The 115917-nt window shown below is 34.9% G+C and overlaps 5 protein-coding genes across 12 annotated transcripts; 3 read left to right on the plus strand and 2 right to left on the minus strand.

The window, feature by feature from the left end:
* The first annotated feature begins 6750 nt into the window (after positions 1-6750).
* LOC147409739 (Splicing factor, CC1-like protein) lies at positions 6751-35001 on the plus strand. Of its 2 annotated transcripts, none has more exons than XM_086431780.1 (13): positions 6751-7612; positions 15655-15733; positions 15894-15950; positions 16478-16533; positions 20258-20489; positions 26597-26683; positions 26804-26878; positions 27061-27144; positions 31162-31226; positions 31304-31505; positions 31576-31664; positions 32935-33049; positions 34783-35001. In XM_086431780.1, the coding sequence occupies exons 1-13, from the start codon at positions 6999-7001 to the stop codon at positions 34822-34824; spliced, it is 1797 nt and encodes a 598-aa protein (XP_086287906.1). In that variant the 5' UTR covers positions 6751-6998; the 3' UTR covers positions 34825-35001. The 2 variants fall into 2 exon arrangements, with proteins under 2 accessions (XP_086287906.1, XP_086287907.1); XM_086431781.1 differs by lacking the exon at positions 34783-35001 and adding an exon at positions 34472-34492.
* LOC147409740 (Ribosomal protein S12/S23 family protein) lies at positions 24682-25825 on the plus strand. Its single transcript, XM_086459869.1, is given in 4 exon segments — positions 24682-24688; positions 24778-24797; positions 25336-25575; positions 25577-25825. Coding segments are annotated over 4 exon segments (348 nt in total). The 3' UTR covers positions 25658-25825.
* Positions 35002-46567: 11566 nt separating the features above from the next.
* LOC147409741 (uncharacterized) lies at positions 46568-72835 on the minus strand. Of its 3 annotated transcripts, none has more exons than XM_086431784.1 (9): positions 72700-72835; positions 72289-72411; positions 60348-60428; positions 60122-60210; positions 59941-60015; positions 55166-55224; positions 55019-55078; positions 47198-47398; positions 46568-46901 (listed from the first exon to the last, which is right to left on the minus strand). In XM_086431784.1, the coding sequence occupies exons 2-9, from the start codon at positions 72409-72411 to the stop codon at positions 46822-46824; spliced, it is 768 nt and encodes a 255-aa protein (XP_086287910.1). In that variant the 5' UTR covers positions 72700-72835; the 3' UTR covers positions 46568-46821. The 3 variants fall into 3 exon arrangements, with proteins under 3 accessions (XP_086287910.1, XP_086287908.1, XP_086287909.1); XM_086431782.1 differs by having other exon boundaries at positions 55163-55224; XM_086431783.1 differs by having other exon boundaries at positions 55163-55224; positions 72642-72762.
* A 4646-nt stretch (positions 72836-77481) lies between these two features.
* Positions 77482-86798, minus strand: LOC147409742 (cellulose synthase A catalytic subunit 5 [UDP-forming]-like). The gene is made up of 14 exons (XM_086431785.1): positions 86502-86798; positions 85676-85871; positions 85406-85584; positions 85218-85320; positions 84632-84818; positions 83064-83330; positions 82433-82778; positions 81708-81845; positions 81287-81412; positions 80963-81175; positions 80583-80859; positions 80304-80494; positions 79346-79696; positions 77482-78319 (listed from the first exon to the last, which is right to left on the minus strand). The coding sequence occupies exons 1-14, from the start codon at positions 86580-86582 to the stop codon at positions 77738-77740; spliced, it is 3237 nt and encodes a 1078-aa protein (XP_086287911.1). The 5' UTR covers positions 86583-86798; the 3' UTR covers positions 77482-77737.
* A 16969-nt stretch (positions 86799-103767) lies between these two features.
* On the plus strand, positions 103768-112568 carry LOC147409743 (UDP-glucose 4-epimerase GEPI48-like). 5 transcript variants are annotated; one of them, XM_086431786.1, is made up of 8 exons: positions 103768-104339; positions 106407-106532; positions 106616-106717; positions 107078-107237; positions 109525-109565; positions 109841-109972; positions 110340-110471; positions 111351-112564. In XM_086431786.1, the coding sequence occupies exons 2-5, from the start codon at positions 106519-106521 to the stop codon at positions 109543-109545; spliced, it is 297 nt and encodes a 98-aa protein (XP_086287912.1). In that variant the 5' UTR covers positions 103768-104339; positions 106407-106518; the 3' UTR covers positions 109546-109565; positions 109841-109972; positions 110340-110471; positions 111351-112564. The 5 variants fall into 5 exon arrangements, with proteins under 5 accessions (XP_086287912.1, XP_086287916.1, XP_086287915.1 ...); XM_086431790.1 differs by having other exon boundaries at positions 103769-104339; positions 106628-106717; positions 111351-112563; XM_086431789.1 differs by having other exon boundaries at positions 103771-104339; positions 106628-106810; positions 107010-107237; positions 111351-112562.
* The last annotated feature ends 3349 nt before the right edge of the window (positions 112569-115917 follow it).

Genomic DNA, 115917 nt, shown 5'->3' on the forward strand with positions numbered 1-115917 from the left:
CCTTCCAACCCCGTATCCTTAGATTCAGTATTTTTTATAGTAGATTAGTTGTTTCTTTTTATCCGTTTCGAGTTGATATTCAATTCTTAGACTGCAATAACTAGGTGGCGACTCCCAAACCTCAAAGGTCAAAAGCGGATTCGCGCACCCCGCGGATTGAGGACACTTTCAAATGTTCAAATTACTCAAATACCCCAAACACTAGAACACCCCTAGAGACTATGTTATGCTTAGGAAAATTCTTTTGAACACATAAAATAATTAATTAAAATCAAATAAATTATTTTATCAATTTTTACAAAATTACAAAAATACCCCTTAGAAGATCTATGATCATTTCACACAAAAAACTCATAAGGGACCAAAACCAATACTCTAATTGAATTCATTACGAAAAATTGATTTCAAAACGTCAAAAAATAACATCCTAATGCAAAAGTCTTCTCTGAGGGTAAAACGGCCATTTTCAATTCTAAGATTCGAAAATCTGAAATTAATAATTAAAATATTAATTAACATAAAATGAAATCTTAATAAATCAAATTAAAATTTTTGAACAAATAAATTCAATTAATTAACCTACGGGCCAAATTTTAAGTGGTGACCTATTTATTCAAGTGGGACCCACCTGATATTTAATAAAGAACCCTCCACTAGGGATCTCAAAGAATTCAAAATAATTTTATAAAGAACCTTCCATTGGAGGGTTCTCCAAATTTTTTTTAAAAAAAACTCATTTTACATAAGTCAAAAAAATTTATAATTTAAAATTCAAATAAAATCTAATTGAAAACTAATATAAATCACTTAATAGATTAGTTATAAATAAACCTTATTTCTAAGAGACATAATCAAATCCTAATCTTATCACAAAGCTATTTTAAAATGGGTCTCCACCACCTAATTTCGTAAGTCTTGAGAAATCCTACAAAACAAAAGTCAAAAACTCCCTAAAACCTTTTCAAAATCCTATATTTAGCTTCCCAAGTCAATACCTAACTCCTAAGCCTTAATTTTTAATTTAAAAACACTACAAAAAGTCATAAAAAACATCCAGATCTAGAAGAAGAAAGTTTCATCTTAAATATCGAGAATAGATATAGAAATAAAAACAAATCGAGAAGATTCATATGAGGAACGCTCATCGCCACTTTTTAAATGAATATATCATCGCAATCACTTAGGTAAAAACAAAGGCATGTTCACAAACGTGTAATTGCAAAAGAACAAAAGATAAATAATATTTATTATTCATTCACGTGACTGTTACTATTCATTAATAATAACTTATTGTCAATAATTGTACAAAACATCAAAATTCTCTTGAATCATTCAGATTTCAAAATTTATCCAATTTTTCAAATTTTCAAGAGCTTTTCGACTCCAACTTAAGTTCAATTCCCTTCATTGAACCATTTATAAAGAGACTAACCCTTTTCAAAAGAAACATAGAGAAAAATAATATATTACCCTCTTCTTCTCTTGAGACCTCTTCATTCTTTCACCTTCTTCCACCTCTGCCTCCTTTGAACATTACAAACGGAATGTAATGCCTTTTAGACTAAAAAATACTCAAAGTGAATTCTAGAATATGATGAAAGATATTTTCTTAAAATATTCAAAATTCATTATAGTCTATATAGACAACATTCTTATCTTTTCTCAAAACATAGATGCTCATTAGAAGCATCTTTACATATTCAGAAAAATAATCTTGAAAAATGGACTTATTCTTTCTCAAACAAAAATCATATTATTTCAAATAAAAGTCTAATTTCTAAGATTTTCCTTAGAAAACAAAACCTATACACTAGTAAATCATGTTATACAATTTGCTGATAAATTTCATTATGAAATAACTGACAAAAAATAATTCCAAAGGTTTTTATGATGCCTCAATTATGTTATCAATTTTATAAAAAAACTTAAAAGAAGAATGCAAATTTCTCATTAATTTTCTAAAAAATTCAAAGAAAAATTAAATAAAGAAGATATGGACACAAAATTACAGTCTAGCAGTACAAAAAATTAAATAAGCTCTTAAAGTATTACCATGTTTAAATATTCAAAATCCAGAGTTATAAAAAATAATTCAAACAAATACCTCCAAAATAGGTTATAGAGGAATTTTGATCCAAAAAACTCCAATAAATGAAGAAAAAATTGTTAGATATACCACAAGAATCTGGAATCCTTGTCAATAAAATTATTCAACAATAAAAAAAGAGATATTAGCAATTGTTCTAACAATTTTAAAATTTTCAAAGCGATGTTTTAAATAAAATTTTTTACTAAAAATTGATTGTAAATCTGCAACAAAAATATTTTAGAATAAGATGTGAAAAACCTTACATCAAAACAAATTTTTGCTAAATGGCAACCATTAATTTTAATTTTTGAAATTGATATAAAATTTATTCATAGTTCTCAAAATTGTCTTTGTGATTTTTTTAATCAAAGAATTTCTTCAAAAGTCCCAATGAGTGCTTCCAAAAACCAACATAAATCACAAGATAAGGAGAAAATTTCAATTGAAATTCAAATTTCTCATTCTCAATTTTATCTAATTGCACCAACATCTGGGTATCTTTACAAAATCATTCAAGCCATATTTGTTCTATCTCAAAAACTATTTGAATCAATGACCATACCTCAAATTCAAAGTCAATTATTTTTTGACAAAAATATTTTTAATCATAAATAAGCAAATCTTTTTTCAAAATTCTATGAATCAGTTTTAACCCAATCCCAAAGTGCAATCATATTTCATAACCTAGATCAAGATGGTGAGATTACTTACTCCAAATTAAAAATCCAAAAAATCATCTCTTCTCAATAATGGGGAACTTCTTTTTGGGCCTCCATATAGGTTAATGTTGTAACTGATCCTTGAGTAGACATGAAATCTTTGAGATTTTGGAGTTTTTTTTTTTTAAATCTTTTGCATTTACTTATATGGCTAGTGAAAAGTCTTGAGGAGAAACTATTATAGGTGATGATGTTGGGGTTGCTGCAGATGAAGCTGTAGCTTGAGCGTATGATTTTGTTGATGCCTTGGGCAATTTTAGAAACTTTTGTGGAGATAACTTCTTTTGGGGAAATTTAGTAATCATTTTGCTTTAATCATATTTGTCCCACGATTTCATATAAGCATTACAAAATAGAATGGGAAAGCAATCCAATAATTCTTTTAAATAATGTCATTTAAGAATCCATTGACGACTTGTATAAACAAAATAAAACATATTTTGATAGTTAATGTCTTTAATTTTAAACTTATTATTGTTAAAAAATTCTTCAAATTGTGAGATTTGATCATTTGAGATAATATTAAGAATGACGCCAAAATTTTACCACCATTGAGAATAAAACTAATATGGAACCCGATTAGTGAATTTTTGATAGTATTGTAAATATCAGGAATGAGATCCCTTAGGATTTTGTATAAGGAGTACAAACTCCTAAGTATTTTGATAATCCCAATAAGTGTAGGGGATCTATTGATTATTTGAAGTTTTGACATATCTGGAGGCCCTATTTGGGAGAATATTAGGAATGACGCCAAAATTTTGCCACCATTGAGAATAAAACCAGTATAGAACCTGGTTGGTTAATTTTTGACAAAATTGCAATTTATAGGATCAAGGTTATTTTTGAAATATTTGATGAGATCAGAGAATATTTTAAAGTATTTTAAAAAAGAGTTTTGATAGTAAAGAATGATAGATGGAGGCAAGAAGGAAAGAAGGTGTGAAGGGTGAAGTATAAAATATAAAAGAAAGGCAAAAGTGAAAAAATGAAGAGGTCTCGAGAAAATAAGAAGGTAGGAGAAGATATCACACGTTCTTGTCACCAATAATTTTATTAACTCTTAAATAAACATCTTTTATAGAATATAATGGAGTTGAAGTAAAAGGAATAAGAACTCGTTCTGATGTAAGGTTTGGATGGAGATACTTCGTGGGCTTTCATTTGAAATAACTCCGTAATTCATGTTTCTTTTATACTAAAGTAATGTTCATTTGATGTAAAAGGAAAGGTCAAGTTATGATTTTCAATTTTTTTTTTTTTTTTTTGTAGTCATTCACTCGAGAAATTTATTTGTCTATTTCATAAGGAAGGGAAAGATGAATTTGTAACGGTTGGAGGTGTCTCACTCACTGAGGTTTTCACTACTCCCACCATTCCATCTCTCTTTCACTTTTTTATTTCTCTTTTACTTTATCTTACATTTTGTGAAGATCTTGTTGAACACCAAGGAAAGCACGATACAACCAAGATTATTCTTTGTTGTAGAGGTAGTATTTTCCTTATTATACATTGTTTTAAGATGTTTGTTTTGCTCTACCAATGAAGGCCCATAGACTACTCAAAAACTGAAACTCTTTTTAGGTATTGAACATTGATGGTGTAATTGGTGATTTAAACTTTCAAGTAAGAGTTGAGAGTAACTACTCTATTGGTATTTAGAGTATTACCAGATATTGGTATTTCTAAATTTAATAAATAAAATAGAAACCTCTCTCTCCAAATTCTGGCCCCATACATAACCTTAATATTTTGTTGGATTAATGTTTGGTGGCTTTTCATGCAGAATCTCATGTTATTTGGGTTTGGAAGATGAGTGAGTCCTGAGGAGATGTAAGGAAATGTAAATTCCAATTCTATTGGAGGTAAATTTTATTCTTTATGAGTTTTATTATTCAGACATCCTACAATTTTGATATCCCATTTATGATTATTTCCCTTCCAAATTATGTAATAGATATTTTTTCCTCTAAAAAATATTGACATTCAAGACATCTCTCTGTCTTTAATCTAAATTTTTTTTTTTATTATTATCAAACTTGCTTCTTTCTAAAAGTTTATTTTTGGCTTGTATTTCTCAAAAAACTGGCTTCCCTCTATTTTAAAAACGAAAAAACCCCGTATCATGTAATTAAGCTAACACTAGATCACATTCTATCAAACAAGACGTTTGTTTCTTTAGTTCATATCCTTTTTTATCTCAGTTTCTCATTTATTTCTCAATTAAACCAAACCAAGCCTTATTCACAAGGTGAGAGCATACTAAAGGTTCCCTTAAGGTCTAGAGGTTGTTTTGGGATCTTATTTGATTCAAGCTTTACTATTACTAGAAAAATTTGTGTTTCCTGCAATTAAGCTAATTACTGTATCCAAATTTCAAAAATATGACATTGTTACATAAATTTTTGTTGTCATCCTCTGCACAAATTTCTCATTTCTCAACCTAACAAGTATCATTTTCTATGAAACTAGAATTTCATGAGATGTAATAAATTGAATTGACATACAAATAGTTATAACTTTTTTCATTATTTTCTTTTTTATTTGTGATACTTAATCAACTTTTACACAACTCAAAAAACAATCTGATCTAGCAATCCTGCAAGTTGAAACCCTATTTGCTTATCAAAAAACTTCATTTTCAGATTTATTTTTGTTCATAAGAATTGCTTTTGATATAGGTAGTTGGGTACTAACATTAGACAACGTAAAGACCCTTTAATAAGTAGGCTTTTGTCAAAAAATACATTTTCTTATTGCATGAATTCAATCCCTATGTTTTAAACCTCTATATTTTCATTGTTGGATTTGAAATATGAAATAATACTTTTCTCCATCTATTTGGTTCTGTTCGTGTTGGACTGGTGATGCTTTACTTTCCAAGGTGGTATAACAATTACACGTCTTAAATACAATGTAATTCAAGTCCCTTTTTCATTTCTCTATCTCTTTAATGAATTGGTATTTAAAATGAGATCAGTATACCCTTGAATGTGAAAGCCCATAAGTCTTAGTAAAGTAAAATTTAACATAATTTTCTAACATTATATAATAGTTCACGTGCATTTTTAGTAGTTTTTTTAAGAGTGATTTAGACATAACTCCTTATATTTTGTTGAATATTAGAGATACCCCCTATGTTTTGAAATAATAACATGCTTCCCTTGACCTCAGTCTTCTAAATAGACTAAGGGGAAAGACTCAAATACCCTCAACTTTAATTTATAGTCAAAAACCCATATTTTTCTTCTGCAAGACCAATCATCTTCAAGCACTTCAATCTCCAAGATATAATTTTAATCTATTTAACCTTATTTTCATACGTCATTTTCTATCTCACCTCTTTTTGTAAAACAACTTAAAATTTTCTATCCATAATTTTATCATTTTATACTTCCTTAAAAATTGTATCTTACTTTGAGATTTGAATGTTGAGCACTTAAAATAGATACGATCTTAAGATAGATGATGAGGGTTAAAGTTTTTATCCAAAGAGTTAGATGACTGATTTTTGGAGAAAGAAAAATATGGGTTTTTGGCTAGAGATTAAAGATAAGGGCATTTGAGTCTTTTTCTCTTAGTCTAATTAAAAGATTGAGGTCAAAGAGTGCATGTCATAATTTGGTTAAAGTTTTTATCCAAAGTGTTAGATGACTGATTTTTGGAGAAAGAAAAATCTGGGTTTTTGGTTAGAGAATAAAGATAAGAGCATTTGAGTCTTTTCCTCTTAGTCTAATTAAAAGACTGAGGTCAAGGAGTGTATGTCATAATTTTCAAAATACAGGGGTATCTCTAATATTCAGCAAAACATAGGGGGTAAATCTAAATCACCCTTTTTTTAAAGGTAAAATCCTAAGTCTCGTTCTCTACCGAGATGATCCGGACGAGTCACGAACGAGACCAGACGACCAATCGAGATTTAAAACCATGCCTCGCGGACCTCAAATGGTTTACACACAGTTCGTCGTGGAAGTGTGAGGTGAGTTTTGAGAATTAGGAGTGAATCTTCGTTCTCTTTGAGAAAATAAAGAAGAAAAAACTAGGGTTTCATTCACTGCGTTTCTTCGTACATCACCGCAAACTCTCAACTGTTCTTCTCTTTTCTGCAACTCTAGGGTTTGATAAATTTTACCAAATTTCAGCGTATCTTCAAGGTTTTAATTCAACCTTGAAGAGAGCTGAGTCGAGATATGGATTTCGACGAGTACGATTATCTGGAGAAATCTGTGGAAGATCCCAAAAGTCGAAATGCTTCATCTGGAAAGAGAGATGGAGGTGATAAGACTCATAGAAGTTCTAAGAGGAAGGAAGAAGACGACGATGAGGATCGAATTATAGAGAGTAAGAGTAAGAGGTCGAGAGCTGAGGGGCGTAATGGCGATGGAAGGGAACATGGAGATAGGGAGAGAGAGAGGTCGTCTCGTTCGGAAAGGCGAGAGAAGGATCGGCATAGAATTGGTAGAGGAGGAGACGTGGAGGATAGAGGCAGAGAGAGAGACCGAGACCGAGAGCGAGGTGATAGAGAGAGGGAGAGAGAGAAAGAGAAAGAGAAAGAGAAAGAGAGGGAGAGAGAGAAGGAGAGACTGAAAGAGAGGGACAGAGAGAAAGAGAGGGAGAGAGAGAAGGAGAGAGAGAAAGAGAAGGAGAGGGAGATAGAGAGGTCGAGAAGGAGTCGTAGCCGCTCGATAAGGGCTCAGAGTGATCATGAGAGGGATGTTGATAGAGATTTGGTTAGAGGAAGGAGTAGGGATAGACAAGCAAGGGAAAGAGATTACGGAATTGATTTAAGGGATAGAGAGAGCAGGTAATATTTTAATTTTCAGTTCTGTTTGTATTATTTTTGTCTTGATTAATCATTAATGTACTTTAGGTGCATGATAGGTTTTGTGATTCCCTTTCATCCTTTCATGAAAGAATTATGGGTTACATAAGTGGTTCATGTAAATTCATAAGTAAAGCCATGGTTTAGCTGGTATCTTTTGATGAAAAGAAAACTGAAGTGTCAATTTGAACCTCGTTCACCTAACTGTATCAATGCTTCTCTTTGTTTGAATCTTGATGAAGCCTGTTAAAATTATATTTTAGACTGTCTTGGCATTTAGTCTAAAAATCTTGCGAAGGTTTATTTCATTATGTAGCCATTGCCAAATGAATCAAACTTTGTAATGGTACTAATTAGTGAAGTATGAAGTTGTCTTTTGGCATTTTTGTAAATGAGAGCTTTATTAGCGAGTAGACCAAGTGAAACGATAGTTCATTACAACTGTATGAATCCTCAAGTACAAATTCTTGACCATCATGTTGGCTTATTGGAAAGGTCCATTATTATAATTCACCATGTACTAGTTGATATGTAGGGTCTTATGATGCCCACAGGGTATCTCGTTGCATGATATTGAGGGAGTCAAGGATCAAATGGCAGCCCGAGGTACGAGTTTGTCATAGACCATGTGTGGTTCATTTTCCTCGACAATATTGGAGTTTGGTAACCGACTCCGATCAATAGGCTAACTTTAGCAAACTTGGAAAATTGATGGAGGGAAATATCTCTGAAGTTCATGCAAAACAACGTAGGGATAAATGCCAGGTAGTAGTCAGATAATATGGCCTTACTAGTATGAAAGATCACATTTTTGGGGTGGATGATGTGGTGGGTTACTATGATGACCCTTGGTGCATGGGGGGAGATTTTAATGTCATTAGATTCTCATTGAAAGAGAAGGGCATTTCTAGATTTTTTTTGGGGTGTAATTGTTAAATTCACCTTAGTGACGTGGTAAAGTTTTATGTGGTAATACCACATATATGGGATCATAACCGATAAAAAAAAATCATATATGGGATCATACTCTCTTTTTCAACTTATTGTACACCTAAAAAAAGAAAGAGGTGGGCTTTTGATACTAGGTTTGCTCATTCCTTAAACGGTGGAGATCCTGTCTAACTGGATTCTTGACCATATGGTTGAGATGGGCCTCACAGCTGGTCTAGATGTGGAGGGACAAGTTGGGGAAACAGGTTTCTTGCTCGAAATGGCCTTGAAAAAGCAGGAAGGAATAACGGCTTGCTACGATAAGGTTGTTGATAATGGGAATCCAGTAGGAGAGGTACAAATTTACATTAGGAAGGAGGTGGAAGCAACTGTTGTAAAGGAGGTACCTTCAATTGGCGAACACCAGGGTTGTTTGTCTCCTATCAAAGGTACTAATGTAGTAGTCAAGGTGAAGAAACTGAATATTCGATTGTCAAAAGAAGTTCAGGAGTTGCAAAAATTTACTCCAAAGATGACGTTGAGCCCCCTCCCTAGTGTTGAGGAATGGGAAAATGTTACAGGTGATTGATAAAGATTAGGATCCTCTCTTGGAATGTCTGAGGGTTGAACAAGGTAGACCTTGAGAAGGTATATGATCACATTAATTGAGATTTTCTGATTTTCCTCTTGCGGAAGATGGGGTTTGGTGACAAATGGATTGGTGGGATCTATAAATGTATTTCATCGGCCCCCCTTCTCAATCCTTGTAAAGGGGAGCCCAGAGGGGTTCTTTAGGAGTTTGAGAGGCTTGAGGCAAGGAGACCTTCTTTCGCCGTTCCTTTTCATTATTGTGGCAGAAACTTTAGGGAAGGTGTTGGAGCCAGGGCTTAAAACGGGTCGGGTTCAGGCATAATATGTGTATACTCATGTCCATATCCAGATTTTTATCCGGGTCCAAATCCGGATCCTGCTAGCTCAAACCATATCCGATTTTTTTGTTTTCTTTCATTAAACCCATATCCGGATCCGATCCAATTGAATTAATTGATTCGAGTCGGGTAATTTCAAACCATTTCAAAGAAATTTATAAAAAATGTGGCTTAAATGTGACTTGAACGCAAGACTTCTCCCTTTATGAAGAGTGGCTTTGACCACTACACCCAACACTTATTTGTTGATGAAAGATAGCCTAAAAAATATACATGCAACATACAAAATAATAAATCATTCAGATATAGGGATGGATCCGTGTCCGACTTGCGTCAAGGGACATCAACCCATAGTCGACCCAAATTTTAATTTGGATATACTTGAAGGAGCCAAACCCGCTAAAATTGGATTTGGATCACTTAGATTTCACATAAAATCCGACCCATTTAAAACCCTAGTTGGAGCAGGGGTGGCGTGTGGAGATATCAATGGGTAGTAATGGGCTGGTTGTGTTGCATCTTGAATTTGCGGACGATACTCTAGAGTTTTTGGATGCGGAGCTAGAACAAACTAAAAGATTTAGTGGTTTGGTTTGTTGTTTTGAAGCCACCTTGGGTATCTCGGTGAACATGAAGAAAAGTAAGGATTTGCGGTTGGAAAGATTTTAAATATAGACCTTCTAGTGGCTTCTTTGGGATGGAAGGTGGAAAGCTTCCCCACAACGTACTTGGGCCTTCCATTGGGCTTTCCTTATAGACCTTCGGCAATGTGGGATCCGATTTTGGAAAGAATGAGTAGAAAATTAGCTTTTTGGTAAGCTAAGTATCTCTCAAAGGGTGGCAAGGTGATCCTTATTAAGAGTGTTCTCTCAAGCATTTCCGTCTACTAACTTTCTTTTCTATAGTTGCCTAAAAAAATGAAGTTGAAACTAGATAAGTTGATTAGGGATTTTCTTTGCATAATAGAGAAGGGAATTGCAAGCATCACTTGGTACGGTGGAAGGTTGTGACTAAGGCAAAAAATAAGGGGAAGTTTGGAATTAAGAGGCTTGGGGTGATAAATTTAGCACTTTTGGGCAAATGGATTTGGAGGTTTGGTGTGAAGAGCAATAGTTTTTTGTAGGAAGATCGTTGTTCCAAAATTTGGAGAGAACAGACAACAGCACTGTACAATTGTGGGGTTTAAAAGGATATTCTTAAAGTGTTACCAAAGTTTAGAGTGAGGACAAGCTTCAAAATAGGTAAAGGTGACAGAGTAAGATTCTAGGAAGATAGATGGTGTGGCCTTGGACCTCTTAAGATTGAATTCTCGCTGCTTTATTCCATTTCCTCGAAGAAAGGTCAAGCTTCGAGCATTGCGTGAATGGATCTTGGTCTTGGGACCTTGGTTGTCGAAGGGACTTCCATGATTGGGAAGTCCAAGAGGTTGGAAGATTATTAAATCGCATATGCTCGGCTTGCATTGACGTAGAATAAGAGGACGATCGAAGGTGGCAAGAAACTAAAGAAGGCGTATTTTCAGTAAGGTCATTGTATTGATCGTTGGTTGAGATTGATCCATCCTCATTTCAAGAGGTAGCAGTGTGGGGACCTAAAGTGCTCTCTAAGATGGGCTTTTTTATCTGGACAACTATCTTGAACAGGATCCAAACAATAGCACAAGAGGTTTGGTCACATTTTTTGGGTTTATTCAGAGTTTCATTCTGCTCACCGACTACTATGTGTGATATATTTGCTTCTTGGCTGCATGTTAGACGCTCGTTCGAGGGTATGAAGAAGAGGGTGCTTTGGAGCATTACCCACTTTGCTATTTGTTGGTGCGTGCATGTGGAAGGAACATGATAGTAGGATATTTGAGGAGGACACGAGTACCCCAGACCTTATTCTCGATGTATTAGGTGTCATTTTCGTGTGGTCAAGAGTATATGATGAGTTTTGAGGGGTGTTTTTTGCTGATTTTGTAGGGAGGTGGGACTGGGTTTGTAGCATTATTAGAGAGTAGTGTATGTAAAGTTCTTGCTTGGTTGGCCATCTTGGCTGGTCTTGCTTTTCTCTTATTAATGAAATTGTTTATTTATTAAAAAAACAAGAAGTGGGGTTTTGATCCCATGTTTGTGGTATTACATAACACACATACTTTAGCGCCCCCACCAAGGTGCCACCTCCAAGGACTGTTCTTGAATCATCAAGATTATGAAGTTTAGGGAATTTATTAACACATGTCGCCTCTGGAGGCATGTTAGTTCACTTGGTGTCCAATAATATGAGAATCCTTCTCTTTGTAAATTGGATAGATTCTTGATCAACGGGGAGTGGGAAGGCTTAAGGCTTTTAAAGAGAAAATCAAAATTTGGAACTTGGAGGTGTTTGGAGAAATGGATAAAAAAAGAAGTTAAAACTGGCTTTGAGAATATTGCTCAAATTGATGGAAATGGACGAAGAGGAGGGCACCACTTTAGAAGATAAATACAAAAGAAACGACCTTCTAGCAGAATATCATATGCTAGTAAAGTTGGCAGAAATTTGTTGAAGAAAAAAGTCGAGCATGAAATGGCTCAAGGGGATAGCAACACAAGATTCTTTCTTATGATGACAAATGCTTGTTGAAGAGGTTGTAAGATCTCTCGCTCGAACGTTGGATAATCAATCGTGAAATATGCCAGGGAGATTAGAACAAGAGTGACAAGATTTTGTACATATCAATTTAAAGAATCGAACTCCTACAAATCCTCTTTGGATGGTTTACATATCAAGGCCTTAGTGAATCTAAATATAGGTTTTTGACCACCCATTTGATGAGACATAAATCATTTTCTCAATCAAAAAGCTTGATGAAGGTAAACCCCCAAGATTGAATGATTTCTATTTAACCCCTCACCCCCCAACCCCTCTCCCCCCACCCATACAAAATGAGTTGGAAGATATAATTGGGAGCAACTTCAAGAAAATGGGTGTAAACTTTCTTGATAATGTGATTCTTATATTATGGCCCCAATCTCACTTTCATCACTTTGGTGCTAAAGAAAGTAGAGGTTGAGAATATCTTGGACTTAAGACCTATCATCCTAGTAGGGAGAGTTTATAAGATCACTGTGAATCTTGTGGTTATTTGAATGCAGGTCCTTACCTTTATCATATCTTCAGAACATGGGCTTTTGTGTCGAAACTTGCACATTGTGGCTGGTGTCCTAGTGGCTAATGAATGATAGGTCCCAGAAGAATCTTGACGATTGTCTGTAAAATTGACGAGGAACAAGTGCATGTAAATTGGGGACTTTTGGATTATGTTTTTGGTTGAAGGGTTTTAGATCAAAATGTCAATATTGGGATTAATAAATGTGTTTCCACAGTTACATACTCAATGATGTAAATGGATCTTGATTCTTTTTTTTTTTTCAAAGGTTTAAAGGGGTTTAAGACAATTGGGGTCTTTTTCTCCCTTTCCATTCATTGTTGTGGTCGAGACACTCAACAGATTAATCTCAAGAGCAGCGAACATTGGTTCCTTAGAAGGATTTGAGGCAAGTCAAGGTGACATTTTATTTCCCTTTTTCAGTTTGAAGATGATACTATCACTTCCATTGGTGCAAATATCAATCTAGTAGGCTTCTTAAATGATCTTTGTTGCTTCAAAGCTATCTCGAGGCTGAGCATAAATTTTTAGAAAAGTAAGGTGTTCGTTTTGGGGGATTGTCTTTCCAATCTAGTATAATCTATGGGTTTTGTTTTCAAGTTCCATCCTTTGATGAAGGTGCTGGCTTCCTAATTGGTTGAAGTCTGTGAGTGTTGATACCTGACTTGGGTTCAAAACCCGTCTTCACCTACTAATTATCGACCACTAACCTGTTTTCTTTTCAAAACATAAATTAAATGTCCCTTCCTTTGACATTCCTAGGTCTACCCGGGGGGGGGGGGGGGGGCAAACATCTCTTTATTATCATCATCTAAGCCTTATCCTTAACTTTTTTTATTCCTTTGGGTGGGTGCAGGCGGGGTGGGGGGGACTCAAAGGCTATTTGGAATGTGTCCTTTGAATGATTGGATGAAGTTGTAAAATATTCTTGTCAATCTCATCATTCATTCCCTGAAACAGAATCTTCAGTTAAATCCAAAGTGGCATTCTTTTCGTAGTCAATCTCTCAAAAAATTGTCACTATTAACCATCTTATTACTTGTAAAAAAATCATTGTTGATTTTTTTTTGGGTGTGGGTTTATGGGGAATTTATCAATCATCTCTATATCCACTGGACTCTAGCAAAGGACATGTGTGTTCTACTATTTTTCTGCATTTGGTGTGTTTTGGGTACTACTTTATTCAGTCTTGGATCTCTTTGGTTGCTGGTCCATTTCTGCCTTCTCATCCAGGGGTCTGGTTCTTTAGAGGTTGTTACCTTTCGCAGTGTGTTGTGGTCCTTGGAAGGAAAGGAGGACACTCAAGCTTGCAATGAGTGTCAAAATCTCCATGTGTTTTTGGCCAAGATTTAAGGATTGTAGTAGGGGCTAACTTTTTGTAGACCTTGCATTTATATGGGATTCTATTATTAGTGAGCACGAGCAGTTATTACTATTTTTTGTTTTCTTCTTTATATTTGCTTGTCGAGGGTAGGTCTTATAGACCTGCAATCTTTTTAATCTCTCATTTTCTTTCTGTAAACTATTCTTTATCTTTTACCTATAAAAATATTCACGACATAGTTGATGGAGGAACGTGATCGTTAAGTTGATGCCAATTTTTTGGACAGGCCTTCGATGATCATGATCGTGATGATTTTACCTATAAAAAATTATTTGTGGTGAATGGGAGAGTGCCTAGGAGGCTTATTTGTGCCATTGATTTATTAGAGGATGAAATTGGTGTTATCTCATACTATTAGGAGCACGAATAATGTTGTGGACTCTCCAGCTAAACCTATGTAAATAGAGAGATTTTGTGTATAGGGAGCTCTCTTTTCGAAGGTTGTATCTCTTTGTATTGAGGGAGATTTTACTCTTGAACTTATCAACAAAAGAGAACCTATGTTTGTCTTGAAAGGGAGTGCTTGAAGGGCATGACGTGGTTTCTTGGTCTAATCTTGGTGGGGGATAGGAGAGGAAGAGAAGGGGGTGGGGGGTGCATTAAAAGGCTGCATGCACTAATAGGCCATTAGGTAACCCGTCCGTGCTTTGGCAATCAATGTCATGTCCTCTTAATATGGGTGAACTAGAGCACATGTATGCCTAAGGATTTCCAAAATGACTGCTTTTGGTGTTCTATAATAAAGATGATTCTTGAGATGGTGCTTGAATTTGCTCATATTTAGAAGGCTGCATGCACCCATAGGCCATTAGGTAACCTGTCCATGCTGTGGTCAATCAATGTCATGCCCTCTTATTATGGGCAAATTAGAGCATTTGTATGCCTGAGAAATTCCAAAATGATTGCTCATGGTGTTTTCTATAACAAAGATGATTCTTGAGATGGTGGTTGAAGTCGGCTCTCTCTTAGTAGTCCTTTTCATTTTGTTTGTTATACTGTAAGGGCGTAGGTCCTTCAAGTGTCGGAAAGTTCTATTTAGGTTCTTATTCCCAATTTATAATCTTGTGTGGGTGTAAACATCATCTCTCTCTCAGTACTACTGGTGAGCACTATTGTGTCTCAAATTCAAAACTCACCACCTGTGACATACTTCAGAGGTGTTGTCTTTGAAGAATTTGTGTTAGGTGGGAGTCTGTATGTTTGAGCTAGTTCTTGCTCTTTTAGGTTGGTCATCTCGACTGCCTTTGTACATACTTCCCTTCTTTTGGAAATAAATTTGACTTAACCCAAAAAAAAAAAACTCACTACTGGTGACACGACCAATTTTGTATGTTCAAAGTTATTGTTTCTTTTAATCCATATCTACTAAAATCCAAGCGTGTAATGGAATATATGTAAATGTTTTGAATGAGATCGTGGATTCAAGTCCAGCTAACCCATAAAAAAATGTAAATGTTTCAAATTTATGCATATCTCCACGCATCAGTATCTGGTACGCGAATGGTTGCTGATAACTTTACAACTAGAATTTTTTTCCCATTTTAGGATATCCTTTGCACCTCTTTCTATTTTTTTCCCTCGTCTTTTGTTGAGAGAATCAATACACCCGTTTTTTGGGATTTTTTTACTTTGTAAAATGTGGCTGCAGGAGATTTAAAGATAAGAAAGATGCGGTGGAGCCTGAAGCTGATCCAGAAAGGGATCAGAGGACTGTTTTTGCTTATCAGGTATTATGACATGTATATTTTTCTTTGTTTCTTATGTGAGTTCTTATTCTTATTCTTCCGTCTTTTTTTGTCTGATCAGTTCTTATGTGATTCTTCTTCTTTCCATTTTTGCATTTTCTTTAACGAAATGTCATTTTTTTGATGAATGGGATGATGACAGATGCCTTTGAAGGCGACTGAGCGAGATGTTTATGAGTTCTTTTCAAAAGCGGGCAAGGTTAGCAGGATAATGTTTCTGTTCATCCTATCTGTTATATCATCAAAATACTTGAATTTTTATTCCACTGTAAGGTTTTTTACTGCATTATTGATATTCATGATTCTTATAATCACAGGTAAGGTAATTCTCACATTGTAATCATGCAGCATATCTAATTGTGCATTGTGTCCTTTTAAAGTTGTTTACTGCTTCCTTAATGTTCAGACTATTGACGCTCTTGATGCATGAGACACCGTTCCAAACAATATGAATGCATGTCATGGAGGTACATTTGCTTCTTATTGCAATAAAGTTCCCCTGCCCCAAACAAGGCATATCATAAAAACTTATTTGTGGCTCAACATACTCTATTCTTTGATGAGTTTGAAATTTACACGAGTTGACTGGTGATCAAGTAGATTGTGTCACATAGATGGTATCATTTTATAGTTGCATGCCAGGTATCACATTTTTTGTTGTAACATATACATGTTGCATTTTTTTTGCACTAGACTGTGTTTGAACAGATATTTTTTATTTTTCAGGTGAGGGATGTTCGACTGATAATGGACCGGAATTCAAGGCGGTCAAAGGGAGTTGGGTATGTGTAGTTCCTTGTTCTGTAATTACATATTCACAAACATATTCTGGGAAATTATGTTTTAGTATATCTTTTTGTTAGATTATACTAGTATAACTTGTTTGTTGAGTACCTTTAACAGTATTAGCATGTGATATTGATTCCATGAAGAGCTGATGGAAGTATTCTGTTCATTTGTTTATTTAATTTGTGCCGCATGCTCAAGGTTGACGGCATGAATCTTGTTCTCTGCGACTTGGCTTACACGAGTACTCTAATTTTCTCCATAATATGTTCCAACGACCACCCCCACCCCCAAAAAAACAAAAATCTCCGCGATCAATTTTTGCATGTCTGTGTTCGGTGTCGTCATTATGCTGTGCTCTCGGTTTCTATTCATGGGAGCACCTCAAATCCAGACAACTACAAGAATAGTTTCTTTTAATGGATGCTTAGGCTTGTGTAATCCTCAGACATAGTTGTCTTCATTCTGCTTTCTTATAGTGCAGAAGGTTTCATAAAAATACCCGATATGTGTTAAGTACTTCGAGGCATATTCACAAATGCTCCTGATGTTAACGGGTTAATGACATGAGGCTAGCTTTTAAACCTTCTCATGGCTTGATGCCTTCCATGGACATAGGTAGGCTTGGGAACTAGAAGTTTTGGGGGCACTCACAAATGTTCTCGACATCCTTAGGTAACACCAAGATGTCATCTCTACTTTGGACCTTATCATGGGTTGGTGATTTCCATGGTCTTTTCTTCTTTTAAGATTTTGTAGGTATAGAATCTTCACTAAAGAAAATTCAAACTACTAGGGTTTGGGAGTTGCCACTAAAGAAAATTGTTTTCAAACTACTAGGGTTTGGGGTGTGAATGGCCCACCCAAAACAGACTTTTTATTTGAAAACAATTTTTTAAAGGAAAGTGACTCCAAAAGGTCAAGCCAAAGAGATTTGGGTAAGGAGATTTGGTTGAGGAGTAAGGAAGGTGTTAGGCATCCTACTCTACCTATCAAAATGATGGTTACCTAGGGACTTGGCCATTTTAAACGATTTTGAAAACTTGAGATTATATTTGGAGTAGAGTTTGGACAAAATGTAGGTTCCATGTGAGAATCGCGTTGATTTTCAAAACAGGTCTTAGGTTGATCACATTGGTGCGGGGAACCCTTGAACAAGTTTATTTTAACCTAAATAAGCAAGGAACATGCATGACAAAGTGTTTTGAATGCAAATGCAAAATATGACATGCTTGAACCTAAATGCATGCAGATTTTACCAATTTGTATTTTCGACACATAGGTAGAAATCGTTGTCAAAACCCAAACAAATCAATTCCTACTCCAATTGGAGAGATTTTTTGTTGGGATGAACTAGACTTCAAGATGGTTCTATTAAAAAAAGAACCAACCCATTTCCAACCCATTTGGAGTCCTGATTTGGAAGTTTTATAGCCTTGAGAAGCTGTTGTCCCCAACTTTCTGTCGGCACAAACACATGCCTCTTCTTCGGGTTATAAGTCCTAAACTACTACTCCATATATTGTTATGCTCTTTGGTGAGCAGAAAGTTAACTTCAAGATGGTTCATCTCCAATTGGAATCAACTCGGAAGTTTTTCTCAATAGGGAGAACTATCTGTCCTAAGTTAGCCCACTATTTCCGAATTATCCATTGTTTTTAGCAACATAATCTCATTATGTGAGAAATGTATTATGTGGTGGAAATCCAAGCAAATGAAGTATTAATGATGTTATTTGCGAGAGAAAAGATCTGGCAAAGGTGAATAGGTAGTCTCATAGAAAAGCATCCTCTTAGCTTCTTGCCTTATAAATGCAACATGGATGCAAAATTTTCACATTATGGATTTTTTTTATTATCTTGGCAAGGGAAAATGTGCCTATCTCTAGAGAGAGATCCCTGGTTTGCTGCTCATATTGCCTTTAATGCATGAATTTTATGAAAAACTTAGGTTTTAGATCTGGGGTATCCCTCCTCCATCCTCTCTAGGTTCCATTGCTCAAGGGACATCCCCAAGTAAGGCTTGACTGGTTTATTTGGATGAAGTTGGGGGTGGGGGTGGGGGTGGGGGTGGTGGTTTGCACACAAGGCTTCGAAGTTAACAAAGGAAACAAAATATAAGAGGATTAAACTGATAAATCCCTAGAAAATAATGCCTAGATTGCACTACACATTACCTTAGTTGTCTTGAGCTTCTTCTTCTTCAAAGAATTGAGAGAGGTACAGAGTTTAAGAGGATGAGGGAAAAGAGTTGAGATTTTTGCAGAGTTTCCTTGGTTATGGAATTGCTAGATGGAAAGCCTTGAGAGCCCCCTTTATTTATAGGTTCTCAAGAAAGCCTTGGGGATATAATGGTCCACACACCACAAGTTGAAATTAATTTCAATCAAACTAAGAGTGTGGACTTAAAATACCCCCAAACAAAAGGGGTCTTGATGGTAATTTACTACACTCTATCTCTTACCAATCAAGATCATCAAGGGGTAGAATGATAAATACCCATCAAGATCTTCCTAGAGCTTCTCTGAGGGCTTATAAGTCCAATTTACTAGTCTAGGATCTCTTTTTATTTTAATTGGAAAACAAGTCTTTATTTAAGAATTTTTATTAAATGTGGAGGCAAAAAAGGAAAGTCATAGACTATGTGCATGGATGGATTTGAGATTAAACTAAGCAAAGTGGTTAGGGTGGTAAAAACACCTCTATCATATTTTATTTTGTGGCTAAAAAAAAATTAGAGAATGCCACATGTTTTAATTATAACAAACTCAAGCTTTAAAGGCCAATTTGCTGGTGGGGACCAAAATTTTAACAGAAATATATTGGGTCCGACTTAGTGATTCAGACTTTTGGTCCGATACAAAGTGTAGGACTTTGGTTCGATCCCCCCAGATTTTTTAAATATTTGAAAAAACAAAAACAAAACTCCCCCTAGTGGCCTACAAGCTTTTTGATTTGATCTTACATTGAGTTTGGACAATTTAGGGTGTCTACAAAGATCATATGATGTCTTTGGCAAAGTTTTGCCAGTCTATTGGGCAGATATGATGGATTCATCATTGATTTGAAGCAGTTTAGCGATGTTAAGCTAGAAGATTATGCACTCAATTGGAAGGATTTCTTGCTTTGAGTCTTAATTACCAATTGCATCCCTTGTGGCTACTGTTTTTCTCTTCTCTAGTATGGGAATAATGTTCCCATATCTTCTTTAATCTAACTTGTAAAAATATCTTTTGTAATTCTCCTTTATTTGTTAATATACATGTTAAGATGAAAAACTATACTACAAAATAGTGTTTCCTTGATCCAATTGCCTGTCTTTGTAGACTCTTGGATAATGGCTTTCAATTCGATTCTTAAAAAATCTTCTCTCACTTCATATTCAATGCTTGGCTATGGAATGACAACTATAGTTCTATATTTAATGATCAGTTACCACTTTCTTTTGTGTAAGATATAACTTATATTTTGCACCATATGAAAGCATGGAAAGTTTTTCCTTAAAGTATCTTCTTAAGAATAAAATTTATACTATTTTAGAATTTTCATAACAGAAGAAATTCTTTTTTATGAAAAACATTTCCAAGGAAAAAATTTCTAAGCCTCCATAGAGGGCTTTGGTGAAACTCAAAATTCAACTTCCGATGTTCTTTAAATTTTTGTTTCCCAGAATTTCATTGCTTTCCACTAGTTCAAAATTCAACTTCTGAGCTTCTTGCAGGTATGTTGAATTTTATGATGCAATGTCGGTGCCAATGGCAATAGCACTTTCTGGTCACCAGTTTCTTGGTCAGCCTGTGATGGTTAAACCTTCTGAAGCTGAAAAGAACCTTGTTCAGTCAACTGCTTCTGGTGGGGGATCAGCTGCTCTTGCAGGACCATATGGTGCAGTTGCTAGAAAGCTCTATGTTGGGAACCTTCATTTCAACATGACAGAAGATCAGCTAAGACAGGTAAGCCTAACTGGATATTTAGAATTTGCCTCACTAGTGATTTCTAAAGAAGTATAAATGCATTACCACTCTTTTTTGAGAAGTTTGTTGTTTGTTGGGATTTTATCTGTAACTTGGAGGCAAACTAAGAGCTTCCTTTTCCCCTTCTTTTGATACGTTTTTGTAATTTAGGGGTCATCTTGACCCCGTTTTCCTTTTCAATAAAATTTTTACTTATAAAAAAAAAACACTACAATTGCATGTGATGATGCTAGAAATATGTGCATAGATCAAGTTTAGCCGAGATGAGGATGATAGATGAATGGAAACACTAGGAAATAAAGTTAGAAATGTACACATTCGAAAAAATTGTAGGAGTAGCCCCAATAGGTGATAAACTAAGGGTAAACCAGTTGAGATGGTTTGCTATCTTGCAACGAAGGCTGATTACAGCTCCAGTTAGAAGGAATTTGCAAATTGATGATTCTCAAAGAAAGTGGTATACTTCCCCCCCCCCCCCCCCCCCCCCCCCCCCCCCCACACACACACACACACACACACACAAAAGGAGATCGTGACGTAAAAATTCAAAATTATTACCTTGTTGATATTTATGTTGATAAGCCTAAAAAAATATTCTATGTTGGTCAGTTTAACATTGAGATATAAATAGCCTTAGTTGAAAGATGAAGCACTACCTTTTGGAAGGCAAGAAGCTCTGAAGGCAGCGGAAAGGTGTGGTGACAACTTTAACCTCTAAAAAGGAAAAGGGCCATACAACCACTTGCACCATAATGGAAGGGAGGGTGTTTGTTTATTTGTGTGGGTGTGCACAGTGTGGCGAAATTGATCTCAATTAGAAGGCAACTAATTACTCATGTTTTTCCATTTGTTTGACTGAAATTGCTTTCTTTATGGTCAGCCTCCCTCAAGGAGTTCAAGGGAGTCATATTTGTGTATTTTGCCAACAATGAGAAGCTTTTATAAATGACCTATTCTTTTATATTGCACAAATAGTTTCCTTTTTAGGTTAATGTGGCTACCCAAATTAGCAATCTTTGTACGTGGGTCTTTTTTGCGCAATAGGAATTTTCCCTCCTTTTCTTATTATGTTTGTGTATTTTGCCAACAATGAGAAGCTTTTATAAATGAACTATTCTTTTATATTGCACAAATAGTTTCCTTTTTTAGGTTAATGTGGCTACCCAAATTAGCAATCTTTGTACGCGGGTCTTTTTTGCGCAATAGGAATTTTCCCTCCTTTTCTTATTATATTTGCTTTGTTACATCTCTAAAAAAAACTCTATTTGTATGAAACACAACAAAATAATTGGTAAAGGTAAATACATTTCCTGGAGTAAGAAAGCAATCTCTGTGGCATACCATATCTAGTTTGGGGTAAGGGATGACATCCCTCGTGTCAATAGTGTAGAGCGGCTTACCTCATGAAAAACGATTCCACTATGTTTAATGGTTTCTGCTCCAATTCTTCGGGGGAGCACATGAGATTATATCCTTAAAATAAGGAAAAATTGGAGATATTTGGAATATTTCCTTAGTTTTAGAGTTAATAGAATTAACTCAACCTGCCTAAAAAAAAAAACTCATTTCTGTTCCCTTGAAGAACTGGCATTGTGCTTCTGCCATGCACACCAGAGGATGGATGGTAACAAACTTTTCTCGTGCATTTTTTTGTCCAGGGTTACAAGTGAATTGATATATCTTGCATTACAAATTATTTAAGGAGGGGATGTAAGTAAAAATACAAGGAGACATATTTTACAAAGAAATACTTAACTATTCCAGTCCTAGTGTAATTCACAAGCAAGTTATTCATAATGTTTGCGACCTTCCTAATAAATGGACAAACTGTTAAGTCACCTAGTTTTACATTTGGATTTCCTAGTAAGGTTTGACAAGCATTCTTTCAACGTTTTGGCATTCAATTGGATTCCGAATGTATTCAAGGCTTGTCAACCAGCGCTTTGAAGGTCTAGGCCGCATCTTTTTGAGAATAGTGTGTTATGCTTTGTGTTGAGGTGCATGGAATGGAAATAATTATCAGATCTTTGAAGAGAAGGTTGGTTTGATAGTAGTGTTGATTAAGAGAGTCATTAGTACTTTTATGGGTGGGACGGAAATGACGATAGTGGAGAAGGGTTCATGTAGCCAACCCCAATGTTTGGGATATGATGTAGATGAGAATGACAACGGTGTCATTTTCTTCATTGATCTTATATCCTTGTAGGGTTTAAAGGAATTAAATATTATTTTTCTGTTATTATTTGGAATACTTTGATCAACGATTCCAATATTTTAGGCTGAATTATGCAGCTTTGCTCCTTTTATTGGATGTTGAGAAAGTTGTAGCTAGCTCTATAACCTTGCTCTAGGTTTTAGCTTTTGGGCCTTTATATATATGAATATGAATATACTCTTTACTTATATCCCTAAAGTAGAAAAAGATGATTGAATAACCATAAAATAAACTAGGTATTATGGTGGCTGTTCTCATTTTCTTGTAATGATTTCCTATAAGAATTTGCCTTATATACCATGTTGCAAGAAGATGTAGGTACGTGAAATGCCTCAAGGTGTCAATGAAGAGGAAGCAGATATGGATTGCCCCAAGATGTGTGACTTTCTAAATTTTGAAAAATCTTATGATCGTTCCAGTTTAATTTCTTGGAGTATATGTTTTCTATGATGGGTTTTGGATATTTGTGGATAAGATGGATACTGAAGTATGGGTTTTAACTATCTCCTAATTCATTGTCCTTTTGCATTGTCTTTTCGCAAAGGAGGTATGACCATTTTTATCATTATTCAAGACCCTTTGGTGTTTTCCGTTGTCTCAACTCTTTTTCAAAGTTGGGTACTTAAAGACATTCTCCTTAAGAAAAAAATCCCTTGATTTTAACCCTGTATGTTGTGTGTTGGGGCATATGGTTATAGCAGAAGAAAAGAATCTTTGAAGGGAGAGACTACACTGTTCCTGAGGTGTTTTTGTTCATCATTGGTTTATTATTTTCTTGGAGAAGAGTTTGTTTAAGGACTTTAAAGGAGTCTTGGGTGTGTAACCGTATGGGTAGTTCGTAACTTTGCGGAGTTGCTTGTTTTGTTTCCTTTTTTGTTGCTATCACTTTGTTTCTGATTGAGTTTTTAGGTCACCTCGACTGCCCCCGTTAATAAAGATACTTTTCTGCATAAAAAAAAAGTTTTAAGGGAGTCTTCTTTAAAGAATTCATATTTAAGTGGGATCTTGTTTGTGATGTATGAGGGGATTGTAATATTTTCCTTTTGCTTTGTTTTATTGTGAGTTCTGTGCAGTGTCCACCATTTCCTTTCTTCTTTTTTTCCAATTCAACTTTTATACCTATAAAAAATAGTATGGGTATCTTTCCCAGTCTTGGTCAAATTGAAAGTTTGGTAGAGCTCTCGAGGACTAATAGTTAGGAGATCTACTATTCCCTTTCTTATTCTTGCTTGTGGTGGAAGTGTTTGGAAAAATGTTGTATAGGACTGTGGAGTAAGGTCATCTTGTTCAATTCTCATCTATAGTTCAGAGACGACACCATTATCTTTGTGGATGCCACCATAGAACAATTAAGGTTATTGGGAGGGTTGTTATGATGCTTTGCGGGCTAGGAATATTGGTGTGGCATCCCTCCTCTGAAATCACAATTTTCAGACTTCTATTCCATTTCTTCAAAGAAATTGCACCCATTTCAACGATATATGATTTGGGATGGATCAAATTTATCTTGGGACTTAGGGTTTAGGAGGAACGCTAATGACTAGGTGCTTGAGTCTACCACTAATCTCATTAGTCGATTATCTTGCATGCACCTCGAAACATTGGATGAAGACCATAGGGCGTGGGATAAGTTTCTAGATGGTATATTCTCTGTTAATTTTTTTTACAAATCAATTTTTCCCTACTTACCTTGGATCATATCATTTCCTGTGGCATTGTGGTTGTGAATTACTGCTATATTTGTAAAGCTAGCAGGGAAAGTGTTTCTCTTTTCCTTATCTAATGTACTTTTGTATTGTTTATTTGGTCTAATTTCTTATCTTTATTCAAAATTAATTGGTGCTTCTTGCCATCCATTTCATTTATGTTCCTTTCATGGCAATCCTTGGCGTTACTATTGAGGGAAAGGGTCCTTTAGGGCTAACTCCTTAGTCCTTCCATGGTTTGTTGGGCAACATGGAAGGTAAGAAACTCCTGTATGGTTGAAGAGAAAGAGAGCTTGGTGCAGAAAGTAATTGTTTCGGCAATGGGATTTTTTTTCTTTTGGTGCAGAGTTTTTGAGGAATTTAAAGGTCTATCTTTAAGGATCTAGTGTTTAGATGGGACCTGGTCTGCTTTGCTACAAATGCACAATAGAATGATGCTGGTGGCTTTTGTAGGGCTTTTATTTGTTTGTTTGCTTTTGCTTTTTGTACTTGATTTCATTTTTTGTTGCCTTTGCATGTAGGTCAACTGACCTCCTTTCTTCGTTTAATAAAATCTCTACTAATAAAATACACTTAGCATATTGATTTTAAAGTACCTTTTCCCTTAAAAAGGTAAAGATGGAATGTTGTTGAGCAATGCCTTGAAGTCGTTGAACAAGTTCAGCCTCCCTAAAATCCGAAAAATTAATATTTTAATTCAGTAACTATTTCAAAAAGTACACCTCAAATCAAATATAGTTAGTCTTTTATGGGTTGAATTTATTCAACTTTTTGAAGGTGTTGCTTGCTAGCATTTCACCACATAAACCCCTCTGAGCTAAAAGAAAGAATGATGAAACCTGTAGCCAGGCCTAAGCTCGAGTCATTCCTCTTCTAGCTAGGTATCTATGTCTCCCGATATCAGCCACAGAAAAATGACACGGACCATATTCAAGCTTCGGATCAATGTCCCCAGAAGCTAGGAGTACGCCCGCGTGTTCCAACGAGAACACCGAAAAAACCTAATTCAGCTCCACGTAAGATAGCCAAAGTACGGTTGAGCAATCGACATGATATATTTGCTCACATTCCGGGCGAAGGTCATAATTCGCAGGAACATCCTATGGTGTTAATAAGAGGAGGTAGAGTGAAAGATTCGCCAGGTTGGGATCCCCCTCTCTCACCGTATGAGGGGAGCCCGAGCGTCGTTAAGAATGGCTTCTAAAAGTAGAACTGTTCCTTACTAGCTGAGGGTGGTCGTAGATCAGTTAGTGAGGCGACTGAACGAACAGAAAGCGGGGAGGCGGCTACAGTACTAAAGACCCTAAAACACGTATACCGACTGAACGAAGGGTGAGCTCTCCGTTATTCTTTTTTTATCCGCGGAAAAGGCCACCACAGTAGCCGGCTAGTCTACCGTGGAATGTCTAGAAAGTCTTTCTAGCTAAAGCGTTACGTATGTCTGGGGGAGATCATATTCACGCTGGTACCGTAGTAGGTAAACTGGAAGGGGAAAGAGAAATCACCTTGGGCTTTGTTGATTTACTACGTGATGATTTTATTGAAAAAGACCGAAGTCGCGGTATTTATTTCCTGCAAGATTGGGTCTCTCTACCAGGTGTTTTGCCCGTGGCTTCAGGGGGTATTCACGTTTGGCATATGCCTGCTCTGACCGAGATCTTTGGGGATGACTCCGTACTGTTAAACTTATAAGAAATCCAAATTAAAAACATACAGCCATCAACCAACTATTATTGTAGTTAGAGTACTATAAGTTCAGCTGGTCAACAAAAGTCCTACCTATGAGCTCATGTATAGCTCTTGTAGTCTTCTAATGTGAACTTGACATTTTTTTCTTGCAACCAACTCACCACTAGGCGAAACCCAAATCAGATCTAACATGAGAGGCTTTTGTCATAGAGAGAAAGAGTACTTCATCTTGTGGAATTACTTTTTTACTTTGAGCTCGGATTCTTATCATTCCTCTTGGATATCCAGAAAATAGACACTAGGTATTATTTCCCTTCTGAAGCAGGAATCGTCAAGTGAAATTAACTGTACAGTGTCATTTTTGTTGAGGAGTCTTCTTGCCCCTATCCTTTAAAATATGTTGCCACTTGTGGTTTTACTATCACGAGGTATTGATCTTCTAAACATGTTTAAAACTGAATGACGTCCATTTTTAGGTTTTTGAACCATTTGGTCCCGTGGAGCTTGTACAGCTACCCCTTGATCTTGAGACAGGACAGTGCAAAGGTTTTGGGTTTGTTCAAGTAAGTGTAAACTAAACTCCAATTGATAAGTTGGTTGTTAACTCATTTTCAGTTTTGGTGGTTATATTTATTTGTTTGTATCTTTCTTTCTCTCTCTCTTTTTTTTTTTTTTCTTTTCAGTTCTCTCAGCTTGAACATGCAAAGGCAGCTCAAAGTTTAAACGGGAAATTAGAGATTGCTGGACGGATTATCAAGGTACATGAGTATTTGTTTGGAATTTTATTATCATACCTTTGAGTATTTTTGGTTCTCTGATATTTTAGTAATCTAAGTGGTTGTGTTACAGCCGTCAATGCATCTGCTATTGTGGCTGCCCTTGCTCACTTTTTTGTGTGCAAATCTGAGTCGTCTGACAATCTACATAAAAAACTGTGCAGGTTTCAGCTGTTACAGACCATATTGGAGTGCAAAATATAGGAGCAAATGCTGCTGACTTTGATGATGATGACGGGGGTGGTTTGGTGAGTGAAATGTGCTAATAATTCTGAAGTATGGGTAATCTGAAATCAATATTTAGGTAATAAACTTGGTTCAGTTTGTATCGAAGAATATCTGTTCTGTGGCATGATTAGTTGTCAAGATCAGTGCTTTGAAAGGCACGTGAGGTTTAGACCTTGAGGTGTGCCTCAGGTGAGGCTCATTAAAAATGCATTGAGGCGCAAGGAAGAGACGCATAACTGGCTTAGGCATATGCCTCAAACCAGGCGTCCAACTTATGGTTTTGCATAAGCCTCACATTTTTTGTCTCCATTTTTAATACTGTATATTATTCTATTTTAAGCCACTGTCCTTTTCTTCTTAGGGTCTTGTTAACGTGTGTCCTAAGGGCATGCATTGAAGTGCATTTAATAAAATAAAATTCTATTCACAAATCCCTATTTACATGTTCTCTTGCCTTGAAAAGATTTTTTTCTGTTTAATTTCTAAAATACCCTCTATAAAGAGGCCACTATCCACGCCTCTTTCTACTTCCAAAAGGGAAGTAAAAAAAACTTTGTATTCTCTAGAAAGAATATTTAGGCATTCAGAAGATTGGCCCACTGTTCCATTGGTTTATAAGGTTCAGTGTGGGATCAGGGGTGACAAAGTTCATTTTTGGGAAGACTAGTGGTGCGGCGTTTCCCCTCTTCAGGATAGATATCCTTCTCTTTACATTTTGTCTACCAAAAAAACAGATGCCTATCTCTTCCTTTTTGTTGCTCTTGGTGTCAGGATGTGTTTTGGGACCTAGGATTCAGGAGAAGCTTTAACGACTGAGAGGTTCTAGAAGTGACATCCCTGCTTAGCATTTTACCTTCGGCTCCTTCTCTCAGTTAGCATGAGGATAGTTGGACTTGGGTGGGTAACTTAAGTAGGCTCTTTATTGTGAATTCTTTCTACTTCCTTCTCGATACTACAAAGGAACATCATTTCCCCGTTGCTTTGGTTTGGTATTCTGTTTTACCTTCAAAAGTTGCTTTCTTCTTTTTGCTTGTGGCTTTGAATAAGGTTCTCACGATTGATCAGCTCAGAGCGAGGGGCGTGATTATTGTGGACTTTTATTCCCCTGCAAATCTGATGGTGAGTCGGTTAACCACCTTTTCCTCCATTGTGGGGTGGCTCATCGTGTCTGGTCTTCCCTGCTATCTTTGTTCAACCTCTCATGGTGTGCCCCTTGTTCGGTTACCAACTTGCTCGATTGTAGGTTCACAAACTTTTTCAGCAAGGGGAGGATTCTCTAGAATTTCATTCCCCCTGCTCTCTGTTGGGGTTTATGGAAAGAAAGGAATGAGTGTATCTTTGAAGGGAAGGAGCACTCTACGGAGATCATTTTTAGTATTGTGGGTTTGGTGTAAACAGTTTCATGAGTTTAGGGATTTCTGCTTTGAGGATTTCTTGTTTAGATGAGAGCTTGTTAGTACAGGATGATTCTGTTTTGCAGTAGGGTGGAGGTGGTGGTTTTTTCTTTGAGGGATCCTGTTGTTTTTATCCGAGGATTTCTTGTCCTCTGTTAATAAAATTTTGGTTATAAAAAAAGGGTCGGGTTCTGTAGACTCACATTACGACTCACATTGCGACACACCGTTTTGTCTTATATGGGCAAAAATGTTTGGAATGGGCTGATTTTTTGTGAGGATGATCTCTATGGTGAGGAGATCATCCTTGCCAAAAATCAGCTCATTATGAAACTTCTAGCCCCATGTTTACAAGTTGAAAAATTGTAGACCGTCCAATTTTTGTAAATCAATTTTGATGGGGTTAGAAGTTTTGGAATGGGATGATTTTTTGCCAGGATGATCCCCTCATCACAGAGATCATCCTCACAAAAAATCAGCCCATTCCAAACATTTTTGCCCATATAAGACAAACGGTGTGTCGCAATGTGAGTCGTAATAGGGGTCGTAATAACGCCATCCATAAAAAAAAAGATTATTTTATTTAATGCCAAAAATAACAAGAAAAATCACTTTTTTTGCTAATACCCAATATACCATTGTCTTTGCAAATAGAATACTTAATAGAAATAAGCATCTTAATTTTAAAATAATTGCCAAGATTTTCTTCAAAATCAAAATTTAAGCGCCACCCCCCCCCCCCCCCCCCCCCCCCGCTCTCTCTCCCTCCCTCCAATAATCAAGTTCTTTGAAGGTCTTCAAAAAAAAAAAAGCTATTAGATTGGTTCTCCTTGATTTCTAATGACAGGGACATAAATTTAGATCACAATAATAATAATAATAATAAAACTCTCTAAAGATCAAGTTCTATGAAGTCTTCAAAAAGCTATTATATTGGTTCTCCTTGATTTTTAATGACAAATTTGACTCCAATCTCCTCATTATTTTATAAAATTTCTGCAATAAATAATTATAAAAAATAAAATGTAGACTATTTAAAAATTTGATGAACCATGTACAAGCAAGAAAATATAATAGTTAAAATCCATACTTACCTAGTACTTCATAGAAAATATAGGAGTCAAACCAAGGTCTTTTGATGTCAATTACTTTTTTATTTGAAGAATTTGATGAATTAACATTTTCCTTTTTCGGATATGTGATAATATTATGGCCAACATGCTTGCAAAGTCCACAAGCGTTGTTTTGTTTTCCTAATTCTTCTCTCTTTCATCCACGTTTTCTTATAATGTTATTTCGTTTTGGAAATCGGAGGACAATGAATAATATCATCCGCACTAGCTACATGATTAACATTGATTGTTATTCTCCTTTCAAATGAGATCGTATGATTGTTAAGTGGATCAAGGCCTTCTTTAGCATGTAACACTTCCTGATGACAACAAGAGGGTAAGTGTGCAGAGGGATTTCAAGGCAATCCTTAAGAGAATGTGCTCAAAAAATGTCGACAAAGTATTCCCCAAAACTCAAATTGCTTTCTTTATCAAGGGTATTTTAGTAATTAATTAAAAACACCTTCTTTCTTGTACAAAGGGTAAAAGGGAAATACTAGAAACCATTTCTTAATCTAAGAAATGATATTGTTCACTGTCCTCCGATGTCCTAAATGAAAGAGCAAAAGTGGGTAAAAGGTGAAAAAGAATTAGGAAAACAAAGTAAGGTTGGTGAACTTTGCAAGCATGTTGGCCATAATATTACCACATGTCTGGAAGATGATAACATTGATTCATCAAATTCTCATAGAAAGAAGAAAATGAAATCAAAAGACCTTGGATTGAATCTTATATTTTCTATTAAGTACTAGGTAGGTATGTATTTAAATATTCTAACTATTATATTTTCTTGCTTGTACATGGTTCATCAAAATTTTAAATATTCTAACTTCATTTTTTACAATTATTTCTTGTAGAAATTTTATAAAATTCTAAGGAGATTGGAGTCATTTTTATCTTTAAAAATCAAGAAGAACGAATATAACGGCTTCTTTGAAGACATTAGAGTACTTGATCATTGAAGGTCATTTTTTTTTGTGTTTGATCTAAATTTCCGTGGGTTTGTCATTAGAAAACAATGAGAATAGGTTTTTTTGAAGACCCTAAGAGTACTTGATCATAGAGGTTTTTTTTTTTTTGGGTGTAATCTGAATTTCTATGGGTTAAAATTAAAATTTGGTGTGTTGGGCTTATGAGGTTTGGGTATTGGATCGGCACATGTCCGTGTTGAACACAGACGTACGTCTTTGTCTTTGTTACACAGATGTGAGTCGGGAAACACAGCTGTCCCAAGACAGTGAATCATCTACGAAATGGAGTTCTCAACATAAAATACTTTATTAGCAAGTAACAAGTTTTGTGTTTAATTCATTTTATTTCCGAAGAAACAATGATGAAAAAATGACAAATGCATTAGTGCTTGTGTGGTTTTTCACGTTGAATGGTTGTGGTGCCAAGTCTAATGAATTCTTGCACAATCCCTTACTGGGACTAATGACAACTGAAGGGGTCTTGGTCTATTCCGTTAGTAGTTCTAAAATTTCTATGGAGCCAAACCCTGTTGACGTATCTTGAATTTTTTTCCCTGCAGTCTTTAAATGCTCAATCCAGAGCAATGCTTATGCAGAAATTGGACCGCACAGGCGTTGCCACTAGGTTTGTTTATGCTATTGCCTATCTTCATGTTTTCTCTAGAAATGCATCACATTAGCTGATTAATATGCATGTTGCAGTATTGCAGGGTCTCTTGGAGTACCTACTATGCTTAATGGATCAGCTCCAAGTCAACAAACTGTTGGCCTGCCTACAAACCCGCAAGCTACTGTTCCTGCGGCAGTTCTTCCAGGACTAGTTGTCTCTTCTCCAGCTGTTGAACCTGTTGGGACTCCAAGTGTGTGCTTACTGTTGAAGAATATGTTTGATCCGGCAACCGAGGTTGGTTTTCTTCTTTATTTATTTGTTGATCCTAATTATGGTAAGCTTATGGTCCAAAGTTATGTTGCAGATGGATCCAGATTTTGATATGGACATCAAAGAGGAAGTTCAAGAGGAATGTTCCAATTTTGGCCCGGTGAAGCATATCTATGTGGATAAGTAAGTTCCACTTGTTTCTGTTGTACTTAGTTTAATGTTGCTTACCTCTGTCCAGACAGTTTTCAGAAGGTTGTTCGTTCTTGGTGTATAGTTTCCTCCAATCTCGGGTGTGTCATACCCCAGTGAAGCCCCGTGACCCTCTTATATTCATAGTCTGCCCCCCCACCCCCCAAAAAAAAAAAAAACAAATTAGTCTTTGTAGTAGTTGGTTGGTTAACATTGTATCAGAGCACTAGGTTCGTATGGGTCATGGGTTTGATTCTTTCCACCCTTATGGGTGAGTTGGAGTGTTGAGTGTATATTTTCCTCCACTATTGGGTGTGTCATTCCCTAGTTAAGCCCCATGACCCTTTTATATTCATAGTTCTCCCCCTCTCCAACAAATTGGTCTTTTGGTGTAGTTGGTTGGTTAACATTGTATCATAGCACTAGGTTCGTATAGGTCATGGGTTTGATTCTTTCCACCATGATGGGTGAGGGGGTGTTGAGTGTATATTTTCCTCCACTCTTGGGTGTGTCATACCCTACTTAAGCCCCATGATCCTCTTATATTCATAGTTCTCCCCCTCTCCAGTAAATCGGTCTTTTGGAGTAGTTGGTTGGTTAACAGTTGGAACTATAATGCTTGTCAATTTTATGCATGTGAAAATGGAAACATGAAATTACACTAAGGTCACCAGATCCACACCCCAGAATCTCAACCCTTTGCATACCCCATAAGATTCTATCTCTACAAACAGTTCTCTCAATTAAAGGATTATGGTCAATTTCGTTCCCGTCTTGGACTACAATAAAGTTATTGGCTCACAACAATATTTTGGATAGAGAGACTTCTACAAGACCAATCTCTCCAAAAAATGCAATGAACATTAGAAAGTATGGAATTTTGCTTCCATCACATTTGTCCCTTCCATAGCCACATGGATTTTGATGGAGTTCACGAACTCAAGGGAGGAACCGAACCTCAATTAGGAATCACTTTCTTGCAGCCAAGCAGGTTTCTGTAGTTATCAACCGTACCTTTTTGTTATTTTGAAAAAAATTGAGAGCATCCTTATCAACATGCAAATCACTTCCAAAGCACCAGAATGATACTTTGGAAACAATTGTTTGGTTAAATCACTTCAGGAATGATACTTTGAAAGCAATTATTTGACCCTAATGTGTTCTTAGTTGATGGCCGCATAATCATATTCACATGTTTCCTGATGGATCAAAATTCCAATATCGCAGGTTTCTCTCAGTATTTTTTTATTTATTTCATTTACAGGAACAGTGCTGGTTACGTATACTTGCGGTTTGAGACTGTATCAGGAGCAGTTGGTTGTCAACGTGCAATGCATATGCGATGGTTTGCCCGTAGGTTGATTGCGGCCGTGTTTATGGTATTGTCCATCCATCCTTTGCTGCTTGTGACCTATAGCTAAAAATTTGGTGTCAACTATAGATGAATCTTGTTCCTCTATTCTATTCTGTCTGAAGTGATGACTTAGTGTGGCATATACCCCTATCACTACCTTAGTCCATGTTCATTTCTACTTTCCTTGGTATATCATCCATTTGGAACCATAGTTACCAAGTTGGATTACGGGTTTAAAACGGCAAGGGAAAACTTCAGGAAAAACAGAAAAGATGGGAAAGAAACTTGAATAAAACAGGCAAAACCAATAAATGTTAAAATAAAAATGATAGAAAATTAATATATATAATACATTAGACATTTATTCTTGAATAAAAATATATTTTTGAGTAAAAATAATACTATTGAATATCTATGCATGATAATATTTTTTCACGTATAATTATACTTTTTATGATATTAAAAAAGTTTAGCCTTCAATGCATCTATTATGAATAACAAGACATTTGAAAAAAAATTAATGACTAACTTTTTTTGTTGATAGGTAAACAAGATATTAATGAAGAACACGACGGTCGAGATGACCAACCACAAATACAAGGAAAAGCAGAACCAATAAAACAAGAAAGCCATTACAAGGAACAAAGAGCCTCCCATCTAAAAACAAACTCCTAAAAACAAGTCCCTTTAAAGGCTACATCCTTCTTACACCAATAAAACAAAAACCCCAGAATAAACAAAATCATATCATGGTAATCGCTATCAACCCCCGAAAAGATTCTCCTATTTCTTTCCAGCCAGATACCCTAGCATATTGCAAAAGGAAGCAAGGCCCAATAAGTTTTTTTTTCCTACCAGAGAATAAGTTTGTAGCAGCTCTTGAACCAAGGACAAACAATCATTTAGGAAGACCCATGAAATATTAAACAAATGAAGAAAATGAGACCATAAATTCACAACAAACGGACAATGAATAAGGATATGATTCGGCGCTGTTGTAATAAAGAGGACAAAAATTTGGAGAAACAAAGACTCTTTTGATGAGTTGATCTAGAGTGAACTTTTCCACATGAAACAACATTTATAGATCAAATTATAAACAATAATATGTTTATAAACAAAATGGTTTTTTTTATATATTATTATATAAGTAGTTACGTGTTTAAAACAGTATTTTTTTTTTTTTATAAAAAAAAAAGCAACTTTTTTATTGTTTTAATCATCAGAGTTACAGAATGCATTTTAAAGAGTTTTTTTTTTATATATAAAAAATGGATTTTTTTGTTACTATGATTGGAACTAGTGCATTTTCACGAATATTTTCATTCCTAATTTTATCTTTCTTAGGTTTTCCAATCACAGCTCACCCAGAACAATGCATCAGATTGTATAAACAATGGCAGCATTTTGATGTGTTGATTCACACTTTATCTTGTACTTGACTTAGGTTTAAGGCAGTCTGCATTGGTTCCACTTGGCCTGATAAGGACTTTCTCTAAGACCTTATAAAGCAAGAACCCAAACACCAAAATGTTAGTGCTTTATCTAATTGAGATTTGCCATGGATCATTATATCCCATTTTTTTTCCCCAATTTATGAGTAAGCTGGACTTGAAACCCAAAGTCAAACCAACTGAGCTATGTGTCTAAGCCCCATGTATCTCACTATTGCCCACCACTTTGTATTGATCTGCAGAATTTATGTGTTCAAACACTAACCCCACTCAGACATTTAACATAATTTTATGTCTTCTGCAGCAACCCCATGAATATGAAGCTAAGTTTGGTGGTGCTGCTTGATCCAGGATTGGCTTTATATTTTTTTGAAACTGAGGGTTTGTTATTGTCAAGTTTTGAATTATGTCAATTAGTTCAGGCTTACTTTTGCGTATTTTATTCGTAAATCAGAAATGTACAAATATAAAGTTACCCTTCCATTTTCAGTGGATATGGTCCCATTATGGGTGAAAGAAGCAATACTCGTTTCATATTTGAATCTATTAAATTAATAACCGAGCTTGAGTTTCTAAACTCTGGCTGTATTATGGGCCATCATCCATAAATTTGAAGGCAAATGAAAAAAATAAATAAAGAGTACAACCTCTCATGATAAATGTTGATAACCCACAAATCAGAGTGACGTTAAAAGTGACTAGTGTTGGACTCCCTACTTTTTTCTTTTTGTTTTGTTGGAATCAAAGTTCGGTGCATAGTGAATAAGTTATAGTTGAATTGTTCGGCAAACTTAAAAGATGCGTTTTATTGACTCATTCTATGCTAAATAATCGAAGGAAACTTCCTTTGATGACATTGATTCTTATTTCTCATTGACTGAATTCAAGTTCATTAATATCTTCGTTTTTATAAAGCAAATCTACTTTGATTCTTGAATAATGAATCATACACATCACAGGAAGTTCTCACAAAACACTGTTTCCAAGGAAGTTCTCACAAATTCTATATTTAAAACAATTTGATTTAAGAGACTAGGTGTTTTTTTTTTATTAGCCCTGCAACAATCATTTATCTGAAAGTTCAGTTATAACTTCCATAACCTTATTCATGCAATCAATTATATATATAACAAGAAGTATTGACTTTTGAACAATGTGAGTAGATTTCCGAAGCAAATTATTTAGAATCGTGATAATCTGACTACCCCACGAGGCAAACTCAATAGATTGTTCTGATGTGAGTGGTTCGGGAACCGTAGATCTGTGCTCCTCTGACACAGATGCATTTCCCCATAAAAAAATGTATCTTGAGGGAACTGTGTCTCCCAAGGAGCACAAATCTATTGTTCATGAACTTGTCACATCAGGTAGTCGGTTGATTGAGTATGCCACATGGGACTCAATTATTTATCAGTGAATTTTGTTTGTTTGTTTGCGTTTAATTTGGAATATGGAAAATCATTGTTTGTTATCTAAACACTCATTTTCTATTAATGATCAAAATTTTCTCTTCTTCATTCTTTTCAAGATCTCTCTCTTCCATTTTCCTCCTTATTCCCCCGTCTTCAACGATGCCATTTCAAACTATTTCTAATCTTATAATGGGTGGAGGAAAATCACCAAAGATGAGTTCTCCATTTCTTACCCTCTCCCCCACCCACACAAAATATATATGAGTAGCGTTCAATGGCCAACAGTTTGGCAAACATTTTGGCAAACACATTTTTCAAAACATGGGTTAGAGGTCTTGGAATGGGCTGATTTTTGGTGAGGAGATCATCATCACCAAAAATCAGCCCATTCCAAAACTTTTAACCTCATCAAAAATGATTTACAAAAAATGGACGGTTCACGATTTTTCAACTTGTAAAATGGGGCTAGAAGTTTTGGAATGAGCTGATTTTTGGTGAGGGTGATCTCCTCACCGTAGAGATCATCCTCACCAAAAATCAGCTCATTCCAAGACCTCTAACCCATGTTTTGAAAAAGTGTTTGCCAAACTGTTGGCCACGGATAGGGACCCTATATATATATATATGGGAAATGTTCAGCAACAAACATTTTGGCAAAACATTTTTCAAAACATGGGTTAGAGGTTTTGGAATGGGCTGATTTTTGGTGAGGATGATATCTACGGTGAGGAGATCATCATCACCAAAAATCAGCCCATTCTAAAACTTCTAGCCGCAGTTTACAAGTTAAAAAATCGTGGACCGTCCATTTTTTGTAAATCATTTTTGATGGGGTTAGAAGTTTTGGAATGGGCTGCTTTTTGGTGAGGATGATCTCCTCACCGTAGAGATCATCCTCACCAAAAATCAGCCCATTCCAAAACCTCTAACCCATGTTTTGAAAAATGTTTTGCCAAAATGTTTGTCAAAATGTTTGTTGCTGAACGGGACCCTATATATATAGGGTCACGTTCCTAAGACTCATATTGAGACTCACATTGCGACACACCGTTTTGTCTTATATGGGAAAAAATGTTTGGAATGAGCTGATTTTTTGTGAGGATGATCTCTGTGATGAGGGGATCATCCTGGCAAAAAATCATCCCATTCCAAAACTTCTAACCCCATCAAAATTGATTTACAAAAATTGGACGGTCTATAATTTTTCAACAAAAATTGGACGGTCTAGAAGTTTCATAATGAGCTGATTTTTGGCAAGGATGATCTCCTCACCATAGAGATCATCCTCACAAAAAATCAGCCCATTCCAAATATTTTTGCCCATATAAGACAAAACGGTGTGTCGCAATGTGAGTCCCAATATGAGTCTTAGGAACGCTGTTCATATATATATATATGGTCCCGTTCAGCAACAAACATTTTGGCAAAACATTTTTCAAAACATGGGTTAGAGGTTTTGTAATGGGCTGATTTTTGGTGAGGATGATCTCTACGGTGAGGAGATCATCCTCACCAAAAATCAGTCCATTCCAAAACTTCTAGCCCCAGTTTACAAGTTGAAAAGTCGTGGACCGTCCATTTTTTGTAAACCATTTTTGATGGGGTTAGAAGTTTTGGAATGGGCTGATTTTTGGTGATGATGATCTTCTCACCGTAGAGATCATCCTCACCAAAAATCAGCCCATTCCATAACCTCTAACCCATGTTTTGAAAAATGTTTTGCCAAAATGTTTGTTGCTGAACATTTCCCATATAGGGTCCCGTTCAGCAACAAACATTTTGGCAAAACATTTTTCAAAACATGGGTTAGAGGTTATGGAATGGGCTGATTTTTGGTGAGGATGATCTCTACGGTGAGGAGATCATCCTCACCAAAAATCAGCCCATTCCAAAACTTCTAACCCAAGTTTACAAGTTGAAAAATTGTGGACCATCCATTTTTTGTAAACCATTTTTTATGGGGTTAGAAGTTTTGGAATGGGCTGTTTTTTGGTGATGATGATCTCCTCGCCGTAGAGATCATCCTCACCAAAAATCAGCCCATTCCAAAACCTCTAACCCATGTTTTGAAAAATGTTTTGCCAAAATGTTTGTTGCTGAACATTTTTCATATATATATATATATATATATATATATATATATAAATAAATAAATAAATAAAAGGATCTTGGGTTTTTCATTTGTGGGTAACAATAATTTCATTCTTTTGATTTTTTTTTAGGTTTTAAAATTTCAATGCTTTTACTTTAGAGCCCCCTTAAAAACCATCTCATGTTTACATTGAAAATGTAAAGTATGGATTCTGTGCTCTGAATGTTACTTCCACTAATTGAAGGTGCTTGCAAAGCCAAAATGTTCTTGGTGATATCCCGTCCTTAAAACTTCAAGAGAGAATGAAAAAAGATGATCTACTTGGGTAGATATGTCACACCATGATCAAACTCTCATTTATCTGATCACCTAACATGACATGGTACACATCTGACATAATAAAACGACATTATATTTTTAAAAATTTTTTTTTTATAGGAAAACAACATGACATAATGTTGAAGTCGAGTTGAAAGAAGCCTTTTCCATCAACAAATTCAATACATTGACAAAATCTCATAAGTCTGATACTACATGAAAAAAGGGGTAAATTCGATGGGACTCTTTTAAACATTACGTGAAAAGCACTAAATTCAACAGACCTTGTCGTCGAATTTACCCCTTTTTTTCACGTAGTACAACGTATGTTTGATACAATTTTAGTAATCGATGTTAGAACCCAATTACGTGTGGCCTAATTGTCCTACACGTTTTTAGTACTTTATTTGCACGAGGATTCTATATATTAAAGACATCAATAATAAATGATAATTCCCAATATATTAGAATTATAAATACACTCTTTAAATTTTAGTAGGAAACCTTAATGGATCGGAATCTTAGTAAAAGAGGTATCTTGGCTCTCTATCTTCATCTATTTAAGTGGATTGGCACCCCATAATAGTAAAAGATGCACAACATACACATTAGGGTTCTGAATCGTAGTGATGTTCGTCAATCACAAGAACTCTAGTCAATCCAAGTAGAAATGAGAGAGAGAGAGGGTGAGTTTGAAAATTAAAGAACACGATTGAGGATTTGCACACATTGGTTCATTAGCATGTGGATTACGAAAGGCACACCTCCAACCTAATCTTGGATCATTTATTTGATTTATGGCACAAAGTAAGTACCCTAAACTTTGATTCTTAGGAACATGAATAGGTTTCCTGAGATGTATGAATGATTATTGATATTTGGAATTTATAGACTAATAGTTATGCGAATAAAGATCTTGTATGTTTTAAATCGTTAAATGGTGAGAAACTTCATCTCTGTCTACTCAATTCCCATCCTTGTACGCTTGTTCGTTGAAAAAAAATAATTCAGTAAGGCAATGTCTGATTCGGGACGGGAGCATGGACTCTTGGGATCTGGGATTTAGGAGGAATTTCAACGATTGGGAATTGACAAATGTTACATCTCTTCTAGATCTCCTTAATTCGACTCAATTAAGAGAGAACAAGTTGGATAGAAGGGAATGATTCAAGGCTAAGGATAAGAAGTTCTCTGTTAAGTCATTCTATTATTCCTTGATGCCGGTGGGTGAGGGTTCTTTCTCTCCATCCATTGTTTGGTCAGCTCCTGTTCCTTCAAAGGTGTCTTTTTTTCTATGGCTTGCATCTTTGGGAAGAATCCCCAACTTGGATAATTTGATCTATCAAGGGTGGATTACTCCAAATTTTTGTTTTCTATGTTTTAGGGATGGGGAGTCTATTAACCACATACTTATTCATTGTCCTTTTTCCCGAGGTATTTGGATGTTTTTCTTATTCCGTTTTCAGGTGGATTGGATACTTCTTTTATCTATTTTGGCGCTTTTGGAGGGTTGGAGTTTAAATATATTCGATTCTAGAAAGAGGCTTCTCTGGACTATCCTACTGTTCGCAATTGCTTGGGATCTTTGGAGAGAACGTAACAACAGAGTATTTTATAGCAATGAGAGCTCGTCTCACACTGTGATCTTGAAAATCTTGGGCTTGCTCTTCCTTTGGTCAAAGTTGAGTAAAAACTTTGAGGGAGTGTGTTTCCAAGACTTTGTTTTTAATTGAGATAACATTTGTGACTCGTAGCCCCACACAGGGCATGTATTTTTGCTTTCTTTCTCCTTTTCTTGTTGTTTTGCTTTTATTGTTGCTTGGTGGGGGCTACCTCAGCCTCCCTTTCGTCTCTTCATTTATATAATTTATATTTATAAAAAAAAATCGTTAAGATTCTTGAATTTCTATATCTTGGAGTAAAGTTTATTCATGTATGATTGTTGTCATATTCATTGGACTCCTTTTGAAATCTTATAGAAACTTTATGATTATTAAATTTATACCCATATAAATAACATATTTTTTATTTTGATATCATACTCATAGGTTATAGATTTTCGATTTTGATATCATACTCGTAGATTACAAATTTTTGATTTTTGATATCATGCTCATAGATTTTAGATTTTCAATTTTGATATCATACTCGTAGATTATAGATTTTTTATTTTGATATCATACTCATAGATTTCAGATTTCCGTTTTTGATATCATACTCATAGATTTTGACTTTCGATTTGGTTTTGGATCCATATATTTCAGATTTTCAATTTTACTTGGATTTTTTCAAACCCATATATTTCAGATTTTTTTATTTTTCTTGGGTTTCATCAAATCCATATATTTCAGATTTTTAGCTTTGTTTGAAATTATCAATATTTTTGTTTGGATCATTAAGTCAAAAGATTATCAATTATTGTTAATTCATTTATTGCCATTGATGTAATGTTTTTTGTTCATTAGGTTTCCATAATTGTAATCTTATACTACAAATTTTTTTGTGTAATATTATTGTTGGAATATTTTGGAGAGTAATCTAAAGGTTTAGTAAATATTATCGATCAATTTAGATATACATGAATTTTATTAATTTTACAATCATCAAAGTAGTTTAAATTAGTAAAATTTATGAAATATCTAATTGCATTAAATTTTGGTCAATGGGGTGACATTAAAAAATAATAATGTTTATAATTGCATACTCAATTAGGTAAATGTGGTTAACCTAAACGAGAATTTCATTTACCTAATTGAAATATGGGTAAGATAATATAATTTACATGAATTTAACAAAATAAGGATTTAGATACCTAAAAATAACAAAATTGACTGACTAAATTATGTAAATTATATTAGCCTATAGAGTAACCTAATTAGTCTATTACCCTAAGAATTAATAAACAATAAATATCCCTAGTTTAACCCAAAGAATAAATTTAGGTGATATTAATAAGTTCGTCATTATTAAATAAAATTCAATGTACTTATTAGAGCATTGTCCTTGTTTAATTTCAGTTCCCGGCTCATTGCACTTTCATGTTTCGAATAAATTTTTTTGGAGTGGTATGAGCACATCCAATTCACTCTGGGTGTTTAAGATCCTGACCTAGTACTCATTTCAGTGAAACTTGCGAACCTCATTAAGAACAGTACAGTAAAGCAAGATAATTTACTTCTCGCTTAGAAAAAATCGAATATGTTTAGTTTGATGTTTATGAGGATGACGATCGCTAACAACATCAAGATATTTCTATCTTCGATTGATAGTGCACACGAGTATGTGAAAAATGTGGAAGAAAAATTCAAATCTACTGATAAATTGCTTACGGGAACTTTGATGGTTGAGTTAACGACTATGAAATATGATGGGCGTGAGAAATTCAAAATCATATTTTTAATATGACTGATAAGCCTGTGAAACTTATAACATTAGGAATAAATATGGATAATTCCTTCCTACTACAATTTATTTTCAACTCTTTTCTAGTTCATTTCGACCCTTTCAAGATTCACTATAACACCAATAAGGATAAGTGGAGCATGAATGGATTGACTAGTATGTGCATTTAGGAGAAACCGAGATTTAAACAGCAAGAAAAATAATCTACTTTTATGATGACTCAAGGAGTAAGAAAGAGAAGAAAGTCAAAGAAATAAAAGAACTTATTAGGAAAAAGGTAAAGGTCTAGGAATGTAAATCATGCTAAAGAGAAAAACAACAATGAAAAGAAAGGTAAAGTGCTACTTTTGTGAAAAAGCTAGATGCATAAATAATGATTGCGCAAAATGCATAAATTAATTTGAAAAGAAAGATATGATGCTTTCTTTGGTATTTTACAAATCAAATTTAACTGAAGTTCCTTCAAATACTAGGTAGATTGATTCAAGAGTCACAATTCATATTACAAATTTAATGCAAGGATTTCTTTCAAACAAGAAATCAATGTAAAGTGAAAGTTTCATTTTCATAGGAAACCGTCTCGAAGCACAAGTTCTGGTTGTAAGAACCTATCGCTTGGTATTTAAAATTAATTATCAGATAGATCTGGAGAGCACTTTTTTTGTTCCTACTATATCTAAGAATTTAATTTCTTTATCTAGATTAGATAGTTTATGTTATTTGATTTCTTTTGAATAGGGGCAATTAAAATTATTTTTACATTCAGTTTAGTTGGATTTAGGATATTATTTGATGATTTATATAAAATCAATTTGAATTGTGATTATGCCCAATCTTTAGTTATCTTACATTTGAATTAATGATTTGAAATGTGGCTTGATAAATGAAAATTCTTCCATTTTGTGGTATTAACGTCTAGGGCATATCTCTAGAACTACGATAGAGAGATTGGTGAAGGAAAAAAATTAGAGATAATTTGGATTTCATAGATTTCTCAATATGCATGGATTGCATTAAAGGAAAGAAAATGAAACATACCAAGAAAAAAAGTCACAATAAGTAAAGAACTTCTTGAGATCATATACAGTAACATTTGTGAATTTTTTCCCATTGCATATCTAAGTGATAAAAGATATTTCATCACCTTTATAGATGACCTCTCTAGGTATGATTATGTCTATTTAATACATGAGAAATCTTAATATATGAATATTCTCTAGATATTTATAATTGTGGTAGAAAGACAATTAGATAGGAAAGTTAAAATAGTTAGGTCAAATAAATGAGATGAATACTATGGTAGATTTAATAAATTAGGCCATAATCCTAACCTCTTTGCTAAATTTTTAGAAAAATTAAGTATTTATGCATAGTACACAATGTCTGGCATGCCTCAACAAAATGATGTGGCTAAAAAACATAATCGTACACTTATAGATATGGTTAGAAGTATGTTGAAGTTATTCAACAATTCCAAAATTCTTATGGAGAGAAACATTAAAGATCGTTATATATATATATATATATATATATCTTAAACAAGGTTTTTAGTAAAGTAGTTCCCAAAATTTCTTTTGAGTTATGGATTGGTAGGAAATCTATTTTAAGACATTTACATATTTAGGGTTGTCCAATGGAAGGAATGATCTACAATCCATAGAAAAGAAAATTGGATCTCAAAACTATTATTGGATATTTCATTGGTTATTTAGAAAATTTTAAAATGATACAAATTCTATTGCCCTAATCACAGCATGAGAATACTTGAAATCGAAAATATTAAATTTCTAGAAAATGCTGAGATTAGTAGGAGTGTAGAACCATATAAATAATTCTTGAGAAAATAAGATTAGATATCCTACTATCTCTTAATATGTAAGAAATCGTTGATTCTCACGTTGCTCAACAAATTGAGAAAAATGGACAACAATGAGAACAAGTTGGTTCACCATTTCATCAGGACTCAATCGTTATGATTGAAAATTCATCACCGGTAATTTTGAGAAGATCTCTTAGAAAAAGGAGATCTGTCATTTTAGATGATTACGTGGTGTATTTATATGGATTTTGATTATGATATTGTGATAAATAAAGATCCGATTATGTTTTCACAAGTAATGGAAAGTAATGATTCTTCTAAATGGATGGATGTCATAAAAGAAGAATTAAAATCTATGAACCAGAATTGTGTTTGAGATCTCGTTGAATTGCCTTCTAAAAGTAAGAAAGTCGAGTATAAATGGGTCTTCAAGATCAAATGTGACACAAAAGACAATGTCGAACGATTTAAAGTCAGACATGTGACCAAATTGTTTACTTAAAAGGAATGTATCGCTTACACTGAGACTTTCTCTCCAATTAAAAAAAAAAGATTCATTAACAATCATTATGACATTAGTGATTCATTATGACTTAGAGTTATATCAAGTTAATATGAAAACGACTTTCTTAAATAAAAGTTTGGATGAATAAATCTACATGTAACAACTTAAAGGGTTCAAAAAAAGGGAAAATAAAAATTAGCCTACAGACTTAAAAGATTAATTTACGAACTTATATAAACTTTAAGGCAATGGTATATAAAGTTCAATAATATCATTGTATCCTTTGAATTTAAAGAAAACACTGTTGACCAATGTATATATCTAAAAGTCAGTGGGAACAAGTTTATTATGTTAATCCTATACGTGGATGATATTCTGTTAGCTAGTAGTGATCTTGGTTTGCTGCACGAAACCAATAATTATCTCAATAAGAATTTCAAGATGGTTGATATAAGTGATGCAACATATGTCATTGGCATAAAAATTCTTAGGAATCGATCTCAAAGATTATTAGGGTTGTTTCAAAAATGATATATTAATTGAATCTTAGAGAGATATAATATACAGTATTGTTTTATCGATGACACTTTTATCAGGAAATGAGAGAAATTCAACTTAATGCAATGCTTATAGAATGATTTGGAAAATGAGCAAATAAAAGATACTTCATACGCTTAAACTATTGGGAGTTTGATGTATGTTCAGACATATATCAGACCAGATATCAGTTTTGCGTTAAGATGTTAGATAGATATCAGAGTAACCCAAGAATAGACTATTGGAAAGTTGTAAAGAAAATTGTGAGATATTTATAAGGTACGAAAGATTATATTCTTACTTACAAAAGATCAGATCATCTAAAGGTGATCGGGTACTTAAATTTAGATTTTGTCGGATACTCTGATAGTAGAAAGTTTACATCAGGTTTTGTATTTTTACTAACAGGTGGAGTTGTCTTGTAAAGCAAGGTGAAGTAGAGTATTATTGCTTCATCCACTATGGAAACTAAATTTGTGGCATACTTTGAGATGACGTGACATGTTTTATGATTGCAAAATTTTATCTTAACACTTGGGGTTATCGATTCTATAACCAGGTCGTTAAAGATATATTGTGATAATACCGCAGTTGTATTCTTTTCTAAGAATGAAATTTACTTAAAATGATGCAAAACAAATGTAGGACAAATACTTGGTGGTTAGATAGAGAGTCCAAAAATAGTTAATGTCAATAGATAACATTGGTACCACTCAAATGATAGCTGACTCATCAACAAAGGAGTTATCACCAAAAACTTAAAAGAACATATTATCCAAAGAGGTATTTTGGAGAAATCTCTTATGTATTTAAAATAAATTATTTTGAAGTGATTAAGTAATTGACATTAACATTAGTACTAAATAGAATTTTGTTTTTACTTCCTGTTTTCATTTATATTATGATCATTCACGATAAAAAATCTATGGAAATGATTGCAATCACCATTGAAAAATCTAAGTACGTGAAAAATGGCAATTAAAATATTTCAAGAACATTATAAGGTGAGATAAGGTAGAGGGACCATTACTAAATAAAAAGTTTACCAAATTAGGTTACCGTCAAAAACTTAAGAACTATTTAGAAAGAAATCCCTCTACAAGGGTCTTAAGTAATTTTCCCTTTATATATTCCTTTTGCTTTGCCTATAAGACAAATAATAAAAATAATAAGATTGCTAAGCCACATCATCATGGACAGCTAATTACTTACATAGAAAGACTCTCACAAAAAAAGACTAAAGTTAAAGATTTCTCATTTAGCATATCTCAGCACAACTTGACCATTTGTAACTCCATATGATTATGACAGATAATGATAATGTAAACAAAACAAGATTATAAATATATCATTTTTCCTAAATCTCTGACCATTCCTTTTTTTGCCCCAAACTTTTCCTTGGCCGAATTATTCGCAAACCCTGACTGTTACTATGATTATCCCTTGTTTGCATTATTACTGAGTTGCAGTAAATCAGAATGCCTTTTATATATATACACACGTGGCATTTTGCCTACAATCTTAGGATGACAAAACAAAATTTGGATTTACATGTAAAAAAATGCAATCCTATAATTGACATTCATTATCATTTAACGAGTACAACATAGAGAAGGCAATCAAGATTGGAGCATTTGAAAATGCTCCACTACCCCCACCCACCATTGCAATTCTTTTCTTTTTCCTTAATAGGTACCCATTATAATTAAATTTGACAATTAAATCAGCACAAGCATCAACTCTAATGGGAGCTATTTTATTGGATACAAACATGAGTGGTTTCTAGCAGTGTTTTAAAAACTGAACCAGATTGGTTTTTGTGACTTGTAAGTCAATAGAGGGACTTAAGGGAAACTGTATACATTTTTTTAAATAAACATACATCGATTCAATCGAATTGAACCAGGGGGTCTGACCAACTAGACAAATTTTCGATCCGATCATTGGGTTGGTTTTCAAAACATTGACTTCTAGATTACAGCAAAATGGATCTGATACCTTGAATAGAGGAATATAAATAGATAGAAAAGTATTTATGAATGAAAGAATGTACTACACTCTAATGTTCCTGTAAACAAACTCGCATAATAAATGAATTCTTTGGCAAAATAATCCTACAAACCTACCTACAAAGCCAGAGATACCAAGCACAATGATCCCAACAGCCAACTAACTAATAACAACCAACTTACGATGCTTTGAAATATATCAGTCAAGTCCAATCATCCAGATTTTCTTTGTAACTCGACACAACCCCCTTAGGCCGCTGGCTCGACTGGCCCATCTGATCTATAATTCTGCCCACCTTGACGGCCTCTTCCCCTGCCACGACCACGACCTGCAAGAACTCCACATATCATAAATTATAAAAACCACAATTCAAAATTTTAAAATTAAATGGTTGCTACAATAAGTTTAAAGAACAAGCAATTTTCGCTAAAATGCAGAAATTCTCCTAAACAGATAAAGTATGTGTTGAACACATCAATACTGGTGTGACACTTCACTATTTCTATTCTTTTTTTGCTTATGATTTTCTTTTAATTTATCCAAAAAAAAAAAAAAAATTAAATATTGTAACTCTTGTTTGATTCAAAACGTGAGATGTTCAAATTTATGGACTAATGAGCTTACCACGGCCTTGGGTATGTGGTACCTCTGACCCACCGTAGTCATTGTAACCACTTGATTCATTTTGCATATCTTCACCATTAAAACCTCTTCCACGTCCACGGAAACTGCGGCCTCTTCCACGACCTCTACCTCTGCCACCATATCCACGCCCACCATCCCAACCTCCATCCCCATTGTACTCCCCTACCCTGTTGAGATTCCCTGCACACAGAACATAAGATAAATCAAAATAGCTACAGAATCTTCACGGGCATGAATGCACTTACTGATAGGAATGATAGGACAGCAAAACTTGAGAATCTTAGAACTTAAAAGTGTCCTTCCCAAAATCAAAAGAAATAGGTACAAGTTCATGTCCCAATCAATGTTGTTAAATAGCATATGCGACCAACACATGTTTGCATATGCTGAAAAAAAATGCAGAAAATGTTCAAAAGAATACTAATTTTTTTTAGAAAAATGCACAATAATTAAACAGGTCCCAATTCCATACTTCCATTCATAAATCATAATCCATAAACCAAAAAGTGCACGTAGAGAACTAAAAGTAGTCAACAATAAATCTTCTTTGAAGCCTTAACCATATAACCCATTACTTGTTTTCAGATTTCTAGAGTAACTTCTTCACATGCCCTCACATTTGATCTCAACATATGTACTAAATGTTGTTTGTGGCGTGCAGTGCCACCTTTATTAATGTAGCCGCATAACTCACATACTGCTAGACTCTTTTCATTTGGACTACAGTGGTGACCGTATTTCCAACTGGGATCATTTGATTTAGGTCTTAGGGAAGAGTTGGTGATGAGGAAGACATCCTAATTTCTAAGTTTTTAACAAGTAAAATAATAAACAACTAAGAAAAGTAGAAAAAAATAACTATTAAAATAAAAAATATATTGTTTTAGGGTGCTGGGGCTAATTTGTGTTTTGTTGTGTTTTTTCTCAACCTCAACTTGAGTAGAACTAGAAGAGAAAAAAGATAATGAAATTGTTGTGGCTTTTGAATGGAATCAATCAACTCTCTCAAGTCTTGATGAATGATGATGAATATTGATCTTTGAACTTGAATCTTGATCTTCAAATCTTGATTCTTGAGTAGCTTTCCTTGTCTTCAAGTCTTGAGAATTAAGAGTAAGAGTAACTTGAGTTGAGACTTTAACTTTGATAGTAATAATGTAGAATAGAGATTAGAGAATATGTATGTGAGAATGTCGTAGAAATTCTGAAAATGTAATGAGACTTAAAAGTAGGAGGTTTTGTGAGAGTAAGAAAGATATTAGAAGGTAGAAGAGATGTTGTAAAAGGAGTGTGTGTGTGTGTTTGGGGGGGGTGTGTTTATAAAAGAAATGTGTGTTTAAGACTGATCCCAATTTGAGGAGTTTTGAGCGTAGTTCGCTCAAGACTTTTTGTTCAGATGGGATAATGTAGTGAGACAAACTAATTGTGTTTTCTTTTTGTGGACATTTTGTCCTCCTATCAATAAATTCACTGATCAAAAAAACAAAATAGCACAGATGAAGTTAATGGTATTTCATAACTTAAATTGAGCAGCTACTTGTAGAAAAACCAGTTTGGCATTAACACCATTGTCAAACATGTTGCCGAATATCTCTGCATTCATTATCATAAACTGTTTTAATTAATAAGGATTTACCAACCCAAATTCACATAGAACACTCTATTTGTTTCTATTTCATTATTTATCCACAAAAACAAAAAATGTTTTTACTTTGTTGATGGATAGCTAATCTAGTTTATACACTTTTCCAACCCATGCACTAATATATTAACCTGTCACTTGCATCTTATCTGAGATTGCATTGAAATAAAATGTTCACTCAACATAAGGGAAAAAGATAAACCTCTTAACAAAGAAATAAGAACTAAATGGTCAAAATTTACTAAGTTGACACAGAAGTAGCAGATACTAAAATATACTGCTAAAAATAATTAACATGAGGATATTCTTTGCTTTCTATAAGCATTTAGAAAGGGTTACAACCTCATCGTATCTCTACACTCAATGGACTAAGATGTCCCAAAATAAAAATAAAAACACAAAAAATTAGTTTCTTTGGACAAAGGCAGTATTGTGAAATTTCAGTTAATGCCTGTAGGTCGTGAGTTCAATACCCGGTATGAGCATTAATTCCTCAGGGGGCACCCGCAAAGGCACACCCTCACTTACCTAGTGCGTGTGATGTGCGGGTGCTGCACGTGCCTCAGGACTAGTCCTTGGACAAGACCATGGTCTACAGACTGGGCGAAGCCCAGAATACTGACCCGGTCCACTGTCTACAGGGATACACAGTTATAAAAAAAAGTATTGTGAAATTTCAATAATATCACAAAAAAAAAAAGTTTTAATGCAAGTTTCTGCAAAATAATGGGAGGATCAAGGAAGCCTAATTATGGCATTCATACAGCCAGAGAAGTAATGAGATTTCAATTCACTTATCCTGACCCAGCGCATTACTTTTTTAATTCTTTTTAATATGTTCACCAGAACAGATGTGAATGCTGCTGTAGATTTTGCTGCTTAACTGTGCTAATGGAATCATAAGAGATTTCACATAAAGACCGAAAGATTCTTGAATGTTCAAAGAGTGCAGGCATTCATTAGTCAAAATAAATGTTAAACTTTTATGGTGGAATGGGTGCCAAAGCCACGTGTGTGCCTTCTGCTAAGGCCATGATTAAATCTAGGAGTCCATACAATGTCGTCCTACAAGAATTGAAGTTACGTAATATTTCAAATTGGAGTTGAGGGTCTTAGGAATAAGAGATAGTATGCTCATCCATCTCTTGGCTCTTCTTGTAGAATATTTATTATGTGGGATAGACATTTTATAACGTGGAGGATCACTTGCTAGGAGCTTTTGTAATTTCCATCTTGTGTCAATGAAGAGTTCAACTGGGCTTTCTTTAGTAATGATGTAGGACATCTACATGAGGAAGACCATAATTTTCAGAACAAATTGACTCAGTCAAACCTGGTCAACTCTTGTTTGACCAACCTAGTTTGGGTTGACCCGGTTGAGTCCATACACAACCCAATTCTGATTTTAGTCCTCCTATGTGTTTAGTTTTAAGTTAATCAGAAGTTTTTAGGTTAGATTCTCTTTCAATTTTAAGAAGTTTCTATTTTATCTAGTTTCTAATTTGTTTTGTCTCTAATTTATTTTTAGGTTTCTATTTTTTTTATAATTTTGTTTTTATTCTTTATGCTATTATTAAAAACGTCTAAATTGAGTTATAATAGGTTTAGAAAATTAATAATATATTATAGATAAATTAGAAAGTCACTTTTTAGTATTTTAGAATGTTTCTAAGTTGTTATGATGAAGTTATCTATATAAGGAGCTTCAAAAACGAAATTTAAATCAATTCAATTATATTTTCTTTCTTAATTACTTTTTTAGCTTCATGCTTTATTTTCTTTCAAGTAATTGAATCTATTGATTCACACACTTCCACTACGTAGAAAATATAATTGATGATTTAAATTTGTTTTTGAAGCTCCTTATATAAATAACTTTATCATAACAACTTACAAATATTCTAAAATACTAAAAAGTGACGTTCTAATTTATCTATAATATATTACTAACTTTCTAAACCTACTATAACTCAATTAGACACTTCTAAGCACTTCTAATAATAGCCTACAGAATAAAAACAAAATTATAAAAAAAATAGAAACCTAAACATAAATTAGAGACTAAACAAATTAGAAACTAAATAAAATAGGAACTTCCTAAAATTGAAATCGAAACTAACCTAAAAACTTCTAAATAACTTAAAACTAAAATAGACTAAACTAAGACTAAAATCATAATTGGGTTGAGTATGAACTCAATTAGATCAACCTGAACCAGGTTGGTCAAACCTGCGTTGACCAAATTTGACTGCGTCAACTTTGTTTAAAAATTATGGTCTTCCTCATGTAGATGTTCTACATCAAGTATTTATTGTCCATATTTAGAAATGGAGATGACTCAATTCTAGGAAGAATTGAACGATGTGGCAATGTATTGGCACAAATCTTTGTGTAAGGGAGGAGATTTCAATGTCACACAAAAAAAAAAGGTGGGTCCAACCCAACTAAGGGAATGAAAAAATTTAGAAAATTTGTCAATCATTATTGTTGTTGAAACTCCCACTAGGAGGAAAGCCTTTCACATGATCGAATAACCAAAAAAGATCCAAGTATGTCCAAATTGGATAGATTCCTAGTGTTTGCATCATAGGAGGAAAAAATTAGCTTTGTGGTCCAATCTACTGTGAGTAACCCAATGTATGACCATACCACAATAGTGCTTGAAGATTTGGAAAGGAAATGCCCAATTCCTTTTCAATTTGACAACATGCAGCTATTTTATGAAGGATTGAACAATAAAGCTTTGGAATGGTGTTAATTCATTGTTAGTCTCAAGTAGTACTAGTTTTAGCCTTAAAAAACCCTACCTTGTTTTTGACATTTGAATGTTGAAGAAAATAAAATTGTGGGTGAAGGGTAAAAATGCTACCATATTCCACGATTAATCAATAAATCACCATGAAGATGAGATGTTCATGGTTATAACGGGTAATGTGCGAAGAGAAATCTTGAGGCCAAACGGTTTCTATATGGATTTTCTCAAATGTCGTCGGCATATTATCAAGGATAATCTCATGTGAATTGAAGACTTATATGAGGAAGAATTTCTAGATTTTGGTTCAAACCATGTTTTGCGATTCTTGTTCCACAAATTTAGGAGCGTAAAACATTGCAGATTTCAGGCCAATAGTTTGGTAGGGTCAACATAAAAGTAGTCTCAAAGATGCTAGCATACATGTCAAGGAGATGATTCCAATAGTTACTAGGTAGAAATAAGTAAGAGTGCACATGGTTCGGATTTTGGCAAAATTGGAACCGAGCCAAATATGATCAATTCTACAAATTTGGAACCGAACCAATCCAAACCAACCTTGGTTCGGATCGGTTATCGGTTCTCATAATTTCAAAATAGAAAAACTAGTATTTTTTCTTTCAAAAGAGGAACCCTTTGGATCAGATCATAAATAATGCCTATTTTTAAAATGAAAATGATTTTATGATTAAATTTTGATTGAAATCTGTATAAATTGAAAATTAGAGGAAGTTCAATGAGACTAAAAAAAAAATTACAATTTTAAAATTGGTATTTTGGATGGATTAGTGAGAAAACTAATTCATAAATGGTAGATTAACGAATCCAAGTCTAGGTTCGTCTAGTATATTTCATCTAACAAACACGACATAAAGATTCTCGTAAAAAAAACAAGGAATAAAACTTTTTGAAAAAGTTTTTCCATAAATGGGTTGATCCATTTGAAAATTGAGAGAGAGATTTGTGTACATTTTTTTATGAGTTTTTGTTAGAAAAAAAAATAGAGGAGATGAAGTTGAAGAAGAGAGAAATTGATAATAGAAGAATGAAACTAAGAAATAATTTTATTTTTAAATAAATAAACATCTATATATATATGGGAGCGGTTCAAGGGGCATATGTAAAAACAATGGTTTTTCAAAACATGGGTTAGAGATTTTGGATTGAGCTGATTTTTTGCGAGGATAGTCACTATGATGAGAAGATCATCTAACACAGAAAATCAGCTCAATCTTAAATTTCTAAATCGATCAAAAGTGATTTACAAATTGTTGATAAAAAATAGACGGTCCAAATTCTAAATCACTTTTAATGGGGTTAGAAGTTTCAGATTGGACTGGTTTTTTTTTCCAGATGATCTTCCCATCATAGAGATCATCCTCAAAAAAAATCAGCTCAATCCGAAACTTCTAACCTATATTTTGAAATTTTATTAATGTGACATTGTTTTTACATATGTCCCTCAATCTTGACCCTATATATATATATATATAGGGTCCCGTTCGACACCCAACCATTTACCCAACAATTTGCCCAACATGTTTTGTCCTACATGGGTTAGAAGTAGGCTGATTTTTGGTGAGGATGATCTCTATGGTGAGGAGATCATCCTCACCACCATAGAGATCATCCTCACCAAAAATCAGCCCATTCCAAAACTTCTAACCCATGTAGGACAAAACATGATAGGCAAATTGTTGGGTAAATGGTTGGGTGCTGAACATTTCCCATATATATATATCTTATAATAGATACTTCGGATTAGTTCGGTTCTCAGATTGGTTCGGTTCTATTATACCCCTAATCGGGAATCGAACCAAATCAATCGGATTTTTTTATATACAATCCGCACCCGAACCAAACCATGCTCAATCCGAACCAATCCAATCCAAAAGGCTTCGGATTGGTTTGGTTCTCGGATTTACCCAATCCAATGTGCACCCCTAGAAATAAGAACTATTCATTAAGGGCCGCAAATTTTGGATGGGTTCTTAATTGAAAAGGAGTATATAGATTCCAGATGGAGATCAAGACCCCTTAGTGTGGTTTATAAGATTGTCTTGGAGAAAGCCTAAGACCATGTTAATTGAGAATTCCTTAGATACTTGTTGGGCCAGATGGGATTTGGCTTGAGATGGTATCCCCCTCATTCTTGATCTTAGTTAATGGGAGCCCTACAAGGTATTTTAAGGGTTGAAAAGATGCTAGGCAGAGGGATTTTCTTGTCCCCTTTATTTGCTTATCCTAGTTGGGGAAGCATTCAATCGGTTGATGGCTAAAACAGTTGCAACTGGATATCTATTTGGCTTCTGGACCAATAAGGATGGTCCTATGGTTTCTCACTTTTAATTGGTAGATGATACCTTGGTTTTCATTTATGTTTTTCTCAAGCAAGTCTGATTTTTCAATGGTCTTCTATGTAGCTTCAAGGGAATTTCGGGATTAAGGATTGACTTTATCAAGAGAATTTTTTTTGGAGTGAGGTTCGTCTTTCCATGGTAGTGTGTGGAAAGGTATTATTAAAATTCTTCCTATCTTCCATAAGAGATTAGCCATTAAGGAAGGTAGAAGGGATACTATCCGATACTGAAAGGATAATTGGTATGGTACAAACCCCCTCTAGGAGCAATTCCCAACATTGTACTCCATGTCGCCAAAAGAGAGGCCTGATCCAAAATTTCATGGTTAGGAATGGTGGTGAGTTCTCTTGGGATTTTAGGTTCAAAAGAAATTTCTGGTTCTGCTATTTGGGGTCCTAAATCTCCTCAAATATGGGTTTCTTCATGTCGTTCGAAGCTTTAGATTCCAATCTTGCACCATATCAATACCAAGGGCAATTTTCATGTTGCCTTCTGCTGTATGTGCAAGTCTAATGCGTAATTGATTAATCAATTACTTCTGCACTAACTTTTCTAGGAAAATTTCGGATGTATTCCGCATCTCTTGGTGCTTCCCTAATTCTATTATTCCCTCATTTCAATCTTAGCAAATCACAGCCCTCAAGTGAAGAAAAGAATCCTCTGCAGATTGGTTCCTTTTGCCATATGTTGTGGATTTTATGAGGAAAGAAACAATTGAGTGTTCTAAGGGAAAAGAGCATCTCCTTCCGGAGCTAATTAATAGTATTTTTGGGTATTTTAATTTCTGGTGCAAAATTTTTAAGGAGTTTATTCTTGAAGACACATTATTTAACATGGGAGGCTGTTTGTGTCATTGTACTGTCCTTGTTTAGGGATGGCAAGCCTTCTAGACGTTTCCCTTTACGAATAAAAATGTGTACTTCACTTCAACACTCAGCAGTCGTCATTTTGCAAAACCTCAAAGAATTTCATATTATTACTAAAATTTGACAACTTTCAGTAAGTTGACAAGAACGGATTCAAGCAAGTTTAAAGAAGACTATTACCTCGACCCCTAAACCTTCCTCGACCACCACGTCCTCTACCTTGCATGCCAGGCAAGCCCTCTGAGATTTATGGGAGCAAAATAGAAAGTGTATTAACTTAGGTAGGAAAGAGAGTTAAAAGACATTATAAAACTATTGCCTTACCTCCTTCATGATCAAATTCAGTCCATGGTTTAACTTGATCAACTGGAATAGGTGATTGATATCTGCATTGTTTGGAAAAAATAGGTCCACCAGTTACAATTACAGCAGTTGTATACATAAAGCATATTGATGGAAAATAAAACCATTCATACTCCAAATACAGACACTTAATCAACCAAAAAAATTTCAATTCACTAATGCTAAATCATTAGTTTACAAAGCAACATTTTATTAACAGAAATGGCCCGTTTCACTTGTAAAAAGAGATTTGTTTTATAGCTTTAGGTGTGAAGGCATGGTGATCCCAGGTTTGTGGTAATATCATGCAAAGACTTCACCTCCTCACCGAAGTGGCACCTTCAAATAGGTAATTTAAATTTGATGCATAAAAAATCGTCCAAAAATACAAAGAGCAAAAGTAACTCCAATGAAACAGTAGCTCATCTGTGCTACAAGGTTACCAGATCCTACTGATATCAACTAAAAAGGTTTTGCATTCTTAAACAAGGGAATGGAGATTATTATTATTATTTTTATATAAGGGAATGAAGGTTTGCAAAATCACAGACCAATAAGATGTCACAGCTATGCAGGAGCACTGGGTATTTTCAATATCCATGAACATCCTTGAGAATGTTTTCAAGGTAACATGTTTGCTTGCACTATAGTCCAAGAGAAAATTAAGTTATCATAAAAACAAATGTAACATGCCAGGTCTAGTGCTGCAGGTAGATAATAGAAAATACAACCTCAATAACAAGAACCACCAATATAAGTTAGCGGTTGCACATTCGCATGAGGTTGATAATCATCTTGTGACAGGCAGTCTCCACCCCTTTGGAAGTCGGACTAACCCTGCAGATATGCTATGCCAACACAAATAGGCGTATTGGATAAAGTCACAGGTGGGAGACTTGATCTCACAAGCCTGGGGAGCACACCCAGGTCGCTAAACCACTGCTCCACCACTTGGGCGGTTTGATAATCAATTCTAACCTTATAATTGATTATGAGATGTTATAGTGGCATTTGGTAAATTGTTGCAAAATTAATTATTTTAGAATGATAGATTAAAAAATCCATTATATGAGGGAAAAAAATTGCAAAACGAAAAATTCTCCATAAGTGGCATACACACTCTCTTTCCCTCTCTACAATTGAAGAACTAGAAGAAAAAAAAAACCCAAATTTATTTGCTTGTGGACTCCAAAGAACCTTGCTCAAAACCATAGAATAACCTTCGCTGAAAATCTCAAATTTTCTCCATCAATGGTGATTTGTTGAGTTGACGCTAAAACCTAGAAGAATATCTACTAGCTGTACACCCACTCTTGGAGGTGCCAATAAGGACGAAATGAGTTTGGTGCCAAGCAAGCTTGCCCTTGTTAAACCAATCTCAAGCAGATTTAGAATTGCAGTCTTTCTTCTTCCAAAAAACAAAAACAAAAACAAAAACAAAAATCTACACAATCTCCATACAAGATTTTCTCAGAGAAATTATTCTCTTAGAACTTCATTTGCAACCTTCACCCCTCCTCAAAATTGTCAAGATACCTATTTGAGATGGCTTTGAACAAAACTCCTATGTTTGCCAAAATCTATGATTTGATCCCCCGCAAGGATTAAAGGTATGTAGCTATGGGGTTTTTCTCTAATTCGATGATTTAGAAGGGATTGAATTGAAAGAGTAGAGGATAGTTGTCTCAATCTGAGGTATCCAGAGGGAAGCCATGGAAGTGAAACAAAGATGTGGAGACGGGGGTTGCTTCTAATGTTCAGTAGACTTTCTACCGAAATTGTTTCCAGCACTATGGAACTTCGGCAGAGATAATTTTCAAACCTGAAACCATTCTGGCAGAATGGTCAATAAAAAGACCCTAAAAGTTCAAACCAGAAGCATATATAAAAAGTGAGACTTTACAATACAAAACCCACCAGGATGAAAACTATTATGACCCATTGGGAATGTAAATTGGGGTCAGGTAGGTCCTGAACAAGCCTAGACACCTGTTTGACTGATTTTTTGGCAAATGAACTTTTTATTTTTATTTTTATTTTTTGTGCTCAAGGCACAAAAATGGAAAAAAGAAGAATCTGCATACGGGGCCCTGCACAATTACCAAACGCAGACCAGAGATGGACTTCAACCAATCCCGTCAGGCCGGACTTGCGGCATTTCCAAAATGGCATAAAGATCAAAACTCAAAAAGACATAACATAAAAAAATGTATTTAGAGTCTTAGACTGTGGGATAAAAATTAAACTAAAAAAATTAAATATATTAAATAATTGTTGAATAGAAAAATATTTGAAAAACCCAAGATTTTTTAAAGGTGTGTCAGTATGTGTCTGACACATGAGTACAATATGGTATTTAACATGGAAAATTCCTAGAAAATGGTTTGTCCATGTTACATACCCCTTTTATTCCTTAATCAGCCCAACTGATAGTGTATGATATTAGATGAAAATAAGAAGTTACTCCAAAAGTGTGATAGTACTTGAATAAATTAAGATTTATTAAACAAGTGCGGTAGTACATTTCTGATATCAGTATGATATGGAATTCAACACTAAAAATTACTAGAAAATGGATTGTCCCTGTTACATATGCCCGTTATTTCTTAAACACCAATAATGTATAAGATTGGATGCAAGTTGTCCAACTCGGCCCTTTTAGGGAAATGGTTATAGAAGTTTGGAGAAGAAAGGCTTAGTTTGTGGAGAAAGGTTATTAAGGTAAAATATGGGGAAAAGTTTTATGGGTGGGAGAGTAAAGAAGTGAGGACTCCCTTTGGGTGTAGTTTGTAGAGGGGTATCATGAGTATGAACTCAAAAGTTTAAGGAGTTGGTGGCTTTTAATTGTGGGAGTGGGGAAAGGATTCAATTCTGGAGGATGGATGGTGTGGTAGTTCTCCATTATCCTTTCAATTCCCGAGACTTTATGCCCTATCCTTGAAAAAAAAGAATCCAATTGGTGAATTTATGAATCATTCGGGGCTAGGGACTTCATGGGATTTTGGTTTCAGGAGGGATTTTAATGATTGGGAGATTCGGGAGTTGACAAAGTTGATTTTCAAGCTTGACCAAATTATCATAGAGTTATCGGGGCTTGACAAGAGAATATGGACTTGCACAAAGGACAAAAAAAATTCGGTACGTTCATTCCAAGATTCTTTGGCACCACAAGGTTTATCCTCTTTCCCAATGGGTCCCATTTGGGGTCATAAAGTACCCTCGAAGGTGTTTTTCTTTATTTGGTTGGCTGCTTTTGGTAAATCCATTCTTTTGATAATCTTATGATCAAGGGCTTTGTTAGGCCAAATTTTTGTTGCTTGTGTAAAATGAATGGGGAATCGGCTTCTCATATATTGATTCATTGTCCATTTGTTCGTAAAATTTGAGTCCATTTCTTATGTCTCTTTAATTGCTCATGGGTGTTTCCATATTCAGTCCTGTCATTGTTCCAAAGGCGGAATCATAAAGTGTTTATGGGTAGAAAAAGGCACCTTTGGTCCCTCACCCCTTTTGTTGTCAGCTGGGTATCGTGGAGAGAAAGAAATCGAAGAGTGTTCAACGAACTTGATTTGGAGCTTCCAAATCTTATTTTGGAGGTGTTAGGCTTTTTGTTCTTTGGGAGCGAATTGAGTTCGGACTTCAAGGGGGTGTTTTTGATGATTTTGTGTTTAATTGGGCTTCTTTATGCACAATCTAACTTTGTAGCTTTGTTTTGGCTGTCATGTAATTTGCAAATTGTATTGACACTGGTTATCTCAACCGGTCGGTTTTATTTAATATAATTGATGTATTTATCAAAAAAAATTATTAGAGAAAAGAAATCAGAAAGCAAAAAATGTGTGTATTTCAGTAAGCTCAGAAAATGGAAGTATTTCATAGAAATGTGATGTAATAATCAAAATGGAAATAATGTCAAATATTCATAAATCATAGAAATATTGTCAAAGTAATAGAAATGCATAAGAAATGCGCATCAAAATTTGAGTAATAACAAACAAAGGACAAAAACACTAACTACTCATCATATACAACAAATAACCATCAAGATTCGTTTAGACAAAGCCAAATCGTTGGGATAAGGCTTGTCGTTGATGTTCTATATAGGTATATGAGATTCAAACTTGAAGATCAGACTCATCTTGAAATGCAAATAATCATGCACTTGTCATAGATAAAAGCATAAAAAAAATACTTCGAGATATGGAGGATTTTAAGATTCAAATTTAGTTATAGATTAGCATTTATATATTTAAGATACAAAACAAAAAGAAGATGGAAATGGAAATATTCTAATAATGTTTCTTTTAGGTCCTTGTGGAATGGAAAGATTCGGTATAATTATGGAAATTTGATACCCCAAGGATATTTAGTTATGCAAACCTGTAGACAAATTCATTCATGTAACAGAAACCAACAGCAAATAAGTGAATTTCGTAAACCATCTAACTGTAGTACCGTGCACGCATATGTTAACATTCATTTTTTTTTTTAATAGGTAAATGCTTGACTAGTGGTTAGTGACAGGTAATATGGTTAGTGGTTAACATAAGATGGGTTCAAGGGAGCTTGAACCTAGGACGTGAGAACAACTCTCCACACGTCTTACCACTTAGCCTAGTGGCACTTCTTACATATGTTGACATTCATCGACAAAGAGAATCACAAACTTTACATAATAAGCTCCAAGACTTGGTCATTGGAAAAAATGAATAAAAGATGAGTCCATGTAATTTAAATAGAAATTTGAGCAACTAATTTACCCCGTGGAGGATGTATCCAACTCCTTCTTGGACAATGTAATTGAAATCATGGAAACATGACGGGTAGTTTCCAGGCTGTGAATGGCGAAAACATAAAGAAAAGAAGATGTTTGTCAGCCACATATACTAATTTGTGTATAACATATGACATCCAAAACAGAAATGACTCTCTGGTCCTTACGGAAGAAGGCCTTCTTCTAGCGGCTCCCAAATGTCCGTTATATCAGTAGATCCAATTGAAGTATTCTGATGGAGACCAACTATCCTTCTCTGAAAAAGGAAATAAATCAAACACATTGTAAGAAGAAAGAAACACTCTACCAGGAAGATACCAAAGTATCATGCTATGAGGGGAAAGGGCAAACTAATAATCAAAGTATCATGAGTATACTTCCCTAGTAAATCACCTTAATTAATTCCGAAATCATCACAGTCTTGTTGATAGCTCTTCCCATGGCTTTAAGGACAATTTCATTGGACTCTTTTTCCTGCAAACAGACACAACATTAGTATGATAAAAGACATTCTAATTTATTTATGACCATCTTGTTGTACATGAAATGAAAGTAGCCACAAACATACCCAAACGATTAACACTAATGAGTAAGTAGAATTTTTCTAGCATGACGCTAATCACCATGTAAAAGAACAGGTTGATGGTGAATGGTAAGATAAGAAAGAAAGACTGCACGAACTCAACAGTCTTGTGGTGAACGCGAAAGGCATATAAGGGTATTCACTATGATATAAAAAATAAACAGTATTCATATTCATTAAAAGGAAAAGAAAGATAGAAACATTCCCTGTCTAGGCTACAAATTACCATACAGAATAAATAAAATTATACAGTTTCTTAGGGTCTCCAGGAAACAAATTATTAATGATTCACAAAGATGAGCCACACTCGCTGTTTTACCAAGCATTCCAAGATATTAAAAAAGAAATGGAACTCAAAACACATATTTATAAAATCTAGATCGTTGAGCCCATCGCCGCGCAGCAACCGTCGCTACTTCCCTTCATCGATGCTGTTGAAGATTGAGTCATTGGGGGGTGACAGCTGAGTTTGAAGATGAGGAAGGTGATGATGCATATTAGCAAGGGAGCAACACTAGTCCAAGTAGATCAAAAGTGATGCAGGACGATGAGGGAAAAAGATGAAAATAAGGGGGTTAGGAAAAACTGGTTTGGGATTATGGGGTTTGGGGATCTGGGCAAAAAAAAGTTTCCACAATCCCAATTGGCTATTGAGATTAAAATGCAAAGTTTTGTAAATTACTATATTTTAGTTGGGGTTGGATGAGGATTAAAGGAAAGGGGAAAGGATTAAGGTTTGTAGGTTTCAAGAATAAAAAAGAAAAAAAGAAAAAAAGAATGTTATCTTGGATTCACCAAAATGGCTTCACACTAGCCATTGTTGGGAAGATCAAAACTAAAAACTTTATTTTTTATTCATCATTCTTCGTTTAAAAAAAAAAAAAAACCCTAATATAATCTTATATAAAGAAAATAAATCCACGTCAATAGTCCGATCCTTTGTAGGAACTACCCCTAATAACAAACTTGCAAAATGGATTAGTTTCTCATAAAGAGATTCGTTGTTCCTGACCCTGCTTCACCTTAATTGTTATTTGAACAAAAAGATCACAATAAACTTTTGGTAAAGGTTATGTCTGGGTCTGAGTGGGGATAGCATTTCTCTTTTGCATGTCCATGGAGTTTTGAAAAATCCAAACATCTCAGAGATATATATATATATATATATATATAGAAAGAGAGAGAGAGAGATAGGAATTTATCGAACGAATCGCACTTCTTTGTATACGTCAAGAGTCCATTGATGAGAAGGGGCTGGGGAAAGCTTGAACTCGAATCCTAATCAAACTAAAACTCCAAATAAATAACATAATTTCGTAACTTTCTCGCTGTTAATTTTCCAACTCTAATAAACTTAAATAAAAGACAAACTAAAGTTACTAAATTGCCCCTAACAAAATAAGCCGAACAAACATAAAATTAAAGTCCTAAAACAGAAAACTAAAATCTACTCTTCAAGCTTTGATGTCCCCATCAAAAAGACTTTCAAATTGTATGCTTATTGGATTAAGAACCAAAGAGGGGGTCAGGATAGTTGAGAAAGGAAGGAGGAGGGATGTTGTCTTGCTTTGTTCAACCACAAAGGCTTTTTGGCAGAGATTTGTTTTGGAGAAAGCTTGTGGTTGGAAGAAAGATACGGTGTGTAATACCTTGAAAATTTTATTATGCATCTCAAGGAATAAATTTTATGAAATTTGTTGATTATTAATCAAAGTTGTGATGAGATCATGATTTTAAAACTCGTCCAAGACCAAGACGTATCACCCGAGTTAACTCGGTATCGGAGTTGAATGAGACCAACTCACAAAGTCACTTTTTTTACCAAGATTTAGGACTCACATTCAATTTTTTGATTTGTCTCACGAGACGTCTCAAACATATCGAAAAACTCGTCCGAGACGACTCAGTATTGAGCCTGGACGAGACGAGACGCGAAACCGAGTTTTAAAACCATGGATGAGATAGTTTTTGAGTCAATCATGTATTGTTAGTAGGTTTAAAACTGTCAAAAAATATAGTTTTGCGTGAGCTTGATTTGATGATTTAAGTTAGTTGACCCAAAAAAATATTTTAGAAGAATATACACGAACATAAAGAACTAATTCATATTCATTTATGTTAAAGCTATTGAGAAGTTGAATCTAAAAATTACTTGTTCCTTGACATTTGATTTAAGTTTTGATCTCGTTAAAAAATGAATAAAAAACCAGACTTGTTGAATAAAGATTCAAGACGTCGAATTCAATCAAATGAGGTAGGGAACTTCCAATTTCTTAATTGAAGTCATAGATTTGTTTAAAAAAAATGTTTTGGTTTTAAAGAAATGAGTTATTTTGAACTTTATATTCAATGTATGTATTTTGTCAAAAAAAAAAAAAAATGTGCATGTTAGATTAGAATTTGATACATAGTTGTTGTATGCATGTTATAACAGATTTTTATGAGAACACCAAAATAATTCAGAAAAATGTTTTAATTGTAAAAGTGTTTCATTTAAAATTGGTTTTGAATAAAAATCAATGTTGCTTATTATTAAACTAAATAGAATAATAGAGCATGATTCTGAGCTAATCGAGTAAAATCTAGTATTAATTAGGAACATTTTTTTATTAAGGGTATGTTCAATTGCACAATCAATTTCCATGACATTTTTCAAGTGTTTTATTGCACATGAAAATGGAAATTCATTTTCCACCTCAATCAAAAAGTCCATCATATATTCCATCCCCAATTCTTCCCCACTCATATCTTCTTCTTTCCTACCACCACCATCATCACACTAACATCGCCGTCGTCACCGTCTCCGTCATCACCATCTCTGGCCTTTTCTCTCTCTCTCTTCTTCTCCTTCTCCATCCCTCACCTCTGCCGCCACCACCACCACGTTCTCCCCTCATCTTCCTCACTTACCTCCACTGCCACCACCACCACCACCTTCTCCCCTCTTCTTCCTCACTTACCTTCGCCGCCACCATCACCACCACCACATCCTCCCCCCTCCCTCTTCCTCCTCCTCATCTTCTTCTTCCTCTTCCTCTCCCTCTCCTCTCATCTTCTTTCTCCTCTTCCTCTCCTTCTTGTTCTTTTTCCTTATATAATTTTCCCATGATTTTATCCAAGTAAAATTGAACAATAGAATTTGATTTTCCAACCCTATCTATTTTCCGCCATTATTTTTCCATGGATTTCAAATTCCATGGAAAGTGACTTTCTATGCAATCAAACGTACCCCAAGCATTTAGATTAGAAGTAGAAATATTGTTGAGAAAAAATAGGAAGAATTTTATAATGAAAAAAAATCGAAAATTAAAATAAGTTTTTTATGATTTTAATTAATTGAGCAAAAGAATTATTTATGAAAATTACATAATTGATATTCGAGTATTTCATTGGGATTTCAGAAATGGTTTTATTCATTTTGTAAATGAAAACTCAAGTTTTAGATTGATGGCAAAAAAAAGATTTTTAAAAGAGATTATGGTTCTTTTATATTAAAATCACATTGAAAATGTGATAATTTGTGATGTTATTGAGAATGTGATTCTTAGTTGAGTGTGTATGTGGAGTGAATACCCAGTGATGAGATGCTCCGGCGTATGTCGTGTAAGTCACGAAAGAGATATGTGAGATAGAAAGAGAAATATGAGATATGTGAGACACACTTCGATCCGAGGATCATGTAAGACATGGAAGAGGGAAAGAGAAAACGTTTCGACTCATCGTGTAAGCCACGAAAAGAAAAGAAAGAAATGAAATGAAATGGAAAAAAAAGTGTATTATGTTGAGTGATAAACTGGGTATTTAACTCACATACTTGACTATTATTTGTTGTTTCATGTTTTGAAAAAGATGAAAGTTTTATATGTTGAAAAAGAGGAAAGTTTCATGTTTTCTTTTTTTTAAAGAAAAAAAATTATTTATATATTAATTTTAGTGATCTATGAAAGAGATAGTGAAAGTCTACAAAGAATAACGTGTTGTCACTTCCGAACCGACGTGTTATTTTAGAATAACAACTACGATGTCTGATTTCTTATGTAGTATGGGATGCATAAGAACTTACATAACAATACGAATTCAAGAAATTCCTTTCTATCTAGAACAAGTTGTAAAGATAGTTGTATAAATGATAGAATTTAACTAAGGATCGTGTTAGGTTTCTATTTTCTTATCATAGGAAATTAGTTTTAGTTAGAGAATTATTAAGAGTTTTATTTGGAGTAAAATTAGGGATTATTTAGAGATTACTTAGTGGTGTAGTAATTTATTTGTTTTAGGACTCTTCATTTATATAAAGGGTTTAACTCATTAATAAAAAGAGAATATTATTTGGTTTAATTGTGTTTAACACAAGAAGAAGCCCCTTCCCTCTATAATCATGGGCTAGATAGGTTAGGAAACCTATTAATTAGTATCAGAACACTCTTTCTTGGGCACGTGAAAGAGACCTAAGAGGAACCTGGCAATGGAGAAACGTGTAAAGACCTTGGAAGAGGTTGTCAATCAGATTCACAGCCGACTAGTTTTGATTTAAGAAATGCTCGAATGTTTAGCCTTGCGCGTTCCTCTCACCAACAACGGGGACAACAAAGGGATAGGAGTGTCCATGGTAGATAACACAAACAGGAAAAACGATTAAAAAATTCAGCCAAGGTTTGCTCGAATTGATTTTCCACATTTCAAGGGTCAAGATCCTTTAGAGTTCATATACAAATCAAAGCGATTTTTCAACTACCATCAGACAATTGAAAATAAAAAGGCTTTCCTTACCCCGTTCCACATGGAAGGGGTTGCTTCAGTTTTGTTTCAATAATATAGTCGTACAAACCCAAATTTCATGTGGGAAAGAATGGCGAAAGTTATGTTGGTTCGTTTTCGAACAACTGATTACAAGAATCTTAAAGGAAAGTTAGCAAAGGTACGACAAGGTTCTAAATCTATAAAAAAATTCCAAGAAGAATTCGAATGTCTTTCCAATCGGATTGATGGTTGGACCAATAGTGCTTTGATGGGATCCTTCATTCAAGAGCTACGCGAAAAGATAGGCTAATAAGTGTTGATGTTTCGACATTCAACACTACAAGAGGTAATGATGTTGGCTCAACGACAAGAAGAGAAATTGTTCCGACTTCAACGTGTATATCAACAAATGCCAAGTTTGGTTAACAATGATCAAACACACTAAAAATCCACCTAAGAATATCACAATGCCAGCGCAACGAATTTCTAGTGACGGGATGAAAATTAGATTAGACAAGGGGTTGTGTTATTATTATGAAGAACATTACACCCTGAGCCATCGATGTAAGAAGATGCAAATACATTTGTTAGAAGGATTTGATGAAATGGATGGTCTTGGTGATGTTAATGATACTTCAATTGAATGACTTTTCCACCATGAGGATATGGTCGACTTTTAGAGGGGGGCATTGTTAGGTTTCTATTTTACTATCGTACTATTAGTTTTAGTTAGATAATTGTTATGAGTTTTATTTTGAGTAAAATTAGGGATTATTTAGAGATTGCTTAATAGTGTATAATTCTATTTGTTTCAAGACTCTTTATTTATATAAAAAGTTTTACTCATTAATAAAAAGAGAAGAATATTATTTGGTTTAATCGTGTTTTACACAAAAGGAAGCCTCTTCTCTCTATAACTGTGGGCTAGATGGTTGGGAAACATACTAGATTGCATGCACACTAGATTCGTATAACGAAGATGATTAGTCAATGATCATTAATAGTTTATAGTAATCAAGAAAGAATGACCCACTTATTTAGCCTGTTCTTAAGGCCTTGGTCAACGGTCAACCTGAGCTCGAAAATCGATCATCCAAGTATGGCAGAGGTTGGCTATATAATTAGGAACTAACGGTGGGGATCCACACTAGTGAAGTATTAGATTAATTGTATCTTAACTGAGACGTTCACATCAGTCGTGACCCTCAACTCTCTATTATAGTACTCTATCATTGTATCTTATATTATGAGTTGATGTTGTATGTTTGGTATTTCAGACTTATGGAAATGTTTTATTTTACAATTATTAAGATCTTTTACACAAATTTATGTTTTAATAAACTTGCATTGTTTACAAATGAATGTGTGCTTAACCTGCATATTAGGACTATGATTTAGAAATATATGTTTCCTACAAAGTAACTCCCTTATTACTCACCCTACTAATCATCTTAGTTTCAAGAAGTTTCAGTGATCAATGATCAACTTTAGAATTGTTGCAGTTTTGAGATCGATAGATTTGTGTGTTGTGAGCCTTAGTGATGCAGGACGACGAGGGAAGAAGAGGAAATTTGGGCGGTCAAGGAATTTGGTTTAGGATTTTGAGTAAGAAGGGTTGAAGAAAAAAGGTTTCAAATAAAGGGGTTTTGGTTAAAGATTTGGGATTGAGTTAAGGATTTGGGTTATGGGAAAGAGGTTTCAAGAAGTCAAAATTCAAGATTCAAGAATCGAAGAATTCAATAAATCAAGAATTAGGAATTCAAGATTTCTTGAAAAATTCAAAGAAATCAAGAAAAATAAATAAAATTAAAAGAAAAAGAGATGGGATAGAATAATAAAACCTTGGAATCACACCAAGAATGATGAAGAACTTACTTCAAGAAACTCTTCTTTATTCATCAAATACTTCGTTAAAAAAAAATCTTAATACAATCTATATATAAAAATAAATACATCTAAGACTCCTAATAAAACTAAAATGCCAAATAAATAACCTAATTTTCATAACGTTCTCTCTCCTAAACTTCCAAAACTTATCAACTAAATAAAAAAAGACAAATAAATTTACCAAACTACCCCTAAAACATTATACTAAGTGGACCATTAAAATATGAAAATAAGCCCAAAAACATAAAAATAAAGTCCTATAAAAGAAAACTAAATAAAAATAAATCTACTCTTCAAGTTTTGATATCCACATCGATTAGTAGATAAAGTAGTTGGTTCAAGTTAAGAGAGCGGGTTAGTATGTTCTTGGCAGTATGTGCCAATATTTCTTTCCGTTATACATAAATAAAGGGAGTTGTGAGATAGGATTGTTGATTTTATTTACGTAGCCTATTTAGTTATGCTTCCGCTGTAGTATATGATATCATAGTCAGAAATCGTGGTATTTTATATGTTTATCTCACTGTTTGGGAATATCTCACACTTCGAGATTCTAACACTTATTCATGGGGACGCATGTTAGGATTTTGGGGCATGATAGAGTGGTATTAGAGCCCATTATTAGTTCCATATGGGACTATAGCTCAATGAGTCTAGAATTTTGTTAAAGTCTAGACGAGTTATAGGAATAAGATGTTTAGGATTTCACTAGAATCTTGGAAACTTGTCAAGTAATGTGACAAACAACTATTTTTTATTTTAGGTTTAACGAGGTGGGCATGATTAAAATTTTCAAAATATAATCCCAAATTTAGACATTATAAAAAGTTTGAGCAGCAATGTTCATAGGCAGGATATAAAAGAGATGTCACCAAATAAAAAATGATTAAAATTTTCGAAAGATAAAAGCTTCGTATATATGTATTGTTATGAGTATTATTTTATGTATAAATAATATTTAGTTGGAATGATTAGAAAACCAGATATTGGTTTGTCATAAGAAGAAAAAAAAAAACAAATGATTATGTTGTTTAGTGAGATTTAAGATGAGAGAATGAGCTGGATTCTTGATGCAGTAACAATTATAAATTGGAGACAAACAAGAATTGGAGAAAATCTGAATCAGAAAGGTTATTGCAAATGACAAAGAAGAGACAGGAAGATAAAGATGGTAGAGATCAATCTGAGATAAAGAAATAGATATATGATGTTTTGAAGATAATGAAATTTGTGTATTTTGTTTAAGGTAGAAAATGACAGTGAGTAGGAAGTGAATTTACCAAAAAGAAGACAAACAAGAATTGGAGAAAATCTGAATCAGAAAGGTTATTGCAAATGACAAAGAAGAGAAAGGAAGATAAAGATGGTAGAGATCAATCTGAGATAAAGAAATAGATATATGATGTTTTGAAGATAATGAAATTTGTGTGTTTAAGGTAGAAAATGACAGTGAGTACGAAGTGAATTTACCAAAAAGAATACACAAGATTTGATACGTAACCTTAGGGCACATGTTAGGATCATAGTCACAAAGTCAGAGTACAGGTTTAAAACGACAAGGGAAAACTTTGGAAAAACGTAGAAAATGGGAAAAAACTAGAGAAAAAAAAAACGATGAAAATAAAATATACAAAAATATATTAAAAGTTATGAAAAATGTTTATATCTAATAATACATAAGAAAAATATTTTAATTTACGTTTCCAATATAACACGTTCTCAAACATCTATTATACAAAACAGGGTTTTGTCCCAATCATAAACACATTTGCGGCATGAGATCTATTTGGGCAGATCCAATGGTGTAGATCACTTCCCTCCAAAACAAAAAAAACTATCTTAAACTAATCTTTTTCTACTTCTTCAAATTATAAACATATCTTTATCTCCCATAATCATATTTGGTGGTGTGAGATTGAGTTGGGAGGATCTAACGGTGGAGAACACATTCCACTAAAACTAACTCAACTGCCTGAAACCACCCAAACTTCCTAAGATGGCTCTAGGGCTGGCAATGATCCAATTTGTATTGGATATCCAATCCGAAAAAATAGGATTCAGATCAACATTTTTCATTTTTGGTTCAGATTCAGATTGAAATCACATATCTGATCAATTTTTTGGATCAGTTTCGGATCAAACCCAACCCAATCCAATAAATACCCGATCCGAATTTAATTAAACATGTTTTTTTATAAAAAAATATCTTATTACTTCTACATATATTGTCTCTTCATTCTAATATTAGGGTCTCAACAATCCCTTTCTTTTTCCCTTGATCGTCTCCTCCAAGCGATGACCAACGTTCACCACCATCATCTCCCAAGTGGCTAGGTCTCTCTCTCTCTCTCTCCCTCTCTCTTAGAATGGAAGATGAGCTCTACTTGGGATTTCTGGGTGGAAGAAGCTTTGAAACTCTTCTTTGCATTAATTTGGGATTCTGAGATTGTAGTCTCTCAAAGTTCCATCTACAATAAAACCCACTTCCTTCTCCATCTCTCAAGAATCATCAAAACCCATTCACAATGAGTTCGAGATCTTTGATGGGATGCGGCCGTGGGATTGATCCTTGGAGCAAGTCCAAATGGAAGAATCCCATTTATTTTGTGAGTATTCTCTCTCTCTCTCTCTCTTTGAAAATATAGGGTTTGTAATGGGGAAGAATAATCAAGCGAAACGAATTCGGTTCAAGAATTAGTTAATCTGATCAGATTTGGATCATCGGGTACAATTTTCGGATCAGTATCGGGTTGGTATTGATTCGGTACCTAACCAATTTGTTGCCAGCCCTAGATGGCTCCAACTGTAGACAAGTCTCTCCCTTTTCTCTTTTTCTTCTTCTTCTCATGATGTATTTTTTTATAAAGAAAACTAGATCTGAAAAGATGTGCCCAACATAAGCCTAGCATAACATATCCAATACAGTCTATTCAAACTCCATCAAATTTTATCACTCAAGAGAAAAAAACTCTTAATCGTCCATGGCAATTGGCTCTAAGGATCGAGTGTTGTTGGTAAGACTCCAACCCCGAATTTGAGTCCTCAATTTGTTCAAAAATTTTTCTTTAAACCCCTTTATATGGAAAAAAATTGGATTCTCTGTGTTATTCATATTCAATTTGTGTGATTTCTCAACTGGTTTATATTCTAATATCCCATAAAACTAACATGCTCTCTCTTGGTTTCTAGATCAATCAAGTCATGGGTTTTATCATCAAATACTTACAAAACAAAAACTACAACATATCAATAAGTTTGAGAGAGGCTCTTCACAACTCCTTCAATGGCACCATAAAAACTCTGTTTTATAGATCCCTCCATCTATTTCAACCCCATCTCAGCAATTTCTTTGTTTTCTACTGATAGAAATCAAGGTCCTCTGTTTTCTATTGTTCTTCCTCCATAGTGGCTATGATTCCTTACACAGGTTCTTCGCTGCAATGATATTTATCCTCTCGGTGTTAAACAAGTAGAATTTTTTATTTCATTTTAGGGTTTTTTTTGTTGATAACATGTAAAATACTGCAGGGAATCTTAATAATACAACAGTTTCTACAATTAGACTAATGTTTAACATGTGAGGCCAATAAGCTTCTAGGACTAATGTTTGGTGTGGCCAATAAGCTTCCATAATTTAACATATGTAGAAAGGGTCGAGCTAGGATGACCATCTTAGTAAGATTAGTAATTAAGAATCGCGGTGCCCACATGGATTACTAAATTGGAAATCCAACACTATAATAAAAAAACTCAGATTCAGAAGAAAGAAAAAAAAATAAGAAAAAAACTTTTTGGGCTTGATCCAAGGTGTTGAAAATGGACGGACACCCAACTTCCAAATTTAAAATTAAAATTCAACGGTGAAATATTACTTTTTTATTATAAAAAAATTCAAAGTTCTTAGAATTTGGTCCTCAACCAGGAGGCATTGGATCATGTTTTTGGATGCCACAAGATTATGTAGAAAATTCCTTACTAAGGAAATTTGTTGGTTCGCAAGATTTCAAGTTGCAGGAGAAACTTCAGTTAAAACCAAAAAAGGATAGAGAAACACTTTTCTTACTTAGTAAGATTTCAAATCTGAATTTTTGTGATTTCACAAATATTTTTCCCAATTTGTGATTTTCATGAAATTAAGGCTACCCATATATGAAATTTTTATTATGATTGCAATTTCGCGTGATCTCAATTTATCCTAAGCCTAAGCATTTACCCAAAATCGTTTTTTACTGAAAAATTTTAATTGGACCAAAAAATATTTATATTAAATTTCAACACGTGATGAATATTCAACGTGTAAGGAACACGTGCACGTGTCACACACATCTGTTAGTAATTATACATGTTATGATGCCAAAAAAAAGTTTACTCATCAACTTATCTTTTGTTCAAAATTATAAACCATTGAAAAAAAAAATGAAAATTCATAAAATCAAGATATTATCACCAAATCCCATATTTTAACACTTTTGAATCACCAAATTCATTATGTATCAAATCCCACATTAAAAATAGGAAAGTTTTTTTTTTTTTTGGTTGAAAAAATTGTTGTTTTTTGTTACATTTTAAAAAGTCGTGTTCTTTTATCGTTTTAATCGTCAAAGGTACAAAATGCTTTTTAAACACCGTTTTTTGTTACTATGGTTAGGATGCATTGAATACACCTCCAAACTTTATTTTCCTACCAAAAATGCCTTCAAAAAAAAAATATTCTACCTAAAATGCCTATTTCTAAGGTGTATTTAATACATCTTAACATGTGCCCTTAGGGCACATGTTAAGAAAACCCATATTTAAAATAAGTATACAATAACTCGAAGCAATGTTTCAATCAAGAGAAAACCCAATAATGTCTCGATCAAGACATTCAATATTTTGGGGTCGATGTTTCTAATTGGTCTCGGCCGTATACACAGATATAATCCGATATTTTGAACACAATATAAGAGTATAATTAAAGATAATAAGATCCACAAATTTATCAAAAAATCTAGAATAAGATCCAATGAATCCCCTCATCACCGATGAAGCTTGGAACTAAAATTTACTTCTTTTAACTGAAATTAATATGAGAAAAAAAAAAAAAAAAAACCAATGAAACGAGAGGGAAACAGCGAAAAGGACCTGAAGCAGACTAGTGGCATAAGTAATGTAGTTCCTCATCCTTCCTTGAGCGGTTATTCGAATCTCATTCTCGTTAATCTGCGTCTCTGACCTTGGTTTCTCAACCCTTTGGTACCGATCCATCTGAAATCCCAAACAGAAAATCACAAAAAAAACAGAAACACAATCAAAGGGATTGATTCAAAAACGAAAATCATCGAAAAGAGGTTGTTTCGAAGGAAAAATAAAATTCAAAGAAGAAACGTGGTTGAATCAAAATATAAAAAAATCTGGAAGACCTAAAAGAATCAAACTCAAAAACCAGATCTAAATCAACAGAAAGAGAAAAAACAGTGAGAATCGCGAGCAATTACTTCAGAGAAGAAGCCAAAACTAATAGAGAAAAACTAGGGTTAGGGTTTTTGGTGGTACCGTTTGTTCCTTGGCGAGTTTGAAGGTAAGTATGTCTGGCTTTTTCTTATTGAAATTTCCGATCCAAAAGCCTCGTCTGGCGCCATTTCTGTTCCCTTTTATAGGGAAGGAAACGTGGTCCGCACCCAACTAGGACTAGGACTGTCAATGGATCGGATCAAATTGAAAATCCGATCTGCTTCGATCCAATAAATGGAGAATTTGGATTCCAATAAGGATCCCAGCCGAGATTCTGGATCAACCATGTTCCGACCTGATAGAGACCCGATCCAATAACATATGAGAAAAAGTAGGGGTGGAACTTGGTTCGGTTTGGTTTGATTTGGGGCCAAATTGGAACTCAACTGACATAAGCTGAATCTACTAATTAAGAACTATAGGCATGCGAGGCTCATGCGTTTGAACCTTATCTACATGGGTTTAAGAGTTGCCACCATTCAATGTTTTAGGAGTGGGGCATCAATGTGACTCACATTCAATGGAAAGGGGTTAGGTCCACCTAAGAAACTAAATAGGGAGGTTCGATTGAAGAAAAAGGAAAGTGTTAATCAAATATCAAAATATTGTAAATCGTTAATGTGTAGTTGAACATTTAAAAAAATTGTCAAAAATTATTATCTTTTACTGCATGCTGACATATTAAAATGCATGCTTTAGATGATGGGTCTAATGTTGACATCAGATAATCAAGACACCGGCAACATGATTGGGATTAGACTTTGTCATCGATTTAACAATGATAAGGAGGTCAATCGGAAATTGACCTCGCCATGTCTGGGGAATTTTATATGAAAAATTAAATTTTCATCATAAAACCAAATCAATATTCAACCTTTCAAATATTAATTTGATTGAATGATGAAGCACATCCATAACTCTTATACCAATTGATGGATTTTCTAATCCACTTTACTAGGATCTAGGCATCATGCTCTAATAAAATTAACAATTAAATTAATGAGATTCACGAAATTAAATCTATATACTTTTGAATCGTGAATAATAATACAACAATCAATGAGGTGATCTTTCTTATGCCTCCAACGCCAATCAACAATAATCACAAAAAGTAAAATCGTATAGATAACTCTACTCCAATCCCTATAAGGTAGTCAAATAGATGGGAATTCACTACACTACCTATGGGAGGGAGACAGCTACCTATTTATAAGATTTCTTTATTCCCCATACTTATGCCCATCATAAAGTGGGAGAATTTATAAATCATTACTTTCACGTTATAGGAAAATCACAACCCACGTTTTAAATTAGAAACCATTAGATTGCGTGAAAGTTCTTCATTTCTAACCTTAGTTAATAAGTTAAGCAATTCATTAACCCATTGAAAATAACATTATGTGTCGGACCAAAATAATTTTCAAAAGATAGTAATGTCGTCAATTTAGAAATTACATGTTTAAAATAAAACATTAATTAAAACTTATTAATTTTGAAAGCACTCCAACAATTTTCCACTTGGTCCACACATATACTTGCAAGTTTTAAAAAATGACACACATGGGTTGAAACCTTTAAGATCGACTGGCTACTTTTTGCTTTCACAAATCATTGTTTAAAATATTTAAGGTTAACTTTAACTTTCACCCAATCCCATAAATGACACTAATTGTGGATTATGAATATACACAGTGTTCTCACAGTGACACCAAGACAGTTCTGATCTGAAAGTCAGTACCATTAATGGTGTTGGATGTTTAACTTTATGTGATTTTGATATAGTAATATAAGGGTAATGTTATAATTTGTTGTAAGTTTCAATGTAGAAAATTATTGCTTGGCATGTGCGCTAGTCATATAATGTAACATAGTAGAGGCATGGCGAGCACCTCAATATATTGCAAATCAATGAAGATCGGGCAAAGTAATGAAAGGGGAATGAGTTTCGAGGCGGTGGAACATTTGTAACCTCAATGGAAATTGTAAGTGAATTTGTAAGAGTGATTGAGTTTCTATTAAAGATCGACGATGGGTCAAAACTAACCAAGTTTTTGTCCTAAGTAGTAGAGTAGTCCTAAGTGGATAAGAGTTATGAGTGTCGAAGATATACTAAGTCAATAGCAACCATGAGTGGCTTAAGGGTCTTAAATGACTAATGTCCCGAGTGACAACTCTTTAGTGAGAGGATGAGGGCCTTAAATGACCAATGTCTCAAGGGACCATTGTTTCCTTAGAAGAAGTGAAGAGAATACTATTTTCATAAAGCAAAATGAAGACACGATAGTAGTGTAAGATTCTCATAAGTGGATCTTGGCCTCATTAATCTCTACCTATGAAAGGAGGATAACTGTAGAGGGTAAAATCAATATTAGAAAAATGGCATAAACAAAGTGAATATCGATGATCTATCACACGATAATTAATGTGTATCTTGAGGCATTGATTGATATATATTGAATTATATTTTTTTTTATTAAGATTGTAATCTTATCCAGAAATAGAAAGTCTCTTAATTGACAAGAAAATAACTATTTCTAGATAAGAATTTTTAGAGAATCTTGAATGGTTTTACTTTTTTTTAGGGTTTGAAATCGCCTTTCAGATTTTCAATCTAGCGAACTTACAAATTTTTTTTCTTTACTCTAATTGTTGCCAAGACCGTCCTTTTCGATTTTCAACCTTTCGAACTTGTCTTGATTTTTGCCTAAGTTGCCTTTTCGGATTTTCCACCTAGTAGGCCTCTTTTTTTTTTATTTATCCTTCTAAGCTTCTGGAACTATTGCCTAATCTTACTTGCTATTTTCCTCGACCTTTTCATGCGGTACTTATGAGGGCTTTCATAGGTGGTGGGCTTAGGAGTAGGTTAAGAAAGAAAGGAGACTTGAGGCTCAAAACCTAAATTAGGTAGAAGAGAAGAGATTCTGGTTAGGAGGAAAAAAAGTAAAAGAGGCAAGGTTTTATAAATCTTGTATTTGTTTCAAGAAAATGAAATGACTCTACGGAGCCTGAGGACGTAGTCTAGATTTGGGACGAACCTTATGAACAAATCTTGTTTCTTATCTTCTCTCCCTTTTCTTTTATGATTTTTTGTGTGATTTTGATCGTTCGTGTGCATCAATAACAATGAAAATTGATTGTTAAGGATAAATCTCAAGAAATCGACAACATCCGAGATTTTACCTCTACATATACTAAAATGTCCCCTTCTGAAAAAATATGACTCTTTAATACTCACTTTATCAAATGTTAGTCCAAGAAGGATTTTTTATGTGAAAATACTGTAATTACTCTTTCAACAATTTTTGAGATTTAAAGAAACGTGTTTATTTGAGAATATTTGAGGTACTCCTATATTTTAAAATTAATGACATGCCTTGACTATGATCATGTCTTATAGATCAATGGAATAAAAATTTCAATGAAAATAAAAATTCCCTGTTTTCTCTTCTTCAAACTAGTAATCTTTAACTCACATACATGATGATGACGATGACAATGGAGATGAGTGTGGTCCTCATCAAACTGATTTAGCCTATGTATTTTAGATTTATTAAAGTATATAAATAATTTTAAATAATTAAAACATCATTTTAAAACTAGACTTAAATGTTCGTCGGATTGATTCAAGTCGAGTCAAATAAAATTATATTAAATTTATGACTATCTTTTAATAAATAATTTTTTATTATTTATCTTTTACGTAAATATTGATAACCAAATAAATCGATCAAGCTTTTTATTTGAGATTTGAGTCGGTATATTTTTAGATCAAACCACTTTGTAAAGTTGTTAAAAGGGTATTTCGGATATTTTTCTTGAAAAAATCTTCAAAAGATTCATAATAGATTAATACTTTATTAATTGGGACTTTTATAGTCCCAATTATTTACTTGGGGACTATTGGGTACATATTCTCCATAAAGAATCCTTCATCGTCATTGTCCCTTAAAAAAAGAAAAAAAAAAAAAGAGAGGCTTTTTTAGTGAAAAAGAACAAAAATACATTAACCCTAGGCTGTCAATAGGCGGATTTCAACCTAGATTTGTTGAACCCCAACCCAACCTTAAAGAAACGGGCCCCACCTTAAACAAGCCTTATACTCCCATCAGGCCGAAGTCAACTACCTCCTAATTAAGGAAGTTTGCACTAAGCATTTACAAAAGTTTTGTAGTAATTAGTTCTTATGAAAATTTATGTTCTTAATTTTAACTTTGTTATATAATATTTTATAATAAAAGAATTCAAATATTTGACAAAATGTGTAGAAATACCTAAGTGTTCTTGGTATGTAGGAGAACTGGGGGCATCAATTATTTAATCAAGCTCTTGTCTAGAAGATTTTTATTCCTTTTTAAAGTCAGTTTATCAAAATGCGAGCAAAATTGGACACATTTGAAGGAACCCTCCTCGTTACAAGACATGTGGCATTTTGAATTTATTTCACGCTTGAAATACTTTCTTGGAAATGCCACATGTAATCCAACTGAGAGAATTCCTTCAAAATTTTAAAGCATACTATCCGCTTTGAAGTTTTTTCCGAGAATTTCTACTTTGCCCAAATGATACCTCAGGCTTATAGGATTCATGATTTAAATAAAATTAAAAAGAAAATTTTTTTATTTTAAAAAAAATCACTATTAAAAGGTTGGAATATCCATGACCACTAAACTCCCAAATTTAAGATACACAAATTAAGATGATACATTCTTTGAGTCTTTAGTATTTTGTGCTCTACATCAAGGTGGCCCTCGATCATATTCCTAAGTGCCACATGGATGTGCAGTCCATATAAGTAGATAGTCCTTCCGTCCATGCAACCCTATCTCATGTATAACCCACAAAAACCTATTATTGATCAATGAATCAATCAAAACTTTGTAAACAAATATCAATTTGTCAGCTTTCACTCCCCTTTTATATGTATACACACCACAACGAAGTAATTCATCTTCAAGAATCCCAACATTCCCTGACACACACATATCGTGGGCGTGCACATACTCGCTCTCATACACACACTAAACTCAAAACCAACTTCTTTCACAACTCTCAAACAAACTCAAAGCCATCCAAAACTGTCTCAATCACAATCTAACCCACAAACTTCTAGTACAATACCACCTTTCGCTAAAAATGGGTTGATCCGAACCCACAAGAGTGTGAAGATAGAGGCAAGTAGAATAGACCATACCAAAATAATAGTTGGCAGTCTATCTTGTCTCCCCATTAATCCCTTAAGGAAGGGATAGAGATGAGCAATGACCCAAAAAGCAAAGAAAAGCTTCCCAAACAACGGACCCCATGACTCGTACCCGGTGTTAATAGCATCTGAGATCCCGACTACCACCCCAATTATGTTGATGATCAACAACGTTACGGGTGGGATCAATAGTGATGTCCACTTGAATAGGTATAGTTCTGAGAATTCTCCATCATCAGCTCCTTTGGAGGTGACGGTGAAGCTCGTGTTTACTCCAGCCAAAACCTTGAGTAGACCTTGAAGGAGTGCAAAGAAGTGTGAAGAGACACCACCAATTACCCAAAATTGCTCGTTTCTCCACCAGTCTTCTATGTCAACACCTCCCCATCGCATCTCGAGGATACCCGTTGCAGATATGGATATGAAGAGAGCCATGAAGACAATGCTTGCATAGTTGCTAATCTGTAGATATAACACAAGTGTTTCTGAGTAAACCCAAAGGAAAAAAAATCAAAAAAACAAAAAAACAAAACAAAAAAGAAGCCAAAATTAACTAGTATATGAGTCAATGGTCTTCTTGAAGTTGAGTGCTGGAATAGGGAGCCTAAGTTGACACACCAACTTTTTTTCGTTAACATAAGAAATAATCAGAACTAAAATGTGGTGTGGCGAGATGCAGATAACCACTCTATTGATTTAATCACCACAACTATCTTCCCACTTCTCCAGCAACTCCTGCACATTCGTTCTCTTCCCACCTCCTGCATATATTTTATTCTCTTTGGGATTCGAGTTCCATTTCTTTGTTTGATGTAGGAGTTCTGTGCATGAGAGTGACTAGAATTAAACTTATGCAACTTCATGGTTTTGGTTTGATACTTCACATGGAGCTGGGACTCATACTAATCAATCCAGTCCATCGACATACTAAGTCCCCCATTTGAATGGTCAAAAACTGGCATTCATACCAAAGAGATCATAATCATAGTAACCTAGTTTGGATTTAGCAATTATTCGGTAACGGGTTAGATTGATTTAATTTGGATAAATCCAGGAAAGTTTCAGAAAAAAAAATTGGCAAAATTTCGGAGATGATACAAATGATGTTTTTGGGTTTCTTCCCAAAATCCCATTAACTTACTACCCGAAAAACCCCATCCTATCTGAGATTTGAAGGTTAAAGAAGATATAATATTAAGGTTTAGGGAGGATTATGGAAAATTACTAATTAATTCATTGATTTGCCGATTCAATCAGCTGGTCCCGTCGGAGATTTTTTTTTTCTCCAAAATTTCAGAAAAATTCACTGAATTTTGTGACTGTGATCATAATTGGTGCAATTTACATTCTAAAACTTGGAGAGCATAGATTCATAAATAAGTTTGACACATTGTAGTTTTTAAATGTTTTCACCGTAAAAGAATAAATATTGCGATGATCTTCCAAAACAAAAATAAATATTTTAGGATAGGACACTGATATGGTTACCTCAGGGATGATAAACTTTCCAGTGAGAAGACAGATAGCAGGCAACGTACAATATGCAATCAAGGGAATGGATGTCCATGGATAGACGACCGAGTTTATGTAAGAAAACCGTTCCAACCATTTCAGACCACACCCATAACCATACCAGATTGGGCAGTGACTGCTCAAGAAAATCTCGACTGATCCAAGGGCCCAACGAAGAACCTGGTGTAGACGGTCAGATAGGTTGATGGGAGCTGACCCTTTAAATGCTGGTCTCTTGGGTATACAGTATACAGATCGCCACCCGTGACAGTGCATTTTGAAACCGGTTAGAATGTCCTCCGTAACCGAACCATATATCCAGCCAACCTTTAAAGTTTGAACAGCAATAAGTAAAAAGAAATCTTGCTCAATCAGAAAGAACTCAAAAGTTTTTCCCCTAATGTGGATGAGCGGGACCTGTGTTACCTACCAGGTTCACTAATATAGTACCGAACCATGAACCGATACAAACTGAACCAGTTAGAGGTTCAGTTCGTAGTGGGTACCCATACGTCAACATCAACAAACCTGATGAGCCCCCCTCCCCCAAAGTTTGGGTGAATTTTAGTGATGCCCACAATATTAGATATAACCATCATTTTCGATATGCCAAGATTTGGTCAATACTAAAGATATACCACTTTAAAAGAATAATGATAACCTGACTCAAAAAAAGACACTCAAAATTCACTCAATTGCACAGAACCATAGATATTTTCCTTGTGTATCCCGAGGAAAATCTATGGTTCTGTGCACATGCCATGTCGGTTGAGTGAATTTTGAGTGTCTTTTTTGAGTCAGGTTATCACGACTCATATCCTCTAAAAACTACTTCTACGAACCGGGTTCATTCAAGAGTGACGAACCACAAACTGGAGCCCGAATCCAAACTAATGAACCAGGTAAAATGGGGTGGGACAAGTGAATTCCTAACCTCTTTTCCCCATTCAGTTTTATCTTCATAACCACAGCTAATGACGTGAACGGCTTCCTCCAAGAGCGAAGCAGAACTAGCACCCTGAGCAATCCCACCATTTTCTAATAGTGTGGAAGCTATGAACACTTGAGACTGACCAAATTTTTTCTCAAATTTTCCGTGCAACTTCATGGACGATTTCTTGCTCTCTGTTCGTACAACAGAATTTGCGTTTAAACTAGTTAGCGACACGGGTTCAAATAATACGTGACTTAACACTTAGAAGCAAATTCTCACCCTCGATTCCGTCTTCAATATGTTCAAGAGCATGTATTTGTGTAGATGCCTCCCTATGCTTCATCGGCTTCTTCTTCTCCTTCTTTGGCTTGGTTGTTCTGTTCTTCCTCCTAGACCTACAACATAGGTAACACCATTTCGGCCAACAGTTACATGTCCTTCCTGGAGGCTTCACCATGACGGGAGCATCGTATCCATACAAAGCTTGTCTTCTGAAGACACACCCGGTTCCAACGTAAATAGGCCCTTGGATCCCATCAAGACCTTTCATGTTAATCTGTTCTCATTCCGAGAGAAAAAAAAGAAAGAAAAAAAGAAAGGAATGTTAGATTTTCAAACATCAACAATGAAATTTTGGTTATTGAAGAAACATTACGTACATCAAAAAACACAACGTTGCGATTTGAGTATCTGTCGTTACGATCGATCCCATCGAATCGTTGAGGGAACTGCACGTAGCAGACTTTCTTCCCTGATGTTGGGTCCATCATGAAGCACATGGCTTCTCTAAGTGCCTTACTGTTATTTATGTAATGATCACAGTCGACGTTGAGAATATAAGGTGCATTGGAGATTACTGCTGAAACTCTCACCTTGAAGAATCAGCCCAAAACAGATAAGTAAAAATCAGAGAAGCTGAAAAAAATTAAAATTTTAAAAATCAGAAAATCATATGCAACACAAAAGGGAAAGATTGAGCTCACCAGAGCGTTCATTGCCCCGGCTTTTTTGTGGTGGTCAAAACCTGGTCTCTTTTCACGAGAGACGTACACTAGACGAGGTAACTCATTTCCTTCGACGTCACGGACGCCATCGTGGCCTAGAAAAACCTGTAGGGGCCAGCAGATAATGAAAATAGAGAGAATGCTGACAGTTTCTCATATGAAGTAGATGTTCTTCTTCTCTTATAATTGCTACTGATTCTACACACTTTGCACAAAAGGTGATCAAGATAAGATAAATATAGAGAGATTTATTGCCACACCAACTTTTGCTAACACCACCCTAATTCATATGTAAATCACCAAAGAATTAGCACTCATCTTGGAGTGCCATTAGTAAAAGTTGGCGTGGCAATAGAAGCTCTCTAAATATATACTAATTTAACTTTAAAGGCAATGTCACCTGGATCATTCCCGGATGGTCCCGAACATTGTTCCCAGGCCATGGAGTTCCATCCTGCATTGTCCAACCTTCCTCAGGAACCTTTACTGCCACGGAAACCAATCCATTTATCCGAACCTTGAACTCTTCGTATTCTCTCTACAAACACACAATAATGCAATCAGACATCGATCCCGACTGTTGCAAAACTAACAAGAATTTGTAAAAACACAATAGAAGGGATATTTTCTAAGAATTGTTGTATAGATCATAGTTGATACACTATTTCTCAATTTCTTTCGTAGCTTTGACTAGTAAGTACATTCGTACTTTTGTAAGAGAGTTGCTATTGGCACCCCTAATTTTAATTATTACACCCCAAAGATTAAAACACACTCTACAAATATTATCAAAGGTTTGGTTCAAATTATAATCTCAACATCACAAAACATTATAACACTCGTTCAAACAATTTCAGTAATTGTTTACAATTATGATTAGCCTCATATAAAATCCTGAACCCAAAAAATAGAAATCTAGAAACAAAACAAAAATGAGAGAGCTTCTATTGGCACCCCAACTTTTACTTATTTTTAACCAACCACTTATTTTCATTTTTTTTAAATTGGGGTGTAATAAGTAAAAGTCGGGGTGCCAATAGCAACTCTCTTTGTAATGGCAAAGTTTTAATTAAGAAATGTTTTACAAGTGAATATGGGAAATAAATGTGAGCAAAAGAGTAAAACCTTGATTGCACGCCGTTCTGACACAAAGGCCGGATGGACCTTGTCTTTCAAATAGTCAATCTTTTGAGCAAAATACCATTCTGGAGCCCGAGGCTCAATATTGAATTTTTTGCAAAATGGAACCCACTTCCTTGCAAACTCGGACGTCTCAGAAAGAGCTTCAAATGTCAGCATGGCTGCTCCATCATCTGATACGTAGCACGCAACTTTGTCGACCGGATAATCCACGGCAAGGATGGATAGAACAGTATTTGCAGTGATAAGGGGAGGTTCTTTCAAGGGATCAACCGTACTTACAAAAATGTCTACATCAGCTAACTCAGAAGGCATCCCTTCTTTTTCATACCTGAGAGAAAATTTTAAGTCAGGGAGGTAAGGGCATGATTTAAACTATCGGAATGTATCAGCTGTTACGTATCGGTATCGACCAAGACTGATACGAAACATTGACCTCGAAACACAAAATGTTTTGGGAATGCATCGGTTTGTATTGAATGTATCGGTTGATACCGTATCATTTTTTCATTAACCAAAACATTCAATTGATACGTCATTTTAAAGCTTGGGTATGGAAACCTAGATCCAGAAGAAAAAAGGAGGCAGAATGTAATATAGGGTGGAGTTCATGTACCTCAGTGATAACCGATCAAGGTATGTTTCTCGCATGATTGGGTACCATTTTGGGAACTGATCCAAGATCCATGATACACCAAACCATATTTCACAAATAACTGATGTCAGCCATAACCAATATGCATCATGGACTGGATGAAGAAGTCTATAATGAAAAAAGAAGCCAAGAACGACGAGTCGAAGTAAAATTATCAATCTGTATGGATTAATTTTGCTGGAAGGAATAGGTAACTTCCTTGAAAGTGGTTGCCTGCCTTCGTCCATCCTAAAAAAAGAAAAGCTCAACAAGCGTGTAAACAGGACAAATACATAGAATTCCAAAAACATGGAACTGCAAGCATAGAAGCAACATAGGAATATGTGTATCATACTTTGATTCAAAATGAATAAAGAATTTACAGAACAGAAAAACTTTCTCCAGAAGCAAGATAAATTAGCAAAATATTTATGAGGCACTATGAATTTTATCCGAATGGTACATCAAATCTTTCATGAACGGTTCTAACAATGTCTAAAACATACTTGATTGATACCCCTGAAATCAAATTGGCTTTGCAAGGTGAAGGTTGGTTCAAGGGGATTTGAACCTAAGATGTGGGAACAACACCATGCATCGTACCAACTTAGCTAAGTTGCTAGGATTTTAAAGCAGATTACTTGTATTTGAACGAAATTAGAAGCTTTTTTATTCTTTTGTTTTCTTTTCCTGCTAAATTTTGACCTTATCAAACTTTTCATTGTATGTGCATATGTATATGTTTTCCAATGTGTGATTCAGTGAAGGTAATGCCTACCCAACGCAACAAAAAATTTGTGACGACAAAGCTCGTGCTATAAAACAAAATAATTTCAAATTAAAATACTTTGAAACCAATTTATTGTAAGAAAAAAAAATAGAATTTAGAAACCTCTGCCAAGTAACTCAACCTAAGAACTCTTGTATGCTAATTCAAAAGTAGAAAAATCATAATTCCAACCCAACAAAAATAATATTCACAAAAGCAGTGTTACAAAATTCTCCAATTTTTTAAAAAAAATATGAAAAATTTAACAAATAAGAGGTTGCCCAATTAATTCATCAAATCAATCGGCGAATCATTGAATAGAATTTTTTCCGAACGACTGAATCAGACCTAACCTCCATGTCTCTCCATCTCTCAAAACCCTAACTCAGTAATCAGGGGCGGAGCCAGGATTTTCTTTTCATGGGGGCAAACTATCATTAGCTCTATAGTTGAAGAACTTGAATGGAGGGAGGTGAGGGTGTGGGGGCAAAAATTAGAGGGAGATGAGGGGTGTGGGGGCAAATGGGAGAGAGGTGAGGGAGTGGGGACAAATGGGGCATGTAATTAGTTGAAAATATAAGGGTGTCTCAAAGTTCTGTGGGGGCAATTGCCCCCACCAGCTCCTTACTAGCTCCGCCCTGTCAGTAATGCACCAATTTCATTCGTAAAAAACATCATTTATCCTGATTTTTTTTCTATTCAAATTGATCCCGGCAGAATAATCGCCGAATTCAAACTTGGTTACTGTGCATAAAAGTTGAGAAAATAGGTAAACACTCACTTGGGCAAATTGGGATCATCTGGCTCATCACCATAATAGTTCTCACCACCATTTCCCCCTTGGTGGTCAACAACCTGAAGCTTGCTACTCTGCTTTCTCTTCCATTCCTCAATTTTTTCCTTCCATGCTACACTCCCGTAACTATGTTCCGTCAAGTCTTTTTTGGGATCCATCGGTCTTGGTTGCACTGCAAGATTAACAACAATAAGTACCGTAGGCAAGATAGAAATGATTCCAAACAAGATGAACAGAATGTGGTGCAAGCCTACAACAAAACAGGAGCTAATATAATCCATCTAACTTACAAGCATAGAAACAAAAATCTGCGATTTTTCAAAAAACCTCAGATTAAATGTGACTTAATTGGTGATTTTTTGAAAAAAAATCACAGATTATTTTTTTTTTTATAGCATTTTTGATTGTTATTTTATCATTTAATATATGAAATACATAATTTTTACATTTTTATACAGAAAAAAAATTATTATTTTTAATTTATCTGATGTTTTCCCGACTTTTACAGACTTTTTATGAAGCTTTCACTTGACGAATTATTCCTGAACCTCTACTTTGTCACTATGCTTACAAGATATACAAGAATCAGGAAATGGCATCGGATGAGTCCACTGCTCACGATCCATGAACGTGTGTACATTAAGAGCGTGTTGATCAGATGAAATCCCAGCATCCTAAAGCAAGAAACAATCAGAATTGCCACAAATTTTCACGGATTTGATATAAAATGACACAAAAGAAAGAATCAATCAATAACACCTCTTGGTCATAGGTCAAGAGAGGAATTTCAGGATTAATGAAGGTCGAATTCAAATTGGACGTCATGGTGTGGATCCCACGGCCAACATTGTCTCTTCTATCGTGGCTCCCCAAATCAAACTCGTTCTCCAAATCATCGACGCCATCCTCTTCTTCATCACCTTCAACCCTCGGACTGCCTACAAAATATACATTTCATAAGGGTAGATTTGTAAAATGCGATAGAGATTAAATTCATAGAGGTATGGAGACTGAGAGAGTCCTTCATACCTTTGATGCGCTTGTATCGGGTTTTGCATTGAGGGCAAGCTTGATTGCCCTCTCTTCTCTCATACTCATAGCAATGCCTACATACAGGGAAACCACATTCATTGCAGGCAGTGAAGTTCTCTCCCTCTGCGGTAAGCTCGATGTCATCCCCACATATTCGGCAAATCGAACCACTATATTCTTTCAGAGATTTTAGCTTTTGGAACCCAAATGGCAAAACCACATTTCCATCAGATCCCATTGTGAAAATAAAAGAAAATTAAATAAATAAACAAAAACTAACTTATGAACTATATAAATAGAAGTGAAAATTCTAGTAGCTCAATCAAATAAAAATAAAAATTGAGGAAAAAGAAAACAAAGTAAATGGAAACACTTCAATTTGAACTCACACAACACTTCACAAACATCTATTTATTTTTATTTTTTGATAAATAAGAAGCATCTAAATAATTAGAAAAAAAAAAAAAAAACCAACACCCAGATTATAAAAACGATTGCAAATGGGTATCCCAAATTCAGCAATAAGAGTCGAAAGTATGAGCAAAAGTAACAACTGAAACAAATTAAAAAAAAAAGATAATGGCAACTTGAACTCACACGATCAATTAATATGGGTATAACTAAGAACAGTAGCACAACACTTCAAACATCTAAATAATTAGAAACCAAACCCAACAGCCAAATCCAAAATCACATCTAGAAATAAAAAACCCAAACTACAAAAACGCCAATGTGCAAATGGGTAAAATCAACAATACGAGCCAAAAAAAGAGCAGAAGAAATAACTGAAAAATAAAAAATGATAATGGTTCTTAGTTCTTACTTGTCCTATCTCATCAGCACTGATGAAGATGAACTCATTTCTATTATGAGAACCAGCAACAAGTCTACCTCTCGTATCCATTACACCCCCAATCGACCAGAAGACTCAAATCCGACCTTTCAAATTCAAAAACCAGACACACAAATCGATCTCTCCACCTAAACAATCACCCAAAACTACATAAAAGAGCCTCAGTTTTCATCTTTCCTCTCCTTTAGACTACTCTCTTGAACACCCATCGCAAGAGAACACTTTACTCAACTTCATATATAAAGGAGGAAATTAAATAAAAGTTCTCCACTTTACTTTGGTTCCTTAGAAAACCCGTTTTCTAACAAATGGGATTTTTAGGTAATTTAGTTGGTTTTTCGATCGATGACACGCGTACCATAAGAAGACAGAGAGAATGAGAATGAGAGAATCTTAAGACTGTTTCATGCTTTAACACGTAGGAGAGAAGGAAACGTAGAAGAGAGAAGGATCTTAAACAGGTACTCATGAATCTTTGAAAAATGTTGCTAAGAGGTGGGCCCAGGTCTGTGGGTATTTTAGGAATTTCCACGTGGATAACGAGTTGACTCAGACTCGTTGGAATCATCTGTCTCCCACGAATCAAATCGTTTACATTTTGAAATTATTTATATTTAACTATTTTCTTTTCTTTTTATAATTTAAGTTAGTAGCTTTGCAGTCACAAAATCTTATTTTTCCTAGATAATTATTTAACATTAGAAATATAAAATCCACTTGACTTGGTAGATTTTCTTTTATTAACTTCTGTTATTTTCAAAATATAGTATGAGCTAATATATTTAAAGAGTTACGATTCACGTGGCAATTCAATCAACTTACCTGATGTGACAGACTTGGAAATCGTAGATGTGCTCTCTTCAAGATACAAAGCTATGGTTCCCCATAAAAAATGCAATTTTGTATCTTGAGAAGAGCACATCTACCGTTTTTGAGCCTATCACTTCAGGTAAGTCGATTGAGTATGCCATGTGCCTAAGTCAAATTATCACGACTCATATTTAAATAATTATCATTTTTGTTTTCTTATTATAAAGTAGACTAATAGATTCTTAATCACAAAATCTTCTTTTTCTTGGATAAAAATTACTTAGATGAATAAAAAATAAAATTTTTACTATTATTAAAAACACAAAATCTAGTTGAACCAAGTGATTTTCAATAACTTGGCTAATAATTTCAAGATGTCAAACAAGTCAACTTGGATCCCGACAATTAATTCACATTGACTATCTTTCTCAACAACTTTCGAGATTGGGATAATTCTCCTAAGTCATCTCGATCTCAGACTAATTTTAAAACCATGATTCCCTCACGGTCCAAGAACTTTACGAAAATTGAAACTCTGCTCAAATTCATTTCTATTCACCACATAAAACTCTATGGTCAAATCATTCTTTTAATTCATTATCTCCCTTAAGTAATCGTCTTCTTTACGCATTGAAAATGGTTAACATTTTCTATATAAGTTGCGCTTGAATTACCTTTAGGATTTTACTAGAGTGACCTTAAGCTTGGACCTCACATCACACACCCTGACGTGAAAATGGTAGGAATCATCGATGCTTTTTCACTTGTATCTCGAGAAAATCATCTATGATTCCCTTACACTTTCACGTCAGGGTCTGCAATGTGAAATCCAATCTTGAGGTGACTTCAACATTATTCTTACCTTCATTATTTATTTGTGAAAGTTCACTCATTATCATTTTTTTTTTCAAATAAAAACTAACCATTTTAGACTAAGTATCCATCCATGGAAGCATTAAGGTCTTGTTTCGGCCGTTAAACATCTTATTAATGGGAAATAAGAGTTCATGGTTGTGTGGATCACTAGAATAAAGATATGGCAAATTATTTTGCATAGGCTGCACATGAGGGGTATTTGTGTCTTTTGAAGAAAAATCTGGTTGTGAGAATAATGTAACAAAACGAATAAAGTTGCGTGAAATGAGATTTCTTAACTTTGAAGAATAATCCATTGATGGCACCTAGGTTTGGGGTCTATCTAATGAAAAACTCATTGTCATGTCGAGGTATGTTATTTACCTTTATAATGTTATATAAAATTCAACAACTGTTAAAACTCTGTTGATAATCATATCTTTGATTGTCATAATTTTGTTGATAATAACTAAGCAATCTGTCATCAGAGTTAGATTAACTCTTACTTTAGCAAAATAAAAATCTTTATTATTACAATTTAGGGTTGGGATCTATTGACTCATGAAGAATGACTTGTGGAAAAAATGCATGATCCCGCCCGTGTAAACATAAAATCCAATAGTTAAAATTTATCCTCGAGATTTGTGTTTTCTGGATATGTATAAATCCTTATCGTTAGCTTTCGTGTTTCTACTGTTGAGATCATGTGTTTCTCCTTAGTCATTCTTCACGTGTCAATGAACTGACCCTATAGTTTATATCTAATATCAAAATTACCTTATCTTTATTGTTGATTCTATTTGTTACATTATCTTTGACCTTTTCTTCCATTTTGGTAGTCTTTAACTTGCATCAAAGTGATGATCTGACTACGCCACGTGGCACACTCAATCGACTCTCCTAACATGACAACTTTGGGAACCGTAGATTTGTATGCCTCTGGATACAAAACTCTACTTCCTCATAAAAATGTGTATCCTAAGGAAATCATGTATCTCGATGCGTACACATCTAACACGTCAAGAGAGTCAATTGAGTGTGCCACATGGGGTAGTCAGATTATCACAACTCATGCTTTAAAAATAAAATTGACGATTAGAGCAAAAAGTTCGTCAAATTGGTTGGACCATGGTTAGATCCTACTTCTACATATTGGATCAATTTACATTCATTTAAAAAAAAAAAACTATGAATACTTTTTTTTTTTCTTAATTAGGTTAATTATTTTCATAAAAAAGATAACATTCACAAAATACTGATTGTTAACTAATCAAATTGCTTTTATTGTACAAAATCTGGTTTGATCAAGTCACCAGTTCGGTCCAATTTTTAAAACATTGCAGCAAAGTAACTTACAAATATAATATTATAATGCTCATTTATTAATAGTAAAATATGATTACTTTTTAATAGGAATCCCATTGCAATCATATGGATCTATGTAAGGATATGGTTTTGGAAATAGGCCATGATGGTTCTTTATTGGGTACCATTGATCTTTGTATTTAATTATGTTGAAGCTGTCATGCTTACAGACCAATTTTTTTCATTTTATTAGATCTATTTTTTAATTATTTTTATTAGTTATCTTTTACAATTTGATATCTTTATAAAAAAAATACAATGGTAGATCCCAATCCATTTATTCCTTGTATAAAGAGGTGTTGAGATTTAATCTCACTCTGCCTCGAGGATAACTTTTAAATTTATTGTCTTTCTTTTTTTCTTTATTTTCAAGTAGGCCCGTCGAATTTTAGTGTCTTTCCACTTTTACCTCTATTTTTGAGAATGCCTTTTCAATTTTATTGTCTTTTATCTACTATCTCTTTTCAATAATACCCCTTCAATAATATACATCGATATATAGTGACAAAAGGCAGAGCACGTGGGGTTTGGACATAAAATTTTATTTTTATCGAGGTCATTTACATCAAAATGAACAAACTTATAATCCCACAACATTGTAACCACATTACTTTGTTTCAATATTATAAAAATAATGCTCAAAACCGCCTTGGTTAATATTTTAAATTACAAAATACCCTTACAATATAAAATTACATGCACAACACATGTCAGTTAGTTTTCTAAAATAAAAAATATCTTTTTATTATGTTATCTTTAAAATCATCTTAGTTAATATTTTAAATTACAAAAAGGCCTTTATAATATATTAAATGATAAAATATGATATAAAATTAGAATATCTATGTACATTTTTTTAAAAATTTATTAAAATAATTATAATTTTTTAATAATGCATAAATCTTAATATTTGTAATTCATCTACATTTGAAAATGCCATGATGCATCTTCACTATTATAATGAGAGAAGTTCGAATAAGTCTTTGTTGGCACCAATATTTGGAAAACCAAAATGCCCACACTTTTCAATTTAACCTCACTATTATCGAAGTCATTTTTGTCAAAACGAACCCAATTACAATCCCATGACCTTGCAACCATGTTAACTACGTTTAATTTCTAAATTATAAAAATATCCTTTATATCATGTTATTTATAAAATTACCTTAATTAATATTTTAAATTACAAAATGACACTTATTATATAAGATTTAATAATAAAATATGATATATGTATATGTGGAGGTTTCTTACACATTCCACTATTTTAGATTAGGGTAGCATTCAATGGCTAACTTTTTGGCAAAACATGAGTTAGAAGTTTTGGAATGGGCTGATTTTTGGTGAGGATGATCTATACGGTGAGGAGATCATCCTCACCAAAAATCAGCCCATTCCAAAACTTCTAACCCATGTTTATAAGTTGAAAAATCGTGGACCGTCCATTTTTTGTAAACTATTTTTGATGGGATTAAAAGTTTTGGGAGATCATTCTCACCAAAAATCAACCCATTCCAAAACTTCTAACCCATGTTTACAAGTTGAAAAATCGTGGACCGTCCATTTTTTGTAAACTATTTTTGATGAGGTTAGAAGTTTTGGAATGGGCTGATTTTTGGTGATGATGATCTCCTCACCGTAGAGATCGTCCTCACCAAAAATCAGCCCATTCCAAAACTTCTAACTCATGTTTTGAAAAATGTTTTGCCAAAAAGTTAGCCATTGAACGGGACCCTTTAGATTAATGTTGAGGGAAGATTGGATGTTCCTTACTAAATCATATTGTTGGGATGCTCTTGGTCATCATCTTCTCCTCTAAACGTTAGCTTTGAAGAGATGGATTAAAGGATTTAAATCCTCCATCTTTAGGCAAAAAAGAAAAAAGAAAAGAAGGTCGGACACCCTGACAGTCAAGTTAGTCACAATTGATGAGAACAGTGGATGAAGTGGAGAACAAGATGAATATTGTCTCTCCAAGTCTCAAATTCTAGTTTGTAAATCATTTTCAATTTTTGATATTGGCTTTTATAGACAGGTCTCTAGAGAGATGTGTTACATCATGATTGATTCAGGTATTCTTTGAGTCGGATAAATGAGTAGCTGAGAACTACTTGAGTGAACTTGGGAAGTCTGTCCATCATATCACATGCTAATAGTCAAGTTTGATTTGTAAGAGTTTAAGATGATTAAATGGAAAGTTAGTGGGATATTTATTTCGGAGGCTTCTCTGATAGAGAATGTCCCATTTTTTTGCCTCTTTTAATTAGGTATCTCATTTACTACTCTTGTTATTACGGTGGAAGTAATGAATATATGCATGAGAACAAAAGAAAGAAAAAAATAAACAAAATAGAAATTATACAAGGAATAGAAAATAAAAAAGACAAAAGAAACAATATATAATTATAGGATTGAAAGAAATCCTTGATTGCCGTATGGATTGACCCGCCAATCCTAACACTCCCCCTCAAGTTGGAATGTGGATATTGCAAACACCCAACTTAAGAATCAGATTATGAAATTGAGCAGCACAGAGAGGTCTAGTGAAGACAGCAGCTGACTATTGATTTGTAGATATATGTGCCGTGGAAACTAAATTGGATTAAAATTTTTTAGGAACAAGATGACAATCTAGTTCAATGTGCTTCATTCGTTCACGAAGAATGTGATTAGCAACAATATGTAAAACATCATTGTTGTCACAAAACAACAATGTAGGTTGTGGATGCAGAATGCATAAGTCACGCCAAAGATATGTGAGCCAGGTGATCTCACAGCATGTAGTGGCTATGGCATGATATTCGGCTTATGCGAAAGATCGCGAAATAGTCGTTTGCTTATTTGATTTCCAATAAATGGGAGAGACGCCTAACATAATGCAATACCCAATAATTGAACAACTTGTTTCTGGGCAGCTCGCCTAATTCAAGTAAAAAAAAAGCTTTGAATTGTAAGTTGCTAGAAGAAGAAAGAAGAATGCCTTGACTTGGTGTGTGCTTAAGGTAACGAAGAACACAATGAGCTGCATTAAGATGTGGTACATGTGGTTTGTCCGTGAATTGGTTTAGTATGTTGACCGGATAAACAATATCTAGCCTCATAATGGTGAGATATACAAGGCAACCAATGAGTCGTCTATAACTGGTTGGGTCAGGAAGTAAAGAACCAATAGAATTATTAAGCTTCAAGTTAGGAAAAACATAAGAATGAGCACCAAGTAAGCTACTGTCATTGAGAATTTCTAAGATGTATTTTCTTTGATAAAGAAAATGCCTTGGTGAGAACGTGCCCACTTCAATACCCAAGAAGTATTTCAGAAGACCGATATCCTTAATCTTGAATCTACAGTGAAGGAAGGCCTTGAGATGATTGATGGAGTTCATGTCATTGCCTGTCACAATGATGTTATCAACATAGACAAGAAATGTAGTAAATGAGAAACCATTGAAACAAGTGAATAATGAGTAGTCCTCTTTGGATTGATTGTATCCAACATCAAGCAATGATATAGAGAACCATTAACGAGAAACTTTTTGAGCCCGTGGAGAGATTTGTGAAGGTGACATACATGTGTCTCCCCCTTATGAGAAAATCTGGGTAGAATGGTCATGTAAGCCTCCTAGTCTAGGTCTCCACGGAGGAAGACATTTTCCATATCGAGCTGATGGAGATGCCAAATTTTCATTGCAGCAATTGCTAACATACAACGAACAATAGTGAGCTTTGTCACGGGAAGAAAGGTCTCATGGTAGTTTAGCGCTTCCTTTTGATAATATCCTTTTGCCCTCAAACACATCTTATAACGTTTAATGGACCCCTCAAAGTGATACTTGATCTTATAGAACCATTAATGGGTTTCTCGTTGACTAGTAATGAGGTCAATGTCCAAGTATAATTTTCTTCCAATGCCTGAATCTCAACAACCATGGCTTTACACCTGTGGAGCCCATTTTTGCCACATCTTAAGATAAGGACACATGCCCTACCTAGGCCCACGACGCAGAGCTTGAATTCATGAAATTGGCTTGGGAAATCAGATTGGGAAATACCAACATAGGGGATCATCTTCGAATAGTTGGGAAGATTAAGCAGAACGAGAATAAGTGACGCTAAAAGACAAATTGATATCCAACCCTAAAGACAAATCTTGTCATTTAATGTAAAATCCATGGATATGAATTGAAATAACGCTGACAACGACGTTCTTTGACTCACCAACCCAAATAGTAAGTTCAACTACTTCAGTAATTAATGCATTAAGACACGTAAAATCAAACTCAAATGTAAACATTAATGAGGCTTGGGAACAGAACTCAAGAGTGCAACCAGCTCATAACCTACTTGGCTTGTACACTTGGGTAAGTCATACGGTGACACCTGTCCAACACAGGGCTATAAAATCCCTATTCATAGTAAGACAAATGGTCTAGATTTTAGAGAGCATCAAGCTTAACACAATCACCTTTTTGAATTAACTATTCATTATCTTTTCTAAATTATCTTAATTCAATTTTATCTTCTAGTATTATTCTAATATAATTTAATCTTCGAAGAATCATTGGCAGGTGCCACACCGGGGCCTCATAATTTTCTATCTTCATTATTAGAAGCTCGGATTGACCTTACTTCTTGAAGTAGAGGAGCAAAATCAGAGAAACATTCACTTGAGTGGAAAAGTCGGCAAATCAAGGCCGATCAAGCCTGATCAAGAACATCACAGATCTCGAGGAGTGGGGCCTAAAAAACCCTCTACAATATTGGTGTCATCGGTGGGAATTTATGACTTACAATGGAGCCAATAACCAAGCCAATGGAAAATGGTTGGTCCATAATGGAAAAATGCCTATTCAAAGGTGTCCACAAAGATTTGGACTAACAAGAGACTAAGGCAACGACAGGAAAAAAATTTGGACATTGGAGTCTTAACGGGGGAAGTGAAAAACCCAAGGCAGGAAGTGACACCAGTACCAGAAGAACGTATCACCCCCACGGGTGAAAGATCGAGATAAACAACACCAAGTTGGTAGGGAGCATGCCACATGAATGAATGATAAGGATAAACAACACCAAGGTTGGTAGGAATCCCTGCAAGAACTTTTATGACCATTGGGAGTTTCTATGAGGGTCGGTCATGTCCTCAACTCACAATGCTTTGGCTAAAAAAAAAAGGCTGCTATAGTCAAGAAAAACTCAGAAAATTGAAGGACACAAGACCAAGGAAATGAGCTCGGTGTAAAAGATCTTCGCCAGAATGACACCTAGAATTACTCAAAGAGCAATATTTAGAGATATTAACAGAGTTGTGAAAAACCAGCTTGATGATAAGTATGGCCAGTCACACCGAGTCGCGTTCAAGAGACAAACCAATTAAAAACTTTCACTTATAATTAGAACATCTTTGTAATGAATCTTTATGTAAACTTGCATATTTATTGGAAACAAAGCATAAGAAATCAATGAATAGAGAAAAAAACAAATTGGGTTCACTTGTTTTTGAACCCTAGATGAGTGCATTTTTATACTTGCCACACACAAGTTAGATGTATAATAATAGGTCTGAGGATGTTTCTAAAATACTCGAGTGACTTTGGAAGGACAAGTTAGATGTATACGAACATGTCGAGGATGTTATTAAAATACTTGGGTGACTTTAGAAAGGCAGGTCAGATGTATAACAACACGCCATTGATGTTTCTAAAACACTTGGGGTTGATGTTTGTCAAGTTTAGGTTGGGCACGGATTGATCCCCAACCTGGTCCAACTCGCCCGAGTTACAACCCTAATTACCACGTTAATTAGATTTCTATAATGACAACATATATTTTTATTATGTTATCTTCAAAATCACATTAGTATTTTAAATTAACAAAAATAGTGCTCTAATATATTAAATAATAAAATATGATTATTTATTTTAAAATTTAAAAATAAACTTTTAAAATAATTATAAAATTTTAATCTTGCATAAATTCAATTTTTTTATTTTATTTATATGAGTGTTTTCACATGCCATCTACTAGTGTATGTATGTGCATATATATATGGGTCCCATTCCCCACCCTAAGCTTTACCCTACACTTTAACAAACGTGTTTTGTCCTACATGGGTTAGAAGTTTTGGAATGGGCTGATTTTTGGTGAAGATGATCATCTCTATGGTGTAGAGATCATCCTCACCAAAAATCAGCTCATTCCAAGACTTCTAACCCCATCAAAAATGGTTTACAAAAAATGGAGGGTCCATAATTTTTCAACCTGTAAACATGGGACTAAAAATTTCGGAATGGGCTAATTTTTGGTGAGGATGATCTTCTAATCATAGAGATCATCCTCACCAAAAATCAGCCCATTCCAAAAATTCTAACCCATGTAGGACAAAACACGTTTGTTAAAGTGTAGGGTAAAGCTTAGGGTGTTGAACATTTCCCTATATATATATAGGGTCCCGTTCAGCAACAAACATTTTGGCAAAACATTTTTCAAAACATGGGTTAGAGGTTTTGTAATGGGCTGATTTTTGGTGAGGATAATCTCTACGGTGAGAAGATCATCCTCACCAAAAATCAGCACATTCCAAAACTTCTAGCCCCATGTTTACAAGTTGAAAAATCGTGGACCGTCCATTTTTTGTAAATCATTTTTGATGGGGTTAGAAGTTTTGGAATGGGCTGATTTTTGGTAATGATGATCTCCTCACCGTAGAGATCATCCTCACCAAAAATCAGCCCCTTCCAAAATCTCTAACCCATGTTTTGAAAAATGTTTTGCCAAAATGTTTGTTGCTGAACATTTCCCATATATATAGGGAAATGTTCAGCAACAAACATTTTGGCAAAACATTTTTCAAAACATGGGTTAGAGGTTTTAGAATGGGCTGATTTTTGGTGAGGATGATCTCTATGGTGAGGAGATCATCATCACCAAAAATCAGCCCATTCCAAAACTTCTAACTTCATAAAAAATGGTTTACAAAAAATGGACGGTCCACGATTTTTCAACTTGTAAACTGGGGCTAGAAGTTTTGGAATGGGCTGATTTTTGGTGAGGATGATCTCCTCACTGTAGAGATCATCCTCACCAAAAATCAGCCCATTCCAAAACCTCTAACCCATGTTTTGAAAAATGTTTTGCCAAAATGTTTGTTGTTGAACATTTCCCATATATATATATAGGGGCGTTCAATGGGGAGCTTTTTAGCAAACTTTTTGGCAAAACATTTTTCAAAACATGAGTTAGAAATTTTGGAATGGGCTGATTTTTGGTGAGGATGATCTCTACGGTGAGGAGATCATCCTCACCAAAAATCAGCTCATTCCAAAACTTCTAACACCATCAAAAATAGTTTACAAAAAATGGACGGTCCACGATTTTTCAACTGGTAAACATGGGTTAGAAGTTTTGAAATGAGCTGATTTTTGGTGAGGATGATCTACTAACCGTAGAGATCATCCTCACCAAAAATCAGCCCATTCCAAAACCTCTAACCCATGTTTTGAAAAATGTTTTGCCAAAAAATTTGCTAAAAAGTTGGCCCTTGAACGCTACCCATATATATATATAGGGTCAGGTTCAAGGGCCATATGAGAAAACATATGTAAAAACTTTTGTTTTTAATAAAATTTTAAAATATGAGTTAGAAATTTTGGATTGAGCTGATTTTTTGTGAGGATGATCTCTATGATGGAAAGATCATCCAAAAATAAAAAAATAAAAAAATCAACCCAATCTGAAACTTCTAACCCCATTAAAAGTGATTTAGAATGTGGACCGTCGATTTTTTACCAATTTTTATCACTAATTTGTAAATCACTTTTGATGGATTTAGAAGTTTCTGATTGAGCTGATTTTTTGTGAGGATGATCTTTTCATCATAGTGACCATCCTTGCAAAAAATCAGCTCAATCCAAAACCTCTAACTCTTATTTTGAAAAACGAAAGTTTTTTCATATGTTTTCTCATATGGCCCTTGAACCGCCCCCATATATATATATATATATAGGGAGCGGTTCGGTAGCCCTAAAGTTTGCCAAGTTTGGTGCCAAACATTTTTTGTAAATCACTTTTGATGGGGTTAGAAGTTTTGGAATAGACTGATTTTTTTGTGAGGATGATCTCTACGGTGAAGAAATCATTCTCACAAAAAATCAGCTCATTTTGAAACTTCTAACCCTAGTTTACAAGTTGAAGAATCGTGGACTGTCCAAATTTTGTAAATCAGTTTTGACGGGGTTAGAAGATTTGGAATAGGCTGATTTTTGGTGAGGATGATCTCCTCATCATAGACATCATCCTCACAAAAAATCAGCTCATTCCAAAGCTTCTAACCTATTTTGAAAAATGTTTGGCACCAAACTTGGCAAACTTTAGGGCTGTTGAACCGTCCCCATATATATATATATATATATTCTAAAACACATATGAGTTTCTACAGTTTTGTGTTTTTTAATGTGGGAATAAACGTCCCCTCAACTATAGTTTTGTAGTTAGACAAATGTCTCATCCCATCTACCTACATCACATTTTGTCTTCCCTCTTCACCCCTTTAACTTTAGAGTCATAATAATTTGATGCCCCCCCTGTGACATACGCCCCGATCACAAAATCGTAGATCATTTACCTCATGATACACAAGAAAGAGATTTATTTGATCTACGATTTTGTCATGATGGGGGTGTATATAATAAAGTTAACACTAATGATAATCTGACGTTTTTTTTTTTTTCAGACGCCCCCTTACTCTTCCTAACATAGCAGTTACATAACCATAAATCTTTTTCTTGTGTATCACAAAACAAAGGATTTACAATTCTATGATAGAGTATGATAGCATTCTACAACCAACATTAAGGAGAGAGAAATTTTCGTATATGGCTTAAAAGTTTAGGATTGAGCTAATTTTTTTATGAGGATGATCTCTATGGTGAGGAGATCATTGGTACAAGATAGTTGTTTGCTTTGGTTTTGCCTATTTGGGATAGATAGTATAGACCAGGAATAAAGTATTGGATTGCTTTGAGGGAATCCAAATCCTCCTCTTAAACACATTAGTATAAAATGATTTTGATGTTCCCATTCTCATTTCAACTGCTTTATATAAAGAGCCAAGAATTACAACAGAAAAGAAGGCTTAACAGCCACAACTCCTACAAACTAGGACTACTCTCAACTAAACATGATAGCAGGAGGATTACAAGCAAGTAAACAGAACCCACTTACTGACTTATTTAAAACAGAAACTAATTGTTAACTTATTCAAAATAGAACCCAAGAGTTCCCTTATGCTTCCAACGCTTGCAAAATGAGAATCCTATCATGTGCTCATAACAATCATCCTCACAAAAAATCAGCCCAATACGAAACTTCTACCCTTATCAAAAGTGATTTACAAATTAATGATAAAATATCGACGGTCTACAATTCTAAACTACTTCTGATGAGTTGGAAGTCTAAAAAAAAATCAGCCTACTCTAAAACTTCTAGTCCATATAGGAAAAATGCGTTCGCTCCCTAACCTTGGCTGACCTACGGGATCCATATATATATATATATATATATATATATATATATATATATATATATATATGGGTAGCGTTCAAGGGCAAACTTTTTAGCAAACTTTTTGGCAAAACATTTTTCAAAACATGGGTTAGAGGTTTTGGAATGGGCTGATTTTTGGTGAGGATGATCTCTACGGTGAGTAGATCATCCTCACCAAAAATCAGCTCATTCCAAAACTTCTAACCCATGTTTACCAGTTGAAAAATTGTGGACCGTCCATTTTTTGTAAACTGTTTTTGATGGGGTTAGAAGTTTTGGAATGGGCTGATTTTTGGTGATGATGATCTCCTCACCATAGAGATCATCCTCACCAAAAATCAGCCCATTCCAAAACCTCTAACTCATGTTTTGAAAAATGTTTTGCCAAAAAGTTTGCTAAAAAGTTGGCCATTGAACGCCCCCCTATATATATATATATATATATATATATATATATATAGGGAAATGTTCAGCACCCTAAGTTTTACCACACACTTTAACAAACGTTTTTTGTCCTACATGGGTTAGAAGTTTTGGAATGAGCTGATTTTTGGTGAGGATGATCTCTATGATTAGAAGATCATCCTCCCCAAAAATCAGCCCATTCCTAAATGTTTAGCCCCATGTTTACACGTTGAAAAATCGTGGACCGTCCATTTTTTGTAAATCAATTTTGATGGGGTTAGAAGTTTTGGAATGAGCTGATTTTTGGTGAGGATGATCTCCTCACCATAGAGATCATCCTCACCAAAAATCAGCTCATTCCGAAACTTCTAACCCATGTAAGACAAAACGCGTTTGTTAAAGTGTGTGGTAAAACTAAGGGTGGCGAACGGGACCCATATATATATATATATGATTTTTTTAGGGCGGACCTTACTCTATTCCTTGGGCAAGGAATAGCGGTTCAGGTCGGTGAGGGAAGGGGTGACCCCCCTTTCCCCCCCTGTGACCCCCCCTTTCCCCTAACAAGGACCGGTTTCCCCCCCTAACTCCCTTGGGGGGAGTAGCTCAGAGCTACATAAAGCAAGTAACTTGAGGAAAGACCCGAAGGGCTAGACTCGAACTCCTGCTTTTAGCTCAAAAAGTAGTTTTCTCTATTGCCGGCCGGAGGAGATCATCCTTGTCAAAAATCAGCTCATTATGAAACTTCTAGACCGTCCAATTTTTGTAAATCAATTTTGATGGGGTTATAAGTTTTGGAATGGGATGATTTTTTGCCAGGATGATCCCCTCATCACAGAGATCATCCTCACAAAAAATCAGCCCATTCCAAACATTTTTGCCCATATAAGACAAACACGTCGCAATGTGTGTCGCAGGAACCCGACCCTATATATATATATATAATCCAAGGTAGTGAGAATCTAGAAATCTTTATTTTTTTTATATGATGGGATTAGGGGTGGAGCTAGTAAGGAGCTGGTGGGGGCAATTGCCCCTACAAAACTTTGAGAATATTTTCAACTAATTACACGTCCCATTTGTCCCCACTCCCTCACCTCTCTCCCCATTTGCTCCCACACCCTCACCTCCCTCCAATTGATTTTCCAGTACAAATAATTTTCCCACCATTCAAGCTCTTCAATTATATATAAAACTAACCATACTTTGCCCCCACTACAAGAAAATCTTGGCTCCGCCCTTGGATCCAAAGGAAATTAAGGTTTGTTAAATGTAAATCATCATGAGACTGAAGTGGTACTGCATCATCCTTTTACTGCATTTGTAAGCAACTCCATCAATGGAAATGTTAATGAAGCATAGTTACTACCTACTAATAGTTGTGATTAATCAATTCGATGGCCTTTCGGGATTAGGACCCACATAACGAGTGGACCTACTTACTCAAAGTTACGTGTCTTGCTCATACTCTACAGACATCAGTTTATGTTGTTTAGCTTCTAGTTAAAATTGCTTGCTTGTCTATCATCATGACCTCCCTTATCGGTGATTAGTCTCCCAAATGGACTACACGTGGCAATTTGTGACTGGTTCCTTGTCTGAAAAATTATGAAATGGTTTTCCAGTACATACGACGCATTATTATAAGCTTTCATCTCCATTTCTTTCTGGAAATTAACGTGGAGGTTGGCTTCAGTAACAAGTCTGCGATGTTGCATTAATACAAGAAAAGTAGAGTTCCCAGCTCACCAGCGTCCACATGATGGGGAAATGTAAGATTGTTTGGGATCCGACTAAGATGGACACTGAAAGTCCAACAACTGGTTGAGATTGAATTTCCCAGAGATGAAGTTGCTTACACCTAGGGCTGCAACTTGGGCGGGTTGGGGATTAATCTGTGCCCACCCCGAACTTGACAAACATCAATCCGTGCTCATGCCCAACCCGACACTTGGGCTTGAAATGCTAAATCCAAACCCAACCCAAGTTGAGTTGGTCGCGTTAATTTCCTTATTAATATTAGATAATTTAACAATGATAAGGACTAACGTAAACATAATTAGTAGTATCTAAAATAACTTAAAATTTACAATTATTTATCCTAAAATTTTGTTACAAAATTTACATATATAAAATTATAATCAAATTTAAAAACAAACGAAGAAAATGATGATTAACTAAAATTTCCATCTTAATTCATTTATTGTCAGTCGTAATTTCTGACAAAACAACATTTACATTGTATATCGAATATGGAATTACATAAACAAAAACATTTATAGTAAAAAATTATTTATTTTATGAAAATAATGACATATTAGTTTTGATATCTAGAGGAAAAAATATACATAGTAAATGAATGAGAAAGAAACTAAGATATAAGTAAATTCTAACTTATAGTCATATTTGTTCGGTTTCGGGCAAATTGTATTGCACAATGCCTATGCCTGAACTTAACCTGATTTGAGTCGGGCATTGATTTTTGTTGCCCAAACCCAAGATTGAACCCAAGTTAACTATGCTCAGATCTAACCCAAGGTCGAGTTCAACCCATCGGGCTCGGGTTTGGCCTGCCCAAGTTGCATCCCTACTTACACCCCATTTGATTTTTATACATCAATTTTCTAAAGATATCCAACGAAGTTGATCACTATAATTATTTGTGGGCTCCTTACGTTGTAAGATCCGTTTTTTTATTTTCCTTCGAGATGATGTTGATTGACATCGTAGATCATGTGATTGTGCATAAAAAAATACTATAACGATCAAATCAATCTCAAATTTAGTAGGATATATAAATAGTTCAGTCAGGATTGCATATCTGTGTATTTTATTTACCTATTTATAAATTTTCAAATTTTTTTACTTTATCGTATGAATATTTATATGTTGGTGTCACGGTTGACTTGTGAATCAGTCAATTAATGTCAAATTACGTGCGTCCTTGAAAGGTATGCTTATATTCATTTCACACTTGGATCATTAATCACTTGAAGAAAGGGCATGTCAGTCGTAATAGTTGAGAGTTAGGATTTTGTTTGTAGTTTTGGTCATGACCTAGTAGTGCCTATGGACGGATATCCTCAAAGAGTTTGACAAAGTCAAAACTCTTAATATTCTAGATATCCTCTTATTTGAATATTGTAACAAAGTAACCTTGGTTATTAAATCCCTTCAAATCTGTAATCTGTTGTTATCCTAAGGACTTTCAAGTCCTGTATATAAATGCTAGTGTCTCTATTGCAGAAACAACACAGTGAGACTTAATTTGAAGGCTTCAAAGCTTCTGTCTTGTTATGGTATCAGAGCCATGATATCACCTCACGGTTCAGCTATACCCACCGTCCCTATGGCTTCTAGCAGTTCCTTTTCCACTACACAGAACACAACTGCCACCATCCCTTCTTCCTCTGTTTCAGCCAGCTCCATTCACCATCTTGTTTCATTGAAACTAGATCACCAAAACTACCTTCTATGGCGATCTCAATTTCTGCCACTGCAGCGTGGTTATGACTTGGAAGGCTTCATCGATGGAACTAATCTATGTCCTGAGAAGTATCTTCCCAATGATTCTTCTGATCTATCTTCATCATCAAGGAATGAGATAGATCCTACATATCTTGCCTGGCCAAAGCAAGATAACATCCTACTTGGATGGTTGCTCTTGTTCATGTTGCTGGCATGCCCACGTCCTTCATGGTTTGGCAAGCACTAAACCGGATGTTTGCAGCTTGATCTCCCACACGAATCATATAATTCAAGCTTGAATTGCAAACAATCAAGAAATGAGGTCTTTCCGTCACTGACTACCTTCAAAAGGTAAAGACCTTGGCTGATAGTTTGGCTGCAGCCGCACAGCCAATACCTGAACCTGACATTGTCCTTTATATTCTTGGTGGATTGGGTTCCGATTACGTCTCATTCGAAACATCCATTACCACTAGGGCTGACGATGTCTCTATTGAAGATCTCCATGCAATGTTAATCAAGAACTTCGCCTTGATCAACAACACTCGGTGCTAGAGTCCTCTATGCCGCAGGCAAACATACATAGCAAATCAATCAAAGAATCATGGACCTTCCATTACGTCATAATGCGGTTTTTGCGACGCCACAATTGCGGTAAAAACGACTGTTAAAGGCTGTCGTTAATGGCGACGGCTTTTGGCAGTCGTTTAATCGTCGTTTCAAGTGATAAGTAAAAGTTGGGGTGCCAATAGCCACTGTCAAACTTCTCTCTTCTCTCACTCTCACAGTCTCACTCGACTGCTCCTCTCACGACTCTGTCTTCTCTCTCTCTCTCTCTCGAATCCATCGCTCTCTCTCGAATCTATCTGTCTCTCTCTCTCAAATCTATCTCTCTCTAAGTTTCAAGAAGAAGATCAACTCTTCGATCAGAATTTTTTTTTGGAAAGAAAAACGACGCTCTGTTTCTCGTCCTCGTTCTCTCGCTCTCTCGTTCTTAAAAAGTCTCGATCACACTCTCCAGTATCTGTCTCTCGCACGCACTCTCTCTCCACGGCATTCCAGATCTAGGGTTTGTGAAATCGCTTCCCAAATTTGTCTCAACTCTACAGATCTTAATCAGATCTAGGGTTTGCGTGTGTACATACACACTTTGTCTATCTCCATAGCTTCCCAGACCTAGGGTTTGCGCACTCTCTCCCTCCACAGATTCCTAGATCTAGGGTTCGCAGAGATCACAAGTAGGAAATGAAAAAACTAAAAAATTAGGGTTTATGTTCTTCGATTGGAACTCAAGATTAATCGCATCTCTCACTTTTCTTCGATTCAATCAAAGAAGAACAAAACGACTCTTCCGATTTCTCTTTTCAGGTAAGGTTTTACTCTCTTTATCTTTCGTTCCATCTTTCGAGATTTGAGATTTTGAGATTCTTTGATCACATGAGGTTTCTACACTAGTGGATCGAATTACTTTAGGGTTGTTGTATGATCTGAGTATTTTTTTGGTAATTAGGGTTCGATTGGTTTTGTTATGGTTTGTTGAGATTTGGTAATTAGGAAAATTGAAACTTTGACCAGACACCTAATTCAAGGCTGTTTTTTTTTCAAAAAATTGTTTCGATTTATCTTGAGCTAAAATTGTTTTGTTTTTTTTTCCTATTTTGGGAGTTCTAGATTATAAAGAAAAATGTTGGCAGGAAATAGCCTTTTTTTACCTGATTTATTATGCTCTTAAAGTGTTCAAAGAAGATTTTGTCTGAATGTATTTATATTTGATTCCAAGATTTGATATACTTTTCCACATTGGCATTAACTTAGCCTCTTGTCGCATAGAGTACGTGTGGCACTCAAGCTAATCCCCTTATATAGCCTCACCTAAGAGTCCAAGGAGTTCCTTTGATTTCACTAAGGCACTCACATACTCAACAAAATGCTCACACACTTAGAAAGGGGGATCCACATACTGGGACACTGGCAATAATGATTGTGATTACTAAAAGTTAGCAAGTGGTATTATAAAATTGTGTGAAGGGAATGCCTCTTAAGATTGAAAGATCTTTTCTGGTTTATATATTTTGGTATTGTTCTTCATGTATCCTTATGTATGATCCTATGCAGTCACATCTATTATTTTGAAGGACTAGATACTAATGATTCAGATTCAAACCACTTTATTTTATGTTTAATTGATGCATATAATGGATTATATCCATCTCTACTTGGATGATATTGGGTTCCTAAGATTGATTTTATTGATGAAAATGTAACATACAATATTACTCTTGATTTATTTTCTTCATTTTTTGGAGTTTCCATACAGGGGACCCTTAGTGCATTCCTATCCTAGCTAGAGTTATAAATCATTGCTTATGGTGTTAATTATTTTCATGTTCTTAACTATTTCCTACTTGTTTTGCCCACATTCTATATTGTGAGTTTCTATGATGAATTCCATATGTAAAAAAACTTTGATTATTATTATTTTATTTTCCACATGACTTCCATGCTTAATATACTCTTATCATCCACATTTATATATGATTTAACTGAACAATCGCCTTCTTTTTTTGACTCTATGGATACAAACAAATATGTCATCTTTAGTTTGGGGAACTTTATTGGAGTCAAAAGTACTTTAAAGTAGGACCCGACTAATACTAAGTACATAGAATGCATCTTCAGCACTGAAAGATAGAGCTGGTCCACTCCATTGATTATGGATCATATCTAATGTATCGTCCACATTTAATTGATAGTTTTTTCTTCATAATTTTCTGGTTTGTTTCTTTACAATTATTTTGTGATTTCAATCATATTTTGGAATTCTATATGGTAGTTCTTTTTGAATTTTGAACTATTGAATGCTTGCACACTATGAGAGCTATATATGTAAGGTGTGTTCTGTTTGTAGTAACCAGCTTTTAGAGAGCTTCCCAAGTTCTTTTGGGTTTTCTGCGGACATTTTCTATAATTTCGCCAAGCTTAACCCATTTGTAGGTACTGATATCCATTTGCATTATTTCCTTTTTATTAACTGACATTATTGGATCTTGCATTAATTGATCATTTTGTCTTCCTTGATGTTAGAAGTTTTGCATGATCTTCTCATTCATATTTGTTCTTAATTTTTCATCAGTTTCTTTGATATTAGCTGTGATGGATCTATCCTTTATGAGTTGTTAGTCTTTCTGACTTGCCAAATCTTTTAAAATTGCTAAGCTTTGAGCAAGTGCTTCTGTGACCCCTAACTTCTTTTAATGACCATTAAGAATCCTTAATATGATGTTAGTGGAAGAATAATTATTTGGATACCTAAGAGAGATTCTTTACAAAGACTGAGGGTATGACTACCTGATGGATTCCTTTGGTTTGCTCTCTTGTTTTTTGCTATATTATATGCTCTGATCTTTCCTGTTTCCCTTCCCATTTGCATTGCAGTTTTGATGCTGTAATTCACTTTGCTGGATTGAAAGCTGTTGGGGAAAGTGTCCAAAAACCATTGCTTTATTATCATAACAACATTATTGGCACAATAAATCTTTTGGAAGTCATGGGTGCAAAAAGGTATTAATCTCATCCGGTCTACTTCATCTATGTTGTCAAAAATTTTTAGATTTTATAAATCTGTGGTGATATATAATTCTTAGATTACTTCCCAGTTATGATTGCCCTTCCATTTTGCTTCAAAGGAGGTTCCCTGTACAGAAGAGTTCCCCCTATGTGCGACAAATCCATATGGATGAACCAAGGTATATTTTACTCAATGATCGAACCACTAAAAGACAGATGTTGGACTTGTGACCGTGATGATGCTGTTTTATTTCCACTTCTTCGTTGCGCTGGTCTCTAACTAAACACTTATTCAAGATAATTTTTTTCTTTTCCTGACAAGTATCTTATACTCTCAAGCATCATCATCATCTGAAGATTGTGTTCAATAATCCATGCTTACCAAATTAGGATTTAAAAGAATTCTGTGCTCCACATTCCATAATGTTGCCTGCCCCTACCAAGAGTATCTTATTATGTCTATTGTTGCAGCTATTCATTGAAGAGATATGTCGTGATGTCTACCGTTCAGACTCTGAATGGAAGATTATTTTGCTTAGATCTTTCAATCCAGTTGGAGCTCATCCCATCGGCTATATAGGAAAAGACCCCCGGGGTATCCCGAACAATCTTATGCCCTTTGTACAACAAGTGGCTGTTGGCAGGCGACCTGCACTGACTGTATATGGTAATGACTATTCAACAAAGGATGGCACTGGGGTATGATTTTCATCGTCAGCATGTTCATTCATTTAATTTTATATATGTTTGTTTTCTTAAATTTCATATGGACAGGCTTTCAGTGTAGCTAAAAGTATAACAATATTTTCAAATGAAAACCCAGTTCACAGTTTGTATGCACACATCCCTTTATGGAATTATCTCCTCACGAGCAAGACAATCAGTTCCCCAAACCCGAAAACATCAGTGGATCTTTTTTTTTGCTTGAATATTATGCCATTGAGGTTATTATAATAGGCCAGGCCTTGGATTGGTCAGCGTCGGAAATTCTCAGTATTTAGATGACCTAACTAGTAACTATCTCACTTGACTGAAACCTTCATCGAAATAAATGTGGAAAACAGTCCAGAAGTCAGTTGACACAAGTGCATTCATGGTCATCAATCCAGAATTTCCTTCTGTCACCCTCCAGATAGACATGTACCCAAACGTGTACTGTTTCCTAACTCTATGGTCAATATAATGCAAATAATGGCAGCATTACATGATGAGGTGGAAATGTGCAATAAAAAATAGCTGGTCTCACCTAAAGTGGATGACTTTGAGGCCTTGGCCGGTCCAAGGTTTGGACAGAGAGTAGTGCTCCCACATCACAAATAAAGTCACTACATTTTCACGACCAATGTACATTTTCTAGTTTTATCATACATACAAAATACCAAGTTCGTTGCATAATTTTAAATTTCAATTTTGTCATCACCGCCCTAGTTTGTAATGCTTTAATAGTGTGTTTTAATCTTTAATTGGTGTATTAAATAATTTAAGAAATTGGGGTTTCAATGTCTACAATGTTGAGATAATAAGTTTTACGAAGCAAAAAATTTGGCGATAAGCCAACCGATAAACATTTGATTATCAAATTTGTGGTTTGCATAAGAGAAAGTGCCATTCCTAGGTCTATACTGACCACTGATACTCAATAGAAGGTGCAAAGTCTAATTTATGACAGTTTTAACAGACGATCCAGCCTTCATATTAAATGTCATGGATGGCCCTTAGTTTCAAGTTGTTTGATCTGTCAATGATAACCATAGCCTACCATGCATTTTATTCTTCTAATATGAATTGCAGCTGTTGAACATTTTATATTCTTTATTGAGCCAAAAAAAGGCAAAAGAAACATGTTTCTTTTCCAGCTTGGCAAAATGCTACTGAACTAAAACTGATAACAGGGGAGATGCAGTTAAGTTTTGGAATTTTCTAGCCTCAAACAATGTTAGAGATGGGAGAAAAACATAGACTTCGTAGCAATTTGTTATTCCAGACAACCCCTAGGAATATCTTGCCCATCTTAGCCATACATTTGATGCTTTGCCTCAAACATGACTGAAGGCTGGTGTTTTTGTTAAGCTTTTTGTGGAGCTTATTTACATGGTGGCGCAGGGCCAGCCAGGGACTGATTGTACAACACATGGACATGGGGTCTATGTGATTTGACGGGAGAATATTCCAAAAATTGTTGTGGGAGGCACATTTTGATGATCAGATGGCTGACCCTGGTTGAACCCCGGCCCTCCATGGGGGTCCCTCATTGTTGATTCAAAAAAGGGAAAAGGTTTATGGAGTGGCAATCCATACCACAGTACAGGGGTGGTGGACTTTTCTTTCTATGTGAAGGACTGACATGATTAATGTAGACTCCCCATCTGATAGATAACCAGCTGTATTGACCATGTGGAAAGGCCCATTGTCCACATCATGCCAATATCCTACAATATGTTGTATTTTTCCCTACAAACGGGAGATATTGAACTTTTTTTATTCTTTAGAAGAAAAAGGTGAAAGAAGAATGCCTCTTTTTGCCACTCGGAATAGTGCTGTTGGGATAAAATTTTCAGTATTGGAGATGTGAGTATATTATTTATGGGGCTTGAGCAGCCAACCAGGGATGTCATCTGCCACTCTAGTCAAGATGTTAAAGGTGTCATTTGAGAAAACCCATCCCCTAAAAGGAATTTTTGTTACTGTTGGTGTTAGTTGTTACTAAATGATTTGTTTTCTTGCCTTTCTATACTGTCACACTTGACGGATTATATGTTTGTTCAAATGTATGGCATAGTGTAATGCTTTAATAGCATGTGATTTGAAGAGATTTCTCTGAAATTGTGGTTCATTGAGGGGTATTCAGTAATAATCTTGTAGTAATATATCAGCACTGATTTTCTTGTTTTCAACTACAATATTTCTTTTTTAAAGTCTAGATTTTCCCCCACTTTGGAAGGGATGCCTCGATGAGTACTTATTGAGGCCTGTCTTTCTTAAACAGGCTATGAATCTTGGTGGATAAAATTTTGGGTTTGAGAAATGGTGAGTTCTTTAGTTTTTTTCAAAATTGTTAATTAATAAAACTTGTGTGTGTATATGTGGGTGCGCATGCATGTGTGAAAAACACATAATCCTGACCGTTGAAACACAAAATCCAATGGTCGGGGTTTATACTTATGCCAATTATACATATCCCTATGATAAAACCCTACCATTGGATTTCGTATTTTAACAGTTGGGATCATTTGTTTTTCCATGAGTCATGTTTTCATTTGTCACTCGACTCTACTTCTTCATAACCTATTTCACTTATGTAGGATGGAACTACTGATAGTTACCACAGTGACAACTGGAACAATGGAGATGAATTTGAAACTCAAAATTTGCCACTCTCTACCTGTTCAGCTCTAACAATTTATGGTCAAGATGCTCATGAAAATCATGGGGAGGTGAAAATTATTTCTCAAGCTCCTGTACAATCTCTCCATTCCTTTTTTATTTATTTTCTTTGATCAATAGAACTTACTACATATATAGTAAGAGTGTGTGTGTGTGTGTGTGTGTGTGCGTGTGCGTGTGCGTGTGAGTGTGAGTATGCGTACACGTGCACATGTGAAAAACGCATAACCCTAACCGTTAAAACACAAAATCCAATGGTTGGGATTTATACGTATCCCAATTATACATATCACTATGATAAAATCCAACCATTGGATTTCGTGTTGTAACAGTTCGGATCATGTGTTTTTCCATGAGTTATGTTTTCATTTGTCACCCAACTCCTTTACATCTTCATAACCTGTTTCACATATGTAGGATGGAATTATTGATAGTTACCCGAGTGACAACTGGAACAATGGAGATGAATTTGAAATTCAAACTTTGCCACTCTCCACCTGTTCAGCTCTAACAATTTATGGTCAAGAAGCTTGCGAAAGCCATGGGGAGGTGAAAATTATTTCTCAATTTCATGATTTAAATTGCATTACAAAGTGAAGTTATGAAGCGTAGTGGTTATGCTGATGCATTGGCTGTTTGTTACCATAAAATTAATAGATAACTAGTATTGTTACATGGTAGGATTATCCATATTCATTGCTTATATAACAATTGACATTACCTATAATTCTTTAACTATTATTCATTGCTTATATAACAATTGACATTACCTATAATTCTTTAACTATTTGACAATGCGTTCAATTGTTCCATTCCTTTTCGAAAAAAGGCAAGAAGAAAAATACTACGAAAAGTAAAAAAAAAAAATAAAGGAAACTCACAGATCCTTGTTGCTTCCTCTTGAATTTTCTAAACCTGGACCTTGACGGGTAATTCCAATGCCAATATGATTTAATGATTGTTGATGGTATGATAACAATGGAAGCCCATGAGCGCTATGAGAAGAATTCTGTACTTCGTTCATGCAGATCTTCTCTTCATATGATTTGAGGTGTTCCATGCAATAGAAAATGATTTTTTGGTTCATTCTTTCTTTGATTATACTTTCAGTTAAATTTTCACATTCCGAACTCTATTGAATGAGGGAAATATTGTGCAGTTTAAAAAATAATAATAATAAATTGAAATCAGCTACTTAAAACTGTTGAACATCTAAGACACCCTAGTGAGGCCCATCTCTTGTTCTCTCTGTTAAAGCTTCTCGCTGTTGAACTACATGACATCTTCTTAAGATAACCCACATTGGTTTTTCCATGTGAAACAGTGACATTAATTGCAGTGTTAATTCAAGTTCAGCATAGAAATCGGTGCATTTTTATTACTGTTTCATCGCTTATTCTTAGATTATCAATTTTAAAATGTTTGCAGATCCAGATACCTCTATTATGGAGCTGATGGACTTTATTTGTGCCAATCAAATGGCAAAAACAGCTGATGTTCATCTACAAAAACAGCATAGCATATATCCAATGGTCTGGGATCATCTTATTAGTATTAATTTAATGTCACAATATCACTGATCTCATTCATTCCCCCCGCCATATATATATATATATATATTTTGGGATGGGTAAGCTGGATTTGAACCCACGACCTCATAGTTGCTTTGCAATGTGGCAAACCAACTGAGCTATGGGTCTAAGCCCTTCCCCACACCATCTATACTTGTAAACTGTTGACTTTGCAACTTCGTGTGCTTAAAATAATATAGTTCACATGTTCTTTCAATTGATTTATTACTTGTATTGCTAACAACATGTAATAGAGCATGGCAAGCCACACGAACGCTCTTCCATAACCAAAAAATTAATTGGGCAGATAGTTCAAATGAGCCAGCAGAAGTTTGCTTCTAATGTTGTGGAGAAGTGCTTAGCTTTTGGTGGTCCTGCAGAACATCAGATCTTGGTGAATGAGATGCTTGACTCCATTGATGAAAATGAGCCTCTACAGGTTTGCCAATTCTGCAAGATTTATATCAGTAGATGTGGTTGGAAAGCATATCCTAGAATGGATCATCGGAAGAATAAAACACTACAAGCATTGCAACTCTCTTAGAATGGATCATCGGAGGAGACAGAGATGGCCGTGGACATAACTGCTTTGGCTGATACCAATGAGGACCCGAGTATGGAGATTGACGATGGAAGAGATGACGAGGAGATGGAGGTGGAGGATGGTGATACAGGAGGGGACAGGTCTGATTTCAAGGAAAAGATCTTGGGTGTGTTGAAGCAAGGAGACTTTGAGGAGAAGAGATCTTCTAAGCACACTCAAGTGGATTAATGGAGAATTTGTACTATTTGGGAAGCTGCTTATGGCTTGATTCCTTTAAGTTCCTGAGCCGTTGATATTCCTGAAATCATAGTTGCAACCCCATTTAAGTTTTGCCAAATCCCATCCGTATGGACATATTTCTTTTTTTCTTCCTTTAAGTTTAGATATCGGTTTGTAACCGATGTCCAAAGTCGCAGACTTAGGACATCAGTCTCATAGACATCGGATTTCAATTGATGTCTAATGTATATTTTTTTTTGGTAGTGCTTACAGATTTGGAACGGTTTTAAGCCGTTCCAAATTCTGTGTAATGACCGTCGTTTTCTTCGACGGTTATTTTAACAGATTAAAGCCGTCGTTTTTTTCGACGGTCTTTTTGACGGTCAAAAGCCGTCGTTGTTTACGACTTTCTTCAGCAGTCGCATTTTAATCGCGACTTCTTTTAAAACGACTGCGCAAACGACTGCAGGGGCAGTCGTTTTTGTCAAAAACGACTGTTCAAGACAGTCGTTTATCCTGGAATATGACGTAGTGTTCTCAGCACCGTCACACTTATCAGCGTGTATGTAGAAGAGGTCAAGGCCATGGTTGTTCAACTCCCATCAACGCCTCCCCTTCAGCAGCTTCTAATGACCTGTGTCAAATTTGTGGTCGTGCCAATCATCTGGCTGTAAGTTGCTGGTACAGATATGATCTTACATTCAATAATGAGAAATCAGTTTCTCCTTTTGCTATGGATGCAACCATTAATCTAACATTTGATCAAAGTTGGTATCCTGACTCGGGTGCCACCAACCATCTCACTGCTGATCACAACAATCGGCATCTTCGATCTGACTATCAAGGATCAGACTCAGTCAAAATAGGTAACGACACAGGTTTGAAAATTCTCCATATTGGTTCATCTACCTTCCATACACCTTCAAAATTGGTTTAACTTTAATGGCTTCAGCATTTATCCCTGCCATCTATTGGTATGATGCCTTTAGCACCGCCGTCTATCTTTTTAATCGCTTACCAACCCCAGTTCTTAATAATAAATCTCCACATGAATGCCTCTTTCCTGATTACACTCTTTTAAAAGTCTTTGGTTGTGAATGTTTTCCTCATTTAAGGTCATACAATGCACACAAATTACTCTATATCGTTCTCTTTCATGTCTCTTCATGGGTTATAGTAATTTACACAAAGGGAATCGGTGCCTCCATAACTCTTCGGGCCGGATGTATATTTCCCAACATGTCATCTTCAATGAAGCTAGCTTCCCCTTCGCTAGAAATTGTAATTGCAACCCTAATCTCCCAAATATCATTTTCATCAGCTTGGCCCCCCATCTATTTTGTCCTTCACTCATCAACCCATGACCAATACTTTATCTTCCCATATGCCTTCTTCACAAACTGGAGCCCTTGGAAACACTACCATAAATCAATCTTGTTCACATAATAATTCCTTACCTGCTGCCCATTCACCTGAGTTGACTTCTATCACCCCTATGATGGACATTCCCTATCATACAACACTCTCAAAAAGGCCCAATGTCCCTTCTCACCCAATGGTTACTGGGTCCAAACTTGGTGTTTTCAAAGCAAAAGCATTTACTGCTACAAAACATGCCATTATTATTGCACCTATTAAACCAACTTGCTTTACTATGGCCAATACAGATCCAAATTGGCGTCATGCTATGATCGAGGAGATAAACGCCTTGCTAATGAATGGGACTTGGTCTCTAGTTCCATCCCATCCTAATATGAACATAGTAGGGTGCAAATGGGTGTTTAGACTCAAACAAAAAGCCGATGGGTCAATTAATCGCTACAAAGCCCGATTAGTCATAAAAGGCTTTCACCAAGAAGAAGAAGGGCTCAATTTTGGTGAAACTTTCAGCCCAATAGTCAAACCATGCACAATAAGGACTGTTCTGTCCATAGCTATTTCTAAAGGGTGGAATCTTCGTCAATTAGATGTCCAAAATGCTTTCTTACATGGCATCTTAGAAGAAGAAGTTTATATGAAGCAACCACCTGGCTTCATTGATCCTCAAGCTCCAAATCATGTTCGTTGACTGCACAAGTCTCTTTATAGTCTTAAATAGGCTCCTCGAGCATGGTACCATTGACTAAGCTCCTTCATGGTTACTATTGGGTTTGTTGCATCTAAGGCCGATACATCTCTCTTTATCAAATGTGGCACATATGATATTCTCTACATATTGATCTATGTTGATGATATTATAATTACGGGTTCTTCTTCCGTGCTTATTCAACAACTCATTGATGAGCTTCAACATGCTTTCTCCATTGAAGACTTGGGGCCTTTAGATTACTTTCTTGGGATTGAGGCCACTCTAGGACCACAAGGGTTATTTCTCTCCCAACGCAAGTATATCTTGGATTTACTTCATAAAACAAAAATGGACGGTGCCAAATCATACTCCACACCAATGACTAGTAGTTCATGTCTCTCCAAATTTGTTGGTGATCCTATCTCCAATGCTACCTCGTATTGTAGTACAGTCGGTGCTCTGCAATATCTTACCCTCATACGACCTGACATTTCTTTCTCTGCCAACAAAATTTGTCAGTTCATGCAAAATCCAACTAATGATCATTGGACTGTTGTGAATCGAATTCTGCGCCACTTAAAGCACACTGTTGATTTTTGAATTACTCTTAAACCATTTCAGACATATTCTCTCAATGCCTTTTCTGATGTGGACTGGGCAAGTTGTCTTGATGACCGCTGCTCACAAAGTGGCTATTGCATTTATCTTGGCCCAAATCTTATTTCTTAGAGCCCACGTAAACAAGTTACAATGTCTCGCTCTAGTACATAATCAGAATATCGTGGGATTGTTCATGCCACTGCTGAAGTCACATGGATTCAATCTCTTCTTCATGAGTTAAGTGTTCCTCTTCTTGACCCCCCTATTCTTTGGTGTGATAATCTTGGAGCTACTTATCTCACGGCCAACCCTGTGTTTCATGCTCATACTAAACATATTGAAATCGACTTCTACTTCGTTCGTGAAAAGGTTGCATGCAAAGGGTTAGATGTTCGTTTCATTTCTTCTTAAGAACAAACTGATGATATCATGACCAAACCACTTAGTGTTTCTCGGTTCAACATGATGCACGGCAAGCTCACTATCAGCAACAGACAGTTGAACTTGAGGGGGCATATGGACAAATATCCTCAAAGAGTTTAACAAAGTCAAAACTCTTGAATATTCTAGCTATCCTCTTATTTGAATATTGAAACAAAGTAACCATTCTTGTAATCAAATCCCTTCCAATCTATAATCTGTTGTTATTTAAAGGACTTTCAAGTCCTCTATATAAATCCAAGTGTCTCCACTGCAGAAACAACACTGTGAGACTTAATTTAAAGGCTTTAAAGCTTGTGTCTTCTTAGTGCCTATAGGAATCTATTCCATATTCTGTAAATCGACAGATCAATATTTTACTTTAATTAGAAATCAATATCGATATCAAACTTGATGTAATATTTTTCTTATCATATCATGCAATTATCTTATCTAATGTCGAACGACGCATGGCGCTTCATAATCATCTTAATGGGAGTTATTGGTCGATCACCGGGGTTATGGTCAATTGATTATACCATAAGTAGAATAAGATCCCGAGTGGTGCTAAAG

Source organism: Akebia trifoliata, chromosome 2 (genome assembly GCF_017979445.1).
Source record: "Akebia trifoliata isolate Shusen 1 chromosome 2, ASM1797944v1, whole genome shotgun sequence".
NCBI lineage: Eukaryota > Viridiplantae > Streptophyta > Magnoliopsida > Ranunculales > Lardizabalaceae > Akebia > Akebia trifoliata.

Coding starts and splice junctions, on each gene's coding strand:
- LOC147409739 (XM_086431780.1), top strand. CDS start 6,999: ATGGATTTCGACGAGTACGATTATCTGGAGAAATCTGTGGAAGATCCC. Junction 16,534..20,257: donor AGGCGGTCAAAGGGAGTTGG/GTATGTGTAGTT, acceptor AGCTTCTTGCAG/GTATGTTGAATTTTATGATG. Junction 27,145..31,161: donor ATGATGACGGGGGTGGTTTG/GTGAGTGAAATG, acceptor TTTTCCCTGCAG/TCTTTAAATGCTCAATCCAG.
- LOC147409741 (XM_086431782.1), bottom strand. CDS start 72,411: ATGGATCGGTACCAAAGGGTTGAGAAACCAAGGTCAGAGACGCAGATT. Junction 55,225..59,940: donor TTGGATACATCCTCCACGGG/GTAAATTAGTTG, acceptor CAAACAATGCAG/ATATCAATCACCTATTCCAG. Junction 55,079..55,162: donor TGAATTTGATCATGAAGGAG/GTAAGGCAATAG, acceptor CATAAATCTCAG/AGGGCTTGCCTGGCATGCAA.
- LOC147409742 (XM_086431785.1), bottom strand. CDS start 86,582: ATGGATACGAGAGGTAGACTTGTTGCTGGTTCTCATAATAGAAATGAG. Junction 80,495..80,582: donor TATTGAAGACGGAATCGAGG/GTGAGAATTTGC, acceptor TTGTACGAACAG/AGAGCAAGAAATCGTCCATG. Junction 78,320..79,345: donor GAAAGTTTATCATCCCTGAG/GTAACCATATCA, acceptor TTATATCTACAG/ATTAGCAACTATGCAAGCAT.
- LOC147409743 (XM_086431786.1), top strand. Junction 106,718..107,077: donor ATCCATATGGATGAACCAAG/GTATATTTTACT, acceptor TATTTTGCTTAG/ATCTTTCAATCCAGTTGGAG. Junction 107,238..109,524: donor CAACAAAGGATGGCACTGGG/GTATGATTTTCA, acceptor TTTCTTAAACAG/GCTATGAATCTTGGTGGATA.